The sequence below is a fragment of the Pygocentrus nattereri genome, chromosome 4 (genome assembly GCF_015220715.1).
Source record: "Pygocentrus nattereri isolate fPygNat1 chromosome 4, fPygNat1.pri, whole genome shotgun sequence".
NCBI classification, from domain to species: domain Eukaryota; kingdom Metazoa; phylum Chordata; class Actinopteri; order Characiformes; family Serrasalmidae; genus Pygocentrus; species Pygocentrus nattereri.
The window spans coordinates 35560864-35705042 of record NC_051214.1 but is presented as its reverse complement, the minus strand read 5'-3'; the positions used below and the strand labels follow the sequence as shown (position 1 = coordinate 35705042).

The 144179-nt window shown below is 39.2% G+C and overlaps 6 protein-coding genes across 10 annotated transcripts; 2 read left to right on the top strand and 4 right to left on the bottom strand.

Moving 5' to 3' along the window:
• Positions 1-20836: 20836 nt before the first annotated feature.
• On the top strand, positions 20837-23028 carry dio3b (iodothyronine deiodinase 3b). Its single transcript, XM_017682990.2, has 2 exons — positions 20837-21135; positions 21248-23028. The coding sequence occupies exon 2, from the start codon at positions 21495-21497 to the stop codon at positions 22383-22385; it is 891 nt and encodes a 296-aa protein (XP_017538479.1). The 5' UTR covers positions 20837-21135; positions 21248-21494; the 3' UTR covers positions 22386-23028.
• Positions 23029-63835: 40807 nt separating this feature from the next.
• ppp2r5cb (protein phosphatase 2, regulatory subunit B', gamma b) lies at positions 63836-87717 on the bottom strand. 5 transcript variants are annotated; one of them, XM_017683002.2, is made up of 16 exons: positions 87607-87717; positions 86757-86816; positions 85341-85503; positions 75937-76136; positions 73252-73362; positions 73068-73160; positions 72849-72979; positions 72701-72760; positions 72502-72610; positions 71964-72017; positions 71362-71532; positions 69497-69624; positions 68930-69031; positions 68772-68844; positions 66467-66583; positions 63836-64742 (listed from the first exon to the last, which is right to left on the bottom strand). In XM_017683002.2, the coding sequence occupies exons 1-16, from the start codon at positions 87640-87642 to the stop codon at positions 64608-64610; spliced, it is 1743 nt and encodes a 580-aa protein (XP_017538491.1). In that variant the 5' UTR covers positions 87643-87717; the 3' UTR covers positions 63836-64607. The 5 variants fall into 5 exon arrangements, 4 of the variants coding, with proteins under 4 accessions (XP_017538491.1, XP_017538500.1, XP_017538509.1 ...); XR_001856568.2 differs by having other exon boundaries at positions 64605-64742; positions 66467-66557; XM_017683011.2 differs by lacking the exon at positions 66467-66583.
• Positions 87718-89058: 1341 nt separating this feature from the next.
• On the bottom strand, positions 89059-95563 carry hsp90aa1.2 (heat shock protein 90, alpha (cytosolic), class A member 1, tandem duplicate 2). Its single transcript, XM_017683035.2, has 11 exons — positions 95379-95563; positions 93822-93971; positions 93238-93604; positions 92836-92969; positions 92068-92388; positions 91774-91939; positions 91492-91682; positions 90937-91084; positions 90543-90811; positions 90096-90429; positions 89059-89930 (listed from the first exon to the last, which is right to left on the bottom strand). Exons 2-11 carry the CDS (start codon positions 93969-93971, stop codon positions 89821-89823), a joined length of 2190 nt encoding a protein of 729 aa, XP_017538524.1. The 5' UTR covers positions 95379-95563; the 3' UTR covers positions 89059-89820.
• Positions 95564-95709: 146 nt separating this feature from the next.
• On the bottom strand, positions 95710-100365 carry hsp90aa1.1 (heat shock protein 90, alpha (cytosolic), class A member 1, tandem duplicate 1). The gene is made up of 11 exons (XM_017683044.1): positions 100157-100365; positions 99006-99158; positions 98508-98874; positions 98278-98411; positions 97875-98174; positions 97615-97780; positions 97275-97465; positions 97039-97186; positions 96657-96925; positions 96220-96553; positions 95710-96109 (listed from the first exon to the last, which is right to left on the bottom strand). The coding sequence occupies exons 2-11, from the start codon at positions 99156-99158 to the stop codon at positions 96000-96002; spliced, it is 2172 nt and encodes a 723-aa protein (XP_017538533.1). The 5' UTR covers positions 100157-100365; the 3' UTR covers positions 95710-95999.
• An 8904-nt stretch (positions 100366-109269) lies between these two features.
• On the bottom strand, positions 109270-114354 carry mgat2 (alpha-1,6-mannosyl-glycoprotein 2-beta-N-acetylglucosaminyltransferase). Its single transcript, XM_017683055.2, has 2 exons — positions 114152-114354; positions 109270-111774 (listed from the first exon to the last, which is right to left on the bottom strand). The coding sequence occupies exon 2, from the start codon at positions 111534-111536 to the stop codon at positions 110196-110198; it is 1341 nt and encodes a 446-aa protein (XP_017538544.1). The 5' UTR covers positions 111537-111774; positions 114152-114354; the 3' UTR covers positions 109270-110195.
• A 1981-nt stretch (positions 114355-116335) lies between these two features.
• On the top strand, positions 116336-117931 carry rps29 (ribosomal protein S29). The gene is made up of 3 exons (XM_037537560.1): positions 116336-116487; positions 117052-117151; positions 117823-117931. The coding sequence occupies exons 1-3, from the start codon at positions 116426-116428 to the stop codon at positions 117829-117831; spliced, it is 171 nt and encodes a 56-aa protein (XP_037393457.1). The 5' UTR covers positions 116336-116425; the 3' UTR covers positions 117832-117931.
• Positions 117932-144179: the final 26248 nt, after the last annotated feature.

Below are 144179 nucleotides of genomic sequence, written 5' to 3'. Positions count from 1 at the left end.
GATGTTTTATGCCTGACCTCATTTTTAAGATGAAAAGCCAGAGCCTGGAGCTTGTTTTGTCACATTTTGACTGCCCTTTTTGTCATTGTTATAGGCTATGAAACAATAATCTACTGCCATTATATACTTGAAATGTTATGATAAGTTTGAAACACCATGCTTTAATGAGCACTGTTATTATTAACAGTGTCTATTTTGGCAGAACTGTATTCATATATTCATATTTGTGCTTTGAATAGAGGAGACTGGGGAGGCCAAGTTGTAACACTCCCAGTTTCACCTATCAGATACAAGCCCAAGGGTGAGTTCACTGCTCATGTTTACCATGGATGCCAATATTTGTGGAGAGCACTGTATGTATATTTATAGTGTAGAGATGGAAGTTGTTATGGTTTGATTGAGTTTTTAGGAGTATATTTTACATGCCAGAGTAACCTTATTTTAAGTATAAAGCTCAATGAATAAAGATTTTAAAATAAAGGTTGAAAAAGTTGGATGAAATACTGATACAGATATGAAAAAGATCAATCAGCTGAGCAACAAAAGCATTTTTCCCACACTTCTGCGCTGAAGGCTTGAGCCTTGTGTTGATGAAAAATGTAAATTTAGAAACATAATAGAATATATAATATTTACAGAGAATAATTACTGTGATATATTCTAATGATCTCTTGAAATTGCTGGATTGGTTATTTGGAAAGCTTGAGGTTGCAATTCTGAGGGTGCACAGAAGTTATTGAACTGCATAAGCCAATGCAGAGTTTTAGTTTGAAACATAGATGGTTGGGTAGTGTGACAAAGTCTTCCAAAAACTTTTCGTACCTACAGGTGAAATGTCAAATAGAATAGATAAAAGCGCACACGTTCTATACTGCAATATCCATAGTGCATAAAATACTATTCAAGAGTAGGGGAGTTCATCAAAAGCCGTAGAAAAAATGTTCTGTTGAAATATTCAACACATACAGTTACCACAGAGCCATAAAACAGACCTCAGAAATTCTATGGTTTTATTTTTCTTTGTCAGCAAACTGACAGATCACATGCTGAACATTTAAACCAACCCTGCTGTGAAGGCAAGTCACGTTGAGATTGTTACGAGTTTAATAAAACAAATGAGTTTAATTTTCACAAGCGACAAAATAATACAATTTCAGTGTGAAGCCAAAGGATTGTACTTTAATTTTGGGTGTTTATGAGTGTTCGTTATGATCATATTGCGTCCAGGTTCATCCACCGTCCTTGTTCTCCATTATCTACCCTTTGGCCCTGTGCCTGTTTGGCCTCTCTCTGATACATCAACATGTTTATCAAATCACCAGCGTGTTTGTGTCTTTCCGCACAGATCTGGGAGGGCCTCCTTTTAAAGCGAGTCACTCAGTGTCCTCAAATACCCCCTTATTTTTGAGAGGATGCAGTCTGCCGTGCTGTAGAGGGATTTAGCTTATGCCTGGAACACACCCAGAAATGTGCAATGAAACGTGGTGTTTCGTCTTGGGTGGTAAATTTGTACATATATCAACAAAAGCATGTAAATAGCCTGTCAGATATTTTACACTGTTGCTTCATAATTATCACAGAGATTTATTTCTTTCGAAATGAAGCCACAAACACATAAGCCTGTGCTGAAGGAGGGAGCATAGTGACACTACATATGCAAAGAGCCATGAAAAGGACTGTTTACAGAACACACAATACTGTTCAAAAGTCAGAGACTACTCTTTTGCTTTTTTCAGTTTACTGTCAAAATGACTATTATGTACATGGTTTTATTTATTCAGTGTCAGTTCACTTAAAGAAAATAACATGGAACCTTCAACACTCTATATGATAATAAATTGATCAGTATTTTATTTGTCCACTCTTTACTTTTCTATACTCTGCTGCCACTTTAACTCTTCCATCCTTCCAATCTTAAAACCAACCTGTTACATCTGCATCCTCCCTTGAGTCACTGACATTATGTTCCCCTTTAAAGAGACCAACGTTCACACACGTAGCTACAAAACACTCCTTAGAAGGAGATTTTCTGATGATAACCCACTTGCATTTACAACCCCAATTCCAATGAATTTGGGATGTTGTGTAAAACATAAATAAAAATAAAATAATATAAACACAAACACAAAATACGATGATTTGCAAATCCTTTTCAACCTATATTCAATTGAATACACTACAAAGACAAGATATTTAATGTTCAAACGGATAAACTTTATTGTTTTTTGCAAATATTCACTCATTTTGAATTTGATGCCTGCAACACGTTCCAAAGAAGTTGGGACAGGGGCAACAAAAGACTGGGAAAGTTGAGGAATGCTCAAAAAACACCTGTTTGGAACATTCCACAGGTGAACAGATTAACTGGGAACAGGTGAGTGTCATGGTTGGGTATAAAGGGAGCATCCCTGAAAGGCTCAGTCATTCACAAGCAAGGATGGGGTGAGGTTCACCACTTTGTGAACAACTGTGTGAGCAAATAGTCCAAAAGTTTAAGAACAATGTTTCTGAATGTGAAATTGCAAGGAATTTGGGGATTTCATCATATACAGTCCATAATATCAAAAGATTCAGAGAATCTGGAGAAATCTCTGCAAGTAAGCAGCAAGGCAGAAAACCAACATTGAATGCCCGTGACCTTCGATCCCTCAGGCGGCACTGCATTAAAAACCGACATCATTCTGTAATGGATATTAACCACATGGGCTCAGGAACACTTCAGAAAACCACTGTCAGTGAACACAGTTCGTCGCTCCATCTACAAGTGCAAGTTAAAACTCTGCCATGCAAAGCGAAAGCCATATATCAACAACACCCAGAAACGCCGCCGGCTTCTCTGGGCCCGAGCTCATCTGAGATGGACTGATGCAAAGTGGAAAAGTGTCCTGTGGTCTGACGAGTCCACATTTCAAATTGTTTTTGGAAATCATGGACGTCGTGTCCTCCGGGCCAAAGAGGAAAAGGACTGTCCAGATTGTTTTCAGTGCAAAGTTCAAAAGCCAGCATCTCTGATGGTATGGGGGTGTGTCCATGGCATGGATAAGTTGCACATCTGTGAAGGCACCATTAATGCTGAAAGGTACATACAGGTTTTGGAGCAACATATGCTGCCATCCAAGCAACGTCTTTTTCAGGGATGTAACTGATTATTTCTGCAAGACAATGCCAAGCCACATTCTGCACATGTTACAACAGTAAAAGAGTGCAGGTACTAGACTGGCCTGCCTGCAGTCCAGACCTGTCTCCCATTGAAAATGTGTGGAGCATTATGAAGTGCAAAATACGACAACGGAGACCCCGGACTGTTGAGCAACTGAAGTTGTACATCAAGCAAGAATGGGAAAGAATTCCACCTACAAAGCTTCAACAATTAGTGTCCTCAGTTCCCAAATGCTTATTGAGTGTCGTTAAAAGGAAAGGTGATGTAACACAGTGGTAAACATGCCCCTGTCCCAACTTCTTTGGAACATGTTGCAGGCATCAAATTCAAAATGAGTGAATATTTGCAAAAAACAATAAAGTTTATCCATTTGAGCATTAAATATCTTGCCTTTGTAGTGTATTCAATTGAATATAGGTTGAAAAGGATTTGCAAATCATCGTATTGTGTTTTATTTCTGTTTTACACAACATCCCAACTTCATTGGAATTGGGGTTGTAGAATAGGAAAGTGGGAAAATAAGTGAAAAACAGAAGTTTCCAAAACTGGAGTTTAAAAATGATTTAAAAACACAGAGGCAATGGGACTCCTAACAACATGTAAGACCTGATAGACCACCAAACCTCTCACCATCAGATAAACAGTACTGAACCCTCTTTCGCACACATGATGACAGCAATGTTTTAAAAACTGTTGATTTCACTTTTATTGTATATAAAATGAACGTGATTATTAAAATCTAAATTAAAAATTGCATGCATGGGTCATTTGGGAGTGTGTTGCCTTAAGGCAACATTGTGCAGCAATGGAAAGAAGTTATACAGAGTATCATAAACAGGATTATTTTAATGTGAGTATTTAGAAGTAAACTCTGTTACTCCGCAATTTGTAGTATTTAAATCTTTAAATACTAAAAATGCAAAAAAAAAGTTATTTGTTTCCAAAAAGAGGTTTAAAAATGTCCAACAAGAGATAACGTGACCAAGTACAAATTCTTTGGTTCATTATACTTCATAATTAGTATTTCATTGTCATTAAATATGTATATTCACTATAAATGTGAATATACATCATGAATATACATAGTGAATATATGTCACTATAAAGTGAAGAAAATTGGTTTATTGCCCCGAGGCAACATTATGCAATGGAGGGTTAAAGCTTTGAGAGAGAGGGAACAATCAATGTCCACTCTGCTTCAGACCTGAAAAAATGCACAGGTGTTTCTGTCCATCCTTCCCCTGTGAGAAGACAACTCAACACTGTCAGTCTGAGAGAATGTGTCAAAAAGCTGTTAGTGAGTAAAGAAAATAGACAAAAAAGAACATCAAACGAACAAAAGAACACCAAAACTGGACATCTGAGATGTGGAGTAATGTCTTATGGACTGATGAGTCTAACTAAATTTGTCATTGGGAATATTTGGATTGTGAGTTTTATAAAATAACCAGTTTAGACTGAACTTTGAAGGTGTGCAAAAATATCCCCGCAGATTGGTTGAAAACCTGACAGCAAGTCTCCTGATAAGAGAAGAAGCTGTAAAAAAGGCAAAGAGTGGATAAAATAAAATACTGAAAAAATCTATATCATAGTCAGTTGTTGAAGTGTCTGTGTAATAATCAATCAAATATAGATTTTCTGTTTTTTTTCTTGGCTCTGAAAAATGAATAGCTGGTCCTTAATGATCATTTTGAGTAGAAATTAAACAATAAAAGTGTGATCTCTGACTTTTGCACGGTGCTGTTTGTGATAATAGTACTGAGACCCTGCATTTATTGTTTGTGTGTATTGTTGTTTGCATCTACTGTCACTGTAGATGTTTTTGGCCACATCCTCTGCTCAGTGGATCAGCATGAACGCAGATTGTGAAAATGCTTCAGGGAGTCAAAGCAAACATGGTTTTGAGTAACTTTTGACCCCTAATTGTGAATTACAAAACCAAAACAAGGCCCTGCATACTACATTGATAACAAAAGAATTCAGATTGGAATCACATTAGGCATAATAATAAATTATATAAACCATAATATAAAACAACAGTTGCTTCATTAAATAATACAGCTGTTGAAGCTAAAGCCCTGTGATTACTTTTGGATAGAACACAAACTGAACTAATGCAAATATACTTTATCCAAATCTAAACTGATTAAAGCATTTTACCCATAAATAGGAAATCTTTTTTAAGCTAAAAAAATGACCTAACATAAATTTCCTCGGCAAAAACATTTAAATAGAACATTTAAAAACATTTAAACATTTAAAAACATTTAAAAACATTTAAATCTCCATGGATCACCACCTTAACGTGGTGGAGGGGTTTGTGTGTTGTCTGGAACAAAAGCTCCTGGTAGGGTCTCCCATGGCAAACTGGTCCTAGTTGGCAGGCCAGACAAAGTGTGATCCATAATCACCCCTATGAAAACAAGAAAACAGGACTTGTGTACCCTGCCCAGATCAGGGTTACCGGGGCCCCACCCTGGAGCCAGGCCTGGGGGAGGGGCTCGCCAGCGAGCGTCTGGTGGCCGGGCATTCACTCATGGTGCCCGGCCGGGTCCAGCACGAAGGAGCTACATGAGTCGTAGGGGTTCGGTGCATTGTGGATCAGGCAGTGTCCGAAGGCGTGGGCCTTGGCGTTCTGATCCTCGGTTGCTGAAACTAGCTTTTGGAACTTGGAATGTTACCTCACTGACGGGGAAGGAGCCTGAGTTGGTGCGCGAGGTTGAGAGATACCGGCTAGATATAGTCAGGCTCACCTCAACACACAGCTTGGGCTCTGGGTCCAATCTCCTTGAGAGGGGCTGGACTTTATTCTTTTCTGGAGTTACCCATGGTGAGAGGCGGCAGGCAGGTGTGAGCTTTTTCATAGCCCCTCGACTTGGCGCCTGTATGTTGGGGTTTTCTTTGGTGGACGAGAGGGTAGCTTCCCTATGCCTTCGGGTTGGGGAACGGGTCCTGACTGTTGTCTGTGCTTATGCACCGAACAGCAGTTCAGAGTACCCAGCCTTTCTAGAGTCCTTGGGAAGGGTGCTTGAAAGTGGAGACTCTATTGTCCTACTGGGGGACTTTAATGCTCACGTGGGCAACGACAGTGAGACCTGGAGGAGTGTAATTGGGAGGAATGGCCTCTCTGATCTGAACCCGAGTGGTGTTCAGTTTTTGGACTTCTGTGCAAACCACAGTTTGTCCATTACAAACACCATGTTTGAACACAAGGATGTCCATAAGTGCACATGGCACCAGGACACCCTAGGCCGCAGTTCAATGATTGACTTTGTAGTCGTGTCATCGGACTTGCGGCCATGTGTTTTGGACACTCAGGTAAAGAGAGGAGCTGAACTGTCAACTGATCACCACCTGGTGGTGAGTTGGATCAGGTGGTGGGGGAAGATGCCCCCGGGCAAACCCAAACGTATAGTGAGGGTTTGCTGGGAACGTCTGGCAGAAGAACCTGTCAGATTGATCTTCAACTCACACCTCCGTCACAACTTGGTGAGAGATGCCGTCAAGCTGAAGAAGGAATCCTACTGGGCATGGTTGGCCTGTAGGACACCAGGGGCAGCTGGCAGGTATCAACAGGCCAAGCGATCTGCGGTTTCAGTTGTTGCCAAGGCAAAAACCCAGGTGCGGGAAGAGTTTGGTGAGGCCTTGGAAAGTGACTTTAAGTCGGCTCCGAAAAGATTCTGGCAAATTGTCAGGTGACTCAGAAGGGGAAAGCAGTGTGCCACTAGCACTGTATATAGTGGAGATGGTGTGCTGTTGACTTCGACTGAAGACATCATTGGGCGGTGGAAGGAATACTTTGAGGACCTTCTCAATCCCACCGACACATTCTCCAGTGAGGAGGCAGAGTCTGGGGACACAAGAATAGGCTTGTCCATTACTGAAGCCAAAGTCGCTAAGGTAGTTAAAAAGCTCCTTGGCGGCAGGGCTATAGGGGTGGATGAGATCCATCCCGAGTTCCTCAATGCTCTGGATGTTGTGGGGCTGTCTTGCCTGACACGCCTTTTCAACATTGCGTGAACATCGGGTGTGGTGTCACTGGATTGGCAGACTGGGGTGGTGGTGCCTCTTTTTAAAAAGGGGGACCGGAGGGTGTGTTCCAACTACAGGGGAATCACACACCTCAGCCTCCCTGGTAAGGTCTATGCAGGGGTACTGGAGAAGAGAGTCCGGCTTATAGTTGAACCTCGGATTCAGGAGGAGCAGTGCGGGTTCCGCCCTGGTCGTGGAACACTGGACCAATTCTTTACCCTCTCCAGGATTCTGGAGGGTTCATGGGAGTTTGCCCAACCAGTCCACATGTGCTTTGTGGATTTGGAGAAGGCATTCGACTGTGTTCCCTGGGGTATTCTGTGGGAGGTGCTTTGGGAGTACGGGGGTGGCTCTTTGCTACAAGCCATTCAGGCCCTGTACAAACAAAGCAAGAGTTTGGTTCGCATGGCCGGCAGTAAGTCAGACTCGTTCCTAGTGAGAGTTGGACTCCATCAGGGCTGCCCTTTGTCACCGATTCTATTCATAATTTTTATGGATAGAATTTCTAGGCACAATCAGGGGATGGAGGGTGTCCGGTTTGGTGACCTCAAGGTCACATCGCTGCTGTTTGCAGATGATGTGGTCCTCTGGCCGTGAACTTCAGCTTTCGCTGGATCAGTTTGCAGCCGAGTGTGAAGTGGCCGGGATGAGGATCAGTACCTCCAAATCAGAGGCCATGGTTCTCAGGCAGGAAAGAGTGGAGAGCCCTCTCTGGGTCAGGGATGAGCTCTTGCCTCAAGTGGAGGGGTTTAAGTATCTCGGGGTCTTGTTCACGAGTCATGGTACAAGGGAGCGGGAGATTGACAGGCGGATTGGTGCTGAGTCAGCAGTGATGCGGGCTCTTTACCAGTCTGTTGTGGTAAAGAAAGAGCTGAGCCATAAGGCAAGGCTCTCGATTTACTGGTCGATCTACGTTCCCACCCTCACCTATGGTCATGAGCTTTGGGTAATGACCGAAAGAACGAGATCGCAAATACAAGCGGCCTAAATGAGTTTCCTCCGCAGGGTGTCTGGACTCTCCCTTAGAGATAAGGTGAGAAGTTCGGTCATCCAGGAGGGACTCGGAGTAGAGCCGCTGCTTCTCCACGTCGAGAGGAGCCAGCTGAGGTGGTTCGGGCATCTTGTTAGGATGCCTCCTGGACGCCTCCCTTGGGAGGTGTCACAGGCAAGTCCACCCGGGAGGAGACCCCGGGGAAGACCCAGGACATGCTGACATGACTATATTGCCCAGCTGGCCTGGGAACGCCTTGGAATCCCCCCCAGGGAGCTAGTGGAAGTGGCTGGGGAAAGGGAGGTCTGGGCCTCATTGCTTAGGATGCTGAAGCGGAAGATGATGGATGGATGGATGGATGGATGGAGTTTTTATAATATATTATTGCTGTCCAAAGAAAAACATGTTTCTCAAAAATAGTAACTTTACAGGAGAAGGTAAAAATGTTCTTAACTTTTAATTTAAGCTTATGTAAAAAGTCATTTGGGAGCATTTTTGTTGGTCTATTTATTGTGGAATTTTCACAGAATGTAATGAACAGCTGACATGTTCATAGATGGATTAGCTGAATACTAAACTATATTTACAGATTTTTTGGCAACAAAGTTTTTGGTGCTGTAACATAGATATGTCTACTGCCCTCACTTTTAGTACAGCACAGTAGCTGCTCTACAACTACCATGGCAACCAGATCATACATTAGTGTAAATTATTATTTTAAATATCAGTTTAAACACTACAGGATGTGGAAGTGTTGTTACAGTGTTGACAAAATGGAAGCATATCTGTTCCAATGACTTAACATACTTAAAATATTACTGTTACTGTTAAGGGTGATTTTGTGAATGAGCAATTGAGTACATGTTTGGAAATGTGAATGAGTATTCAAAGCCTGCAAAATGCTATTTGTACTAGCCTTAACATTATTACATGGTTGTTTTTCTGCATGACTTCACGTAAGTTTGATATTTGAAAAGTTGCAAAATCCTTTTACTTAAGAACAGGACAAAAAAACAGACAACACAGTGCAACACAGTCCGGGAAGCACTCTGACTCACAATCCACACGTACAGCACACTGCTCACTCTCATTGGCCTCGTTCTTGGAGGGTCATTTAAGGTCTGTTCCATTTCCAGTTTACATTCTGAATCAGCGCTCTTTAACGTGTGCGCAGTTTGTCTACATGACACAGTACTCTTGAAGGAGTACACAGCACTTCACCTAACACTGTGCGTAATGAAGTCCATTCGCTGAATTTATGATCGGATAATGAGTTTATGATCAAGTGATGAAAGTCTGATCATGAGCCATGTCACACCTCCTGGTAAGTGCCTTGATGCAGCTATGGTGCATAGAGTTACCGGCTTCATAGCTTACTTTGTCTTTCTGGGTCGCTAGCCAAGCTAAACATCTGCACGGTTCACCAACACTGAGTCATAAGCTATCAGTTCATTTGTGTGGCAGAGAGGATTAACATGAGAGAGAGCCCCTGGGTTATTCGCTGTGTCATACAAAGCACCCCACCGCTTAAGCAGTCATCGCCTGTTCTACTGCAAAGCCTGTTTGAATTTTATGTGATACTTAGGCTGCAAAAACATCTCGCTGAAGCTCTGAATTTTCTCATCAAGTAAAATGTGTGGCTGTCAGAAGTGTGCATAGTGAATGCTGATGCAGGATACTTTTATCATGAAAAGATTAACCCTTCTAGGTCCCCTTAGATAATGCTTTATGGCCTTTAGATTGTGTGTAAATTTCATGAAGAATGGACTAAAATAAACGGCCCAAAATGACCTAGAAATAAGTATGATTCCATTGATTTACATTAAAATTAAAGTAAGTTTTTTCCTTCTCCTGTAAAGATATCATTTTGGAGATATGAGGTCTTCTTCAGACAATAGCAATATACTCACAGTTTTATTTATATATATATATATATATATATATATATATATATATACTTTACTCATAGTATATATATATATATATATATATATATATATATATATATATATATATATATATACTAAGGATAATGACCCAAAACAAAGCTACCTAAGAACTTCTTAAGCCAAAGAAATGGAATGTTCTAAAATGGCCAAGTCAGTCACCTGATCTCAACCCAATTGAATACGCTTTTCACTTGCATATATAATAATGTTAGTTTGCCCTGTTACTTGTGAGCCTGTGAAAATGGAGTAACTATGTAAAAATGGCTAAAGGGTTTATGCCATAATTTTTGTTAAACCCCTTGAACTAAAGTTGAAAGTCCACCCTTAAGTCACATCTCAACTGCATCATTTCAAATCCACTGTGGTGGTGTACAGAAGCAAAATTACAACAATTGTGTCACTGTCCAAATATGTATGGACCTGATTGTATTTTAAAATCAATACATGGTGTGTTGCAAATATACTAATTGAATAGGTTCAAAAGAGCGAATCAACAAAAAGCTTCTTTACAAACAATAAAGGTCCAACTAAAGCCTTGGTAGACTGATAAAGCAATCAGTCGACAATAAAACAGTGAGCCAGTAATTCATCTCAGTTTACTCAGCTCTGCTGAGGGATGATGATCCAGAACATCTCTTCAGTAGTGAAAATTTCATGATAAGCTTAGCACTGGTGTTTTATTGGACTGTGTTTCATGGCAGGATGTTACAAACATGTCAGTGACTGAACATGGTTCCTCAGTGGACCACAAACTTCTTGAAGTTCACACTTTAAGGGCATTTGTTTTAATAAAAATATTAAGACAGTTAAGCTCATGATTGCCATACATTCAGTCAAATGTGATAAATATTTTGTTGCTCCACACAGGATCTTACTGTAGTGCTGGTAATCTGCTGAAAATGTGATGCCTATAAGCTTAAATCTGTCCCACTTTTGCATACAATTTGTCCCACTTTACTGGAAAAAAAACACAAAAGGCTTGAGTGTATGGCTTTTAAGTGGGTCCCCTGCTCCATTTACCAGAGAGTATCCCACTTTTCTAAGTTCATGAGACAGGTGGCAGTCCTGCTTGGAGGATTATGGGAGCAGCAGCAAACTCATGCTGGTGATAAGAGCCAAAAAAACGAATATTAAAATTTACCAGTAATGGTGAGGAATGCTGTTTTGACCATTTCACTACTGTGGAGACTAAGTAGGCTGGGAAACAGCATGAATTAGGTACAAATCACAACAGCATCCCAAGATGTTTCTTTTTTTTCAAACTAAATCACAAAATATGTGAAATGCAAATAAAAACAGAAAGCAAACATTAGCAAATTCTGATGTTTAAATTGACTGTTAAATTGAAAACATATTTGATGTTTTACCTTATAAAATGTACATTCATTCCAAATTCTATGTCTGCAACACATCTTCTCTTTTAAAACACAAATATCTTTTGGAGACTGAAGACACCAATTGATTCAGTTTTGAAAGTGGAATTTTTTGCCACTCTTCTGCTATATAAGCCTTCAGCTTTGCAACCACATGGGGTATTTATTGTCATATTTTGGCTTTATAATATACCAAATATTTACAGCAGGAGACATACATGGTTTTAAAGAGGTGGCCTAGGTGATCAGTGCCCCATCGTGAAATCTGATTGGCCACCCCAGATGCTACCCTAAAATTTCTGCCATTGCCATTCTGTAATTGGGTGTTTGAGCTTTTAAAAGAAGAATTGTTTCACTATTGGTGATCAGTGCAAGAACTATCCAACCTACCAACCTCCCCAATAACCCCAAGGCCTCAACTTGCGCATTCACACTGCCACTATGCTGAAACTCTCTGGTTATAACACATGCAGAATGTGGCTTAGCATTGAATGTCAAGAAAAATGATGTTGTGTAGATGACAGCATATATAATTTGAAAATGTATATATATATATATATATATATATATATATATATAATCTTTAAACAATAATGATGCATCAAAGCTATCCATACCATGGGCAGTAATACACTCTGATACCATGATCAACCCTGGTTTTTGTACTTTACACTATTAACTCAACATCCATTATTTCAATAAGCAATATGGAAGGTTGACTCATTGGCTACAATAAACATTTCCACTGCACATCAATCCATTTCAGATGAGCTTGAGCCCACATATGACATATGACTTCCTCTGTGCAGAGCACAAAGTACAGAAAGCAGTGATAAACAATGTTTATTGATGCCAATTTGTCAAAGTATTCCCAAGCCCATGTGTTGATGTCAATCACAGAAACATGCTGGATTTTAGTGCAGTGCAATGTAAGAGATTGAAACACACAGGCATACAGAAACTTATCCACAGTTCTCTCTTGGATTATTTGCTAAAGCATGTTTAGCAAAGTGGCAATCAATTCTTGTTCTTGAAGGTTCTTGGCCTTTCCTGGATTCTCCTTTTTTACACAACCGTCATATATTCACATGCATAACGTGTTTGGAACATTTTGCAACAATTTTGGAACATTTTTTTTTGCATGTCTCAACTTTAGATTTAGCATTTACAAAATACTTTGACAAAAAACAATGAAAATAATCAGGTAAAACACTAAACATCTTCTTTTTGTACTGTTTTCAATTAAATACAGGACTTTTCTGCAAATTGTTTGTATTCAAAATGACTCACAATATGTTACTTTGTTATATTTTATAACAGAACATATTACTGAATGCATTTAAAACAATCCAGCCATCATGTCTTAGAGTATATTACCCAACTCTGTTCATTACAGCATTATATCCATGTTGTAACCTCTAAGCTATTTCTCTCCACCTCATACAACATACAGCAATGATGCCAGCCTGTGGCTCTGTCCCCCATCATGACATGAAATCCCATTTGACTGCAGTAGGTGTGACACATCAGGCTGAGGTAAGTTCGTGTGGCCCCATGCAGAGGAGAAGTGCTTTGGGATCGTTGGATCAAAAGGGATTATGTGAATGCAATGCATAATTAATGTAGGGCCCTTCTGTACTACTGTATGCAACAGAGAGGACTTGCTCATTACACAAGTTTAATACTAACTAGTGCATCACATCAACCTGTTAATACAAAAGCACTAGAAGCACTGGAAAATCCTGCTATGTCACGATGCACTAACATGAACTGCAGTACTGCAATACTACAGTTCATATTAGTGCATCTGTTTATTTGTTCAAACCAGCAGTAGTCACTGGCTAGGCAACATAACAAACAGCAGCAAAGGCAACACAGGCACATTTCTAAATGGGCACTCATTTACTCAAATGTACTCTGTGATACAGTTAAGCAATTAAGAACCTACTATGCTCTAAGGCATGTATAAAAATGCTGATCAGGCTCAGTTGACCTTGATTTTGGATCAAGATGGCAAGAGGAAAAGATCTGCCTTTGTCATTGTGGCACAGATGACAGAAATTTCAGTCATGAAATCACAGCTCAACTGGCCAGTGTTTCAATAGGAACAGTGACTAAATTGACACTGAAATTGAAGTCTGTGGAACAGACATCAGTAAACAGGGTTGGAATTTGTGGTTGTAAAGACACGCTCAGTGACTCTGATTTTGGCGCATTAGTGTGGTATATAAGAAAATACAGAAGAGCAGCAGTTTTTCAGGTGACTGAAATGTCAATGCAGGACATCAGCAAGAACATTCAATGCACATTATATATATATATATATATATATATATATATAGAGAGAGAGAGAGAGAGAGAGGAGGGGGGTTTAAAAGTATTTATTCTTTTGGTGAATTAACCCCTACTTCCATAAACAAACAGTCATTTAATAGTACAGTTTTGCAACTACATAGATGTGTTAAAAAGCGATCTGGTCAGATGAGTCATCCTTTACCACAATCTCACGAAAGTATGCATGTGGAGCACACACCTAGAGAAAAGTATAGGCATGAATGCTTGATCTCTACAGTGAGGGGGTCCAGTGGCTCTGTTATGCTCTTGGGGGGAGGGGTGGTGGTGTCCCCTTAGAGTGAAAGGCCAAAGCAAAACAAGAGAATGTCGTTTTCTCTGATCACCTTTATCCTGTGATGAAACATTGATTTCCTGATGAAGTGGTCTCTTTCAGGATGACAATGATCACATTCACAGAGAACAAGGGGTCAATGAATGGTACAATCAATATAAAAATTATGTAAAGCATGTTCTATGGCCTTCCCAGTCACCAAATCTCAACCCAGTTGAACCCCTATGGGGAATCTCCACCATCATCATGGTGGTGGTCTTTGTTACTGTACAGGAGGGACTGAAGACATTTTGGTGGCCTACAGTGGCCCAACATTTTATTGAGACACTTTGTGTATTTCCCTTAAACCCCTCAAAATCTTAGGTTTATTACATACTATGGTTTATTTTTCAGTATCAACAGACACTTCAATGCAAATTGGTTGTGCTATTCCTAGGTTATAGAAGTGTGTAAGAAAACATTGGCCCTGGCCATTTAAGGGGAATTTATTTGAACATGGTAGTAACTCTGAGGTGTTATAAGGCATATGCCGCCTAAAGTATTGCCTGTAATTTGCTTGTATAGCAGGTGAGAGTCAGATTCAGGGATTTCAGACCAACATACTGTGCAAACCTGGCTGAGACAGAGCTCTAAAATTATAGAAGTCAACTAAAAAGCACACAACAGACTTCTAAAAGCTGTGGAGGCAATTAAATTATGTGGAAGTAGAATGAGGTTTCAGAAGGAATGAATGGCAATATACCACACATAAACAGAACTTAAATTACAAATCTCTGATTGTGGATTTACCAAGTCACTATAAAATCTGAATGTAAAGAGACATCCATCACACACTGCGTACGCTATGACCGTACTACTGGGGTTCACCTCACTTAAAACTGTCACTGCCTTGTTTCAACTGCTGTCAACTGCTTATTTAAGTCATTTGGCTTCTTGTCTGTCCATTATAGATAGATCATTTCAATGAAAAAAAAAGTCAAAGGTCTAGTGAATTGCCTTCTGAAATATTATAAAATATTATTTAATGGTATCTTGTACATATATTTGCACTGTTGGCAAACAATTTGCTGAACCTGAACCATAGTAATACATATAGGCTGATTTGAATTCAGATTTATTTGTCTGAGTCAGCGTTATAGTTGTTGACCTGTTGTGGGGAGTTCATATCTGATAGCTGCTGAGATTATGCAGTAATAGCATTATAAAACCATATTATCAAGACATGAGTGCAGATTGACTCTGATTGACTCTGACTCATAAAGGCACAGGAGATTTCTCTCTATCTGTCTTCACTATAGGTCTAAAAGTATCCTCATAAGCCTTGTAATGATTACATTTAGTACTTTAGGGTGCACCCATTGCTGATACAAGCATTTGATGTACACAGCCTAAGTAATCTCTGTAGAAAAGCAATAGAGTGGGATGCTCTGGAGCAGCTGTATATGAGGCTGAGATCACCATACCTGATGTCAAGCATCAGCTAGAGGGGTATAAAGCCCCCAGCACTAGGCTGTAGAACAGCGAAACTGCATTCTTTCGGGTGTTGCAGCTCCATGTAACACTTTTGGGATGAGCTGGAGTGGGGTTTATGATCCAGAGCTAATCATCCAGCATCAATACCTGACCTCACTAATGCTTTTGTGGCTGAATGCAATCAAATCCTCACAGCACTGTTCCAACAGGTATTACAGAGGCTGTAAAGGAGCAAATACAGCAGCAAAAAGTGGCAAACTACATACTAATTTTTCTGATTTTGATCTATCTATTGTCTATTGATGTATTAATCAAAAGGTCAGAATTATTTTATTTAATTTTGGTCATTATGTGCCAGTTATTAATTTTCAGGAGATATTTAAGAGAAGATGCATAAGGAAGACCAATGTCAAAGGAAAATAAGTTAATATTTCCATAACTGGAGTTTAAAACTTTGATAAAAATATACAAAAAGTGGGACTCAAAACCATGCAAGCCCTGGCAGACCACCAAAACTATCACCATCAGATAACAGCACTTCAAGCATTCGTCTTTGATAGAGAGGAGAAACATCAGATCGGAACTTCAGATCGGAAAACATCCACAGGTGTTTCTGTCCATCCTTCCACTGTGAGAAGACAACACTATACGTCTGGAAGGATCTGTAGCTGTGTAACAGAGCCCTGCTGGTGACCCATTTGAATAAAAATGACCATGACTCAGTAAGGTGTGGGGACAAGATCCTACTGCATGGGCACATTTTATTAAGGCATGGGAATGAGATAATTAAACGCTGACCACAGCTTAAGGCATGATCTTGTTTCCTCGTCTTACTAAGTCGTGGCCACGCATCATTTATATGGGATGTCACCAGCAGGGCTTCGTATGTATCTGTCAAGAACCTGACAAAAGAAAACAGAGAGAAAAGAAGAACATTTTCAAAATAGGTTAAAGAAGCTGCTGGAGTTCTCTGAACAACCACCCCAGAGTCCAGACCTCAACAATACTGCGTGTGTTAAATATTACTTGGATGGCGAAAACCAGAGCATGTAACCAACGTCTAAGACTGAACTTTGGAGGTGTGGAAAAATATCCCTGCAGATTGCTTTGAAAAACTGAAAGCAAGACTCCATATTTAAGGCAAAGAGATGACACAATAAATACTGAAAATGTAAAGCCATATTTAATTGTTTAGGCTTCTGTGTAATTTACCATTAAAACTGTGCTTTCTGATTTTTTTCCTGAAGTGGTCTAAAACTTTTGCACAATAAAGTATCTATCTATCTATCTATCTATCTATCTATCTATCTATCTATCTATCTATCTATCTATCTATCTATCTATCTATCTATCTATCTATCTATCTATCTGTCTAATTTAGCCTACATACACATTCAGCCTTTTAGGTGCAGAGAAGAAATCCTGCAGTGGACACAAGTCAGTGCTAAACTCTGGCCTTGATAACAGGATAATCCTAAGTGAGCCTTGATGGTGGTTGCTAAGTAACCACAAGCTTATGAGACTGCTCTGGGAAGGTGAGAGCCTTTTGGGTGTTTTTGACTGTGAGAGTAGCAGACGTGGAGACGGCAGCCGGGAAAAAAAGCCAAAAGGTTCTGAGGAGAAACAGGGCTGAGAAAAGAAATCCTGAAGGAATGTGTTGTGTTGCAGAGAACGCTGGACTCTATCAGCTGCTGCAGGGAGCTGCTCGGTGTTCAGTGCTAAGGCTAACTGTTGCTGGAGCTGGATTTCTGCCACACTGCTAAGTCCGCTGCAGGCACTGGCTGTTTTTCCCATTCTCAGCTGTCCTTGTGTGACCTGTGAGTCTGTGCCAAACTCTTAGCAGGGTTTATTGGAGGTAACAGGGTTAGAAGTCAGCAGCATATTTTTGCTATGAAATTTCCTAAACAGAGAAAGAATGGCATTGTAAAAATGAATAAAAAATAAACAAACAAGTAAATAAATAAATAAATAAATAAAGTCCCTTTCTCCCTCAACCACCACCTCTGACTATTAAAAAGGTAAAGGGGAAATTGAGAGAGGCTGAAGTGTGGAAGTGTGGCTGAACACTGGAGTACAGAGATGTTCCAGAGCACACAAATAGGTGGGCTGGATGGAGCAATTTGAAGAAACAAGCCAAACACAAAAACATGCGTAATTCATAAAAGTGACCTATAAATTTCAAGTGTTGCAGACAGAGCATGGGTAAATGGTAGGAATTTTAAATGGATTCAGTAATTTATTTATTTATTTATTTGAACCTTTTAAACCCTGAGGGCTTGTATGTGGGCCCACACTTGAGTTCCTCACTCTCATAACTACATACTTTATGAACTATGGGCCGGCTTCCCAGACAGGGAATAAGCCGAGTGCTGGACTACACAGGATTTTAAATAGAGATTTCCAGCAAAAAGAAAATATAGTCCATAACTTGCCTTAATCCATGTCCAGGAACCCAGCCTTACATGTTCAAAAGTACACAGACACCTTCTAATTAGTGAAAACAGGCATTTTGATTGCACACACTCAGCTTGTACAGTATAATCTCTATAGAAAAACATTGTTAGTAGTGTGAGACTCTCTGGAGCAGCTGCACATGAACTTCAGTTTACAGCGCTAAAGGCCAAGCATCGACTAGAGGGGTATAAAGACCCCCAACACAGGACTGAAGAGCAGTGAAACTGCGTTCTCTGGAGTGATAGAGCTGCATCAGTGCCTTCCAAATGAATAAAACAGTTGTATGTGAACATGCTATGCCAAAACAATGCTTGCCAAAAGAAGAAATTTGTAATTGTGTTAATGTAAAACATTTTAAACATTAGCTTCATACTGATGGTACAGCTTGCCAAATTTATGCACATGTACTACACCTTTTCCTCCTTCTCTGTTTCTGGTAGCAATATGCCAAAACATTGACTTATTATTATTATGAAATAACTCATTTTCTTGGGATTTTGAAGTACTGTGGTGAAATGTACATTGATATAATGCTTTTTTCACTTAATTTCAAGAAGGTGTGCAATTATTTTTGGATAATGAGCCATTATAATGAGATACTATGTCAATATTCTGATTATCACAGTAAGTTTTTATTTCATTGTTTCAATACAGTAAGTCAAAGCTTTGACATACCACTGCTGGAAACAGAGAAGGAGAGAAATTATAGGTGATTTTTTTCTTCTCCACCTGCTAGGAATGGGCTTCCATAACAAGTGTCTATGACTATGCTAATTTATTTTTGCCCAAGGTCCAGTATTGCTCATTAGTCACAGCACCAAACACAGAGTTTGTTGAAATTGTAAAGAAAAATGGCAGATTCACCAATTTAGCTTATATAGAGTTTGATCATCATGCACAACATTAAAGTTACTTTAAAGTGTACATTAACTGAATACTTAATTAGGAACACTGTACTAAGAGCTTCAGTTCCTGTGGCATGGGTGCCACATGATGTTAGAAAAATGTATTTGAAATTTTGGTCCATGTTGACATGATTGCGTTATACAATGCCTGCTGATTTTTCAGGTGCACTTTGATGCTGTGAATCTCCTGTTCTACTACTTCCCAAAGGCGTTCTATTACATTTGTTGATTGAGAGGGCCACTGAAGAACAATGAACTCATTGTCATGTTCATGAAACTGCTTTGAGATGACTTTTACTTTGTGACATGGTGCATTATCATGCAAGTCGCCATTAGAAGATGGTAAACTGTGTCCATGAAGCGATACACATGGTCAGAAACATGCTTAAATAGGCTGTGGCAATATGTGCTAATTGGTATAAGCAGGCCCAAATGTGCCAATAAAACATTTCCCACACCATCACACCACCTTCACCAGCCTGGACTGTTGACACCAGGCAGATCGGATCCATGGAGTCATGCTATTGGTGCCAAATTCTGACCCAACCGTCTGTGTACCTCAGCAAAAATGAAGATTCATCAGACCAAGCTACATTTTTTTCAAATTTCAGCTGTCCATTTTTGGTGAGGCTGTGCCCACAACAGCCTCAGCTTTCTGTTCTTGGCTGACAGAAGCGGAAGCTGATGTGAGTGGATGTTGTAGCCCATCCACCTCAACAGTCAGTATGTTTTCTGCTCAGCACAGTTGTAGAGTGGTTATGTGAGTGACTTTAGCCTTTCTGTCAGCTCAAACCAGTCTGGCCATTCTTTGTTGACTTCTCTCATCAACAAGGTGTAACTGGATGTTTTTTCTTTATTGCACAATTCTGAGTAAACTCTAGGAACTAATATTAATTTAGAAATCCCAGGAGATCAGCAGTTGCCGAAGTACTCAAACCAGCCTGTCTGGCACCAACAATCATGCCGTAATCAAAATCACTGAGATCACACTGTTTCCCCATTTTGACAGTGAATGTGCACAAAACCTGAAGCTGCTGGCCTGAATCTGCATGATTTTATACCCTGCACTGCTGCCACACGACTGACTGATTAGGCAATTGAGAAGGTACTCAGGTGTTCCCAGTAAAGTGCTGGGTGAGTGTGTATAAAAATGTCCTGACTTGTAACTTTATGTGTTATAAAAGGTTTTCATTTTTGAGCACGTTTAAATGGTGACACTTCTTGACTCTCACTCAAATATATGTTCATATAGTTCCGGTTTTAACTCAGTGAGCTTTTAACACAGCACCCATACTTTCACTCAAGTGTAGAGTCTCTGCACTGCAGCTGAGCTGCACCTAATCAGCATGTGGATTTCTAACCTACTGACTCTGTCTTTCCATGGACATACAGCCATTTGAGGGCAGACAATTATGTGGAAGTGAATTACTGGGATGTTCTGTCTTCATTGCATCACTCCTAAGAGTATTTTCCAAGACATTTACCATTAAAAAAGAGAAAAAAAGGGATGAAGGAACAGAAAGTGAAAGAGACAATAAATACAGATATAAAAGAAATAAAGGACTAAACAAGAAAAGAGAGAAAGAGAGAGACAGAGAGAAAATGAGAGGAGAAATAAAATGAAAGAAAAGAGGAAAAAGAAGCGTTAATGGAGCAGACAAGGAAAGAGGGGATAGAGTGATAAAAGGAATGGATAATAAAAATTATAGGGAAAAAATGAACAGTGACAGAGAGAAAGAGAAAGAGAGCGTGAAGGAAGAGAGAGATAGAGAAAGAGCGAGAAAGAGAGGGAACAGAGCGACACAGAGAGACCCCTAATTTGGTGAGTGTGAGCGCCCCCTGGCGGGATGAGCGCGCTCACCTCTTCTTATCCTGAGCGAAAGAGGGTAAAGAACGGAGAAGAGAATGAAAGAGGAGAAACGGTGACAGGTTGGGAACAGAGTGCGTGTTAACGCGCTTCTCCTCGCGCGCTCCGCTCCGCTGTTTCTGAGCGATGACTAAAGGCGCTGCGCCGTTTCTGCGCGTTGACCGAGCTCATCTCACTCAGAGCCGGCCGCTCTCCCGCGCGGCGCGCTCGCTCCGCGCGCTGACGTTCAGAGCTGATCAGCGCGCGGCACAACACCATTAGCTCGCGGAGGACAGACACGCGGATGTGAACGCGCGGAGGAGCCGGTGAGCAGCTTTCCCGCGCTTTTACTCTATATGATCTTTAGAGGGTGATACATTACTGACCATAGCGCGCTCTCTCTCTCACTCTCTCTCTCTCCCTCTCTCTCGCTAACAGGAGGTAATCCCCTCCATGTGAGGAGGCGGCCCGGCTTGCGGAGGCGTGTTGTTTTTCTTTTTTTCTTTTTTTTTTACTTTCCTCCCTCGCCCTCATCCCCTCCACCCCCACCCCCCTCCTCATTCAAATCCTTTACTGGTCCTATATAAAGCGGGACTCCGGGCGCAGGAGCAGGAGGACAGGAGGAGGAGGAGGAGGAGGAAGAAGAAGAAGAAGAGGAGGCTGCGCAGCCTGAAAACCCCCCGAGATGGAGAGAGTAGGCGAGAGGCGCGCGTGCGCGGCGGGCACGGCGAGCGCGGCAAGCCGCAGGATGATGCAGGACGTGCAGGAGCTGGCGCGCGCGCACGCGGCCAAGGCTCTGCGGAGCGCGGCGGTGTGCGTGCTGCTGCTGCCGCGCTTCTTGCTCGCCGCGCTGCTCCTGTGGCTCCTCGACTTCCTATGCATCCGACGGAAGGTGCTCGCGAGGATGCGGGAGCGCGAGGGCGCGGACGGTGACAGCGCGGACGACCCGGCCGTGCGCGTGTCCGACTCAAACCGGATGTTCACGCTGGCGTCGCTGCGCGCCGTGTGGCACGGCCACAAGCTGGACTTCTTCAAGACGGCGCGCGTGGGCGCCGCGGCTCCCAACAGCGAGGTGGTGCCGCTCGCCGAGCACAAGAGGGCGCGCATCCTGGACTACGCGCGCGGCCGCCGGCCGCTCATCCTCAACTTCGGCAGCTGCTCGTGACCGCCGTTCATGCGGCGCCTGGCGGCCTTCCGCCGCCTCGCCGACCAGTACGCGGACATCGTCGACTCGCTGCTCGTGTACATCGAGGAGGCGCACCCGTCGGACGGCTGGGCGAGCTCGGACGCGCCCTACCAGATCCCGCGCCACCGCTGCCTGGAGGACCGGCTGCGCGCGGCGCAGCTCATGAACACCACGGTGCCCGGCAGCATGGTGGTGGTGGACACGATGGAGAACGCGGCGAACGCGGCGTACGGCGCCTACTTCGAGCGCCTCTACATCGTCAAGGACGAGGTGGTGGTGTACCAGGGCGGCAGGGGACCCGAGGGCTATCGGATATCCGAACTGAGGTGCTGGCTCGAGCGCTACCGCAGCGAGCTCGAGGGCTCCAGGGCCGTGGTGGTGCACGTGTAGGACACAAAACAAAACAAACAAGAGAAAGAAACGGAGCACGAGGAGCGCGTGAACGGAAGAGGGGTTGTGATGGTGGTGGTGTTTCTGTTGTTATCGTTGTTGTTGTTGTTGTTGTTGTCATCAGCGTTGCGAACGCATCGTCCAGAGACTGACGACCTAAGCTCAGACTGAAAAAACTAATGGAATCCACTCTTATGTTTGTTCATGTTGATTATCTCGTTGTGGAGCAGTTTATTTTTGTAAGGTCTGTACTGTGTGTGTGTGTGTGTGTGTGTGTGTGTGAGTGTAAATAGAGAGACTGTGTGTATGTGAATGATGAGTAAATTGGGGAGACTGTTCGCTGTTTGTTGTGTGTGTATGTATAATGTATAAATGAGGAGACTGCGTGCGTGCGTGTGTGTATATGTGTGTGTGTGTGTATATGTGTGTGTGTGGCCATTGGGCTGTTTTATTGTACTCTGGTGTTGTTGTGAAGTTCGGTTTTTAAAAGGATTTGAGCCAGAAAACCGGTACTGATGTATTTTGACACTAGAGTACTTGCAGACAGAAGAATGGCCTTTAGTACTAAATTGCCAAACATTGTTTCGTAAATTGTGTATATTTTATTGAGCAAATATTTTTTAAATAAATAATAGAACACCTACTTATTATTATTATTATTATTATTATTATTATTATGTGTGCATGTTTAATGTATTTTAGTGTACTGTATGTAGGCAATCAAATGCTATAAGCTTTGAAGTGGGGCTTTTCTTTTCTTGCTGCATATCTTTCTACTGACGTCCACTTATAACATTTATGTGGTTTTATGAACCAAAACCAGTTATCATTCATTTTTACTTGACATTTTCAACCTCTTTCTTAATCATAACCCTAGAATTAAACAAGCTGTGCCTTTAAGACTATAATATAGGCAAATGGCCTCTGTTCTGATTGGCTGTCATGTATTATACCACATTCAAAAAGTAACTTCAGCTTGCATGGGCAGAGCTAAATAGTTGTAGGCCAAATAGGGAGATGAATGTAAATGTGTATTTTTGTGACATCACAAACACTATGAATTCGAATTCAGTTTTTGCAGCTTGTTTCACATTTGTGGGGTGTACAGACTGGGGAGTGATTTGGAAACTTCAACAGTGCTCACATACTACACCAAACTCTTTTTTTTTTATAAAAGCAGAAAAAGTCTGTTTTTCATGATATGGGCCCTTTAAGACTTTTAATCAGCAAATGTTTGAAGGCTTGAATTTCATTGATGCAGCGGTTTAGAGATTAATAATTACATGCTTCAGCCCTAAGATCTTTCTATCTTTTATTCTGCATAACACACAAAAACTAGGCTAATATAAACAAGAGAGCACCACTAATTTACTCAAGATCCACAGGTTCAAGGGAAGCTTTAAACGACACTAATTAACCTACCCACTTTAGTTGGGTTACTGTGGTAATAATAAGGGTACATTTGGATATCTCTGTGTTTCAGTTTGGATGAAAGTAGTGGATCATGATGCTCGGGTGATCTATCCACATGACTGTTTCTGTCTGGGCTTTTTTCCCTTTTGCAGCCTATGAAATTCAGACAGCAAACTTGCGTCATCCTCAAGGTTTCTATGCTGATTACTTTTAAGGGATTTGTACAACCAGCATTACAAGGGTGAATCACTTCAGCTTATAAATACTGAGACGCAGGCGGGTGGCTTCTTTGTAGAAACGGTAGGAACTGTCGCTACTTGGGAGGTTTTCTCACGAGCAAGTTTTGTAGAATTACTGAGCGCTGCGGTTTTGAGGGCACTGTTAGGTAAGGTTTGATGTGGTACACATTTAACTTCACATGACTGTAAATGCTGATTTTGTAACACGCAAGCCTCCTAATCCTGTGCTTTACCTGTATAAACACGATAGCACAGCAGATCCCTTGGTTCCTCTGCTACAATTGTCGTATTACTTTCAATATGAACATGACCCGTCCAGTATCCAGGCAGATTAAAGCACAAGTTAATGTCTTGGATAAGGACTGTTCACACTGATTCCCACTACTGAGTGTTTTTACAGGGTGACTTGTAATTATTGGGCCTTGGACACAAAGCAGTGCCCTTTGAATGAGAAGTACACACACATGAACCCACACACACTCTCTCTCTCTCTCCGCTCTCGCTCTCGTGCTCTCTCTGAGCATCGAGCAGCAGGCAATGTGATTGGGTCCCACGTGGCAGCCGTCCGCGCTGCTTGATTTAATGTATTCAGTCCTGGGTGAGTAGCCCTTTAATCTGTGCGCAGTGCTAGCAGTGTGTGTTCCGCTCAGCTTCTGTCAGGGAGCAGTGTGATCAGCCGGCCTGCTCGCTGTGAAGATGCTGCAGCGTTCAGCCTGAAGCCACCCTCAGATACAGGGAGGGGCTGGTCACTCACCTATTAGGCTTGTCACTGTCCAATCCCTCCAGATACCTTTTTCCCAATTCACCAAACAGTGCTGTGTGATGGATTTACCAAACATATGCAGCGACAGGCCCAGTCAGGCATCCACTTTAAGGATTTTGTGAATTTGATGGAACAACATTCGGGCTGCGAAAGCTCCCATGGCTCTCTGAGGTTCTGGGAAGTCATTTTTGCGTTAGTCAAGGATGCTGCAGTGAATCACACAGACTCAAGAGGGCCTGGGAATGCTGAAGTGAATTCCAATGACACGAATACATAGTCACCACTCTGCTCACTGTATTATTTTTCTGAGTCAAGCCAGTCTGGTATTTACTGGTGCAGTCCACAAAAACATATTGAAATAAAATAAATGAAGGGTTTTATTGTAAAACACGTTATCATTTTCAAGAATTTTCTTTTTATCATGACATATTTGAAGAGAAATTTAAAAATCTAAAATATATGTATATATATAAAATAATCAATGCTGTATTATGATTAGCATCACTTTTATTAAGGAAATAAAATTTTGTTTCCTATATCAGTTGTTGTTCTTTTTGGAAAACTTGTATGCAAAATTGTTACAAACAAATATACAGTGTTTTGGAATTAAACCCTTCAAATATGGAAACACTAAGAAACTGATTCATCTGTTCAGGGTGTGAACATGTTATAAACCCATCAATAGAAATAGTCCAAAATTGGTTGAAATGCAATATTAATGTACATCAGTGGTGTGAGCAGAAATACATTTTTGGCTAGGTTAATGAAAAAGTGGATAGGCCAACCTGGTATATAGAATTTCCAAACAAACTGATGTCCTGTAATGTCAGTGAATCAGCCTGTGTTCCATTCTTAACAGTAGCACAGTCATCACTCTCAACAAGGGGATACAAAACGATAGCGATCAACCAGAAAGCCAGATTTATATAAAAAACAATCAACGTTGTTTCACCCTTCACTATGAAGCATGCGCCCAACAGGCACGTTTTCCCAATGAAGACGACACAACTAAGTTAAATCAGACAGCTGAGATGTACAAAGACAAGTCAAAAAAGTCATAGCAAACTAAAAACCTAAAACTAATCATCATAGGCTAAAGCATACTGTCATGGCAGGCTTGAAAAATATTTTTGAGTCATTTGTGTCTTTCACATGTCAGCTTTTATAGTAAAAGTGCACTGTAAGTACAAAATTTGCTCTAGGGGTTTAAAAATTTCTTTTGGCTCTGGATATATAGAAAATCACAAACTCTGTTGAATGAAATCTCAGGGCAGTGAATGAAGGGCTGAGAGATGAAATCAACTTAAAAATCTGATTAGATTAATAAATGTTCTGTATCTATTTGATTAGGTAGCCCTGTGATCAATCTGTGTAGGCCATTTTTTAAATATAAAATTGGACCTTAAAGAAAGATTTCAGTTAAATAAATATGCATTGTAACTATACGGGCCTAATCAGTGTGTACTTTTTACTTTCAGTAACTCAATGATATGTTCATCATGTGAATACAGGGTACAGTAGTGCAAACACTGTTTCCAGTTTTCATCACCAGCATCCAGGGTCAGCAACAGCGGCTGCATGTTTCATGACATGGCTCCATGACTGTAGTGTCTCACCCTTATATGGCTATGGTATATCTTGTTTCACAGGGAAACCAAGCTTTCAACTCTAATGTGGCTTTTGTGAGTTTTTTGCTGCTTGTTTATTCATCTATATTTCTGCTGCAAGCACTGTCCAGTGTAGTCTACTGAAGGTGTCCTCTGGTGCTAATGCTACTGATTAGTATGGTTACTGGCTAATAAAATAGACAAACTGTCTGCTCTAACATGGACACAATGGGAATACCGGGAATGCAGCATTCTGTGTATACCAGCCCCTGATATTCATCTAACTGGTTATACTTCTGTGAGTCTACGGACAAACTGGTAAGAAGAAAGGAACTGGGCTGGCTGAGTTTGTGAAAAACAGATGGTTTAATCCCAGTCACATCATAGTTAAAGAAGTAATATGTAAGCCAGACACTGAAATGTGTGTTGTTGTCATGTGTTTCCATGTCATCCTGTGTGCTGTGTACATTCCACCTTTAGCATGTGACGTCATGCACTCAGTGCAAAACCAGAGCCCTAGTGCATTCATTGCAGTGTCTGGAGAGACGTCAACCACGTCATCATGTCAGTCCACTTTCAGCAAGTTTGCGGAAAAGATAAGCAAGATGAGAGAGAACAAGATGCTGGACCTGCTGTATGCCAGTGCTGAAGAAGTATATAATTCTACAGTTCTTCCCACCCTTGACCATTCAGACCATAACTTGGTTCACATCACTTCATGGTACAAGCCCATGCCTCTGAGACAGGTAGCATCTACAAGGACGGTGAGGAAGTGGTCACCTGAAGCTGGAAACACTGAGGGGTTGTCTTGAGGCTGTACAGTGGAATGCCCTATGTGAACCACATGTTGATGACATTGATGTAATAATATCATGCATCACTGACTACATCAGCTTCTGTGTGAGCTCTGTTTTACCCTCCAAGACAATCTGATGCTTTCCCAACAACAAACCCTGGCTTACCAGTGACTCTAAAGAACCAGAAGAATGGAGCATTTAGGGCAGGGGTTCGAGAGTACAGTGAGTTTGAGGGCCAGAATTTTTGCTGATTGACAGGTGTTCAAATACTTATTTGCAGCAGTAACACACAAATAAATTATTAAAAAATCATACATTGTGATTTCCGGATTTTTTTTTTAGATTATGTCTCTCACAGTGGACACCTAAGATGAATATTTCAGACCCCTCCATGATTTCTAAGTGGGAGAACTCGCAAAGTCGCAGGGTGTTCAAATACTTATTTTCCTCACTGTATATGGTTTGACAATGGCCCCCCTGTTTCCTACACAGATTAACACACCTGCAGAACAATGCTATGGGTCATTCACAGCCTCACTGTCCTCGACCACAACATTCATACCTATGACCATCAGCAACCACTGTTTTTAATATATGCCTCTCACCTGGACACATTAAGCAGGACTATGAGGATCATGTTCTTCGATTTCTCCTGTGCTGTTAGTGGAAAAGCTTCAGTTGATGCAGGTGGCTGATTGTATCATCTCATTGATAATGGACTATCTGACTGGATAACCTTGGTGTGTGTGACTGCAGGGTTGTATCACAGACAAAGCGATGTGCAGTCTTGGGGCACCTTTGACTTCAGGTACAGCACAAATTCATGTCATCTGCAAAAAGTCTCTGTTGTAGGGAGAGCTTTATTCTATGATATTGTGTGCTGGAGCAACAGCATTAATTAGACTGTAAACACTGTTAAAAGCTGTTAATCCTGGTTATGTTCATACTCATTGGGCTACCTCATACCATTTACTGTGATACCTGCTCTCATGTAAATACAACAATCTGTCTTATATGCTTATGTAAATATGCTAATAGTGCCTCTGTTCTTACTCCAATACATTTTACTCTGATTTATGTTTTACGTTTTATCTTTGTCTATTTTTTTATGTCTATTTTTATTTCTGCCTAATATCAGAACAAAACTTTGTATCTCCAAAATGGTAACTTTACAGGAAAAGGCAAAAAAACATTACTTTCAATGGAACCAGACTTTTATGTGAGTCATATTGGGCCATTTCTTTTGATCTGTTCAAATCTGATCTGATCTATCTACACTATATTTCCAAAAGCATTCGATCATCTGCCTTCACACACATATGATTTTGAGTGACATCCCATTCTTAATCCAGAGGGGTTAAATAAGATGTCAGCCCACCCTTTGCAGCTATAACACTTTCAGCTCTTCTGGGAAGGCTTTCCACAAGGGTTAGGAATGTGTTTATGGCAATTTTTGACCAGTGCAGTGACCAGTTCCTGAAATGCATTTGTGAGGTCACACTGTGGCCACATGAAGTTTCGAGGTCTGTAGCTCTGTCAGTTTATGTGGCCAACCACTTCGTGGCTGAGTTGCTGTCATTCCCAATCACTTCCACTTTGTTATAATACCACTGAGAGTTGACCGTGGAATATTTAGTAGTGAGGAAATTTCATGACTGGTCTTGTTGCACAGATGGTATCCTATCACGGTACCACACTGGAATTCATTGAACTCCTGAGAGCGACTCATTCTTTCACAAATGTTTGTAGAAGCAGTTTGCATGCCTATCCTCTCAAGATCATGAAAGGGACTTGCAATTTAAAAGCTACATTTGAACAAGGGAGCTACAGATTCTGTCATAGCAGCATATAGCTTACAGCTGGACATGTGGATGGTTTAAAATGTCCTGCTGGGAAAATGCATTAATGATGTTAGAAAAAACAGTGGCATTAATCATCATGTTAACTTTGACACCACTTGTAAGAATTTTTTGTTTGTTTTTTAAAACAGCAAATATGTTTTCTTCTGTGTGATCTAGGAGATCACACCATGCATCATACAAAGCCATAATCATCTAAACATCATATTGTACCCCTCTTCTAACTAGAAGACAGGTTTTCTTAAATGTGCTATGTGTTCGTACAGGTCTTGCATGTCGCTACACAAACAGTTTTATAGGCATAGTCAACACAATCTATCTAGAGATGAAGAGGCTAGACACACATTGCAGTCTTTCTGGAACATCTAGATTGATGGGATGTAACTCCATGTAAAGCAGTGAAAAGATAAGATGAACAGAATATAAAAACTACCTATGAAATTTATGACATCCAGTGTTCCCTGGCCACGTGTGGTAAATTACTGGGACATCTTCTGCTGGTTTTGATTAAACGTCTTTTTTATAAGTTGGTCTTATCCTCTTTCACCCTTTGCCTTTTTCAGTCTTTCACATGTAAACCGTGGAAAGGTCTTTACAAGGTCTTCAAAAGTTTCCAACCTATTTTCTGTGTCTTTATCACACAATCAACAGTGTCTTATCAGCAGTATCTCAACTCATGATCTCCTTTCAGCTGGCCAATATTGACCCGAAGGCCCAGCGTGAGAAAATGCAACAAAATTAAAGGTGCAGTGTGCATTTATTTTAGGGGTGTCTATTAGCAGAAATGGAATAGTCCACAAAACCATGTTTTCATTAGTGTTTTCATAAGCACCTGTAACAACAAATTATTGTGTCTTTGGTTGCTTAGAATCAGCCCTTCAAATCTACATAGTCAGTGGGTCTTCCAACAGTGGCCACCATATTGCACCACCTGTTTCTACAGTAGCCCAGAATGGACAAATCAAACACAGTCTTTAGAGAGTCTTTCGTTTGATGGCAGAAAACTCAATGGCCACTATAGGATCCACTACACACTTGAAAACGGAGGGGTCAGGGAGGGGTTTTTTAATCTGCAATCTCACTAGTAACTTAGAGTAGCAAGACTAAATAGACTTAAAATGATGTAAATAAGCACTGATTTAAGCTCAAATAACTGTCAGCTCACTGATTCACTGAGTGATACAGTGTCAGGACTGATGTCAACCAAAACTATTGAGAGTGTTCCATTCATAACAGACATGAGAGCCAAGACGCAAAGAAAAATTTACCTTCAGCAATCAGAAAATTACTTTCTCCCAGTGCTAAGTTGCTTGTTACACGTAAATAGCTGAAACCACATACCTGATGTTTTGCAGCCCTACTTGTAATTTACTGTGTGTCAAATGCAATTGAATATGTTATGCAGAGTGCTCTCATTAATTATGAGGGAATATAAAATCAGAAGTATTCATCATCCAGTTATGTTTAAGGAAAGTACAGTAACTCCACCATTTATTTCCATACATACACACACACCACACACACACACACACACACATATATGTGCATTTTAATAAATAGTATGACATATATCTCACAGATTTAACCAATAGAAGTCACTTATATTGTCCTCATATTTTTGTTGAATGAAAAAAAATATCTTGAAAATGGTAATTTTACAGAGGAAGTTAAAAATATTCTTTGCTTTTCAGCACTTCTATTAGGTTCTATTGGTTCCATTTATGCTGAATTTTTGCAGGGACATCTGCTGAGCTCAAATCATGCAGAGATACATGCTTTTTTGTTGGTTGGGGTTCTATTGGGCAGCACTAGTGATAAAATTACATCGATCTTGGGATGAGACATGAAAGGAAAACAAACAGGGATAGAAAATCAAAGCAACCAACAATGTCAAGAGAAAATGTGGCTGTGGCTTTTGTATGGCTGAAATTCAAAGCTGTATATGTTCATTTCATTTTCTTTCATTCTTTGACCAGTTGAGCTCACTTTTGCTAAGCTTTACTTTAAACCTTAAATTCATCACAGTCATCTCCGTAATTCGTGTAAAGCATTCTGTAACTCAGAATGCTTTACAACTGAATAGTAAAGTTAAATAATAAAAATTAAAAACACAAATAAGAAACAAAATGAATAAAACTAAGATGATCAAAGAATATATTAAGGTAAAATTACAAGTAAATAAAATAAACAGCAATAGTGTTTTAATTTAAAAATAGTTTAAAAAGATATATTTTTAAATGATCCTTAAAAATATGTACTTAATCTGAAAAGCAAAAAAAGGAAAAAAAAGAAGAAAACTAAAATGATCGAACACTGAAATCAAATACAATATGATGACAATCCAATAAAATGAAGGTTTTAAGTAAAACTTAGAAGACCTAAAAAAGATTCATTTTCAAGTTTCTTGAAAATGTGTTCTGAACTTGATTGCTTACAAGTAAGAGGTGTTGAGTTTCACTGATTAGAAGCCTAAAAACTGAAGGCAGCCTCTCTGTTATTTGTGTAGTTTACGCAGGGCATATGGAGAAGGCAAGAATCTGCTGATCTAAGATCACATGTTGGAACAGAAAATGAGAAACACTCACTGAGGTACACAGGTGCTAGACCATTTAGGGCTTTAAAACCAAATTAAATTTTTTACAATCTATCCTGGAGGACCAAGGGATCCAATGCAGATTTCAGAAAATGAGAGTGATACGGGCTCTTCTTTGTCATTGTTAGGATCCATGTTGCTTCATTTTGTGTGACATGTAGAGGATGGTATGTTTTCTTAGGAAGCCCAGTAAGAAGATCTTTACAGTAATTAGACCTACTTGTGACAAATGCATGAACAAGGGTCTCTGTATTGCCCTGGGAAAAGGTCTGACTCATTTGAACAATATTTCTCAGATAATTTTACATATGACACCAAAAGACCTAATTACTCATGATTTAGTTCTCTCTGAGACTCTTGGAGCCACATATAAGAATGTCAGTTTTGTCCTGATTAAGCTGCAGACAATTTTTTGCCATGTATTTGGGATGTCAGGCATACAATTTGTTAGCCTGTCGACTGAGTCTTGACTTTCAAAGGGAAGGGAAATGTATAATTGTGTGTCATTATTAGCTATGAAAGTATACTTTATGTTTCCTGATCACATTTCCTAGAGGTAGCATGTACAGTGAAAAAAAGCGGCCCTAAAACGAAACTTTGCAGAACTCCAGGGGGAACCTCAAAAATTCTAATTTTTGGATGAATTATTTACCAGTGCAATAGAGCACTTTCTGTTCATCTGATACAATTAAAAACCAATCTAAGACCCTGAGATGCCAACCCAGTTATCAAGTCAATGAATCGGGATCCCATGATTAACTGGGCTTAGGTTAAGTGGGACCAGAATGGATGGTTTACGCGAATCAATGCTAAGTCTCAGGTCTCAGACCATTACTGTCTCTAATGATTGAAGCAAAATCCTCAGTGAATGTTTTCTAGTAAGCTATTAGAAACCAATTAATTTAATTGTTTATAAAACATATTTTTTCTAGGATTTTACTTACAAATTTAAAATAGTTTACCATGTGTATAAAAGTCCTAAGTTCCTGATCACCAATTACATTAAAAGATGTCATAGCCGATGTAAGCATTGGATCAGGACAGTCATACTTTACTCTTGTCTTTGTGTTTGTTAATTAGACTAGAGAATTATGACTGTCTTGATTTTTCAATGACTTGATTTTTTGTAAATTATAAACTGTTCCATAAAAAAATCATAATATACTGGCACTTTTTTCTCCATATGCAATCAGCTTTGTGACAGCTTCTCTTAAGCTGGTCTCTTTCCTCATTTATCCAAAGAATTTTTTGAGTATGTAAAATTTTCTTCCATTTATAACAGACTAGACCAAGACACACTGTAAAAACTAAAAAGATATATTTAAAAAGGAAAATAATTTATTTTAAACAGACCACTTTTTGGTATTCTTTTCAAAAAGGTGGCTGGTGTGTTTTGGATTGTCAAAACTGAGCAGTATTTTTTCTGATTTTTATAGATTTACATCTAAAATGACTTTGTACTTTTCCAAGCTCATGATCCCCCCAATGAACACAAGCTACACAACACCACACCCCCGAATTTTGATGTTTCTCCCTCTGTGCATCCTTAGTGCAGCCTGGTGGGAATTCTTGATGTTGCTCTAGAAGTGTGCTGTTAAAAATATATCAGGTTGTTAAACATTTTGAAAATTGAGTTTACCAATAGCTAAATGATTAAAGTGTCCAAATATACAGTATTTTGGGACCACTGCATACAAACATATTGGTGCCACTGAAACAATGCCAACTATCTTCATTTTTGTCATTTTTTATTTTATTACAGAATTTGAAAATGCTTGGAAAAAAATATTTAAACACGTTTTAAATCCAGAAGGCTTTATCATTTTGGAGATTTGTTCTGACAGATATATATATATATATATATATATATATATATATATATATATATATATTATATACTGGTAGTAATTAGCATTTTTATTCTAATTTTCATTCAATTTTATTCTCATGTTTATTCTAATGTTAGTGTTTTTTTTTTTCTTTTTATGCCAGAGGCTTACCTCCCAGACAAATGGCTTTGGACACGATTTTCTCACATGCCTCAGACTTGTGGACAGTACTGTATCACTGAAAGACACTAAATGACCTTTTCAAATGTGGGAATCCTCCTACAAAAGCAGCCTCAACGCATGTTAACCACATCTGACGAATGGAATATTCTCAAAGTGGGGAAGCATGTGATCATGTGGCTTCTGTGGAGCACAGAGAATTAGGAGGAGGTGAAGCTGGCAAATCTGGGACACTTCGGGACAAGAGCTCATCACAGCTCTGGCAGTGGGCACACGCACACATATACGCACGCACACACACACATGCACACAGGCATGCACGCACGCACACACACACATCTGAAAACAAGCCCATCAGCTGGCCCTGTTTGCTCCACTTAATTTGTTTAGCTCATTTTGACCAATCTGGAGTTGTCTAAGGAGGGCATGTGTTCTGTCAAAAATTTGTTCTAGTTTTACTTAAAATGGGTGCCTTAAGTGTTCTGAAGCTCTGACTCCTGAGGAGGGGTAGGACTAGACGTCACTGTGCAGTTTAGGCATGCGGTATCATGGGGTAAAGTTAGCAGAAATCTGAATCTGGGTCACTAGCTAATTGTTTAAGGAATTTGGAGTGTGGAACTTATTTTTGTAAATACTTGTATTGATTGCTATCGGTAAGTGGCACAGCGCAGGCTGTCGGCAGGCACAATATAAAACTGTGCTTATGAAACATGCCTAAAACACGCATTCTATTGGTGATAAAAAAGAACTTGATTTCTCCAATCAGAGTCAGATTATTAAAGAGTTCAAAGAGTTACTGAGATATCTACTAACTGCACACACCGTACACATAAGTAAACTGATAAAGCAGTGACACACGCATACACACAGTCAAATGGCAAAGCCCTCACCAGAATTGAAAATGGGCTTAAAGAGTAGCGGGCTTCTGGAGCGATGACATTTCATTTTAATCTGATGACCTTTTATCATAATAATTCATGTTATCTCCTTGCACTGCAAACAATCTCCTTCACAGAAGCTCACACTGCTGACGATTACATGACAGAAAGTGAACAAAGGATGCTTTATGTCTTAAGTTCACTTCTGGAATGCCTTACCAAAAATCCTGTTATAATTTGTCACTCTAATATTTGCTTATAGTTAAGCAGTTACCATATAGGCTATTAGCAGTGGCCTTCAGTTTGTGCCATAAATATTCAAATTTGATCAAAAATGGCAATGCGCTTTACTGCTAATACTCCTATGAGATCCTAGGAGGATGCTAGGGCTAAGCTGCTGGCAATTAACATAAAGATACATTTTTGGCTGTTCTAGATGAAACATGGATATTTAAAGCTTGTAAAAAACATTCCATGTTTTAGTTGAAGCTTATATCAAACATATCAACATATATTTTACCTGGGTTTCCTTCCTACTGACTGAAGCCCTTTGTAATATATGTAGGATTTAAGGAAGGCCTAGAGTGGTGTTTGTTTTTTCTGAATAAATTGAATCCACCCACTGGAAATCAAAACCTTTAGTTGATTAGTTGATTCTACTGCCAGCTCCTAATGCATAATCTCGAAGGACTAACCAATAGAAGAGAGCTCACTTGGCTGGATGTACCTAGATACCATGGAGGAAAAATCTGATTGGATAACTGTATGTTGGGGTTTGCAAGAATTTAACCCTTTGGTTTCCAACCAATGAAATTTTACTACAGTGGTTCACAGAAATGGGCTATGCATATCCCCAGGGGTATGTCAAATGATGCTGAGGGTACATCAAAAGTCTTTTGTTTCATCATTTCATTTCATTAGTTATCAGTACAATTACACAGGTTCATCTTAATACACAGACAAACAGCTCTGCTAGCTCTGCACTCCACTCACCAACTCATCCACACTGTTAAACAAGAGAACCTCACTGAATCTATTGAGTTCAATCTAAAAGCAATGGCAGTTTTCTGGATAGTGTTGCATTTTGATATACAATTCTACAATAAACTACAATTCATTTATTAGTATGAGGTTGTGTGGGTAAATGAAGTGAATATGTTTTACTCACCATTATTAAGGCATGTATCCATATTATTAGTTGTGCACTTGAGTTAGTTTCATGTACATATTTGCGGCTGTAGAGAGTTATTCATTTATAGCTGTTGTAAGTAGGACTTAGTGGTAAGCAGTGAAGTAGAGCTGCTTTGTGTTGTAGCGCTGTTAAAAATAAATGAATGATGTTACTGTGCTGTATGTGATCTGTGGCATGTGTTAGTGAATACTTTGCTATTTGCTGATCATTTTACAGCCACAGAATCTCAGTTTCATAAAAGCAAACATACACAACCACCTCAATTGTGATTACAAATGAAGAAAGCTCATTCCTGTTCATGTTTCTGCTCTTAGCAGCACTCCTAAGAGACTGGCCTGTCCTCAGGTTTCCAAAGGTTTTAGAACCAGTTTATTCCTACAATATATGAAGAGTTTAAATATGAGACATTTGGTTATGAAGGAAAGATTTGATTTGATGTGATGTATATAGCATCAAACAAAACAGAGCCCTAAGATTTAATACTGAACTTGATTCAGGACTGTTTTTTTAGTTTTCTTAGAAGCTACAGCTATTTCGATTGAGCTCACCTGATTTGATTAGGGATAAATCAGTTGAAATTAATAACACGAGTTAATTATTAAGACCATTATGTTCCAGTTCATTTGAACTTCAGTGGAACAGGAGACTGCAGATAGCATCTAAATCATCAGCCCACAACAGAATACCATGACCACTGTCTTCTCAATGATGTGTAATGGTGTTTATAGACAGATTGTATCTAAATCTCTGCCATTTATTGTAGATTTATGATTGTACCTCTGTAATTATGGTGGTTATTCTCTTTTTTTATTTCATTCCATTTTTAATGTCCCTTTGTTAACCCATTTAATTTAAATCATGTCTAATCATCAAGACCTGGAAGGAAAGCTCTACACTGTGCACAGAAAGCATACAGTAGAAACAATAGTGCATGAGGTTTTTGCTTCGTTAATGCTATTAATTTCAGTCTGTGACATTCTGTGACAAGCTTTTTCACAGAACATAATCCTAAGTGTGAGAGTTCTTGAAATACAATCTACCTTTGTGTTTAACTGTACCATGAAACTGGCTCCATTACAGGAATAGAATCCTAGAAGTGTTAGCAATGTGTGTGGAAATGTTAGCTGTCAATTGTAATGCCTAGACAGGTTGTACTTTATTTCTGCAACAAAATGTGACAAATAAGAAAGAAATTTATCCGAAACATACTATAAATATGAACTTGTGAACTTGTAGAAATTCCAGCATAACAGGATCAGTGCAGCCCATTTTTATTGCACCACCAGATTAGGCCAAAGAATGCAGTAAGAGCACCTTTTCAGTTTGCCACAGAAACATGTGAAGACTCAAGCCTACACCCCTAAAAAAACAGGTGCCAAAAGAGCTCTTTTTGTGATTCCACGGAAGAGGTCCTTTAAAAAAATTAAAGGTGAAAACATTAGTTGCTTGAAAATGACATGAAACCAATTTGACTTGAGATGCATCATGTAAAGGGTCCTGTAACTCACTTTTTGTCATGACAACAAAGGTGAAATTCTCAGACCTAGCATTTCTGTAACCTGCTGTGTTAACTAGCCAGCCACAGATGTTTAAATGTCTGCTTGTGCCAGCGCTTGTTCTTTTTTAGCCTGCTGTTTGCAGGTTTGGACCATGTTCCACTCTGAGAACTTGGGCAGTAGTTCAGAGAAACTTTTTTGTGGTCGAATAAGCTGGACCTCCCCATCACTCGGGAAGAGAGAGGCGTCTGAAAGAATGGGAGGAGATATGGGGATGTGGGATATGAAGTTTTCATCACAGGAAACTGAAAGAAGAGGGGAGAATTCATAGGACGTGTGATGAGTCAATGGATAGATCAAGTGGGCGATAACCACAATGGCTACTTTGCACATTAAGGCTAAAGTTATGTTAAAGGCTTAACTTACACACCAGCTACAAAATATAGGGTAGAAAAACAAAGATATGAGGGTAGATAAATTACAGCTGTACAGGTATGGTAAAATGACCTGAAGATGACAAAAAATGCTGCAAATATGTAAATCAAATCAAATTGATGACTTTGTTGTACCAAAAATATGAACTAGTGAATCAATTGAATATATTGCACACTTCTTTGTTGTATGAGCTGTTGTGCAAGCTGTTATGTAAAAGTTTTTAACTTTTAAGTTCTTCACATTCAAAAATCTCAAAATGGTTCTTTAAGGAAACAAACAACAACAAAAACAAGGGGCGTCCAAAGTCCAAATGTGGCCCGCAGACAGATTTTATTGGTTCCTGCCTTCTGTAGTAATAAAACTGAAATAAAATTACAAATGCATCACACTGTGGTAGCACAGTTAGCTAAAGTTTAAGAGTTTTTTTCTCTCACTAGGTCTGCAGCTTCATGTACTGAATACTTCTTATCAGAGCTAATTCAGTAGATTAGTAAATACTGTTTAAACTTATTTATGCTGCTCCTCTCAGTAAACAGTGATTTCTGAATACGGTTACTGAATTTACTTGACATATAAAGAACAATATCTTACAAAACTAAAAAAATGTATACATTTTGTTTTAAGTTTCCTAAAAAAGTATATGTTTTAACAAGTAAACACTTGAATAGAAATATACATAACACATTAGACCAATTTTATTGTTCCTCTTAAACAAGTTAATTATCTGTACTGAGTGCTTACTGCTCCAAATTGCTCTGACCAATCCAACAATAAAAGAAGCCTCGTGCGTCTTTTATGCAGTGATAGGAAACACAGTAGCACACAGGAAGCTCCGATTCTACACAATGATATTTTGAAAAACTTTGTGAATAACATGTCGACCTTCAGATATTTTGACACAGTACGACCTCGCCCCCTTTGGAAAAAGATTAGACACCCCTGTTTTATGCCATTTCTCAAAAACCTTGCAATATTAATTTAGCTTAACTAGCACTGCATGTTTTGGATGAACCTAAATGTGCTGAGCTTGATCCTTAGTATACCCCACATCTCACAGGCTTGATTTAATTGACTGGGTTCAAGTGCCCTTTTTCTCTCATCGGCTAGATTGGAGACAGACTGGAGCCATAGCTTTGTTTTTTTGAGGGTCACATACCGCGAGTGTACACACAGTGCTGAGCCACTCCGAAACAATCTCTCTATGTGATAAGCAGTGGATGCATCAGAACCTGTTACATTCACTGCGTATGTCAGCTGTGATAGCAATTGAAAAACACGTAGACTCCACAGAGCAAATTCTCAGAATGATGTCCAAAACAGATCATTATATTCAAAATGTCTGGCCTTGAAGCCAGTTTGGAGGACTAAACATTTCCTGGGTTATCAAACTATCGGGTATTAGTGATCATGTGACTTAATCACTTTGGAACAGGAAATGAATGCCTATAGTGACAAAGTAGGAGTTTCATAAAAACAATTAGTTGCTGAAGTAGCTGATTTTACAGCATCACCCTATCCCACTGCCATTAATTTGACTGCTAGATTTTGTCCATCCTTAAAGTGTTTCAGGCTAAATTCCTCCATATCGTTCTGACAGTCATGAATCACATATTAACTAACTTTAATGTAGTGTTACTTTCTACTTCTCAACAAGTGAAACCTAACAAATGAGTTTAAGATTTCAAACCCATTTTCTTAAAGAAATGAACAATATCAAATGTGTACAATTTTTCTCTAACCTCAGATGCAGTCAGTCAGCCAGGGCATGTTTGGTGTCTAAATTTTCCTTATTTAGGTCAGCACTGGGCGGCACGGTGGCGTGGTGGGTAGCGCTGTCGCCTCACAGCGAGGAGGGCCTGGGTTCGGTTCCCCGGCCGGGCGGCCAGGGTCCTCTCTGTGTGGAGTTTGCATGTTCTCCCCGTGTCCGCGTGGGTTTCCTCCGGGCTCTCCGGTTTCCTCCCACAGTCCAAAAGACATGCAGTCAGGCCAATTGGACATGCTAAATTGCCCCTAGGTGTGAGTGACTGTCTGTGTCTGTCTGTCTGCCCTGCGATGGACTGGCAACCTGTCCAGGGTGTATCCTGCCTTTTGCCCGTAGACTGCTGGGATAGGCTCCAGCATCCCCCCGCGACCCTGACGGAGAAGCAGCTTAGAAAATGGATGGATGGATGGATGGATGGATGGATAGTTCAGCACTGCACCTACAAGGCCAACATTGCTAATAAGCAATAGATCTCAATAGTCACCCAAATCTTTTTCATAGGTACATCTGTGAAAAAAATGCCATCCAGGTATTCATTACGCCTTGCAGGGTTGTCAATATAAGGTACACTTTGACTTGTCATGAGCTACAAAAATAAAATGAAATAAAATAAAAACTTGAAGCTAATTTTTTTAATGCTATGAAACAGCCTGTTTGGCATATAATTACAGGAATTTGAGTGATTACTGACTTCTAGTGTTAGCAAAGTTAGCTGTTAATGCTAAAAGTTACACATACACACGAAGGGGCGGGGGGTGCTTGAGCCTATCCCAGCTGTCATTGGGCAAAAGGCAGGATATACCATGGACAGGTCACCAGTCCATCGCAGGGCAGACAGACATACACACACACATTCACACCTAGGGGCAACTTAGCATGTCTTTGGACTGTGGAAGGAACCCGATGCAGACACAGGGAGAACATGCAAACTCCACACAGAGAGGACTGTGGTCACCTGGCTGGGGTCTCGAGCCCAGGCCCTCCTTGCTACCCACCACGCCACCATGCTGCCTAGAAGTGAACTAAAGAAACAAAATTTTGACATCACATATATCTTGGCTAATCAAATAAGTCTGGGACAGATTGGAAATTATGTAAATTAGATTTTTTGCTCAACATAAACATAAAGCATTTCCAATGGCCCTGATATGCAAATATAGTACTAGCAAAAGCTTTTACATTGTGTGGAAGTTTTAAACTTTAACTCTTGCAAAACGTATTCTCAAAAATATATTTTTAAAAACAATAATCCACAAAAAGTTTCTTATTAATTAGGGAAGTAAGCATCACACCAAAGAATCATTTGGGCACCTTTATATTTAAGAGTACAGGGGTGCAATAAGGTCATTTTGGACCTTTGAGGTTACATTTTGGATTTTTTCTGTCCCTACTTTGTCACATGGGATTTATCAGAACCAATAAATGAATGTTCCTTTTCATGCCTATAAAAGTGTTTAACAATACTGAATGCAGTAGTGAGACAGGCTTCACATGCATCTGAGGAACTATGTGCTTAATGCTAGATTTGTGGGGCAAGACTGCAATGAGAGAGAGCCTTGTTATGTTGGGAACTGGCAATTAATGAACTGCATTTGAATTATAGGAAAATTTAAAAAAATGTTTTGAACAAAGAAAATCTACGTTGTTGGAACAGAGTATCTCATTAATCCTATCTGTGAGATGCATTCATCATCCATTCTTCTATTTGTGAGAGCCTACAATATCCATGCATACAGAAGATAAAAGAGGACCCTGATTTTCAGTTTTGGCAGAGAGAGAGACAGACTGCCCGGCAGACATCTAATCCCTCCTGGACCACTCTGGTCTGACATCTGCATCCCATGTTGCCATGGGGACCATGTTGCTATGAGATCAATCTATTTGTGCCACCGTGGATGGCACTGAGTGCCTTTGTAAAAAATAAGCAGTGGGCCTGGTTGCAATGGTACTTGCTTTTATTCAAACTCACATTTCACAGATGTAGCCCTATTTTCTTATTCCTTATGATGCTTTATCTCCATTATCCTTTTTATATGGGTTCCTTGACTTCTGGTGAAATGTCGCAGGACATGTGGGACTTGAATTAATCATAAGACATGTGTGCATATACTTTCACATTTTATAATGGTATAATTGTATATGAGTTTATATAACAAACACTTTCAGGGATTGGGCAAAATATTAATTACAATAGGCAATGGCCAACTGCAGGATTAATAATCTTTGGATCTTTTTCTTGCAGAAGACAGAAGCCCATGGCTATCTTAGTAGGACATGCTACAGGTACAGGCTACAACACTGGGGGGGCTAGCTTGCAGCAATCCTTCTCACCTTATTTCTCCAGAGTGCCACACTAACCCAAAGGTGTTAGGGTGGAAATTACCTTGACCACTGAAGAAGGCCAGTGACATTTGCTGAGAGAAAAAGAAAAAAACTGAGGTTGTTGTGTGGCAATATCCAGTAGAGCAGCTGAGTGCCAAATCCTCCTAGTTAAATTGGCCAGAAAAATGAATATTAGATTCTGATTATTAAAAATTCGACCCACGGACACAAGTGTGAAACAAAAATCATACTGCATGACACCACTTGAGAACAATAGGCTAGCCAAATGCCCATTTGAACAGTTAAGCTGTCAATCCTCTTAACTGGGAGGATTTCCAAACAATTTGAAGAAAGGAAAATTCAGGCTTTTTAACACAAAGTGCAGCAACCTATGAAACAAATAATTCTCAAGAGGTAAATGAATGACTAAAGAGTCATGATGACCATGACAAATATGTCATTGACAACAACAGTCATGACAACAAACTGTGACGTAGTCACCAGTGGCAACAGGTTTGATTATGTTTGCCATGAAGGAAAGAAGCTCTGTCTGAAGTTACATTTAACATGACAGAGTTGTGTTGAGCTGGCCATTGGGTACCTTTTTTTTCAGTCTTTGTGAGCTTTGAGATGTGGCTGCCAGGTGGCCAGTGAATGCAGTCACCACAAGATTCAGATTGAGCAGTGGAGGTGGAGCAGTTTGGAGATAAAGCCAGAGAGGCCAGGTTGAGATAGTTTGGACATGTGTTGAGGAGGAAAAGTGGATATATTGGTCAAAGAATGTTGGAGATGGAGCTGCTGGGTAGAAGGAGAAGAGGTAGACCTCAGAGAAGGTTTATGGATGTAGTTAAGGTGGACATGGTGATGGTTGGTGTGAAAGTAGAGGAGGCAATGGATAGGGCAAGATGGAGGCAGATGGTCCACTTTGGCGACCCCTAAAGGGAGCAGCCGAAAGAAGAAGAAGAAGAAGTATGCTCATCCAGGCCAGTGATAAAAGGTTGGAACCTGACATTTGCAGTGGTGTGCAGATCACCAAAGGTGGAGGTTAAAGACTGCGGTATGAGGACCCCAGTAACAATCTAGAAAATTAATAATCATTGCACCTCACATCAAGGCTGTTTTGTAGGTCCACATACACTATGCAGTGAGGCCTGTGGAAGACCGTGCTTTGACTGAGGAATACCACAATACTCCACACCATTCCAGCTGGTGATTGTCACCTTTATTCATGGACTGTATAGTCCAGTGGCACTTGACCTTCATAACCTTAGACCTTTCTTCACATGTTGTAGAGCTTTGATCCCTAGAATGAATCAGCTGTAGTAGTGCAGACAAAAAGAAGGAACTGTGAGGATTGTTGCTTGGTAAATGCTATCATAATCCTTGACTAGCTTTAACAAGAAAAAAATGGCTGATGGACGAAAAAAGAAGTGAATGAAGAGCTGGGGAGAGCTAACATGAAGAAGGCAAGACAGTCTTAAGTCTTTCATAGGCTGACTTTGCACTGCTGCTTCACCAGTATATTGCTAACAGCCTCCAAACATCAGATGGTGTGTTGGTCCAAATACAGGATGAATGGGATAGAATCATTGCATATTCCAGCCAAAACCTGCACAATGAGCAATGAGAGAAATAAGCAATATGACTGTTCCTTTAAAGTTTGGTTTTTGCCTCTGAACTGAACTGTAACCAAGAGGTTTAAAGATCCCATGGTGCTCTAGACAAAATGTAGAGTTGTAACAATTTGAAGTGGCTTTTACAGCATATATGAGTAGTTCACCCCGGTCTACCTGCAGATGACCAAGCTGGGTGTGACTGATGAAAGATGGTGGGTAAAACTGGCAAATTAATGAGGCTGCATCAGTATCTGTGTTTTCTTTGAAAAGTTTGCGACATTCAAATGACTCTTTGTTATTCCTGGGGGAATTGTGCGTTTATATATGGTTCCTTCATTTGGTACTGATGAGTATTTCACTAGTATGAACCTTGTACATCTCAAATGAACCACATTCTCACCTCTCTGTGGACATGGTCTACTAATACTCTGTATGATATCTAGTATTTGGTTTTGGGAAGTATCTGTTACCTTCTTGACTAAAATGAGTAAAGAGTAAGAAAGACACAACCTCAGTTTTTAAGTCTAGACTTAAAACTTGTCCAGTCAAGGCTTTTATAATTAGTTTTAAATGAAAGGTTCTGATCTGTTGATTGATGGACTATTATAATAAACTGTGAATGTTGGTATTGTATTTTCCACCACAGAAACTAACACAGAATCAAAGAAACATTTGTGAGTGAAAAACATTTGTCGTCATTAGCCACCATACATATATAACTGTTAGCTGTTAGCTTGTAACAAAGTGGGCTTATATCTAAAGTAGGCCATGCAATTAAATAACTATCTACATTGCTAAAGGCACTCAGAGCACATATTGTGCGTCAGCATTCTGTTTGTTACATTAATAGAGTTGTTTGCAACCTAAGTTACTCACCATCCTTGAAGAACTATGTTTTTTCAAAGTGATACCCCTAAAATTCAATTAGGAAAACAATACTTCTATTTTTTTATCAAGTGTTTTCTTAAGAACTAATAATAATGTTTTCATATAAGATCTTTTTCTTATTTAATTTAAAATAAAGTTAAAAGATTTTGATTTATCATGAGTTAATTTATTCATTTTAAAAAAATCTCTCCCACATTTTCAAGTCACTATCGAATCCATAGGCAGAGCCTTATTTTAGCCACAGTCCTGCATTTTAAGCAGAAAGTGAGATTGTTTCCTTGTCCCTCATGGCCACATGGTGAGCAGCTAGATCCCACCATTTAAAGTAAATGTGTCTCAAAGTCTGAATTGTCACTGCCAAAACATAGTTTTTTGCAACAAAAAAAAAATTTTAGTGTTTCATGAAAAACAAAAAGAACAAATAAATAATTTTAAATTTGTGTACAGCTGTGTTTGCTAGTCATGTCCTAGCTAGTGTTTTTGAATTCTGCTCAAAATTAGCTAAAATTTTCAGAAACAGTCACTACTGAAACTTTTGATAAAGTTTTGATACAATTTTTATCTGCTAGCAACAACGTGGAATATTAAATCATTCATTTTAGTACCAATAAACATAACAAAGGCATAAGGTCACTCAAACCTAAAGGATTTTAGTCCACAGTCCAAGTCAGTTAAAAATCTGAAATGTGTGTTAAACTATATGCAGCACTGCATAGAGGAAGACTATATAATTCTCTTATTACAATTATTTAAAATAACAAAGGAATTCTACTAATTACTTTACTAAAAAATGGGTAATAGTAATAACTTTACTATTTACTTCTGTGTTTCTCTGTAAAGGCCAAACAAAACTGTACCAGTGGGAAAGTACTAGGGAAAGTCCAATAATCCCTTTCAGTATTTCATTTAGACAAAAATAGTCTGTCACAGTAAACATCATTGAAAAAGCCTGTCACTGTCCCAGCCTTTAAACAGCACACAATTACGCTGACTGAAATGATGAATGGCTGATACTGTTTGAAAACCTAGAAACTAGCTAGTAAAAATTTAATTGAATTAATCAAAGTTAATTGAAATAAAACTGTTCTGAAGCTTACAGAGCTGGTTCTGTATGACCTGTTTTGTGAGGCCTGTTTAGGTGAGGTGGTGACTCTCTCTTTATCAATTTCATATTTGCGAGATCAGACCATGTGTTCAAAATATGGTGGCAATATGAGGTAAGACTGATCCCCCAACACACACACAACCAGGTTTATGACTGTGCTGGGCTGATGTAGAACTGAGCAAGACGGAGAAGTTGATGGTGGCAGTGGAGATTGTGAAAACATTGTCACGGGAAATGGAAGGTAGGAATGGGAATTTATAGGGTGTTAGATTGGTAAGAGGAGGGGTTTTGGGCAAAGTCCTCCCTCTGATTTTCAGCTATTCCAGAACTGCAACACTGGAGACTAGATGCTTCAACAGATTGTTCTCAGAGTTTACAGTGTTGCACTGCTCACATTCACAACCAGTGTTGGGCAGGAGTGTTAGTGTATTAAATTACTTTGTTACTAGACAAAACATCACATTTGTTAAGAAAAATCTAAAGTTTAAAAAATGGCTTTAAATATCTCAGTATGTGGATCAATCCTGAATGTGCTGTGGTTAAGGGCCCCTTATTGGCAATGAGCCTGCTTCTTCTGGAGGACTGCCAAAGTTGTCACCCCTCTGTTGTGCCCCATAATCCCAAGTTGCAATAAGAAGGTAAAGAGAAAAATGCATTTTTGGAAAAGGGTTAGTGTTTATGAAAGCTTTAGAGATCATTGCAAGATACATTTTCAATGCATACTGTAATAAACCATAGCAAAGAATTGCTATTAATTCAATTTTTTAATCGAACAGTAGAGTTTGCTGCACAGCTTTTACTTTAGCTCCTTAAGATGGGATGAGTAAATGTGACATGTTTGTGCGTGCTCCATCAGTATCATGTGGAGGAGGATTTCTTGGAAAAGCGTGCGTTGCTGCACATTGCCAGGGAGCTGTCAATAATGCCATTCATGAACGAAATGAGCTTACCTCTGTGTCGTGCCCTGGATGTGACCCTGTGTGTTTGGTGATTCCATCTGCAACTGTTTCTCTTCCCCTAAGCTATATAATAAGGATAATCCACTTCCTCATGAGAAAGTATTCCCCCATCAAACCCCTAGAAAATAGTGTTACACAACAACGGGTGATAGGAGCATGGCATCTGCTCTCAGTGTAATGACTGTAGATGAAACTGCTGATTGAATCTGGTGCAGTTGTATATGGACAAGAGTGTATGTTCTAACATGACTTACAGCTCAGAAAAGGAGCCTCGTTTATTCATTTCTCATCATCTTAATGCTGCTGTTCTAAGCTGTGAGTCATGTCAGGACATATACTTATGTCCATACAGCAGCACTGGATTCAATTAGCAGTCTCAGCCAAAATGACTGCTAATAGCATAATAGCAGGTAGTGTGAGGAATACTGGAGCAGCCTTTTTAGTGAGTTTACTTTTTCTGCTTTCTAAGTATAGGTACAATTGATCAAATTGGAAGTCGCTCTGGATAAGAGCGTCAGCCAAATGCCATAAATGTAAAATGTATAGGAAAAACGAGTGTCATGATGACCTGTTTCATTAAAGTGGAATTTTACAAAATGTCTGTCTAATTAAATCTTTAAGATTTAAATAAAGTCATTCAGTCTGCTTTGATACGAAATATGCTGTCCAGGGGAAAATTAATGAGTCAGAATTCTTGACAGTGATAGAACCAGATAACTGAAAGCTACCTCACATAAGATTTTTACATGAAATGCTGCCTGAAGTCTGGGACATTGTTTTTTGATGGTTCTGAGATGACATTATGGCATAAAACGTATTTTAAAAAGCCATTTATGGTGTATAGGTACACATTGGGTGTTGTAAAGCACATTGGTCTCCAAAGAACACCAATGCTTTTAGATGTACCACTATTTTACCATCATCAACATTACATATAACACCCAGAAGACTCATAGAGGTTCAGAGGTTGTTCTGAGAGCAAATGTAACGGCTATATTTGCATAGACATTGCATCTCTTCCTATCATTCCTATCAACATCACTGCACAGAAACCAGTCAGTAAGTTTCTCTACAATGAACCATTCCACATAAAACCACTCTGAATGACTTTACATCCAATGAATGGCTTGTGTACATTTTGAAAAATCATTTGAGTTCCCCTTTAACTCTCTCTGAATAACAAAAACTCATTTATTCTAACAACTGTGTTCTCTGAAGACATTCATCTTTTCTAAAACTACCACGCCTAAGAATGAAGTGAATGTGATTGTACTGGTTCAATGAAAAAGTACAGGATCTGTTCTATTTCAAGAAATCAAGTAATTTTAACACCATAGCTCTTCACAGAAGGCTGTCTAGGAGATGAACACAGTGCAGATATTTATCCATTAATCCCGCAGCCATTGAGAACATCATTTGATAGTGTTTAATACCTCATTTAACATAATCAAACCTGTGTCATTTGCAGACTTGGATAATCAGACACTGGGCCTATGCTGTAATCCGAATGTGCGAGCAGGAAACCAGAATATCAGGCTAGATCTGTTAGTCATGCACTCCCCTGTGATAACCTGCAGATCAGCCTTTAAGACCTGCAAGCCTCTAAAGCCCAACTTTCAGCCTATACCTATTACTCTGAACCTTAATGTAATCTTATTGCTCAGTATCACTGAAACGATTCACTGTAATTTTTTACATTGCATATATCGAGATGTCAAAGATATATGATGTAAGCTCGTCTGAGGAAGGAAGGAATGCAGTTTTGTGTGAGATCATGTTTTAATGACGTCCCTGGCATGTCTTTCAGTTTAGGCTAATTGTGCCTTGTGTCATACACGTTTTCATTTCCTGAGCTAAAAGAAAAACGCTCTTTAAAAAAAGGGATAATTGCAGCCTCCCAAACCAATTAGACCCTTTTGGTTTCTTTGACCATCAGCCGGTTCTTCCAGACTGCTGATGTTGACCTGCTCTGTTGTTGGGCAGAGTTGAGTGAACAGACTGTCTCTGTGTCCTCAGGCCGCCTCCCCTCAGCCCTGGTTGAGTGGCATGCTGCCTCTCAGACAGCCGCTCTAACCTCCCCTGTTGATTGGATTAGCGAAGGAGACACTGCAGGAGCTTTAGCGTTCTGCTCTTGCCTCAGGTCATCTATGGCTCACCTTCCGTCACCTCAGCTGACCTCACAAGGCCAAACATATGAACCCTTCTGACCTGCTTGTCATTTGTTCTACTTTCTTTTCCTTTTTTTCTTCGGCCTTCAGCACACTGTTAAAAAGATGTTCTGTCCCTGGAACACTCTTGAGAATAAAGGTGCGAAAAAGGGTTCTGTGGAGCTGTGACAGTTCGCAAACCGGTCGACAGGGTCACCTACATTTTTACTTTACCTCTACGTGTTTGGGATAAAAATGTGAACTATCTGGGAGGCTTCTATGACCAGTTTGAGAACCAGTGTCATATAAGAACCACTAAAAACATTTCAGTGTTAGTAACCTTCTGCACTAGGTAAATTATTTCCTAGAATCACAGGTACAGTCCAAGAACAATTTAGGAATCTTTAAGAGTGAAAGAAAGAAATAAAATTGGTTAATTAGGCACTGTTTGGTGCAGAGGACAGTATTGGGGCTAGACTTCAAGCTCCGTTTGTCTACAGACTGTCAAAAAAGTAAATTAAAAAAATTATAATTTTGTTTTTTTTTTTACAGATTGGAGCAACGTTATGTCATGTGTGTGTGTGTGTGTGTGTGTGTGTATAGATAGATAGATAGATAGATAGATAGATAGATAGATAGATAGATAGATAGATACAATCAGATTATACATAGATACATACATAGACTATACATAGATTTACATGTGTAAATGCCTTATCACTATATATATATATATATATATATATATATAGTAATAAGACATTTACACATGTAAATCTGTTTTAAATTTTTAAAACTTTTTTTAAAATATGTATAGATTTTCTGATTTTGCAGCAGATTTATTTCAAAATATTAGAAGACATCTATGCACTATGCGGCAAGATCTATAATTTCTCTCTGGTCACATATTTAGTGGTGGGGCTGAGATTATTTGTGTTTATTTCCGTAGTGACTCCAGTTTTTTAAAATCAATATGTTATAAATGTATATATATATCAGGAAAATAAATAAATCAGGAAAATATTTCTGAGATTGGCAAAAATGTTTGAGTTTTATTTTTAACGTAATTATAGTAGCTCGGGGACATGCAATACGTCATATAAAACAGCATGTGATCACGTTTTTTTCAATTGTATCAAAAATAGTTTAAAATAGTTCAGCTGTGTTCCTTAGCATAAAAAATCCATAAATATGTTTATATTTTTCCATTTACTCACATATTGTCACTGTCCAAAATGATATCTTTACATGAGAAGGAAAAAAATAACTCTGAACATTCAATATATGTTAATGTAATGAAATTTCATAGTAAATTATGACCATTTCTGTTGGTCAATTCATCATGAAATTTTCCCACACTGTAAAAGGCAGCTGCTTTTTTCATATTACATCAAAAAATAAAAAATGACAAAAGATATAAAAGACAATGACGATATGTTTTGAAAGAGGGACAGACTTTTGAGACGTTTATTGTCACATCACATTTACACACGTGCGAAGATGAGTGAAAATCTTTGCTGCAAAGTCCCCTTGTAATACTTAAATATGCAAAAAATATATATGAGAAAAGAAACAAACTCTATACACACACATTAAACTCTAAACATATACACATATAGGCAATATGCACAGTAATATACTGTATTGTATTAGTATTGTATTGTATTAGTGTATCATGTATTGTGTATTGCATTGTTTCAAGTAAATTTAAAGCATCTCTTTTTTAGGTGGACAGGGATTGGTTGGCAAAATAACTGAATGAAATGAGTCAATAACTTGTTTATTGTGCATTTCAAATCCAAAATTTTTTTCCCTCGGCGGTTGCGCACAAATTAGAAATGGCCTTGAGTGTGTTTACTGATAATTAGTCTACAAGTGGCCACATATACAGCTCAGAAACTCAATAGCTTTACCAGGGCAGAAATAAATGAGATAAAATTAGATTTGATTTTATATTTAAGCTGTAAAACTTGAATTTATGAAATTTTGGTTAGTCCAGACCTACATCCTACAATGTGGCCTGATCAGTGGACCTTTTACGATGAGAGAGAAGAATCCAGTCTGATGGCTGTTGTCCTTTTGTGTCCTGCGGGTTCTCTGGTTAAGAATAACTTATGCAGCCCTTCACTGTAGCTATTCTGAGCCTGGCCACAATTCACACGAAGATATCCCTCCTTCTTTGTCCCTGATTTTTTAGCCTGTCCTTAAGTCTTTAGCAGAGTTAAAACAGTATAAATACTGTAGTCTTTGTTATTACAGTGGACAGATGTATACTGCATGTCCTAAAGTATCCAGGCACCCCATATTGTTAATCTAATTAGTGAACTGAGCTGCTTTACTGACACAGGTGTTCAGTGAAATGCTCTGGGGCAGCTGGACATAGGCCTAAGGTCACTATGTTCAATGCCAAGTGTTTACAAGAGGGATGCAAAACCCCCCAGCATTGGGTTGTGGAGCAGTGGGACTGCATTCTCTGGAGTAACGGAGCTCCATCCAGTACCTTTAGGATGAGTTGGAGTGGTGTTTGTAATCCAGAGCTAATCATCCAGCACCAAAGCCTGACCCCTCTAATGCTCTTGTGAATGAATGCAATCAAACCCTCACAGCAATGTTCCAAAATCTAGTGTAAAGCCTTCCCAGAAGAGTAGAGGCTGTTAGTGGAGGACAAACTTCAGACTGGGGAAGGAACGCTGTCGTTTTTGCAGCAGAAATGCTTTAACGTTAAATTGTGCGCTGGCGTCTCTAGCTGACTCTCTTTCTGCAACATTTTGAGTGGATGATGATGAGAGAGGAGTGCGCCAGCAGCATGTTGGCTTGCTCTTTAAGAAAAGTCACTGGCTTTATTCTTTATTTCTCTCTCTCTCTCTCTCTTTCCTCTCTCCTCTCTCACTCTCCACCCTCCCCACTTCTGCCTTCACCTCAGAAGAACCGCGTCAGTGTCGGGCCCAAATAACCATATCTAGAAGCCTTATCACATAAGCAACAAACAGAAAGTAGGTCAGCACAAGCTGAACTGGCTGTGTGGCGCAGGGCTTGGTAGAAAAGGAGCAGAGCTCTTTTTTGCGGAGCAGCTGGTGGTGGCAGTTACAGGGACAGGTCACATAGACCTGTGGGTGTGGGGAGATAAGAGAGACGAGAAAAGAAGACAACAGGGACACGGATCTGATGGTGTAGTCTAACCTGAACTAACTCTTCTTCCCCCAGGGCCACAGTGACTCAGGGGCCTTCTCTTTTTCTTTTTACCCCCCCACCCCCCCTCCACCCTGTTCTCTTCTCCTCACCTCTCCTCAAGGGAGCACAGCCCACCCCCCCTCCCCTCCCACCACCCATTTCTGTTTCGTCCGGATATAGAGTGTGAGGAGCTGAGTCACAGAGAGGTGGGGGTGGGAGATACACAACAGAGAGAGAGAGAGAGAGAGAGAGAGAGAGAGAGAGAGAGAGAGAGAGAGAGAGGTGAGGAGAGGAGAGGAGAGTGAGAGAACAGGGGAGAGAGAACAAGAGACAGGAAATAAAGAAAAAAAGAGAGTGAAGGAAAGGAGAGAGGATGCAATAGAAAGAGAGTAGGTGGGAAGGAAAAGGCAAGAGAGACAGACATTGAGAAAGAAAGACAGAGAAAGGAGCATGAGTGAAAGAGAGCATGAGAGAGAGAGAGACAAAGATGGAGAAGAAAGAAAAAGAAGAGATAAATGAGAGCAAGAGAAGAAAAAAAGAAGAGAAGAAGGAAAGAGAGGGAGAAAAAAGAAAGGAAAAGAAGACAGAGAAACACGAGAGATAGAGAAGAAAGAAAGAGAGAAAGACGAGAAATGAGAGAGAGAGATAAGAAAAAAGAGAAAAATAGGGAGAGAGAAGAAGGAAGAAAAGAAAGAAATAGAGAGAGAGAGAGAGAGAGAGAGAGAGTGCACCAAACAGCTGATGTGTGTTGGTGGATTTTGCTTCAACATGATTGGATACATTCACAATGAGGTTGATGCTTAAAAGTTCTGATGCTTGTTACCATGGCAATAAGAGCTGACACCATCCCGTTGTGATGTTTTTTAGGATACAGAGGCCCTGGGTTTTCGGGAATGAGGCTTTTCAACTGCAGTGGCATAGAAGCAGATGCAAACAGGGAAGAGAAAAAATGGAATTAATGTAGTGAAAGAGAAAAAGAAGAAGAAGAAGAAGAAGCAGCAGCAAGGCGTTTTGACTGTCAGTGCATGTATTCAATGAACTCACAGACCCAGCTGAGGTCTGAGTCAGAAAGCAACTAGAGGGGATTGGTTAAGAAAGAGGAAAAAAAGAAAAAGAAAGAAGTCATAGAAAGAGGCTGAGGCAGAAAGCGAGCAGGGGGAGGTTGAAAGAGTGCAGTCTAAAAGAGATGCAGACTGAAACTCACATGACCTGCTTCTCTATGTGTGTGTGACATCCAATTTTCGTCACAGGGAGCTCCTATCTCCATCCATATCATGAGCAGTGATGGTATTTGTTGGAGGCAAATACTTTAAAGGAGTCAGAGGAGGTGACTAATCTGTTTACATAAAGGAGCTATTTTTCAATAAAAAAAAAAAAACACTTGGCCAGGCCATCTCAGAACAAGTGTGACCAACGCTTCAATGCATGCATTTATATGTCCTGCACTGAACCTGTTTGGTGGGGGATGGTTCCTCTGACGGTTCCCCTCAAGGTGCTTCAGAAAAGCAGCAGATGGAACAGCAGACACGCCTCGGTTTGTCAACAAAATCGACACTCTAATGAGTGATGTAGAAGCTTCAGCATTCCAGGATTCAGAGGAATTAAAGCCTGGTAGAGAGCAGCAGAATACATGTGAAGTGAACTCAGTGAACTCACAACAGAGGCCTTGAGTGGGCTGCTCATTTATTGTTATTATGAAGCAGTGTGAACTGATGCTGTGAGATCAGCTTGGATGTTTTTTATTAATAAATGAAAGCATGACTCTGCTCTCCTCATCTGACCACTGATGCCCTCACAATCTCCATTCCAGCCTTCATGCAGAGACACTTCAATTCAAAGCAATTTTACTATAGATCTCAGTGAAGTGGATCTGATCTATATGGTCAATACACTACGGAAAGCAACCACCTGACATCTATGATCTATTATCCATATACTGTCACACCAGGATAGCTATTAGGTTGGGATTTTATCTGAAACAATCGTTTTCCTTTTTTTTAGGGAATCAGTCTAGTGATATTTGTAGTTCTACACATGTAAATCAATGATTAGCTAACCTGTCTGAATAACTGCACCAATTAGAAAATGAATGGTAAATTGATAAATCCTCATTCCAGGTGACTTTTTTTTCATTTATAATCACATGAAAAAGTTTGGGCACCCCAGTCAAATGTTGTTTTATTGAGTGCAACTAAGTTAACATATGCTTTACAGAGAACAGTCTGAAACATGGCATTTTCCCATAACCTTTAGTGCACAATTTCTATTTATTTGCTGAGTATAATATACATAAAACAACATAAAATATAAAATGTCATAATTTTGCACAGGCCACATTTTATGTTATATATGTTTTCTCCCGAGATGTTAAATTAAATTGCATTGAAATGTTCTGAATCTCGTTCTCTGTAGAGGATGTGTCAATTAAACAGTGTAGAATGAAATACTATAAAACAGACATAAACTTATTTATTGATTTATCACACACACACACACACACACACACAAACATTTTCTAAGCCGCTTCTCCCTCAGGGTCGTGGGGGGTGCTGGAGCCTATCCCAGCGGTCATCAGGTGGAAGGCAGGATACACCCTTGACAGGTTGCCAGTCCATTGTAGGGCAGTAAACGATACATTAAATGATAAATAATATACCGCAATTAACTGGTTACAGTCATTTCTAGAAAAGAGACCTGCCTCATGATTTTTGAGATTTTTCAAATATGAGACATTCTGGATGTTCATTATGGAGCCGTCTACAGCTCTGTCCTACCAGTCTACAACAAAACTGGTTATATATTGTTGAAAAAAAAATGTGAAAACTGTGAAAGTGATTCCACCTACATTGTGTCTACACTCATTGTCCATTTATCAGCTCCACTTACCATAGAGGAGCACTTTGTAGTCCATCTGTTTCTCTGCATACTTTTGCAGCCTCCTCTCACTATTCTCCCCAATGGCCAGGAACCCCACTGGACCACCACAAAGCAGGTATTATTTGGGTGGTTGATCTTTACCAGCACTGCAGTGACACTGACATGGTGGTGGTGTTGCACTGGTCTGAGTGGATCAGACACAGCAGTGCTGCTGGAGTTCTTAAACACCTCAGTGTCACTGCTTGACTGAGATTAGTCCACCAACCAAAAATATCCAGCCTACAGCGCCCTGTGTGATCACTGATGAAGCACAATAGGATAACCAACACAAACTGTGGAGTAATAGATCATCAGCTCATTATATATATATTACAGATTACATTATCATGTTAGAAAGATAAATGCATATTATATATATATATATACAAACTACCAACAATTTAACCAAAACATCAAACCATTTTACATTTGAATTGCTATCGAGGTAATCCTGATGCAATGCTAACTGCTAGAGGACACTAGTGCAGAAAGTGAGACCAATATTTGCAAAACTGTATGAATGAGGTTGTGGTCTTCAGTCAGCCACGTTGGAGAAGATGTAGGCTGATAAGTCCCAGAGCCCAGACCTTCTACCTACATTTAAGATACACCACATATGTTCTGCATCATGTAAGGTTTCCTGGATAATGTTTAGAAGTTTCACAGAAATCTCTTTTTTTCCTGTTATGATAGTTAAATGATGTTAAATGGAAGCATTTTAAAATTCTCGGAAACCCCCTGGAGAGTAACGTAGTCATGCCGTCAGTTCCCTCTGTCTGCTTACAACCTTCGGCTTATTTTGCTGCTACTATTTAAAGGAAAGGTCACAAGTGAGATAACATTCCACAATTAAAATACATAGTGAGCTCACAGCGTCAAATATTCTCTCTGAACATCATTAACTAAACCTGGCATACGTTACATGCTCCATTATCAGATTAAAGTACGAATTTTACATGATTATTTAACCTTTTTCTACATGGTTACTTGTTTTAAGTAATGTTATCTATAGAAATTGTGCCTGTACATTGACAAACATGCCATAAAGACATACCACCAGACGACATGTTCTGACATGAGTTGTTAGGATAGTTTTGTTCACTAAAATAACAGTGCAGTGTTCCCATTACTGACACTTGTCATGACAGATGTCATCATGTTTGACAGGTAATACAGCACAAACGAGCAGGTGACAGCAGCAGAATTAATGTAGATTTGAAATTTTCATTTTATTTAGGTTATCGTTTTAGTTTTTGTTTAGTGAGTCTTAAAGGCACATTCATAGTTTTGGTTGAAACTTTTTTTCAGTTTGAGTTGCAGTTTTAGCTTTTGATATTATGATTAACACTGATAAGCAGGTATTTGATGGCCGAACACAGAAGGGATCCACTTCTTAACTCACGTTACCACACTGAAAAAATAAATACATAAACAATGCATGTTTTTTTTCTCTCAGTAATTCCATTTCATTCTAGTTCATTTTCCATGGACATGGCTTTGAGTTAGTTTTTGTGTCATTTTATTACAGTCAACAAGCAATTACAGTCTTGTTATAGTAGTAACAAGTAGTTAACTATAATAACCTGCTCACATAACATCAAACATTATGGCAACTGTCATGACATTTACAGGTAATGATAACATGACACTGTTATGTTACTGAACAGAATTTCTGAACTCATGACAGCGTACAATAACACTAAAAATAACACACATTACAGCACCTTTCATTTCCTTTAAAACAGCGTAAATCGCTTTGCAATGTGAACTCAAAATAACAGCGAAAGAAACCAGTGTTCCAAAAAAATCAGTGAGCAATAAGAAATAACAAAAAAACAATTAAAACAGTAAAAATAGAATACATGAGCAGTAATGAAAGATATAGAAAAAAACATAATTCAAGTAAAAGTAATTAAAAAAAATTAAAGCTAGTTAAAGTGAAAAATATGCTTTTAACCGTTTTTCAAAACAGTGACTGAAAGAACTTGATGAATATTTGCTGTGTGTATATATATATATATATATATATATATATAGGTTTCTGAAAAACTAAAAGTTGCCATTTTAAGATTACATGGAATATGGAGAAGGCCAGCACGATAGGAAACCTTTTCTGTCTTTGCTCCACTACCAGCTACAAGTATTTGTTTTCACTTAGTTTGAAAAAGTTGATATTCATCCGGCAAACAACTCTGGACAGCTAAAAGATGACATCTTCCATGACATGTTTATCGCTTTAAGATGAAGTGACCCTTATTAGTCCCACGATGGGGACATTTTACCTCTGCATTTAACCCATCTGTGCAGCGAAACACCACATACACACTAGTGAACACACACACACACTAGAGGGCAGTGAGCACACTTGCCCCGAGCAGTGGGCAGCCCTATCCGTAGTGACCAGGGAGCAGTTGGGGGTTAGGTGCCTTGCTCAGGAGTACCTCAGTCATGTACTGTCAGCTCATGGGAGCAACCTGGCAAACGTCCAGTCACAAGGCTGGTTCTCTAACCTCCAGCCCACGACTGCCCCATGCTTATGTCAATGTTAAAGCAGGGTTCAACGTAAAGTGTTGCTTAAATTGTCGTAATGTTTCGGCAGTTAGTTTTCTTCATTTTAAAATGAGTCATATTACCAGCCAGTGGAAAAAGAACATTTCTCTAGATTAAATGGCTTCAGCAAAGCACATTTGGAAATGTTTATGAGAAACATTAGATGTATTGACTAAATATATGCACACACACACACACATATATATATATATATATATATATATATATATATATATATATATATATATATATATATATATAAATAAATATAAATATAAATCATACTTCATATGTTCAGTCATTATAGTTGATTCTATGTCATCCATTTACTTTTAAATATCCATCCATCCATTCATTTTCTAAGCCGCTTCTCCCTCAGGGTCCTGGGGGGGTGCTGGAGCCTATCCCAGCAGTCTTCGGGCGGAAGGCAGGATACACCCTGGACAGGTCGCCAGTCCATCGCAGGGCAGGGCTTTTAAATATTATTACAATAATTATTTAAATGTGTCAAGGAGCAATATTTTCATTTCTTACATGGTTTGATAACTTACAGCTTAAGCTTAAGTTCAGCAAGTTTGTTATGTAGCTACATATAATTTTCACTTCTTTAGAAGGTAAGTGCGAAACACAAATATGCAGGAAAATCTTACATTATATATCATGAAGCTAGCATATAAGAGTAATATATCACGTCTATATGAATGTTTTCTCTTATATATTGTTAAATATGTATCAAATGTACATGTTTGTATATGTTGATATATGGCTAAAATATATATGTTCCATATTAGAAAATATGCCAAGTTGGCATATAGTTCACATATATGTTTATATGTGCTAAACCATGTCATACATTTGAAAACAATATATTTTGCCCTGTATCAGATTCTGTATGGGAGAGTTTTTGAGGGAAACGAACAGAGAAATTTAAGCGGCAGGAGATTTTGACTGTTGTGTCCTGATTGTTTAGAGGCCACTGGATGGCAGCAGAGGGCAAACAAGGGATATAAGGACCTGCTATACTCATGAATATATTCTGATTGATGTGTGTGTGTGAGAGAGAGAGAGAGATTTTATATATATATATATATATATATATATATATATATATATATATATATAAGCAATGAGTGGTACTGACTGCGTTTCGGATTGCACCTTGCATTACCCGTATGTATGTGGTAAGATAGCAAACACAAAATGTGTTCCAAATAAAACAAGGTATCAAATCATAACTGCATTGTCACAGCGTATCTGTACCTACAACACTTTCCTTTGCCATGTTAAAAGTTATTTGCTAATAATCAAGACGGTGGAGGTATCCAAACAATGCATTAGCATTTGGGCTATTTTACACTTTCACATGTAAACACATTTACATACACTTTTGTTAATATTTCCAATACGTTTAAATATATTTTAAAATGTATTTGGATGAGATGGCAATATATTCAGAAATACATTTTAGTGGAGTGTATTCCTCCATGGATTGCAATGTATCTGCAATGTATTTCTAATATGTATGTATTTCTTCCCACTACTGCCTTCTTCTGTCTGTATGGAACAGAAGCAGGCAATAAAGAGTGGCCTGTTGAAAAACTGATGGATAAAGGAAATGTGCTCATAGTCACTTGGCATCATTCTAAAAAGTACATTCACAGTTGCGAGCCAGTGTCAGCGCAGAGGAGAGAGAAATTCCACCAGTTGGGTTGGTGGACAAAGCTCCTGAAGTAACTCAGTGGGTTTTTAAAAGGATTAGGGTCAGGACTCTGACTGAGCCACTCACCAGGACTTGCCACTGCTGCTTTTTAGCAATATGCTTAAAAAGGAGTTCCACCCATTTTTCATAATTCCACAATTGCATAACTCGATGGTTGAGATGTAAACAGTCATTCAGAGTGGTCTAATGTGAAATGCGTCATCGCAGAGAAACTTACTGATTTCTTTACAGTTGGTGGTGATCTAGAAACCAGGGATCACTATGTGAACTACACAAATATAGCCAGTTTATTTTATTCAAAATGAACAGTGAACCCACAAACCATCATCTGAGTCTTATGTAATATTAATAATGGAAAATTGAGTTTAAAACCTGAAAAAATAATTTCTTTAGGTAATATTTTGCCCTACAACAGCATGCATATATTTCTCTGCCATGAATGGACAAAAAAAGAAGCTCCAAGACAAAACCTACACAAAACTATTGGAAACTTCTGTCTCAGACATCAGGCGCTGTCACGTAACCATGTCATGAACCAGCTTTATCTGAGGGAGGTTTAAGTGACGGCAAACTCTTCAGATGTCTAGTTCCTATCAGCATAACTCTGAACAATTCTCTCTAAGAATTGTAAAGCCCCCAGCTCATTCTCAGCTCCAGTCCTATTGCAAAGAGAGATTCCCTTCAATCAGCCTGCACTCTGCACTGTCCATTTATGTGCAGCATTCCCACAGGTATCCCAATGAGGAACTCCCACTTTAAAGGTTTTCTTTGAATGATGCAGGTTATAGGCTGATGAAGGTTTTACAAGGAGAATAAAATGGTCAATTTTAGTTTAGCAGATCACAAACTCTCACCCCATAGCCCTTTGATTTGGCCCACCATAACAGCGCCTTTAAAGAGAATTCCACCACATTTTCCAGAATTTTTGCATGATTAAGATGTAAACAAAGTCATTCCGTGTTGTTTGATATGAAATGCTCCATTCCAAAGAAACTTACCAGGTCAGAACTGTTCACAGTGGTGATAAGAACCAAACGCTTGAAGCTTGTAATGCCTCGAAGTCCCTAACAGAGTTAAATTACATGAGATGGTTACTTTGCTGACGCTGTTCTATGATAGCTTAGAGAGTTTTTTGACGTAAAACATTATTAAAATATATTCATGGCAGAGGTACAGTGGGGCAAAAAAGTATTTAGTCAGCCACTGATTGTGCAAGTTCTCCTACTTAGAGAGATGAGAGAGGTCTGTAATTTTCACCATAGGTACACTTCAACTATGAGAGACAATGTGAGAAAAAAATTCCAGGAAATCACATTGTAGGATTTTTAAAGAGTTGATTTGTAAATTATGGTGGAAAATAAGCATTTGGTCACCCACAATCAAGCAAGATTTCTGGCTCTCACAGACCTGTAACTTCTTCGTTAAGAAGCTCTTCTGTCCTCCACTCGTTACCTGTATTAATGGTACCTGTTTGACCTCATTATCTGTATAAAAGACACCTGTCCACAGCATCAAACAGTCAGACTCCAAACTCAACCATGGTCAAGACCATAGAGCTGTCGAAGGACACCAGGAAGAAAATTGTAGACCTGCACCAGGCTGGGAAGATTGAATCTACAATAGGCAAGCAGGTTGGTGTGAAAAAAATCAACTGTGGGAGCAATTGTAAGAAAATGGAAGCCATACAAGACCATTGATAATCTCCCTCAATCTGGGGCCCACGCAAGATCTCATCCCGTGGGGTCAAAATGATCATGAGAATAGTGAGCAAAAATCTCAGAACTACAGAGAGGGACCTGATGAATGACCTGCAGAGAGCTGGGACCAAAGTAACAAAGGCTACCATCAGTAACACACTACGCTGAGAGGGACTCAAATCCTGCAGTGCCATGCGTGTCCCCCTGCTTAAGCCAGTACATGTCCAGGCCCGTCTGAAGTTTGCCAGAGAGCATATGAACGATCCAGAAGAGGATTGGGAGAATATCATGTGGTCAGATGAAACCAAAATAGAACTTTTTGGTAAAAACTCAACTCGTCGTGTTTGGAGGAAGAAGAATGCTGAGTTTCATCCCAAGAACACCATACCTGCTGTGAAGCACGGGGGTGGAAACATCATGCCGTTTTTCTGCAAAGGGGACAGGACGACTGATCCATGTTGAGGGAAGAATGAACGGGGCCATGTATCGTGAGATTTTAGCCCAAAACCTCCTTCCATCAGTGAGAGCACTGAAGATGGAACGTGGCTGGGTCTTCCAGTATGACAATGATCCCAAACACACCGGTTGGGCAACGAAGGAGTGGCTCCATAAAAGCATTAAGGTCCTGGAGCGGCCTAGCCAGTGTCCAGACCTTGACCCCATAGAATTTGTGGAGGGAATTGAAAGTCCATGTTGCCCAGCGACAGCCCCAAAACATCACTGCTCTAGGAGATCTGCAGGAGGAATGGGCCAAAATACCAGCTACAGTGTGTGCAAACCTGGTGAAGACTTACAGAAAGCGTTTGACCTCTGTCATTGCCAACAAAGGTTTCACCATTAACATGACAAAAAAGCTCTGAAAACAGACATGTAGGCTCACTGGTCATCTTGGACAGAAAATAAAATGGCTGTTTGTGTTTGACATCACAACCCCTGGTCCCCATCAACACCACTGTAAAGAAATCTGAATGAAGTTCCTCTAGAATGCAACATTTCAAATTAAACCCATCTGAATGACTTTGTTGACATTTCAACCTTTAAATTATGCAGATATTTTCAGTGGATTTCCTCTTTGACCTTCCACCACTTCAGTCTGCAGACTGGCTCAGCACAGGGTTTATCAGAAGAGCAGGAGATGAATTCAAACTAAAAAGGATGGTAATCCTTTTGGAAACTCTTGCCTCAATTTGTAGGAACTACTGAGAGACAGAACACCTAACGGACTACTTCCAAAGGTAGACAACATTTACCTGTTATGTCTTTCACTGTAAGAGGTTCAAGACTAAACAATCTGATTTTCTCCAAGTTTTTCCTCGATAAATGTCAAAGTACACCACCTACTTTTTCTGAGTGTAAAAACATCTACTGGGTCCAGCTTGAAGAATTCATGAACACACACACACACACACACACACACACACACTTAACTCCACCCAGCCACACACACACACAAGTACACGCCACTGTGTTTCCTCTCTGAATGAAAATATAAAACTCACAAGTTTTCTTTATTTACTATATATAGATGTACACCAATTGAGAATTGGTTAAGCGCACACAAATGCTAACATAGGACAGATCTCATCACAGATGACAGAATGCTGAAAACTAAAAGTTCTGAATTACAAATTGATTAAAAAAAAAAATTAGCATTTAAAACCTAGATATTTCTAATGCAAACAGTACCATGTACAGAAGTCTGTGCCACTTTATCAGCTGTCTGCTGTTGCTAATAACCTTTTTTATCTGTACATGAGAATTTGTACAAAGATCTACCATTTAATAATAGATAGAACATAAAATAAAAGTACATAATATGTACAATATTACATGAAGCCATTTAGTAGGGGTACATACTAAAGGACACTTCGCAATATTTGTTGTTTTTTTTTTTTTGAAGGGGGTAAAAAAAAGCCTCCAGAGATTTTCATTTAAAGCCATTTAATGCAGGAAAACGACCACCAAAACAAGCTGCAGTGTGCGGGGGGAGGGACGATATTGACTTTAGTAGTGCTTTAATACATTACGTCTTGTAAAGCACTAGTGTAAGTATGAAAATTAAAATGCACTAATCTTTATAAAAAAACAAAACAAAACAAAAAACAAAAACAAAACAAACAAAAAAAACAGCTCAAGAATACCAGGAAGGAGGAACAAAGTCTTGCACTTTTAGGACAATTAAAAAAAAAAAAAAAAAAAAAAAAAAAAGTGATTGTGGTAGTTCTATTTACAGTTTGCACATTCAGATCAAACATTAAAAAGCTAATGCAAGCAAAAAAATAATAATAAAAAAGGAAATAAAAAAAAATAATAATAAAAATAAAAAACCTTGCAAGCATTTTGAGCCCTAGAATGTCATGAGCTTCTCTTCAGTTCCAGCCACACATCAGAGAATGGAAGTTCAAACAACGGTTCAGATTGAATACTACCAAAAGAAACGAAGTAAATGGAAAAGACAAACTAGAAGAAGGTCAAACTGTTTTAGAACACAAGACAGAGCATACTTACTCAGCATGACCTGATATGCTCAGCTGTTCTCTTTTCTATTTTTTTTTCTTCATGTTTCATCATGAAGTGCCTTCTCAGTTGTTTGTGAAGTTACTCCACTACCCAGTCAAATTCTGACCTCTTCAGCCACTGTAACAGACCAGCCTAGTCTCACCCACAGCTGATGCATAGCAAAGACCGTTTTATCCAGCTACTCTGGGTGCATTCTGCAATAGAAAACTGCTTCTTAAAGACTTTTGGTATTTAGATAACAGAGTTACATGCATTTAACCTGAACAGCATTTTTCTAATGTGTTCCACTATGTAAAAGGCACTCTATGCAAATAAAGGCTTTGTTTTTCTTTTGGATGCAAGCAAAACTGGTCTTTTTTAAATCCGTAAAGCACAAGTATAAGGAGCTTCAATGCTTACGAACAGATCGACTTGCAAAAAGTGTCTGCACAGCTTACTGTGAGGAACATCTGCAGAAAATAAGCTTTAAAAGATCTGTGAATGTACCAAGTCCTCTTAAAGTCTCAGTAATCCTAGGAAAAATGGTTTAAGGTCCACATATATTGCTAGATGATTCCTCAACATGTTTCAAGGCTCCACAGATTTACTCCATTAAAACAGCACAAAATACACATATGAGAAGCACCCAACTATTTACCATTGTTTGAACAACCACACTCTGCGAGAGTGAACTTATTGCCAGCTGCATTGTGTAGCTTCTAAAACGTGTGTATATATATATATATATATATATATATATATATATATATATATATATATATATATATATATATATATATATATATATATAAAAAAAATAAAAAAAAATTGGCACAAAACCTAATTCCTACAGAGGAGAACTCTCCTTTAGAAATTTACCATGGATAGAAGCCTCCAAAAGACAGGCAAGTTCATCTGAAAAGAAAAATACATACCATAACGTTTCTGTTGCCAGTGACACTTGGCTGACAGTCCCCATTGCTGGAAAGAGATAACACTCAAAACAAACACATAAAATGACATGAACCACCAGTCTGAGGCACAAAGCTGGAGGCGATAGCAGCTGTGTCCTACCACTGAGGAAAAAAAACAAGGTTGGAGATGTACATGCTTTTCCACCCAACTGCGCTCGGTCTTCTTCCAATGGGGTAGAAAGGCTTTCGCTCATTTTAACACAATGGTCAGCAGTTATACTGCAAGTGCTCCTTTGTCAAAAAACCTGTTCACATTTTTCACCCTAGCACCTACATTTTAATAATGATTAACAATAACTGATGGTGGGGAAGTGAGGGGGGAGGGGGCATTGTGGAAAAATACCACAAAAAGAGAAGTACACCTGAGAAAGTCTTTTTAAAATGAAAGAGGAAAGAGACAGAGACAGAGAGACAGGGATGAAAGATGACCAGCGTAGGGGCCTGGGCAAGAGAGGGTCACTGTGGCTGTTCTTGGGAGCAGAGCTGGGTGTTTCTCAGGCCACATCAAGCTGTCCTGTGCTGCTGCTGCCATCAGTGCTATGCTAGGGCACTCTGCACTGGGCGTGCTGTGCCCGGCCAAAGGAGGCTGGGTTAAGTCTGGGCTTCTCTGGTCCTTTAGTGGCCGTCGTGGGTGGTTATCATTTCCTCTGCACGCCGGTGCGTTTCTAGGGCCTTTACTGTAGACATGTCCTGAGGCAGCTCTGATTTGCGGCGCATCAGGGGGCGCTCTTTCCTCTGGTCCCTCTGAGGCTAAAACACAAAAATATCATGCCGTTGGATCTGACACTGTAACTGTCTAGAAGGGCATTAAAGAAAAATAAGGCGAAAAAGCCCAAAACAAATATCATGATGATCAAGTGGCTCACAGTACTTAGTCACTACTAAGTACCAATTTACCGACTTTACAGAGTTGCAGAGTAGGCTAGACCCATGACTGAAGACCAAACTCTGACTAGACTGATCAGAGTTAACTTTGTTTTACAACTTGAGCAAAATATATATAACCCTGTGGTGTGTACCCATAAGCACACAGCAGTTTCTCTGGCTCTGCAGAAACAGTGCTGAAAGTTGTTTCACTTCAGAATTTATCAAGTTACCTGTCTCATATCTCTGCTATTCAAAGGAAAACATGCATCTCCAAAATAGCAAACATATAGGAGACAGCAAAAAAAAGTGTTCTTTAATTACAATGTAAGTTAATATAAAGAGATTTTATTTCAAGTGATTTTGGAGCATTTCTGAAGGTCCATTCATCATGAAACTTACAGAATGTGAAGGGCAACTGCTGAGTTTAAATGATAAACTAATAAATACATGAAAAAAAAAAAAAAAAACAAGATACTTTTTTTTCTTTTACACAGTGACGTGTGCGCCAACGTCACTCACGCTTACATCTCTGACGCATGCATCAGCACATGTGCTTATCAAAACTTGCTTTGTGGTGTCCGTCACTGAAATTGATATCCCTATAGGCAATTCTGATACTGCGTTCTGATAAGTGCCAGTATGGACTCAACACCAATAAATTACATAACATTACATGACAATATGCTTTTCTGAGCATAAGATGGATATTGTAAGTACTTAAAAGCTGCAGTGTGTACAATTTAGTGGCATCTTGTGGTGAGATTGTAGACTGCAACCAACTAAAGACTCATCCCACACCCCTCTCTTTCCAAGTGCGTTTTAAAACCTACAGTGACCGGCATGTTTCCGCCTCTTTCACGACAAAAATTCAGCCTCCCTTGCTTTTTCTCGTGCTAAATAATCAGTATGAACCTCGATTTGTCAAACTTCTCACAAGAAAAAATGGTTAGCCAGCACCAGCAGCAACCACTGATTTTTCTTTCTCCATCTACCAACCAGAGCTATAGTGCCACTAAATTCAAGCTACTTCATCCAAACAAACAAAGACCCAGCATTTGGTTTGTCCATTCTGGGCTTATGCAGAATGGGGGTGCAACACAGTAACCTCTGCTCTTATGTAAATATGAAAGACTCAGTCTAAGCAAACGAAAGCACAACCATTTTTATTTACAAGTGATTATACACTAATGAAAACATGACTTAATATTCTACATATCATCTCTGCCAACACATGCATAACATGTATAGCCTTTCAAAGATTGTGAAATATTTTATTGAAGAAAAACATAAATAATAAAAAACATTTAATGGCAAAAAAAAATGTTTTAATTTCTTCTTACTGTGAAAGAGACAAGCAGAAGGAATGTGATTTGGTGATCTTTTGAAATTAAATAAACAACTGCCCTAAAATGCTTTTTTTTAATTGAATTTGAATGTGCTAAGCTTTCTTAAGCCCGAGATACATCAACCATCTTGGGAAAGGCTGGCCATCTCATTAGCAGTTATAAAAATGTGTCAAGCTAGATTATAAACAGTAAAAGCTACTGGCAGCATAAAACCTTCTCCTTTCTAAAATCAAGACAAAAATCAGGGCACTGGGTAATTACCTGAGTAGCTTCCTCTTCCACTGTCTTTTTAAGCATCATGACATCATCCATCATTGCACCATCTGTTTCAATCTCCATTGGGCTGCTCAAGCTGGTGGAGTCAATATACATGAGGAACTATAAAACATAAATTAGCAAAAAAAAAAAAAAAAAACAAAACAAAAAAAAAATAATGTATGAACTGTACCAAATCTTAATGTAGCACTAAAAATGCATGCTATAATGTGTCTTTTTAAATCCGTTTTTCAATCTGAGTAGAAGCTGAAACATAATTAAATAAAGTCTGTTTACACTTAGCCACTTCAGATAGCAGTCCAGTGAGCCCAAGATGCTTGATCATGGGACAGCCAAGAGTAACCAAGACACATTGGAGATGGTCAGCTACTTGACTGGTCAAATCACTTCAGGAGGTGGCTTAAGACGCAAAAAGCCAACTGTAAATGTCCGTTTCTTCAAGATGTAATCACTACTCCCCTTAAACGGACTGCTTCAGTAGTTGTTAGCTATTGCTAAATGTCTACAACAGGTCGATTTCAATAAGCATCTCCAGAGGTATGACAACACAGAGAATTCCATCTAGACAAATGGATCTGCAATCGATTGTGTAAGAAAGCAAACATTCTAAGCTGCACAGCTTTTCTGGGAACGTACCCAACATTATCCTCTCCCACCTGCATTGACTCCTCTGTCCCTCATGCACAGAGCGCTTTCATTAGTGAAATTAATCAAGGATGATAAAACAAAAGCTGTATGCAACAACTCCTGCACCTTTTACACTGTAAGCATCACAAAAAACTGAGCTCTTTTCATGACTCCAGGCATCACCTCAGCAGATTCTGGAAGACAACTCCCTGGATTTGCATATAACATAGGAAATAATACAAACCGGATTTCTGTCTTTTATCAAGTGTACATGTAATATGGCTAAATCTTACCTGGACATTATTTGCAAATGAGATGTATGAAATGGCAATGTGTAAATACGCTCAACAAAATTGTTTTGTGCTTTTTTGCAAATCATTTACATCACCAGTCATTGAATATATCATGTAATAAATTCACTTAGCTAGGTCTGTAATGCTAACGTTTTCAATTATTGCTTATTTCAGGAATGTTTCAGCATCCATCTCATCTTTAGTATGTGAAATGTTCAACAATGAGTTAGGTGACTGACTTCACCAGTTAACAACAATGGACTTTTGGTCCCGAGAGCTTTTGTAGCAGCCTAGATTTCTAGTAACTGCCTTATTGTAAGATGAGGCCCTATCCAAGTTTTAAAGCACTTAGGAATTCTTTCCGTCGCTGCCATCACCAATCAAATGAATAAAAACCAGTAAGCCAGTGCCACTGATAGCAATACCTTTGCATGCCAAGTTTCACAGATTAGCAGCAACAGTCTGAAAAGTGGCCAGCCACCCCCTATACACATGTATCGTGTTGCAGATCTGTTTTCTCTCTAATAATTAATCCAATTACCACTACTGTGGTGCTCCATGTGCTGCCGTTTTGCTTGCCAGAAGGGCTGCAACAAAGAACTGATTAAATTGGTTGATCAGTTAATTAGCAACAAATCTCATTAATAGTTGGCTTGACGATGCTTATGTTACCCATATAAATGACCCAACACTTAACAGAATATACAAACAAAGACTGCAGTACAATATGGAAACACCTCACTTTAACATAAAATAAATAAAAAAGTTTTTCGTAAACTCCCCAAGATCGACCTCACCTGATCTCACGTGGCTGAATTACTATGGTGAGTAAGAGAAAAAACCCTGCAGGCGGAAGGTTAGCAAGGTGAGCAAGATACCAAAACTGAAGTCAAATGTCAAAAAAGGCTGCAATTTGAAATTGTTTAAACTACAGAGCTAAATAAGACTGTTCCAGTCTCTTGTGTTTTGGCATCCTGGCTACACAAAACAGTATTTTAGATCACTGAAAACCAAGCTTTTGCATAATGTTCTTCATGCTGAAGATTTTCAACAATGTGTTTTTTTTCGTGTAGAAGGGTAAAACTCACCCTTGAAAGCACTGGCCTAATAATGCCTGTGGTCAGTGCAGTTTTACTGTTAGAGAGAAAACCGGATTAAAGTAGTATTTTCAGAAGTAATGCAAAAGGTCTGTTAACATTGCCTTGGAAATAGTCTTGTTTTTTGTTGGTAAATAGCATTTAAAAGCTCTAATGATGCAGCAACACAGGTGTCCAAGAATCCCCTAAGCAGGGAAGTGTCCAATTACTTTTCCAGCCAGGGCTATGTCGACTACTATGAATCCTGCCTTTACAGTCCAGAGAAATACTCACCTGTGGATTTGACTTGGCAAGGTTTTCTATCTTTATCCATGCTTCCTCACGCTCTTTCCATTTTAGCTTCTCTCTAAAAGACACAAAAGACAAAATCACTCACATGTAAGCTTGAATGTGTAGAAGTGAAAATAAGACTGGAACTTGAACTGCCATACTTATTTTTCTCTGCTCTAAACTGTTGTGTGCAGTCATCAAAGAGTTTCTGATTCATCTCCATAAAGAGCTTCAGTGCATTGTAGATCAAGCCATGGATGGTCCTGAAGGAAAGGATGGCAAAAAGAAGAAAGGTTTAGGATGTTATACCGAGATTATTTCTCAGGTCACTCAACACTTGACAGTATCATGAAAACTAGGTGTTTTTTTTAAAAATGGCCAATAGAACAAGATAAATCAACAAAACAATCAACATAATTTTACACTTCGATGAGGTGATTTTGTCTGAATAGACAAATAATGAATAGTTAAGACTGTAATTGCATTCCAGTAAGACGGTTATTGCAGTAGTTGAAAAGTTTTTGTAGCTATAGTTCTTTTTCATGCACAAATTCTATTACATTAACACATCTGATTTGGATAAATTCACATGCCAGGATTTTTGTTTGTTTTACATCTTTCAGTACAAGACTTTCTTCTTCACAGGACTACTCAAACCACTTCACAAGAACTTCCACCAAGAATTTCTTTACCAGAAACAAAGTTCTGGTGAAAAGGATCTGACTCACTTGTTCCAATGGGTTTTGGAGTTGCGGTAAAGAGCGGGGAACATGATGGGCAGGATTCTGGCTGCATTGTCACTGATCAGACTCATTATGTACTCATTGTTCCAGTAGTACAGTGCCCGCTCTGCAACCTGTGGCAATACAGCTTGTCAAAGTCTGGCAAAGAAACATGTGACAACAGGACTGTACACAGTACATTGTACAACACTGTACACAGAATGTCTGTACATCTTAATAACCCAAAATTTAATCTAAGCTAGTTATTCCCCCAGTGCACTAAATGACAAATCTGCTAGACCTACATATCCCCTTGCATGCTAGACTTATTAATCAAGTTATTAAACTTAAAACGTATTATTCATCAACTTTAAGTTAGATTTCTAGTAGTGATCAAATAACACCAAATTTATGCATGTGAAGAATCAGACCACAAACAGGCCTTCAGTGTAAAAATGTGAAAAAACATCATCTATACACATTTAGATCCCTCATCTCTGACAAAGAGAATCTACAGCCATGTTTACATTAGTCTCATTTCCTAATTTTGATTTTTTTACTCAGAGAGCATCTTTCTATCTTTATAACATTGTATTCACATATATATGTAATGTAAACAAACTCATGCTCTGAAACGGCTGCATGGGCACTTCTAACTTCCACACAACATCTATCGGAGTCATTTTAAGGCAGAAAAGAAACAAACGTGCACCACTTCCTCTCAGTAATGTGAATATTTACTTGTCAGAAAGAGGACAAAAAATTAACAGTGCAGGGGCCAAATTTAACACAAGGCCTGTTTACGTCTGCATTAACAAGTGTTTTGGTGACTGGACCATTTTCACTTTATATTGTGAAAAGCCAGGTGTAAACACACCCAGGATGCACGCAAACCACATTCAGAGGTTGTCAGAGATGAATGCTGACTGCATTTAACACAAGTGCAAACAGAATGCACTTTTGTTACCTGTATTCAATTATGAGAGCAGAAACGCATCTGCCAGAGTAAACAAAATTAAGGATGGAGGATAGGCAAGGTTGAAGTTATCCCCAAACCAAGAGCCTTCATGCTGACATGTCGCCTCATATCATAATGGGGAAAGTGTATACAAAAGTAAAACGGAAACATGTGCATTTGTGCTTTTTACGCAGGAAAAGTACAATCAGATCAGATCTGGTCAAACTGGGAATGCTTTTTAGAGAAAAGTTTAAATGGAATTTAAAGTTTATCCAGACACAATCTGGATACAAAACACTTTAAAGCAAGGTGTAAAACAGAGACATGGAGGTTTGAATGTCCAATTCCAATGGGATTTAAATTTGAACTTTGACTAGGTCATTCAAAATATGATGAAACTGTGCTTCAGTTGCAAATTGTTTACCATTTAATTACTTGACACTTTCATCCGTTTAATTAAATCTTGACTCATTTCATTAAATCTATTAATTATTGATTAAGAAATTAATCTACACAGAATGCTTCCTTTGGTCCCTCTTTCACTGTCATTATTCAAAATTCCATCTGAGCGATTAGGAATTTCTTCTTTTATGAGGCAGGAATCCTGTACAGATACCTCAATGTCCATGAAGTATGATTTTGCCTGCCCAAAATCATCTCATTACTTACATAGATCTTCCAATAACAATTCTGCAAAATTCTCTACAGCTGAGTTGGTCAGATACTTTTGCACACATGACTACATGTCTTAATGCTATATCTTTTTCCATTACCTTTCCAAGCCATGGAATGGGGGCTGATATTCAATGCAGAAATGAATGCAGAAAATGAAACTATGCAAATACACAGTATAGCTTTGTGCCTACAACATATTTCCCTTTATTCAAATATTCTGAAAACAGCGTAGGCTGACCTGAAAGTGTGGACTGGAGACACATTTAGCTAACTGCCTGAAGAGCGGCTCCATTACTTTGACAAATTCGGAAGGTTCGATGACATCTAGGATCTCCTCCAGCTCATTGAGGAACATCACTTCCTTTGGACTGTGAGTCTTTGGCCAGTACTTCAGAAGAGCCATGACCACCTGTATATTTATTTATTTAAAAAAAACAAACAAACAAACAAACAAACAAACAAAAACACTTCTGTAATTCTTGGTTTAAAAAAAAAATTACAATACACAGAGCAAAAAAGACAGCACATTACTGAAATTCATTTAAGTTACCAAAAACCATGACCATAGTTGTTAGTTTTATTGGTTTCCCCTATATAGGAAACAAGGCTGCATAATTGTCTAAGGCCAGATACAATCACAAGTCAGATACAGCAGCTACCAACGGTTACTAAAACGAATAAAATTTTAACTCGCTTTACTAACTCTAGTAACTACTTTCAGGGAAATTCTGATAGCTTTTTCAAGTCTGTACAGCACTGTCTACAGCACAGATTTATAGCTTATACATAAAGTGTCAAACATTTGGCGAATAATACTGTGAACAAAGAGGCAGAACGTACTGGCTCAGTGAGGGTGCTGTCCTTCTCCAAAAACTGTACCACACAGTATGCCAGCTACACAGACCAAACAAAGAGGGAGAACGAGAGAAGGGAAAAAGTGAGTGCTACCAGCAATATAATTACAATGGCATCTGCATATACATATCTTGTTGTGCAGCTATGTGTTGGTAGTACTGCCTTGTTGCTATATTCACTTTTATATAATATTATTTATATAATATAATTTTCCAATTTGTCTACATGTCTGATATTATTTATATTTTTTACACAAACAACCAATAAATAATTAAAATAATGTATACAGAACACAGACAAGCTGGAAAACAAGCTGATGCCCTGATCACAATAAGCACACATTTACTTAGACAAATCTGTCTAAAGGTCATACCCCGTGCGGCGCTCCACCACACTGTGGGGGCCGTGGGAGTGTGTTGTGCATCACTAGTTTTCATTTCTCTAAAATTCCATTAGGTTTACAGTCAAAATATAGCTAGCTTCTGAAGACAGATAAAGGCACATTATGACACATAATTCATACCTGTGGGTGGTAAACACTGAGAGACTTGACTTTATGTAAAGGCAACAGAACTTTCAATAGGAAAATTTTGTGCTCTTCTTTCAGCGGTAAGGCAAACCCGTTGATTATGCTGGAAAAGTGACAGAGGTATTATAACCCTCATATGGATGCAGTAAAAAGATTAGCAAAATCTTAATGAAAAAGGATTTAAGTAACATACCTTCCTAATATTTCCAGTAACTCAGCTATTCCGTTATGATGTTCAGTTTCGTAGATGAACCTGAAATGAGAGTCTGAGATTTAGCCAGACTGCCAGATCACAAACAACTTCAACGCTGAGCAGACGCTGCAAATTTCCAATGCCTTACCTATAGAAAATATTATTAATTTGCTTCCTGATGTAGGCTCTAAGGCCTAGAAATTTGCCATAAATACGATGCAGAGTGGTCTTCAGGAAGTCTCTTTCCCGAGGGTCTTCACTGTCAAAGAGTTCTAAAAGCTGAAAACAAACCCACAATTACTGGGTTTTACTTTTAAAGAATACTAAGCTAAAGGATAACGATACCAAAAGCACTGTAAAGTCATACCTGCATGACAAATCTCTGGTCGATGTACTTTTTGGCTATGTTTGGCTGGAAGTCTGGGGACTCTAAGAACCGCAGAAAAAATTCATAAACAAGCTGGGGAAGGAAAAAGACAATGAACAAAGTGAGTGAGCAGTGTAGTGTGGACTGATGATGAGTATTTATGCATGTATGCATATACACATACCTGTAGGTGTGGCCAAGCAGCCTCTAACGTGGGCTCATCTTCTTCTGGGTCAAATTCTGCCCCCGTTGGGTTGGATGAGGGTGGTAATGTCCTAAACATGTTGACTGCAAACTGCAAAAAAGACAAACAATAATACTGAGCTAATCAGGTGGAGTAATTCATTCCCCTAATGAGGTTTCACATGATCACACAAAATAAATCATTAAATCTAATACTTTATTTCCATTTAAATATAAAATGTATTGAATTCACAGATGGTGAGTGAATAAGTGTCGAGAGACAGATAAAATACCAACTAACAAGGTGGTTGGTGTAGTGTAGTGGTTAACACCTTTGCCTTTTACACTGCAGACTGGGGTTCAATCCCCCTCCAGGGCAAGCACCCTACACTATACCAATAAGAGTCCTTGGGCAAAACTCCTAACACCACATTGGCCTACCCGTGTACAACGATCAAACTACAATTTGCTCTGGATAAGCGCGTCTGCTAAATGCCATAAACATAATACTTTCACACTTCAGGTTTCTTCCACACCCAAAGCCACTTGCACAATGTTCTGTATATACGGTCAACTGTGAAAGCTGTTTTCAAAGTGCGGACAATAAAACAGCACTGGGTGTGCAATAATGTGTCATGTTACTTCCCATTTCAAGTTTTCGTTCTTCTTTATGTACAATGCGTGGTCCAAATAATTTTTACTTTCCTCTAAATGCACAATTTGACAAATGAATTACCAACTGCAATTTATTTTATTAAATGCAAAGTTCTGAGACCACTGCACAAAACACAGTTCTTGTCACTGCCTGCATCTTCAAGTGAGAAATGTGAAATGTGCGTCATTTGTTGGTGTTGCATGAGGCGTGCCATGTTTTCAGCAATAATTTCTAATCATCAGTTTGGCAAGTGACATAGAATTGCACAATCCATCCATGCTTTCAGAAGAAAATCTACAGTGTAAACAAACTTGTGATTATGCACCCCTCGCCCAAACGCGCTGTGAACCAGGATACAGAGCAAAGTGTTCAGACAAAGAATAGAAACTCCAAGCGAGCTGCTAAATATCACAATGCAAAGAGAGAAGTTAACAGGTGTCCACTGACCAATGGTCCTTGGATCATCTTTAAAGGTTAATTGTCTTCGTAGGGTCCATATGTTTAATCAGAGAACTGCACTGGAATGTATAGGAGTCTACACAAACAAGTTGGTTACACCAAACCCGCTCCTCAGATGAACACATTGTTTTGCTCTGTTAGCTCTTTAGTTAATCTGAAGTGACAGCCTCTGTTACTAAGCCAAAATGAAAACCTAGCTACTTGTTTTCCTGCAGTTATTTTGGAAGAATAAATCATGTTTTCAATTGTATCGTGTGCTGCTAAATTGCTGTGCAACAACAGTGCTGATACTTAAAAACACAAGTTTGCTGTTTCTCAGAATAAGTCAGAATGCACAACCATAGCTCGGACAGCAGAAATGCTGCATTTTTTCAGTTTCAGTGCCTCATATTTGTCAGAAAAATATTAAGGTTTAGCATTATGAATATTTGTATCAGAATTTTACTTGTGTAACTTGGTGAATAAACAAAGTCCATTATCTTGGAGCCTAATAAATGGCTTAGGTTTCACCATGCTGAACCTTAATTACTGTCTGGCCTGACAATGGCAACACAGTATACACACAGAAAATAAACGCAAGACTGCACTCTTCAGTGTTCAGACTCTTCCCTCCACTTTGATGATAAAAGCAGAGAACTTCAAAGTGTCTATGTTCTTAATGGGGTAGGATGAGGGAACTCTAGGGTAAGAGTATATTATCATGCTGATTTTGCAGGGCTTTGCATTTTTTATTCTCCTGCACTGATCAAATACGAGCAGAATCAGAAGAATGAGTCAATTTGCACTTCGATCAGCAGTGGTTTCCTGCTTAACATGAAGCTGTCTTTGATAAATATCAAAGGGATGTTATTCAGCGCTGAATTGGCTAATGTTGGCACCAGAACACTTTGGCCATGTCCACTGAATCACTCCCGCCAGTCTCTGGCCAAAAAAAGGCACCATAAAAGGAAAGGTAAGGAAAGATCTAATGCGCAGTCCAACAAGTGGGCTCTAGCTTTTAATATAACCTTTTTAGGGCTGACTGACAGACTATTAACACCTTAAGATTTTGAATTGGAGGAGCCCTGAAACAAGAGTGTGAGTACTGCCTACATATAATTCAACTGAAAGATCAATGAAAAGAACTTGACCTACAGGCAGTCTTTTGTGACAAGAAGAACTAAAAATGCTTTATGATTTATAACTATAGCTGCTCAACACTGAGCCATATTTTAAATACACTAACTTACAGTTCTTCAGGCTGGTCTGAATTAAATCGCACCCCTCCACTAGAGATTCACCACAGTAAATTTGAGGTATTCGAACCACTCACATTGCATGTTATTGACCTATTTAGAGTCTGTCCTATTATATGCACTTCATCATACGTGACCATTTGTAAGAATAAATCCATAACTATGTATAAAGAGACTGCAATATGGAACACCACTGTGCTACAGTGATTGATTACTGGAGAAGGTACTCTGTATATCTGAGAATACAATGCTAAATGAGATCTTCAACGCCAAGCAAAACCATGATGGACAACATCCTGGAAGAAATTAGTGCTGCAGATGATGGTAATTCACTCACCATGTGCACAACTTCTGGGTAGATGGGCTCAGTGATCACATTCCTGTTGTGCGTGATGTATTCCACCATCTCGCTGAGCGCCGCCCGCTTTACCTCCTTCCATTTCAGGTCACTCAGAGGGTCGGATACAAAGTCAAAGAGCACGCAGCACTGGCGCAACTTCTGCATGAACAGTTTCTCCTGCTCTGCTGGGGGCACATCTATAGCAGGAAGAAAGGCATAGACTGTAAATGTGTGGTTTTTTTTTTTTAACATATTCTGTACATTCATTTTCATTGTGTTGGTTTAGCAATAACAAATAGTAAATAAATACATAAGTTTTACCTAAATAAGATCTATTTAATCTATTATTTTAACTAAAGGGTTTACTCAGGGATTCACAGATATGCGGGCCAACATCCAGCAGTTTTCATCTACACACCTATCTATGCATAACCATCAATTTTGTGTGGAAATTGGTACTAGATATGCATAGATTAGCATTACAGACACTATTTTTTTCACTACGGTTACAAATGCAGTAAAAGGCATCACCTAAACTTTCTGTTCTAACAGAGCCCAATACACATCATCAAATATCGGTCAAATCAAAACTTTCAAACATCTAGTGATATTAATATGATCCCAAAACCAATGCACATCCCTAGTCTTACTCTATACATTAAATGGTATAAAGACAGTCAGACAAACCTTGACAATACATGCATCAGGCATGCAGCGATACCACTTTTTTATGACTGAGTATGAGGAGTATATATTTTTTAGTACTCACCGATTCCAATACCATACTGAGTAACCTACTTAGAATAAGGTAGTTGTCGGTGTAAATGAGTGCAATGTTCCTTAACAGTTAAATCATTACAATGTAGCTGATTTTAAAAGAAATGCAATAGCTAGCTACGTGATTAGTTATTTTGGATCAAGCAGTGCTGTAGTGGAGAAGAGTGGGTTTTGTTCCTAATCAGAAAAGCGCTTCTGTACTGCTGTAAGTACAGTATGTTTTGCAGGTTTAAACCCTGATCCGTCTCTTCAAACAACAGTCTCTGTAGCACAGCAACAGTAAGAATCACACCCAAGGCCAACACACCTGAAGAGCTCACTTGTGGAATTTCACATCTAAAGTATTTTGTATGGCTGGTTGAGCTGTAGTTGAATGTCCTCTAAAGCCAGGCACTATGGCTATGCATATTTACACAATTTATATACACACACTGCACATAAACACTGTTCTTTCTATGTGAAACACTCCATCCATGAACAATTTCAAATAAAGCTGTTTAATTCAAAATAGCATACTCCACTCTTGAGTACTGAGTTTAGAGAAACTGAGCAGTACTACAAACACTGTGCACAGAAATTCAGAAATTCAGGCAGGGATATACACGGTAGTACAACACAGTCTCTTTACAGCCTATAAAATCATCATATTAACATTTAGACCTTGTAAATCTATTCAGTCAAACGGAGTAAAGTCGGCACAGTGGACTTTGGTTTTAAAAAAAAAAAAAGAAAAAAAAAAAAAAGTCCACTCACCTCCATGTCTCCACCCATACTGCGGAAGCAGCTGTGATTGGGTGTTTAAAAAAAATGGCTAAAATCACACAGGGTCTGGTGGGAATCTGCCAAGGCAAATAGCTAAAAACACCCAGTGGCTTTGTGTCCAACTGTCACATGGTCAGTAACTCCTTTCTGTGTGATCAGAGCCACCATCGCTGGATCTGTTCATTAGTGTGCCAGCTATACTCGGCTTACATCAGACAGTCAGCGGATATCAGAACATTAGTATCAGTGCATTTTTATAGTAACAGTACAAAAAAAAAATGTGTAAGGTATTAGCTTCATACCTGATACCAGTATAGGTATCGATGCTTCCCCAACAGGCATAAATGACTTCATGTTTTCATTGTAGATACAGCAATTATGGCACAACAATTATGTCAACACACACACACCAAACAAACACTGTAACAACAACAAACACTAACAACAAACACTGTAACAACAACAACAACAACAACAAACTAGTTATTAGAAAGAGTGTAAAACTTGTGATCTGTGTTTTGCCTCTCACTCATTGTACTTTCTCCAAGTCAAGGGAAATACTGGTTGATGTTATACTGCATCTTTTTTTCACTTCACACTGGCTTCAAAAGGTCAATTAAATGGGAGTGGCTAGAAGTGTTTAGCTCTGTGGTTGAGGTGCAAAGTGAAGAAAAAAAAAAAAAAAAAGAGGTTTATGAAAGTTTAAAGGGTGTTCTACACTACCATAAAAAATTCATTAGTGCACAAAAAATGCTTGGCTTTAAATCAAAAAGTAATAACTAGTAGCCTCCTTTTCACTGAAGCCCAGGAGCTCAAGTCTAGAACCTTAGCGCCACAGCTCGATTTTCTGATATCATTCCACAGGGATTACACCCTGCTGTCTGTCTGGAACCTGTAACTGTAGAAACATCAATGTATTGTAAAGAGAGTTTCAGAGGCAACAGTTAATTTGCTCTCAAACTAACATCAGTAAAAGTGAATCCTCTACAATTTGACTGGCTTTAACGCCAAAACCTCCTTTGAGTATAAAAGAGGGCTTCTTCCTAGTCAATCTACTACTTCAGCTTTTATGAAACCATCTCAAAAGGATGGTCACTTTGAAAAAACCATTACTATATTTCCCATATTTTCATAACGCTACAGTAAGTTGTGTTTGCGTACAAGAATGGAGTCAGGGTTCCTAATTTATTCTTACTCAGAGAGAAATTTGGAAAAGATCACAACCCCAATTTAACAGAAGCTGCTTATATCCGTAACGAAGTCTTCCACAAAGCCTGTGTAAGTGGCAACTCTTTTTAAAGAAAAGAAAAGAAAAAAAAAAAAAAAAAAGACCTCTTCCAAAGAAGAGAATCACAATGAAGATGATAGCGCACCAGAATAAGACTGCAGTCCTTTGAGATTTTTAAATTCTAAAATTAAAATTACAAACTACGTCTATGGTGCATTTGTTATTGTCCCCTTCACTGTGTAATCTGCTGATGCAGTTCACTGTTACAGATGATGCATTTTTTTTTTTCCCCCAAAAAAACAAAAGACAACTGTCACTTCAGGACAATTAACAAAAGAAAAAAAAAAGAAGAAAAGTCCTGCTCTAAAGGCAGCTCGTGATGCTGTACTTGCATTTTTCATCCAAAACTTCCTACATTCTGGCTCATATAGTGAAAACGGTCTTAATAAAAACAACACTTCCTTGAGTGCTCGATTCACCTCTGCGCAGCTGTCAGACTTGTTTTCGCATACTTTCCCACTACCAGACACACAGAATTGAAGGATTAGAAGAGGGGTATAGTTACATACTTCCACCCCAAGTTGCAGGCCACATACCAAACTATTAACAGACTTAAAAGCCTCAAAAGAAGAAACCTTTCACAGTTTTGTTTACAATATATCCACAAGGTACAAAACACTACAACTGAACAAGTGACTTTTTCCTTTTGGTTTAACACCTACACACAGGTAAGACACTACTCTTGGCCTTTGATATAGCACAGCATCAGGAGAAAACCTAGTAAACACATAACTGGCACTACAAATCACATTTCAAGGAATTCAAGGAAAGTGGGTCAAGCACCTTAGGGGACTGTTTGGTGCTCTCTGTTTCATGTGCTCTCTGTCTTGAGCATTTTAAACAAGATAGGAGAGGGACAGAGAATGGGTGCATTCAAAATAAAGAAGCCCATCTAAAAGGGACACCGACTGTAAACAGCAGGTTTTCAAAAGACTGCTTGGTGGCTTTGAGAAAAAGCATGAACAGAGAATAGCAGCTTTTCCCTTCTTTGAAAAACAACAAAGAAACAGGCTTTTCACAAAAAAGATAATTGCTTCAGAGGGATAGTCCCTCTCTATACACATACACACACTTCCCCAAGCTGTGACCTCACTTCCTTTGACATCGGCAGTCTCAGTGGGGGGATGGGAGAGGAAAAAGACAGTAAAACAGCTCCAACCCCCACCACTCTACCTTCCTGCTCACACTTTCAACTATGCTCCAACTGAGGCTTCCATGTTTGTTTATTAGCAACATGCATTGTTTCTTTAGTCCTTTTCAACAAAAACACAATCAGAGCCTAAACCTTGAATACAAAGAAAGCTATTTGCTTCAAATTAAGATGTAGTAAAATACATTCTTCTGATCCCAAGACAAAAAAAAAAAAAAAAAAAATCTCCTTTCTACTCCAGTAAACACAAGAGAGTGCACAGAAACATTCCTATCCCTACCCCCTCCTCCACGGACAATGAAACGGAAAGGCTCACCTCTAAAGTGCATGAGGGCCACAGGCTGAAAAGGCCCGTTGGAGCTTGGCGCGTCCAGAACCATCTTGCTCTCGTCCTTAGAGCATGTTAACATTTATCAGTCCAAAAGGAGGAAAGGAGAAGGTTGCTTAGCTAACGCAAGGAGCTAGCATCCATTTCAGCACCACCACTCTCAGCAGAAAATGAAGCTCCACTGCCGCTGGAGGGAATCAGCTAGCTAGTGATGTCATGCACCAAGAGGCAATTGGCTTAGCAGAATCACATGACTTGGCCAGGGGATGGCAAGCTGAGAAGGCTTGTGATTGGCTGTAGAGTTCAAAATAGGGCGGGACACTTGGAGCAAGAAATGCACTGAGCAGACATGTGGATTTCAAGGAAAGTACAGCCAGCTTTCTGCTAACCTTTTCCAGAGCTGTTCTCACACATCTTGGGCAAAGAACCTGCCAGCTAAAATCTATTTAAGTGGGAAAGGAAAAGATGTCCTGTTGGGGTGATGCTTATATTTTTGGAGGGTCCTCTGTTGTCCTAAACATTGTTTCAGTAAAACTTTTACAAATTGAGTAAATAATTATGTAACTGTACCAAGTTAAATCATTTTGGTCATAGAATAGAAGGGGGTGGTGGTGGTGAAGTGGTCATCATTTATTGGCCTTGATAATTATTCAAAATCTAAAAATGTAAAGATGTTATAGGTGGTATTACCTATATAAATACATGTACATCACCCATGTTCAACTGCCATGATAAAATCACATGCAATTCAGACCAAAAAAAACCCTTAAAATAAAAGAATACACATGAAACTAAACTGACCAAGACTTCCAAGAATATTACACTTCCATAAATGACACCATAGGAAGGCTCTACGATCTTGTTTTTAAGTTTTCTGTTGCTGTATAGCTCCCTGCAACTTTGATGTCGCTGTCGTAACAAAATCTTGTAACTAAAATACGAAAGGAGCAGGAGAAAGAAAAAAGTTCCTCACTTTGAACTGCAGTTAATAGAATAAGGAACAAGATTTTCACTGCCATATCAATTGCAGCTTGCAATTTTAATAGCCTATACTTAAAAAAAAAAAAAAAAAAAAAAAAAAAAAAAAAAGTCTACTCAAAACTCAGAGCTTGTAGATCACCAACCTTGTGACCCCAAACTCTGTTTTGTGTTCTTCCTATACTGAAATCCTGACCCAGCAAACAAGGAGCTTGCTAATTAGAGTTGAATCAGGTGTGCAGAACATGCACAAATATGTGCACAATCCTAAGGACTGGACTTGGGAACAGCCAAGTTAGACAAATCAGAAGCAACAAGCTGTGTACAAGGCAATGCAACTACAACTGTCAGCCTAGCACAGTACGTTTAGTGTTCAAACTCTAAGCCAGAAGTGTATGTGGTGGTCTTTATAGAGAAAATAATAGGCCTGATCCCAAATTTCTAGAAACCAGTCACAATTTAAAAACATTTGATCACCAAACAGAAAAAAAAAATCTCAATTTAAAACCACTCACAATATCAGTCAGAAAAACTGCAATTGGATACCTTCCCCAAATCATTCAGCCCTAGCAGACAGTGCAAAGTGAGCTCTTCAGAAAGAAATACCACTGACACTTTTACTGTTGATTGTGAAAGGGAAAAAAAGACCAACACAACACTTTTGCTGCTATGCCACTGTGACATAATTTCCCATATGTACGATAAACAAGCAACCACACTGAAGCAGTGAAGTGCTGACAGGAAACCACATATCAGCAGCTCATTTTCAGCAGCGGGCCTGCAGCTGCCATGTGTCGCCTTATCAGAGCTGAGACACAGATGATGCAGCGCAAGAGGAAGACACCCACTCCCTACCTCTGAGTGACAGGGTAATTTAAGCTACATCACAGCTTGCATGCATCTGTGAGCAGACTCCATTATTATGACTGAAGTGTAAAACATTGAAAAGGACTTTTTTTCCTCAAACTGTACAAGTCTTGTTTTTAACATAACTCTTCTAACATGCAACTTAAGAGAAACAGCTTTCTAAAGAAATATAGCCATAAAAGCAATGCATTGTCCTTAGTGTAGTCTGAAGAAACAGTAGAGGCAATGTACTACTGCAGTTGTTCTACAGAAGACAACCTGCGGCATCTGACAATCAATAAACATGGGAGTAGATAAAATGACAAAGGGCTTGGTTCTTTTAACAGTTAGTGTGCAACAAGTTGAATTACACCACAGGCTCTTCTACTCTGTCTGAAGTCAACACAGAGAGGAGCAGACTAAAAACAGCACTGAGACAGAGGCATTGATCGGCATCAAAGCATATGACCTGAACATAATGTTTCAGAGAGAGGACACTGCAATTCTGGGTCATATATTACAAGAGACTCATGTCTGCAGGGCCCCACATAAAAGGCTTATCTGCACTTGTGGTTCATTTTAAAAGAGCTCCTGTTGTTCTTACATCCCATTACCGTCATGAACTGCCCCTGTGACAAGTTTTGCTTTATTTTCGGACACATTCAGAACTAAAACAGATTTCAGTACAACACTCCGTTCTTTAGTCTATCAAGCAATAATCAGCATTCGTTGTTATTACAGTGGATTAATCTATGTATTTATTTAAAGCTGTTTAAAATAAGAAAACTGCCTGACTATAAGCCTGACACAGGGTGTTAAGAGTAGTTTAATTGTCAGTGAAGACCTTTTTATTTTTTGGTAACTCCATAAAAATTCACTTAAGATCAGACTACAATGCTTCAAACCCAAGCAAGTAAAACATGCATCTGCATCTGTAAAAGCAATGGTAATGTACAGAAAAGGTGAAAATGTTATTTTGCTTCTGCTGTGGACCCAAGCAACGTATTTGCCATCAGACAAAGTTTACATTTACCACTAGAGGGAAGCATTCCTGAAGAGCAGCTATAGCCAAGCAGGTCTAGCCTATTGGTCAGTCAAATCAAATCAACACTGATTCATTAGAGGCAGTCTTGACATTTAACTACACAGAAATATATTTTGTGCAGTTTGTACAAAGAGCAATTTGTATATTAAGAGAAAAATTAAGTCACACAAAACCAGGCAATTAGTTTTCAGTAAGTATGTAAGTAAATACAAAATATGAAACAACTATATTTATGTGAACACAATATTTACTAATATGCACAAGTTTGTATTAAATATTAACCTCTAAGCAAGACTAAGTTACTAAGTTCAAATTCATATTCTGATTTCAGAGAGTTGCTTCTTAAATCAACTCCAGTAAATAGTTGCTTAATGCCACAGTTCAAAACAGAACACACTATATCTATATGCACTAAACTAGTGTGAGGTATGTGCTCTATGCTGTACACAACTACACTGTTCACAAGCACTTTATGAGCTTTTACAGAGAAAGAAAGACAGTGGGTCTGTACTTGTCTTGGCATCAGGACATCCAGAAACATAAGGACCAGAGAATTAAAGTTATCTAAGGATTAGCCCTAAATATAGCCACTTGAGTTAAACCCAGGACGAAGTCTCATCCCCTTACGTCTATGATTGTTTCCATGATTTTGTATTACATAACTCAGCTTCAAAGGAGGTGCCAAGATCACTTATATTACTTTTAGTCTAAATGTAAAACCTAGCAAATGTGAAAGTGTCTAAATGCCATTTTTCTAGAATTCTTGTCTTCCTCAATAGTATGCAGTCCATATGATCTTATAGCTCCAATGTTAACTATAGTTTCTTTGAAGAATAGTACACACGAAGCTTTTTCCACATCACCCATAAATACAGGCTGGTTTTACCAACTGAAACTAAACACCTGAAACTGTTTAGTAGTGGTCTGCTTCAGTGGGAAATGCTAAATACTTATAGCCATGTCAGACATTTGTCTAGGGTATCACATTAGGAGTAATTGCTAATTTTTTCCACCACTCCTTTTCCTTTTCCAACAGAAGAGGCAGTCACTCTTAAAGCCATATGAAATCAAAAGGGTAAGAATGTTCAAGCAAATGTTTGAATACTTTTGTTTTTGGTAAAGAATATTACCACTAACTTCATGAGGATCATTTTAAGAAATTACAGAACGTTGCACAAATACAACCACCTCATCTAAGGGAATTGGATGTACTGGGACATTTGACTTTGTACAAGACAGTAACTGATGCAGGCTTTGTTTCTGGTCATGTGACAACACAAACCAAAAACAATCAATGCAACTAAAGGCAGTTGAATAACAATATATAAATTAGGAAAAGTCGTAAGGTTAAATGTAGCAAAAAATGAAAATTTGCCGAAATACATTTGGTGCTCAAAAATAGCATAATCTTTTCTAGACTGTTACTCCAAGAAGGGAGCTAACAACGTTACACTAAAATAGAACTCTACACTGTAATGTTCATAGTTATACAAAATAATATACTATGAAACTTCAATTAAAACCATCTATTCAAGTACATTTATTAAAAGGTTCCTTGTTTTGTGAGACAGATTTATTTTGTTTTTATTCAGTATATTTTTTTTCCTTCACAGCTTTAAAACTTTTCAGAAACCCTTAATATCACTGATGTACAGCCCGCAGGCCAAATAGGTCAAATGTAGACAAACACATCTAGTGTTTAAAATTAGATAGGACATGTACATGGGCTCAGTTTGGAACAGCTCATGCACTGTTCATTCAGCCAGAGAGTCATGCTCACATCAATATCCCCGGGATTCACAGGCTAAGATAAAAACAATGTACAGTGAGTGTACACTGTCAGTCTGCACTGCCACAGTGATGCTTAAAAAAAAAATCATACTGTAAATGTTTTCTTGTATGGAACATTCTCTACAGCCAGCCCCTAATAAATAGCAATATATGTCTCTAAGCTCTGAACAAAATGTTCTCAAACATTTCCAGAACAAGGTCATCAAAACTGTAAACCACACTCTTTCATTCACATCACTACAAAAGCAAGTTTACCTCAGAAAGATGCTGTAAAATAAACATCATACCGAAAAGATATAATGATCTGTGTTCCATCACACAGCTAGTTATACTGTGAATCTATAGAGTGACTCATCATTTGAGGTAAGGAGCGAGTGGGTTGTTTTCACTGCTTTGCCTGAAGGACTTAGGTGAATGTAAACCTACTGAGCTTTACCTTTGAAAGCAGGCAGTTTTTGGAGCTCCCTGTTATTGCTGAGGCTAAAGCGAGAGGAGCTTTGCCTCTTTTCCTTTTTGACAGGGGCTTGGGATCCAGACTGCTTCCCCTTCAGCAGCTGTGTGGTGGGTGGCACGCTATTGCTGCCTTTCCTGTTTGATCCCTGAAGGGAGGAGAGGAAGAGCAGAAGAGAGAGAGAGAGAGAGAGATCCATCAAGTTTTTTTTTTTTTTTAATTTAGCCTTTCACCTTTCAGTATCAAGCAGAAAGGGATATCTCATGAGCTCATCCCACACTCTCATGAAGTTAAAGTCTCATTCAGATTCAGATTCCTTTATTGATCCCAGGGGGAAATTGCAGTTGCAGCCATTTATGTAAAAATAAAACACTTTACTAATAATTTAAGACAATATAGAGAATTTACAGTATGTACACCAGATTTAAGTACTTCACAGACTACACAGGCAGACACCCAAGGGTTCAGTGTTGCATACTTCAGCCACCTGCCTGTACAGCACAAAATCTCTGTGAAGCCATGGCTACTTGTTAAAAATTACCTGCAAATGAGTCATCAGTTTCACAAAAATGTCCTTCAATATTTCCCCTGATTGCAAAGATTCTTTGCACTAAAACCAATTATTACAGTAGTAAGCAGCATCTGATTTTTAAGCATCCACGTCATTAGTTAGCCTGGCAATCCTATTCTTTTTTTTTTTTTTAACAGAATGATATGTGACAAATGGACGAGTGGATTTCACTGCCCAATAGGCAAGACTCTGACTTGAACCAAGCCACAAAAGTCTAATGCTATTAGGCAACGCATCATATTTCATGTAAATAAAGCCTCATAGCAACAGCTTGCGTGGATTCTAACAGGATGAAGTAATATTAATAGTTCAGCAGAGCGTCTGCACGCTGGCGAGATAACAGTGGATGACTGTAGAAAGGGAGGGCTGTTTTCAAACGTCTAGTTAGTGGGCTGTACGTATACTGTTAGGGCTTTTCAAGCATTTTTTCTTGCCTCTAATAGCATGAGGTGTGTAGCTTAAGTGCTTACTTTGGGGTTCCTCTGGCTGTGATTAATGTAGACCTACCTATAATTTTATCTTGTCAGCAAACTTCATAAGTCCCTAACTAGCTACATAAGCATCACTCCAGAGTTATTTGGACAGAAAGGATTTTTCTAAAATTTTATACGTGTCCAGTCTGTGAAAATACACTCATTCATATGAATCTGAATTTTCGCTCAAATTCAAGGAAGAACAAAGTAGACTACTGGTTGGTCATATCAAGCAGCAGAATATGGTATTTAGTTAGCTAGCCAAGTTATCTAACAGTTAGTTAAGCACACGGCTAGCTCGATATGCGAGTCTGCTAGCCTTAGTTATCCACCGTTAGGTTATTTAGGTAACGTTACCTCATGATCCGAGTTTTCTTGTCCTGCAGATTTACCGACTTTTCCAGACTTCGGCGTATCCTAACAGAGAACAGAAATCAGGAATGGAGTACAGTTGACGATATTCTCAAGCAAAATATATAAGCCACTAATCTAATTGACCCGACTTGGAGATAAATGTAGAAATAAAAATGACCAGAATATAAACAGAGCGGCTAACTTGGCGATAGTGATTGCAAACCAGCTAACCGTTAACTTGGCTGACAATTCAGTTGCAGCTATGCTGGCAACTCAGCTGATGTAGCCAACTATACAGCCAATAGCACGTACGAGAGCATTTTAAGTGAAGAGGCTAAACCAAGGCTTTAACCGTATACATGACAAACACTGCAGAAAATGTACAACTTTCCAGCGTTAGCAATAGCGCAACAGCTCCAGGCTAACTGTCAGGCTAAGCTGTTCAATATCAGGGAGCTGTAGCGTTAACGTTAGCTAGCTTACTGGCTAAGCAGGCTACCCCCATGAACATCATGCACAATTATTTTACTTTGTGTCTCTTTCGTAATTTAGTACAATTTGTGAAACGAACTCCAAACAAATTCCCTTCTGCCTTGATACAAATAGGTTAACGTTAGCTAGTTAACCAGGTAAACGGCAAACAAACTCTAGCCAGTGATACAACACTAGCTTTAGCTATATTAGCTCTACGCCCCACCGACCTGGGTAGAGGAAGACGACAAGCTACCAATGAAGTAATGTCACTGTTTGAGGCTGCTTTTGTCTGCTTGCATGCCAAGTAGTCTATGATACGTTCATTATGAACCCTTAAGTAGCGTTCAAACCTAAAGGAAAATCTCAAAAGCGAACTTACCTTGTCTTTTTTCGTTTTGTTCGGCATCGCACTCATGTGTCCGGCCGACCCTACCCTACAGACTCAGACTCGCTCCGCTCCGCGACAGCAGTTAGTTAGCGACTCGTCTTTCTCCTCATATCTGATAGGCTGCTGATAGCCAGCTAGCACAAACTGTCAGTGTCACGCCGAAATTCCCCTCTCCTGGTTGGTAGGAGGACATGCCTAGACTTTATTTTCAAACTAAAAGAAATGATGTGCAGGTGAGTCGTGCTTAAAACCGTTTCTCTTTTCTTTAGGCTGGCGGCGTTGATCAGGTCCGCGTGACGTGAAATTTTATATATATATATATATATATATATATATATATATATATATATATATATATAGCAAGATATAACTGATGTTAGATTTGTCGAACTGTCTCCACAAATTTCATTTTACAAGGTTTCAATGACTGATTGATAACTCCTTGTTTGTGTCAGTAATTTCACTGAAACATAGGACAGAGAGGCGATCCCAAAAAGATTCCAAGCATTTGGGATTCGAGAGTCGACTCCACAGCTTCGAGCTTGCCCACGCACGCGCGCACACAGTAGGAGTGTGGCATATTCTGCCGCCACCAGTGACTATGTGTGTGACTCACATATACTGAACGCTCAAGACAGCCTGTCTGAAAAATGCATCCTTCCATAACACACGCACGTCAGTAGATTTGGACAAAGCTTCCCGTTGTAACAAAAAGTGGCTTAAATAAATTTCTCCAGTTCTGAAACATCTACCCACCAAAGTGTTCAGCTAGCCTAACACTTAAGTTAGCTCTACAAACTGCCTTGCTGAGGTCAAATATACCATATAAATAGACACCTTAGCCCATTAGATTATTATGGCAAGATCCACTGTCAATTCTATCATCAATGTTTTATATTCTTATCATGGTACTTTAGGTTGCCATATTTCCTTCTGCATGTTTTGAATTTTATAATTAAGAATTGTTGTGTAGAATCAACTCAATCAATTAACATTATTCAGAATGGAAATAAAGAGTTCCTCTAAAATTGGCCAGCCTGATCCAGAATGATGCAAGTACTAGTTACACTTATCATTAACAATTACTTCAGTCTTACAGCAAAGGGATGAATAGAGAATAACCATATGGAAATAACCTCTAACGGGGAGAAGGTTCTGGTGCCATCTGCTGCTCAAAATAGGAACTTTTGTGGGTTTCTTCGATTGAAATGGCTGATCCGTCTTCAGTTAGGTGTGGTAAGGTATGTATGGTGAAAGTTATTTTATTCCAGGCAGTCAAACAAATGTTTTAACTGATACCATAGTAACATTGCAACACTGTACAATTATGTGCATTTTATGTGATTTTATCTTTATTGGTTTTACAAATTGGTTAAACTTGAACACGTCACTATATTTGGGAAACAAAGTGACTGTGGAAAAACAACACTTCAGAGATTCAAGTGTAACTGATTCGATATGGCAAAGTTTATTTGAGGGTCCCATCATTTCAAGTTACAGTATCAGATTCGATATACATAACTGAGTAGTTTCACACATTAAAAAACAAAAAGGGAAACAAATCTGTGGAATGTGAGTAAATTAAAAAAATGCATACACAACTCTATACAAAAACAAAAATTAGGGGAAAAAAGCAATGGAAACCTGTGCTCTGAAACCAGCACTGTTTCTCTGGGAATGGATTTGAACAGCCACATAAGAAAGCTGGAACATCAACAATTAGGATCGTTAACACTGAGTGGGCTTAACTTGCACCCAGGCACCTAGACAGGTACGGCTTCACAGTGCAAAGATGACTAAGAAGAACTGTCGTTTCTCCCTCACGTCTTCTTTTACAGGAATGAATGTTGAGGATAACCGTTACTCGCCCATTCTTTACAATATGCACTGTGTTTACACAGACAAGTACTGTCTAAGCTTAGATTAAAGGTTTTTAAAAGGAGCATCCATATCGATTGCCTTTTAATCCAAAACTAGACCTGATCAGTGTCTGGAAACCTCTTGCATACAATTTCAACTTTTGGATACATACAACTTTGTCGTTAGATACATGCGTCTTTCCACACAAGGAAAAGTCATGCAATTGTTTTCCTGACACCCTCACCATTTACCCTAACTGCAGCTACCCCGGTGCAAGTCAAGACCAACCATTAAATAAACCCTGTACATTTTTATAGAACTATGAACTGACACAACCTTGATGCTTTAGTCCACCTCCTCCATGCGAGATGTGTCATCATCCCCTTCCAATGGGGGCATGTCCTCAATGGGTGCAGAAGATGGCTCTTCAGTTGACAGGTCATCTTCATCAATGCCTGAAATGGAAAAGAAACAGAAGTTAAGAATGCAATGCTGTTATGGTCTTTAAGGGTCTGATATGGGCATATTGAAGTCTCAATGCCAGCACTGGTGCTTAATTTTGCCCCATCAAGAATACTGAACTAACAAATGTAATCTGTCAACATAAACCATACTCTTACCCAATCCCAGCTTGATCATCCTGTAGATGCGGTTAGAATGTGTCTGAGGATCGTCAAGTGTGAACCCAGAGGAAAGCAGTGCAGTCTCAAACAGCAAGATGACCAAATCCTTTACAGATTTGTCGTTCTTGTCAGCCTCTGCTTTCTGCCTGAGTGTTTCAACAATAGGGTGATCAGGGTTAATCTCTAGGTGCTTCTTGGCAGCCATGTAACCCATCGTGGAGTTGTCCCTCAGAGCCTGGGCCTTCATAATCCTCTCCATGTTGGCTGTCCAGCCATACGTGCTGGTGACAATACAGCATGGGGAAGATACCAGACGGTTTGAGACGGTGACCTAAAAGAGCAATAAGAAAGAAAAAATGGGTTATGAGCCACATATTAAAATCTCAGGTCACTCAGGTTACTTCTGATATTCACAGCATTTAACATTTCAGCAAATCCTCTCACCTTTTCAACCTTCTTCTCAAGGATATCCTTCATGATTTTGCACAAGTTCTCAAACTGTGCTTTCTTCTCCTCCTGTTTCTTTTTCTCTTCCTCATCCTCAGGGAGCTCCAGACCCTCCTTGGTCACAGACACCAAGTTCTTGCCCTCAAACTCCTTTAACTGCTGAACACAGTACTCATCAATGGGCTCAATCATGTAGATAACCTCCAGACCAGCTTTGCGTAGGCGTTCCACGAAGGCAGAGTTGGCCACCTGATCTTTGGTCTCACCTGCAGCAAATTTGTATAACTGTTTTAACAAAAGATATTCATGGATGCCTATAAAAGGTTTACAACAAAAACCCTAAAAGCTTTATTTACAGCTTGGTATCTTTGCTATGCAGCTTAGTATTCACCTGTAATGTAGTAGATGTGCTTCTGAGTGTCCTTCATGCGAGTGACATAATCTTTAAGGGAGACCATCTCATCTCCGGAGGCAGATGTGTAGTACCGCAGCAGTTCTGACAGTTTTTTTCTGTTCTGAGAGTCTTCATGGATACCAAGCTATCAAAGAAGCAAAGTAAAGAATTGTAGAAGAAACTTATTTTACACTAAGCTACAATTTCCTCTCTTTCTAAACATTCACAGTGTATTATGAGGATGACTAAACTGATTAGACAGGTTTACAGGATCAGAATGGAGGATGAACAGGTGGCAGGCAGGTGACATGTAGTTAACAGGGCATATGGTAGGGTTCTCTAATTCCAGTCCCAAAGGATCACAGCACTGCTCAGTGTAGAGTTTCGCCCTTTCTACCACATCTAATACACAGGCCTTTAGAGCGAAGGACACACCTAGTGAAAGGCTCATATTTTCTGACACTTTGGAAGAGGAGTGTTATAACAATACTACTATAATGCTGTAGCTCTTTAGAAGTGCCTGGGTGCAAATTAAGCCCACTCAGCGTTTACCTTGATATTCTTGGAGAACTGCTCATAGAATTTCTTGTAGTTGTCCTTGTCTTCTGCAAGTTCAGTGAAGAGCTCAAGGCACTTCTTGACCAGGTTCTTTCGGATGACTTTAAGGATCTTGCTCTGTTGCAGCATCTCTCTGGAGATGTTAAGGGGCAGATCCTCAGAGTCTACCACACCCCTGATGAAGTCTGAAATAAAAAATGTAAGAGCTGTAACAGGTGCACTTAGCACTGTAGGCGTGCTCATTCTGTTATGTACTACAAATGAAATGTTACTTACTGAGATATTCTGGAATGAGTTCATCACAGTTGTCCATAATGAATACCCTGCGCACGTACAGCTTAATGTTGTTCTTCTTTTTCTTGTTCTCAAAGAGATCAAAAGGAGCTCTGCGGGGTACAAAGAGCAGTGCACGGAACTCCAGCTGGCCTTCCACTGAGAAGTGCTGTAAAAAAAGAGTAAATATAAACCATGATTGTATGTTTGTATGTAATTAACACTGTGATACTAATTTCATAGAGCCCATTTAACAGGTGCTTACTGAACTTCTCTTCAAAATAACTGTTTACTCACCTTGACAGCAAGGTGGTCCTCCCAATCATTTGTTAGACTCTTATAGAACTCTCCATACTCCTCATTAGTAATGTCATCAGGATTGCGGGTCCACAGAGGCTTGGTCTTATTGAGCTCTTCCTGATCAATGTACTTCTCCTTGATTTTCTTCTTCTTCTTCTTTTTCTTGTCTGAGTCCTTGTCATGGTCTTCCTCATCATCTGAGCCAACATCCTCAATCTCTGGCTTATCTTCATCTTTCTCTCCTTCTTCATCTTTTTCCTTCTCCTTTTCTTCTTCAGCCTCATCATCACTCACCTCCTTGTCACGTTCTTTCTCCACCTTTACAGTCAGAAAAAAGGATCACTTGTTAAAGCACTGAACTATTCGGACATCAAAAAGCACACTTGCAAAGTATATTAACAATGGACCTTATTCACTACTTATTCTTAGGAAGATTTATTTTCTTGGAAGATTCTGACATACAATGACAAAACAATGTCTCATCGGAAATTTGTTCTTATGTAAGAACAGAACGTATGTGCACTCACAGATAAATGAAAAGCAGAAGCAGAAAGGTGTGAACAATTCTGTGGTTTCAGAACATCATGAATCTAATGTACACATTTTCTTAGGACCTTTCACAAGAACGAATTTAAGAAAAAACTTTTGGTGAACTGTGCCCACGCAATACACACTCACAAGTGAGGTGATTAAAGCTCATTCAGGCTAAAACAATATCCTTTGGAAATTTGCTGTCAAACTGAATTTATGGTTAAGGTTACTCACGTAAAGAGTGATGGGGTAGCCAATGAACTGAGAATGTTTCTTCACAATCTCCTTAATTCGCCGTTCTTCAATGTATTCTGTCTGATCCTCCTTCAAATGCAAAACCACTTTTGTGCCACGCTTAATTGGCTCAGCTAAAAGAAAAAATCACAAATATTTAACAGGGTGACAATGCAAACTAAATTTATCATTACAAGTCTTGCAAATATATAAGTACTCCCAGACAGAGCAAACCATTTTAGAAAGTTCTACAACACACAAGTTGTAAAACCTTTAGAAACAGTGATAACTTCATTATAGTTAAGGCATTTTATGCAAATCTGATGGCATATATCATCTTCTTGCTTCAAAATGGAAAAAATTCCTCATTTAAAATGACAGACTGAAGTGTTTAATACTTACAGTTATCCACCTTCACGGTAAAAGAGCCTCCAGCAGATGACTCCCAGGCATACTGTTCATCATCGTTGTGTTTGGTGATGACTGTGACCTTCTCTGCGACCAAGTAGGCTGAGTAGAAACCCACACCAAACTGGCCAATCATGGAGATGTCAGCTCCAGCCTGCAGAGCCTCCATGAATGCCTTGGTTCCAGACTTGGCGATAGTGCCCAGGTTGTTGATGAGATCAGCCTTGGTCATGCCAATGCCGGTGTCAATGATGGTCAGTGTGCGCTCTGCTTTGTTGGGAATTATTTCAATTTTTAGGTCTTTTCCAGAATCCAGTTTGCTTGGGTCAGTGAGACTTTCATATCGGATTTTGTCCAAAGCCTAAATAAAGGAAAACGTTTCTTTATGTATATTCTACAAAACAAATACATTTAATTCCAATAGTCTTCTGCAGTATTTTAATAACTGGAACATAACTACCATTCACACTGAGTTTGCTTGCAGGCTAAATAAATAAATAAACACACACACACACACACACAGAGCTTGAGTGTAACTTAATTACATTTTACATGGCTGCTTCTAAATTATTACTTACATCTGAGGAGTTTGAAATGAGCTCCCTGAGGAAGATCTCTTTATTTGAGTAGAATGTGTTGATGATAAGAGACATCAGTTGGGCAATTTCTGCCTGGAAGGCAAAGGTTTCTGCCTCCTCCTCCATTGGTTGGTCATGTGCTTCGGGCATCTGCATGAGACACAAGGCCAGTGTATGGACTAATGCTGAAGTTGAACTATTATTTTAACTATAAAGTTATAGAGCTGTTTCAACATGTAGTATTTCACATATGTGTGGAATAAATGACAATAACAGCACAAGAACCAATGCAATAAGATCAATTTGACTCAAAATATTCTTATCATTTATCTATAACAGGGTAAATTCTACATAGATCGTTTAAAAATTCTGGTGTTTTAGTCACTGCTTTCATCAGGAGGCAAAAGCCTTTCCACTTGTATGGTCTGAATTAATATCACTCCAGCTCAATTTAGTACAGGCCATAAGCAAGTGTTAATACACAGTAACAACGTAATCGTCAAATTGTCCAACATTTTCCTGTTTTAACCCATTTTATTTGTTCATTCAAGGGACACACGTTATTAATCTATATTAAACGTTAACACATGCTCCTCGATCATTTTTCGGGGAAGTCTATAACCACATGGCTTGGCGCACCATTGCCAATAAAACGGCGCCATCTGCTGGTCGGAGCGATTAATAACAACCTTCTAGAACATACCAAACTCGCAGCGCAGCACAGTTGGGCTACAAACTAATTTCATCCACAATTAAAGACAGCCACTACCCGGCATGCAGAATTACAACAGAATTGGCTAGACAGCTAACTATATAACTTTGCATTAAAATGCACGATAAATAATTCTCGACGAAAAGCCTGTGTTGTCTACAAACGCATCCTTTCATAAAAGCAGTTGTCAGAGCTCTTTGCGACTTTCCAAAAACATTAGGTTATGCTCTTCGGGAACATCAGTCCACTAATTAAGTTAAACGATTATCAACGTTACTCATGAGCAAAGACTGAAAGCAACAGAGCGACCGTTATCTGACTGTCATACTGCACTTGTTCCTGCCCTTAAAAAGTTAACCTAGCTTAATTACCAGTAACAATGAAACAAAGCCCGTTTGTACGTTGTGCAAATCAACATAAGCCAGTTTTGTGATGGCCACATTCCTTCAGCCTTCGCCTGTATGTGCTGCTGGTCTGCTTAGAGTGAGGCGAAATTCATTGAGGCCAGCCAGCCATCTGTCAGGCCGGCTAGATAATGCTAACCTAATGCTAACTAACGGGTTATTCGAGACAAACCACCTCAGCTCAACGGACAGCTAACGTCCAAAGTTAGTACTGCAGTTCTACAGGACTAATACCTGCCACAAGAACTCTTGAGAACAATTAGCCTCTGGATGGAATGACGGTCTGGACGGTTTTATCGAAAACAGCCATCTGCACCGGCCGTTCACAACGTTAACGCTAGCTTTGTCAAATTGGTTGGAATGATATAGGTTATGTAGTCCAGATTAAAATCGATGTGATAATTCGGCTCATTAACTGACAACCCAAGCTTCACCACTTACCTTGACCCACGCTGTAAAGTCACTTAGACTGGAATGCTCTGTAGTGGGTCTCGGACAGAGCCCAAGCTACGTGCCTCGTTCTAATACGCGGTCAAGCTGAGCGAATCTGTGCGCACTGCTTATATAGCGTTTACCTCAGAGTGTTCGAGAACCCTGGTGTTCCCGAACGCTCTCGAATCTTCCCTACGCGCTTTGCTGCGGGAGCGGGGCGGGACTTCGTGTGTCAGTCAGAGGGACTGAGGAAGGAGGGACCTCTTCATAGGACGTTATTAGTGGTTTGAAGACAGTTTAAGACGATTATTGAATGAATAAATTCGCTTAAAACTCAATGCTTTCTGCAGATCATTTTATTAGAAATATTAACTTCCTTTCTTTTCTTTAAAAAAGGTTACAATTAAAAAACACCAGAAAATTCAATTCTCCGATGACTAATTCCAACAAGCACAAAACGTATTCAAATAAAACAATTCGAATGAAAAAGTAGAGAATAAATATGCCACCAATAACATTACTAGTCCTTAAGCCTTATAGCTGTACCAACCACAATGTGTGTTCAAAACAAGCAATGTTCAAGTTAAATACATTTACAATTTTTTTCTTGTGCTATTTGTATTAAAAATCTTAGTCGACTTCTTCCATTCTAGAAGTGTCGTCATCACCCTCTAGAACAGGCATGTCCTCCTCACTGGGCTGAAGAACATCCTCGACGGCTGAATCATCATCATCAATGCCTGCATAAGAAGAGAATGAAGGGTTTAGAAAATTAGCGTTTACAGTTTGTAAATGGTTTTGCTTTTAATCCATTCTAGAGTAGCACGTTCTTAAATGGACGGCAACTCACCAAGACCAAGCTTGATCATTCTGTAGATGCGGTTAGCATGTGTCTGTGGGTCCTCCAGGGTGAATCCAGAAGACAACAGGGAGGTCTCGAAGAGCAAAATCACAAGGTCTTTCACAGCTTTGTCATTCTTGTCAGCCTCTGCCTTCTCTCTAAGAGTCTCAATGATGGGGTGCAGGGGGTTGATCTCCAAGTGCTTCTTGGCAGTCATGTATCCCATGGTGGAGTTGTCCCTCAGAGCCTGAGACTTCATGATCCTCTCCATGTTGGCTGTCCAGCCATATGTACTGGTGACTATGCAGCAAGGGGAGGCAACCAGGCGGTTGGACACAGCAACCTTGATGGAGAAAAGGAGATTGAAACATTTTTAATCCTAAATTGAATGAACTCTGTTTTTACTTAATAATTTGCTTAATCATGATGCAGGCCTGTGCTTTTACCTTTTCAATCTTTTTGTCCAGGATATCCTTCATGATCTTGCAAAGGTTTTCATACTTGGTTTTAAGTTCCTCCTGCTTTTTCTTTTCTTCTTCATCCTCGGGGAGCTCCAGGCCCTCCTTGGTGACTGACACCAGGTTTTTGCCATCATATTCTTTCAGCTGCTGAACACAGTACTCATCAATGGGCTCGATCATATAGATCACCTCTAGACCAGCTTTGCGAAGGCGTTCCACAAAGGCGGAGTTGGCCACCTGTTCCTTTGTCTCACCTTGGGGAGAAGGAGTAACAAATATTTTAATTGATAGATATTTATGAATAAAATTGTTTTTTGTGTTATTGAATGAAAAAAATGCATCTAAGATTCTATTTCAAGATATTAACCAGTAATGTAGTAGATGTGCTTCTGGTTTTCCTTCATGCGGGACACGTAGTCCTTGAGAGACACCATCTCATCTGCAGAGTTGGAGGTGTAGTAGCGCAGAAGTTCAGAGAGCTTCTTACGGTTCTGAGAATCCTCATGGATACCAAGCTGGAATAGAACAGCAAATGTGAGATGAAGCTGTTTCTGTTTTAAGTTGTTCTGTGCATGAATTTGAATATGAGTAATGAAAATGTACCTTGATGTTTTTGGAGAACTGTTCATATAACTTCTTGTAGTTGTCTTTGTCCTCAGAGAGTTCAGTGAACAGCTCAAGGCACTTCTTAACCAGGTTCTTTCGAATAACTTTCAGGATCTTGCTCTGTTGCAGCATCTCTCTAGAGATGTTCAGGGGCAGATCCTCAGAGTCCACTACACCCTTCATGAAATCTGATACAATAAGAGTGGGAAATGTCAGGCCATGTCACCCTTATAATGGATTTTGCTGTATAAATCTGAATAAAGTAAGTTTTTTCTTTTGTTTTTGGATGTTTTTGTCTAAATAACAAGATTAGCAGCTGGTTTACTGTAACACTTACTAAGATAGTCAGGCATTAGCTCTTCACAGTTGTCCATGATGAAGACCCTGCGCACATACAATTTAATGTTGTTTCTTTTCTTCCTGTTCTCAAAGAGGTCAAAAGCTGCCCTTCTTGGGACAAACATCAAAGCACGGAACTCCAGCTGGCCCTCTACTGAGAAGTGCTGTAAGAGTAATTGAAAATTCATAAGTAATTATTGAAAATGGAAGCAAATATAACACATTTAAATTTTCATATTATTATTTATTCTACCTCACCTTAACTGCAAGGTGGTCCTCCCAGTCATTAGTAAGGCTTTTGTAGAACTCGCCATATTCTTCATTAGTGATGTCATCAGGGTTACGGGTCCAGATAGGTTTGGTCTTGTTCAGCTCTTGGGCATCAATGTACTTTTCCTTGACCTTCTTCTTCCTCTTGTTTTTGCCATCTTTGCTGTCTTCATCCTCGTCAGATCCCACATCTTCAATCTTGGGCTTGTCTTTGTCATCACCAGCTGCTACCTCTTCCTCCTTCTCTCCCTCATCAAGATCAACCTCCTTTTCTCTCTGTTTCTCAACCTATAAAGTGATGGTAGAAAAACACAAGAAAAGTCATAAACTATTTGCATTAAAGTTATAAAGGTAGGAAAATGTGAATGTCTAAATATATCATGGCACTTACAAAGAGAGTGATGGGATAGCCAATAAACTGAGAGTGTTTCTTAACAACGTCCTTGATACGCTTCTCCTCAGTATATTCAGACTGGTCTTCCTTCAGATGAAGAATCACCTTTGTGCCACGACCAAGAGGCTCACCTGCAAATCCAAACCCCAAAGAAAGTATAATCCAATGATTTGACACTGTAGAGCTCTTAATTGCAATCGTGTTCTATATTCATTTTGAAATCTTACCATTATCAGGCTTCACTGTGAAGGATCCACCAGCTGCAGACTCCCAGACATACTGTTCATCATCGTTGTGTTTGGTGATGACTGTGACCTTCTCTGCTACCAGGTAGGCTGAGTAGAAACCCACACCAAACTGGCCAATCATGGAGATGTCAGCTCCAGCCTGCAGAGCCTCCATGAATGCCTTGGTTCCAGACTTGGCGATGGTGCCCAGGTTATTGATGAGATCGGCCTTAGTCATGCCAATGCCGGTGTCAATGATGGTCAGGGTACGAGTCTTCTGGTCAGGAATGATATCAATCTTCAGGTCTTTGCAGGACTCAAGTTTGCTTGGATCTGTCAAGCTCTCATATCTGATCTTGTCCAAAGCCTATGTATGAAGGGCAAAGCACAGTAAAGTATTAATTCAAACAAACAAAGGCCAGACAAATGGCTTTAAACCTAGACTAGTAACAGCAACTAGAATGGTTGCTGTTGCCTAACTTAGAATGATGTACTTACATCTGAGGAGTTTGAGATTAACTCTCTGAGGAAGATTTCTTTGTTGGAATAGAAAGTGTTGATGATCAGAGACATCAGCTGAGCAATTTCAGCCTGAAATGCGAAAGTCTCCACCTCCTCCTCCATCATGGGCTGGGCAGCTTTCTCTGGCATCTGTAAGAAAATGTAAAATATATGTAAATAAATGAAGTTTATTCATAAGTCTACTAATTGTTAATGAGTAGTCATTTATTATTTGTGTTATTTGGCATTTATTTGAATACAGTATATCTGTCTTTACAAAGTAGCTTTTGGTTTGTGTTACAATTAATATAAAATTCCATTATTTTTATAGAACTGCAATTGCATTGTAATTAACAGGTGTATTTTTGCATAATATAATTACTACTTGAAAGACTAATTTAATAAAGTGTAAAAAGTGTTTATATATCTATAATTTATTTTGAGATTTAAAATGTGAATAAAATAATAGAATAAAAAAATCTAAAAATTTCTTATAACTTTCCAAATAATTGCTGTTCTCTTATATAATTCCCTTATACAAAGTCATGGGCTTGAAAGAGCAGACTTGTGAGACTTGCAAAATGCAGCTGCCATCATTCATCTACAAATTTGGCACCAGCTGCACTTTTTGCACCTGTCAGTCTTTGAATGGGGGAGGGAACGTCACAAGTTCCTCATAAGACGATCAGAAAGTGGTAAATTATGGGTTAAATCAAATCATTTTCAGTAGATGTTATAGCTCAATCATTGTAATCATGTCTGCTCATGTTTCACAGGACAGCCTGCAGCTGCCACTCCTGCATGATCGTGACCACACTGTTCACCACGTGCTCTCTGACCTTTTGTCATGAAACTGTTCAAGATTAGTGCAAACATAGTCAGTATCCCTTGAGTCTATTGCCTGTATATTGCTCAGGTCAGTAGGTTTGAAAGTTTAAAATAAAATGTTTAAAAAGTTAATAATAATATTATTGTTTGATTCATGCAATGCATTATGAGTTTAGAATATGATTAACAGGAAGACAAATCATGCCTACATATTAATCGCATATCTCATTTTCAAAAAGAATTAGATGCATATCTAATGAGGCCTCTTTGAAACTTCAGACAACAGCAGCCAGGTATATGGTTAGTTAGAGATCTCTTACCTTGTCTTCTTCAAAAGCTTCAATGTGAAAAGATATATAAAAGAGTCTTCAGGTTTATGGAGGTTCACTCCACTTGATGTGAGTCTTCTCGTGTCTTGTGCGTTGAGCTGTGCTCTCTGCAGTTCTTCTGAATGCTATCTGCCAAGCAGTGGGCCTGCTTCAGTCTTTTTATACATGGAGGACGTGTTTCTCGAAGCTCCCATTCAGAAAGTTCCAGAAGGAATATCCACTGGAGTAGACAGGAGAGACAGGGTGGGCTGTGCATTTGGGGTGGAGGTATGGGAGGTGGTCTATGTACCCACACTATGTGTCCTTTTAGGGCTAAAGGAGTCACAAGAAGTGTCTGTCAATCACAGCAAGAACCTTCCGGATGGTTAGTGCCACATGGGCCTGTGAGCGTCACAGCTGAGGGCTGTGATTTCCTCCCGACTCCACAGCAGCAGCAGCACCTTATTGGCTACAGGAGCATTACCTTCAGCAGATTGTCACTGGAACCTAAATTCAAAGTGCTGGTATTCACAGTTAAGACAAATGACAGGCACAGGCCTCAGGAAATTACAAGCCCTCTTGAAATATCACAATTAAACGAAGAGGAACAGTTGAAGAGTTTCATTACAAAATGCTTTTTATCCATTTGTAACAATTTTGGATATAAGTTTGTAAAAAGATGAACAGCTGATGTCAAATATATATTTTTATTTTGCTAATAAAGGTGGCATTAATCATTATATGGCATTGATATTTCTTGTGTATACAAAGCCCACAGCAACACTAACAATGAAAAAAGATTCTTGTAGTTTTGGAACAAAAACATTTGCATTATTTCTCTTTCATATTATTAATATAAATGATTTAAAAAGTAAATCACTTAGTAAAAATAATGTTGGTTGAAATATTTGAATTCTGTCTGGGGATTTATGAACATTCATTTTCCCCTCACACGTTATTTTACTTTGACATTAATTACTTACATTACATACTCTTACTACAGGATGTTATAAAGTGTCATACATCGAAGGCTATCATTACATGAAGGCTTGTAATTTATGAACGTCTTTGTTTACAATGACTGAATTATGCATTTTTTTGCGTTGCAAAATTATGTGAAATGCTCGATTATAGAGAAACTTACTGACTCTGTCTTTTTATTTCTTTACAGTGGTGGTGATATGAACCAGGGATTATGATATCTATAATGCAAATATAGCCATTTTATTTACTATCTAAAATGACCACTGAACTTCCTGGTGAATGTGTCTTTTGAATTGTAATAATAATAATAATAAACAATAATTGTGGTGAGTCTGAAAAATATTTTCATATATTTATATCTTTACAATGCCTTGCACGTGCCTCTCCACCATGAAGGAATAAATACATACTCACACACACACACTTTAAGCCATCTCAGAGCCGTCGTAATTCAACGTCTCAAGCATTAGGCAGCTATTTGTAAGCGTTTTGTATGATAACTTTCTGTGAGGAACATTTTAGAGGCATTAAGTGGTGCTGGTTTCTGTCACCACAGCTATGAACCATTCTTAGCATCAAACCACTCTGACTGACGTTGATTACGTCTTAAATATTTCAATATGTAGACATTTTGAAACATTAGTGGAATTCTCTTTTAAGAATAGCAGGTCATCAAAAGTGATTAGAAAAATGAAACAGAGAAGAACCTTTAATCCTGGGCCTGTAAATCAAGAAGTACCAACACACACACATTTCAGCCCATGGCTGCCCTTATTTTCCCTGATATAGTTTAATTATTAGAGGATGCAGCAACAGACACGTCAGATTGCAGACACACTGCAGCCTAAATGAAATGAACTGGACTGATGCAAATAATCAGGTGTTATATCTTTATTTTAAACGTGCAAATGTGTTTCATTTACTATGGTGTGTATTCTGCTGCAGAGTGCCAGTGCTATCTAGAAACAAACAAGAATATCAGACTGGAACAGTCGAGGGCTTTCCTGCGCTTCTTGCCCACCCTAAGTTGGCCCTCCTCCCTTTCCCCAGCCTGCATTACGTAACAGCTCGTGTTTGCTGCTGGTTCCTGAATTGCAGAGCCCGTGTTCGAGAAGCTCCACGTGTTTCTAGACTCGTGGTGGAGAACTGAGTACCTTAAACATTTCTCCACTTCTTAATGGAACTACGCAGACCTCGATCACAAATGTAGTGACGTAGCACTTCTGTTCATTCTTTACAGGGCTGGAAAGACCAGAAGTTTCCTCAAGCATGCCATAATTGTGCAGGCGCCTTGTGAATTCGTAATTAAGGGCTCCGTATTTTGTATTCTGCATCTGGATATTGTATTTTATTTTCACGTTCTGGGGTTATGTGAGCCATGTGTATAACCAGAGATATGGCTAAGCATGCAGCATTTAGCTTTTTTCTGTCAGAGGAGCAGATGGTCGCGACTGACACCACCGAGAAATAAAAGCCCACCGCTAAATGTGACAATGAGAAAGCCGAATATTTATTGTTAGCGGTGCAGTGTTTGAAGTGCAAGTTGCACAAACGTACAGTATTTAACATTTAAGGTGGCCAGTTATGTAGCTAGCTCTCATTCTGTAACATCGCTGTAGTAGGGCTGAGAATCGATCCCGAAGAAAACGATTCTCCGGTTCTCCGATTCCAGACATTTGCGCATCAAGAGTCGACCCCATAGCTTTGGATTCGGTTCTAGACTGTGACGTTGAAATTTGCCCGTGTGAATAAAACTAAGACCGTGAATGAAGATAATCATTTCTGAGTGGAATCGACTCCATCATCCGGAATCGCAGTGAGAGTCGACTCCAGAATCTCTGGAATCGAACAGCGCTGCCCACAACACAGTGATTCCACCCACTGTGCATGCGTAGATCTCAGTGCGGTGTAGTGCAGGACAAGATGAATTGTAATCTCGAAGATGGCAACTGAGAGAACATTACAGGAAATGAACGAAATAAAAGCTCAGTTCATCTATTAACGCCTTCCCAACTCTGAATACAGTAATCGTAACCAGTGTCTTTGACTTCACAAAGTGTCCAGCCCGGTTAAAGTATCCTTTGCCCCCGTCAAGGATCAGCTGCAACAGAGCATGCTTCTGTGTCCTGTGTAGGCCGGGAATCTTCTGTAGGCCTATGGGGGTGGTAAGGTTAAACGGGATGAACCCAGTTATGCCCAGGAGCCTTTGAAAAGGTTTTAAAGGTTAAAAGAGGTTTGATTTGGATGAAACAAGTCTTCCAAGTATAGGAATTTCTGATTTCACTGACTGCCCCTGCAGCATGGGTCAGCAGAGTAACTCCCAGACCAGTTGAGTGCATGCGGGGTAACCTGTTGCATGAATTTACTTACATTTTATTTTTAGCATTTTAAAAAAAATCTTTTGCTACATTTATATTTTTATATCTTACTCTTGCAAGTTCTTGGCATGTGGTTTTGAATCATTTTCTCTGACTACCAAACTATAATGTTATGCCAGTTTTTCTTTTATTGCATGTAAAGTCAATAAAAAGGCTTTGGGGAAAAAGAAAAGTTAGGGATTGTTATGGCAAAGCAATGAATGGGTTGTTTACAAACTCGTTCACTCTGAGTGGAGTTCCTTAGCTGTTGATATTGAGACACCAGCCGCCTGTGCTGTGTCTTAAGGGCACGGTAACAAATACAGCTTGTTTAATTGTAAAGCGTGAAGAGAGATTGAAAATGTTCATGTAAAAAGTAATTATAACTGTTTCTGGCACATAAAACCACACAAATGTCAGCAGGGGAAATGTAAAATATGAGTTCTTTAAGGATTTTGCTACTTGTATTATAAACTTTTAAAGATATAATGAGTAACATTGCACGTAAGCGATTACTGTAGCTGCTAGTCTCATGGTATCTCAACACTCACTGGACAGAAAACTTAATTCTTTTTGTTTCTGTTGTGAATTTCTTGGTAGTGCTGAAAATGATGATGAAACATGATATATTTAACTCGTTCTTTGGCTAAATTTATAATTCTGAGAAGCATCAGTGATGTAATATATATAATAATATATATACAGTGGGTTGCAAAAGTATTCAGCCCCCTTGAACTTTTCAACCTTTTGCCACATTTCAGGCTTCAAACATAAAGATATGAAATTGTAATTTTTTGTGAAGAATCAACAACAAGTGGGACACAATTGTGAAGTGGAACGAAATTTATTGGATATTTTAAACTTTTTTTAGAAATAAAAAACTGAAAAGTGGGGCGTGCAATATTATTCGGCCCCTTTACTTTCAGTGCAGCAAACTCACTCCAGAAGTTCAGTGAGGATCTCTGAATGATCCAATGTTGACCTAAATGACTGATGATGATAAATAGAATCCACCTGTGTGTAATCAAGTCTCCGTGTAAATGCACCTGCTCTGTGATAGTCTCAGAGTTCTGTTTAAAGCGCAGAGAGCATCATGAAGACCAAGGAACACACCAGGCAGGTCCGAGATACTGTTGTGGAGAGGTTTAAAGCCGGATTTGGATAGAAAAAGATTTCCCAAGCTTTAAACATCTCAAGGAGCACTGTGCAAGCGATCATATTGAAATGGAAGGAGCATCAGACCACTGCAAATCTACCAAGACCCGGCCGTCCCTCTAAACTTTCAGCTCAAACAAGGAGAAGACTGATCATAGATGCAGCCAAGAGGCCCATGATCACTCTGGATGAACTGCAGAGATCTACAGCTGAGGTGGGAGACTTTGTCCATAGGACAACGATCAGTGGTACACTGCACAAATCTGGGCTTTATGGAAGAGTGGCAAGAAAAAGCCATTTCTCAAAGATATCCATAAAAAGTCTCATTTAATGTTTGCCACAAGCCACCTGGGAGACACACCAAACATGTGGAAGAAGGTGCTCTGGTCAGATGAAACCAAAATCGAACTTATGTTTGGCGTAAAAGCAATACAGCTCATCACCCTGAACACACCATCCCCACTGTCAAACATTGTGGTGGCAGCATCATGGTTTGGGCCTGCTTTTCTTCAGCAGGGACAGGGAAGATGGTTAATATTGATGGGAAGATGGATGGAGCCAAATACAGGACCATTCTGGAAGAAAACCTGTTGGAGTCTGCAAAAGACCTGAGACTGGGACGGAGATTTATCTTCCAACAAGACAATGATCCAAAAAATAAAGCAACATCTACAATGGAATGGTTCACAAATAAACGTATCCAGGTGTTAGAATGGCCAAGTCAAAGTCCAGACCTGAATCCAATCGAGAATCTGTGGAAAGAGCTGAAAACTGCTGTTCACAAACGCTCTCCATCCAACTTCACTGAGCTCGAGCTGTTTTGCAAGGAAGAATGGGCAAAAATTTCAGTCTCTCGATGTGCAAGACTGACAGAGACGTACCCCAAGCCACTTGCAGCTGTAATCACAGCAAAAGGTGGCGCTACAAAGTATTAAAGCAAGGGGGCTGAATAATATTGCACGCCCCACTTTTCAGTTTTTTATTTCTAAAAAAAGTTTAAAATATCCAACAAATTTCGTTCCACTTCACGATTGTGTCCCACTTGTTGTTGACTCTTCACAAAAAATGTCAATTTCATATCTTTATGTTTGAAGCCTGAAATGTGGCAAAAGGTTGAAAAGTTCAAGGGGGCTGAATACTTTTGCAACCCACTGTATATGTAGAGAGAGAGAGAGAGAGAGAGAGAGAGAGCTAGAGCTGGGCGATATGGCCCAAAATGTTATCACGATAAACAAAATGAATATTGTTCGATATCGATACATCGAGTCAAATCATTATTTCTTTCAAGTGTGAAGGCTACTTTTTGCTCCTGGGTGGTTAATCGCTGTGGTCTGAACACGACAAACACTCACCAAACAGTGGAGCATTTCACAAATCTGTAATGGGAGGGTGGGAGAACATTTGGTGAGCTGTTTTTACTAGCTGGAAAAGCACGGTCGCAGTTTTTGGAATAGTCATAATTTCAGAAAGAAAAGATTACTTTTAGCTGACTGGTGACGAGTGCTCGCCTATCCCGTTACAAACGCTAAACAAGTGGCCAACAACAGTGCTAAACTGTTTAGTTTCTCAACAACGTCGACTTAGTACGAACAGCAAACATTAGCTGGCTCGGTAGGTCAGTGATGGATCATACCGTCTTACTGCCATCAGTCCGAACACAGCCAGATCACATCACTGCATTCAAACACCAGCTAGAAGACGACTGTATTTCTCCATCTCAGTAGTTTAAGGGGTGAACTGCAATATATCAACACCAGACACACAGAGTGCTGCTTTTAGGTGTGTTTAAACTGAAATCGGTACTTTTGTGTCATGTTTCATCTACAGTATCATCAGTTTGCCGTTTTGTGCGGAGTGCTGCTTCAAGTTAGCCAGCTGCTAAAAACAGCTAGCCTGTAAATTTAGCGTTCTCCACTCTCCAATGCCTCACAGCTTCCTCAGTTTACTTTTGTTTAAATCAGGGCTGTAAATTTCATGAACCCACTTCTTTCTTTGATTTTTGTTGCTTGGTAATGACATGTTGAGCACTGTAACTATGCTGTAGTGGTGAGTATCAGACGTGATTTAACGCTTATTAGGATGTAAGGAAAGGGGTGAGTTCACTGTAGGTCAGTACAGTTACGTCACTCACAGTCGGTCCACTCAAACGGGGAATGTATAGCGCCACGTTTCAGACGTTGCTAAAGTATATGGCGACCCTTTTTTACTTATGGCCCCCTCCCTCTCTAAGCATGTCAAAAAACTCTGAAGTGTACCCTCTCCTGGCCAAAGGTGTCGCTTTCCTTGCAGTAGAAATCGCCACCAGGGCTTTCGCTGAACTTGGAAGTGTGAGAATGGTGTATTATATTGAAAATGTATCGAACATGTCTTATCGCTCTATCAAGGAAAAGTTATATCGTATATATATAATTGTCGCTATCGTTTTATCACCCAGCCCTAGCTGCAGTTCAAGCTACGCACCAACACGTAATATGAGCCTGGTTTTTAAATTGTTTTTTTGCATTTTTCTTTGCTCTGTGAACATATTAATGGACAGAAATGAATGACTTTATTATTTGAAATCATCCATAGTTAACTGTTAAAGCCCTGAAGAACCTGAATCTGTCTTTCCAATGTCCACTAAGTGGCCCATGTATTTTGCCCAAAAGGGGCAATCCTAATGTTGGATAACACATACCCAAGCAGCATCCACTCCAGTCGCATAGCTGATATGGATTGTCCCGCCTGCACAGCTGTGACAAAGCTGTGTTCCCTAATGGCATCCCAGTCAGAAAAGCTTACAGAGGGAAAGCTAACCTAACAAGCACAGCTGAGCTATTCGTCCATTCATTTTTCTTTGTTCGTTCAACCAGCCAAACCTGCATTCCTGAGGTGCACATCCAGAAGTAAAGAGATTATGAATCTTACCTACTGTAAGATGTTGCTATATTAAAGCCAGATAATGTATTTAGTAAGTCATAGACACAGCGGGGTCTGCAACACAACCTGCTTATGAAGTCAGTTTTACAATGGTTTAAATCATTTAGTTAACAATTTGGAAGAAATGGAGGTTCTGAACTGAGACAAATATAAATTTGTTAGCATTTTGTCATGTCATATGTGTAGCTGGCCACTTGAAGTAACTTTCCATGCTGATGTCGTGTTCATTTTTTTAAACCTGCCTCCATATTGATCTATCCATTTTTTTCCACAATTATTGCTTAAAAAACAATTACAAGCAGTACATTTTACCTAACCAGTAGACCGTGTAGCTGCATGCATTTTATTTAATGCCATGACAGCTTATATACAGTCCCTTACTTTAATAACTATCAGGACGTCAGAACTGACATTCCTTTAGCTGTTTTCTGCATTGCTTCCATCTGCATTTATGGTGACTGGAATTTTTCCAAATCACTTGAAGGTGTCTTTTGTGTGAATGTCATGATGAATGGACCAACAGACATGTGCCAAAATTGCGTGGAATAAAATCTCTTTATATTAGGTTCCATTTAAATTTTGGACAGCAAGGATATTTTTGATATTACACATGATAAACAGATTTTGTGTATCCTAAGCACAATGTCTAGCTTTCCGTATTTGTAGCCCTGTGCTTAAATGGACCTGTCATCTACGTGTCTGAGGTGAATGAATATATTTCATAAACACATATATAACTATGGCCTTCCGCCCGAAGACTGCTGGGATAGGCTCCAGCACCCCCCCCGACCCTGACGGAGAAGCGGATTAGAAAATGGATGGATGGATGGATGGATATATAACTATGATGCCACATACTGCACAATGTGACTGAAAGTAAGATGAAGTAAGATGCAAGTGTTGAAAACACTGAATGTCCATCAAAGGGGCCGTATTCTACATTTGACTTGTTTATTTTCCTCTCTGAGGTCTACCTACATTATTGTTTGTGTACCAAATCAAACCCAGACCCTTCAAAATTCAGACTGAGATGACCGTTGTCCAACCTTAATTCTCCAAATTAAACAGGCGGTTTTGGTACTGGGCCTGTAAGACTGATGCATGTAAATCATCTGTGCTCCAATTGGTTGCCCTGCATTGTGCCCCCATTCAGAAAGCAGTATGAGCTTAAACATTCCTCATCGCTCTATGAGGAATAAAATGTGCTGGATTTGTGTAACATCACAAAGAAAAGTCATTTCATAACAGCTGTTTTCATCAGTTTCCATTTACAGCTATGTGCAAAAGTTTGGTCATCCCTAGTCAAGTTATATCCAGTACAGAGAACACACCTCTGCATATTTTAATGCACAACTATTTATTTGCTGCATTTAACATATTGGGGGCCTGTGCAAAGGTTTTGACACGCTGTTTTATGCTCTGTTTCTTTCAATATGTTAAACTCGAGAAATAAACAAACTGCACTGGAATATGAAACTGCCATATTTTAGTGTTTCCTTGGGCGGATGTGTTTACTTATTTTAACTTCTTATCTTTTAAACTTCTGCATACAATCCTATGAACCATACAGACCGGGGAGTAAATAGTACATTTACAGTATCTATATACTTTAGATCTGCCTCTCCATCTGTTTAATATATTTGATATCTTACATTGCATTACGTGACTTGCAAGTTCACAATGATGTGTGTAAACAAAGTCACCCAAATATACATCATAAAAATCTGTATTGTTCTGCAGATGTTTTAAATCTCAAAGAAGTCTAAAAAACATGTACATTAATTACATTTAACTTGCTATGAGCTCTAATTGCTTTTTCACAGTTTAGAACCATTCATGCTGTATAATTAGCTTGAAGTGAAGCCATTCAGAGCTTCTGAAACCTTGGAATGCAAAAATAAATCAATACAAGCTCTGCTACTTTGCTGAGACTAAAGTATCCAAAAAGCACACATTTAGAACAGTAATTCTCTCAATCGAAACACAAAAATCAGCAGCATGACATAGCTCCTTGTAGCTTAGCACGATTAATCTATTAAATGGCATGTAATTGGCTGGGTTTTACTTTTTCACACTTGGCTAGAACTATAAGGCTGCAAGGAGCTCTGGCAAGGCTAAATGATAGCTCCTGAAACTGGGACAGGATGTCTCAGAAGACCTCATGTCTCATTTAATTGGCAAAAATATATCTATGGGATTTAAATACCACAAGGATTGCTGCACACAAATACGTCCTATCACAGAGGAAATTAAATGGTGTGCAAGCTTTTATGCTATAATGCAGATAAACTGCAAATATACATCTAGAAGATTTGTCATAGTGGGGCAAAACACTGAGGTTGCTATTAATAGACAAATCAGATGTCAAAGGAATTTAAGCTAAAATACATGCATTTGTTCAGCAAGCAGTACCATCACCCTGATTGTGTTTATTCTACAGTTACATAGGTTAGTTTTCCTTAATGTTTAAAGGACAATCACCAAACCCAAACCCCACATACTTTTTTTTATTTGGAATATTTCAACAAAACAGGCAATATAAAGATATAGTCCATTAAGAATTTGTAAAGGCTTTCATTAGAGGATGCAAAAAAAACAACCAAACAACCCAAACGAACAAACAAAAGAGAATAAGGTCACTGTAACCGAAGATAGCTCTTGCAGAGTTCATGGTCCCTGATATCCCCCCAACCACCGTTTTTAACATGAGGGGCCACTCCCCCAGCCCCTGATGCAGGCAATCTCTTTGTGATGAGCAAAGTTTTTGGGAACAGTTGGTTGGTGCTGCTCTGAAGAATGTTTTCTATCTTTGTCTTCTGAGTGTTGGGCATACAGGTTGACTTCTTATGGTGCATGCCGCAATCGCCAGCATGAAAGATGCGAGGAGCTTCACTCACCATGACCTTCCAAAAATTGGGCAAACAAGCCACGGTGAGGTGCTGTAGGGACCAGTCCCAGTTGTAATCGTCATAAGTGCAGAAGGCTTCTGTGCATTGGAGGAGTTTCTCATACGTCTCTCTGTTCATGGCCATGCCCATGTTGTGCTCTGTGGATTTCCAGGCCTTCACCTCCACTCTGTTGGCTTTGCTGGCATAGCCAATGTGTCCATAGCTCCCTAGTGAAAGAATATCACAGTCAGCACACTGCTCTCTCTTCAGAGATGTCATCAGCTTGAGAAGATGGTAGAAGTCTGGTGCTAAATAGTGGTCTTCTTCAATAAGCAGCACTAGTCCTTTGTGATCCTTCAATGCACGTACTCTGTCCCACACAAAATGCAACTTCCACCACCAGTGGTGTTTGGTTTGAGAAAATTTGGCCTCACGGTAGTGGCCAAATGAGTCCGGGTACTCTGCATTTATGCAGCCGAGTTTTAAGGCGTCTTTCTTGGAAATGTCTCTGGGGCAGTCTCTGGGGTCATTTCCAGGGAACTCGTGAGGGTAGAGCTGGATGCTGAAGGGAAAGAATATTTGGAGTACAAGGCAGAAGTCGATGGATGATACTACTTGATTGATCTCTGGAGACCAGAAGTCATGGCTGAATATTAGCAGGACATTCTCTATGCCTTTTGCTTTTCTCAAGCTCTCTACAAGCAGCCTCAGGTACTCTGGCCGGTTGTGAACCTGAACAACTACCACTAGGTCATCCTTCTGCCGCACCGAACCAAACTTCTCCTCGTTTCGCGAAGTCTGGTCAAAGTTGAGTTGGAACACAATACCCCGATACACCAGAGTGCTATTATCCACCTCAGGCTTGGGGGCCGCTTGTTTTTCGGGAGGCGTTTCGTTGACAGGTTTCCGAGTTACTGGTACCGTGACCTGTGCCTGGCTACTAACGCTGCTTCTTTTAACAGTCTCTGCTTCCTTAGGAAAAACAGCACTTCCTTTTTTCTGTTTCCCACTACTCCAAAAGGCAAATCCACAGATTACAACCACCAAAGTCAGTATTACAACTTTCCTCTTGTAAATTCGGAATCTCATGATAAGCCTTAACCCAGTGGGACAGTAAGAAAAATCGCAGTAAAAAACACAATAGTAGGTTTGTTATCAAAAGTGACCTGTGCTCCAGAATTGCTATGAAACTTTACTGTAGAACGTTGAGCTTTTTTTTCCCCAGGTCTCTAATATTGGAATGTAAACTTTGATGGGATATCAGTGTTGCCAAGGAATAATCCCATAAGGCATGTTGCTTAGAGGCAGGAGGGTTTCATCTTAAAATCTGTGAAAGAGAACAGAAAGGCAGATTTAATTTCCCGTATTTCAGATTTACTCTGCTAGTTTTACTAATGACAAGGTACTGCCCATTACATGACCACCAAATACACATTAAAACTTAATCACAGACATAATTTCACAAAATACTACATTATGTTCATACTGAAGTATGAAAGTATTATTAATACCACAGAACAAATGAAAAACTACATTCACCTAACATCATCTTTTACCTTTTGGCTGGACTGAGTAATAGACAGAACATTAAAACAAAAAATACAAGTACAGAAAGAGTCTATTGTCACTACACAGTCATATAAAACATTTAAAAACCGTTTTAAAGCAAATCATGTTTATGATCCCTATACAAATCGTGTGTTGTACCAACAGGTCCTCATCCACACTAAATATGTAAGTTTAATGCTGAGATAAATAATGTCTTCATGACTTCATGTCAAATTATCACAAAGAAATACACTCAATAGAATGTTTAAATACAAACAACATTATTCTCTAGAAAAAATAAGACTAAAGTTGCAAGACTTTGCAGTAAGGTGCAATAACCAATAGCTATATCTTGTCTTCAATATCAATATTTCTTTGTGCACAGCAGAAGATACAATGTTATAAAGGAATACTATTAGCGATGAGCTGTGAAAGCCTTAGCCTAGAGTACTAAATCAGGGTGATTTGTCTACCTATGCATGTTCTTTGACAGTGGAGTAATACTAAATGCCAGTCAGTCACTATCCAAGATTTTTCTATGACTGGAAAAAACTGCTGCAAGACATGATGTATGGAGAGGAATTTGTGCCAAAGTGAAAAGCAATCACTCCAGTGGAAACACGTGAAATGCAATGCACACTACATCACTTTTCCATTGTCACATGCAGAATACGTGCCAGAATGAAAACCAAACCCTCGTTTACAATGTTTTCATGTAGCTTTACCTCTTTAATGGAAAACAGTGTATGAGAATTTACATTTTAAAAACAAAATGCTGGATTAATGCCAGAATTAAATACAACCTGCTTTGATATGTAATGAAGGCAGAACTATATTGCTTTTCTCTGTGCAATAAAACAATGATAAATCCTTCCATCCATCCATTTTCTAAGCCGCTGATAAATCACCATAACAAATCTTTTACATTTCATTTTGTCATAATTTCAACATTACACTTTATTTCATGTGTGAATTGCATTTCACTGTTTTTGTTCCATTTCAGTGAGGCAAATACATTCGAAATACAAAAGAAGAGGTCAAGTAACATGAAAACATCATATTGGCACATATTTGGAACATCACCTGTGGAAAAGCGAGAGATGTATGTGCATGTGGGCACTGTGTTTCACTGTCATTACATTTAAAAGTGGATTGCATTCATTACTTAGTTTTTAAAATGCAAATCCGGATGCATTGTTCTCCAACTATGGAAACAATGCAATAGAGGGTTTGGTTTTCATTTGGGCAGGTTTTCTGTAGGTGACTATGGAAAAGTAACGCCGTGTGTGCGTTACATTTCACATGCATGTACTACAGTGACTGCTCTGCACTTTGGCACGAACTCACCACAGTAATGAAGGATCTCAGCATGACAGACAGTTAAGCGACCATGAAAGTCCTGTTTGATACGTGTGAAACACGAAGCAACGGTCTCTTAACATTCTTAACACATGTGCTGACGGGTTTTGAATTACAACATTGTTCTTATAACGAATGAAATAAAAGCTGTGTGATTTATGCCGCCGCAATAGTAATAATAACCCTGACAACTGGTTACAGCTCACGGTATTTATAAACGATTACAACTTCATACTCAGGTAAAATGCTCATCACGGTACGCATTTTAAATAACCAAGGTTATGTTTGACCAGAAGTGTGGCTGTGCTGGGCTGAACTAGAGCCAGTTTTGCCTTGATCGTGCAGCGGTCAGATCAGGGAGAAAAGCAGCCCAGCCGAGTTGAGTCCAGCTGCACAAACTCTGCCAGCGCCAAGCCAGCTAGCTAGCTAACGCTACGGGTTTACGAGACACAGCTAATCGGCTAACGCGCTAACTGGCTGCATAACATTCACCGTTAGCAGACAAACCGCGCAACATTCCCACTGCAAACGTGAACGATAACCTCTGTTTCCTATGTCTGTCACGCAGCTATTCTCGCAAACAATGTCTGTACAGCGATTTGTCGTGGAGGGCTGCTGGTAGCTTAGCCAGCTAGCTGGCAGTTCCAGATGTATAACAACCGCAACGCTACGGTTAGAGCTAGCGAGGTAGCGAGCAAAATGCCAAGCTGTAAAGCAGCCAAAATCAACCAGTTTCGCAACCAGTCCGAAATAAAAACAATTTCGGGTCACAGACACGTTTAGAGAACATTACTTACAGCTGACGAGGCTGTGCACTGCGGCTATCATGGCCAGAGTCGTTGCAGCACGGGTCTGATGAATTATTTTCAATCCATTTCTGTTTCAGCGCCCCAGTTCTTCCATCTACAGAGGAAAGACGCCTGGCTGGCTGGCTGGCGCACACATACAGCCTCGCAAACACTGGCCCCGCTGACGACCTATTTCCCATCATGCATTACACCTCTGGGGGTTTGTGGTGTTATGACAGCGCTGATGTCACAGCCTAGCTCGTATTTCTAACGTCCATGTAGAATTATCCTAATAAGCTAATATGCAGGCATAAATGTACAGTGTGCACCAATCTTTTAATAGGCTATGCTTATTATTTAAACAAACTCATCATCACATCATCATCATCAGTTTCATCAGTGATTGACTTTTCATGAAGAAGAATGGGCTCTAATACAGTGTGACCACTTCTCACATCACCACTCAGGACTTCACAATACAAGACCATAGTTCTGACTGTGCTCGTGCATGTTGGCTTGTATGAGTGGAAGGGCATTGGCAGTATCCGGGATAGCTCTGGCTGGTTGGGGTTCTTTGGCGTACATCTTACTGTGCTGCATTGACATTTTTCAAAGTTTCCAAGAATCACTTGTGTTACATCGAAGTAAGTGACACTGAGATGCACCGGCCACTGTTTGGGCACTTTAAAAGGTTAAACTAAACTTTTAAAGGTTGACCTATCAAAATATGTGTTTGTTTGTTTGTTTGTTTAATGCACACAATAACAAACACGAGACACCCAAGATTTATCACTGGTCTCAGCGGTATAAGCTGGAGTCATGTAATCAGCAGTTAGACTGCATATCCTCAGCAACAGGTAGTTTGGCAACTGAAGCATCTGGAATAAAACATCTGGCTTGTGCCAACTTTAACTCAAACTTTAAATGAAAGTTGAGATCAAACCAAAATGAGGCTATATGACCACCCACACCAATGGTACGTTTGGAATTTATTAAGCGGCAGAACATTCTGGCCCAACACCAGGATCATCGGATATCTGAGCTTAAGCCTCATAAGCTCCTGGTGCCATCCGATGCCTAATACTGACACAACCTCTGTGGTCAGCAAACACAAGTCAGCAACATGTTTTGCCAACACACTATATGTGTAATTAGGAACCTGTGTGGTCATGCAGAAATGAGCATACCGAACCACAAACACTATTTACTGACCACCCCAAACGCCCCTGACGATTTGCAGATTTGTTGTTGGGGGTGCTGGAGCCTATCCCAGGACAGGTCGCCAGCCCATCGCAGTGCCCATGCCAAACACCTTGGTTGCAAATGGACCTTCCAATATAGCGATAGCCATTTCATGTTTTTAGTTAATATTTGATTAAAGGCTGAATCAGTAAGACTAGTCCATGCATGAACTAAAGATATATAAAATGATTCTGGCTAGAAAAAATTGTTCAAGATCTTTTCTATTCAGATCTCTCACCCTATTAAAGCAACAGTGCTTGTCAGTGGTTTTAAGCACTAAAAGCATGAATGAGGATAATTTTGAAGCTGTTATTGGGAAAATAACTTCACAGATAAGTATTCTTAACAGTTCTTTAACAGATAAGTGTGATCAGGTGTGTTTGAACAGGTAAATCACCAAACTCTGCGGAAAACTGGCCCTCCAAGACCAGAGTTGTGCACCCCTGCTCTAGAGTTTACTCGGAACGATAAAGAAAAAACATCCAGTGAGCAGCGGTTCTGTAGAGGGGAACGGAAAATGGCCAGACTGTTTACAGCTACAGAAAGGCTACAGTCACTCTGATAATCATTTTATTCAGTTGTGGTGAGCAGAAAAACTCTGAATGCACAAAACATTGACCGTGAGGTGGATGGGCTACAGCAGCAGAGGACCTCATTGGCTTTCACTTCTGTTAACCAAGAACAGTAAACTGAGGCTGCAGTTGTAGTCTGGTCTGATGAATCTCAATTTGTGCTGAGGCTCTCGCTTCCCCCTTACTTATATAAACTTATATAAACTTTTTAACACGCTGCTTCCAGAAACAGAGTTCCTGCGGGAATATAAACGTAAGCAGTCAGTCGATCCCAGCATGTAACGAAACCAGAGAACTTGTGCAGAACCGGGTCTGATGAACCTCTGCGGGTCTCCGTCTCGGGCTGTAGGGGGCGACCTTCGCGGCTCAGTGTGTAAAACCACTGGTTATCGCTTAGAAGAAGAGCGGTTTCTTCACGCATGCGCGCTGACGCTCCTTCCTTTTCGACATCCCGAGCGAGAGAGACAAGATGGGCCACCAGCAGCTCTACTGGAGTCACCCGCGAAAATTCGGCCAGGGATCTCGATCCTGGTCTGTAACAGCACCGTTGCACACACGATAACGCTTAGTTTTGCTCACTGCGTGGGTTCCTTAGCGCGTGTCTGATGAAGTTTGTTTTAAGGCGAGCGGCAGTGAGACCGCATGGATGTAGCGCCCGAGCTAACATGGCGGACTCGACTAACGTAGCTGCCCGCCTCAGCCGAGAAATGAGAAACACCTTTTACAGGGAAAGTGCTGAACCTGTCAAGGTGTTTTTAGATGTCTTGAATCACGTAGGACGCGTGAGCCACCGGTGGTCATTTCTATGATTTCCATTAATACAAGGTTTCGTTTAAGGTGTGAGCGGGGAGCTTTAGGCTAACTAGTCAGGTCAGTAGTCGCAGCTCTAGATGTTCGCGACTGGCGGTCGCCTGGTTCTGTGCCTAAAACCAATGCTACAATACCCGAATTAATAAGTAAACACGTTTTTGTTCCCATAAGAAAATGTTTGTTGTTACGCGCCAACAATTGAGCTGGGCTAGCTAGTCATGTTTCCTCTTGTAACATTACAGGCCTGTTTCATTTCCTAACTGACGTTCTTTTGTCTTCTTACAGCCGTGTGTGCTCAAACAGACATGGACTGATCCGCAAATACGGGCTCAACATGTGCCGTCAGTGCTTCAGACAGTACGCTAAAGACATCGGCTTTGTGAAGGCAAGCATTTCCTCCTCTTAATGGTTTTGTGTCTACAAAGTATAACAGTGTGAATAAGGGGGAGATGATCAGTACAGCGTGTAGGTTATAGAAAAGTGACCGAAATATTTATGTAAGGTTGCAAGGCCAATATATTCCTATTAGTGTATTATAACATGAATGTATTTTTGTTTCCTTATAAACTTAAAAACTAGAACCACCCCCCTCCTTGCTGTTTCTTAGGGTCTTAAGTGATAAAGTTAAGTTTTTTTAAATCCCACAAACGGGGAAACTCCACCTCTGCATTTAACCCATCCGTGAAGTGAAACACCACATACACACTAGGGAGCGGTGGGCAGCCCTATCCACGGCGCCCGGGGAGCAATTGGGGATTAGGTGTCTTGCTCAAGGACACCTCAGTCATGGACTGTTGGCACTGGGGATCAAACCGGCAACCTGCCGGTCACAGGGCCAGTTCCCTGACCTCCAGCCCACAACTGCCCCCCAAAAATATGGAGCGCTTCATTGATTTGCGGGTCATCATTGGGGAGGATAGGAAGCTTTTAACCAATTATCAGTTAGGGACCCAGTATTTGTTTAAAAAGAGTGTAGAAATTGAGTGTTTTGAAAGGATACTTTTCAGACGTTTTAAAGGGGTCTTCAAATTTTCACTTCTGTTTATTTTATTGCAGCTGGATTAAGCTTGTGGATTGCTGCGCTTCAGCCATGTGGAAACGACATCCTCCCAGGCAACCATGATATTGTTTTGGAATTATCAATAAACACTTTTTCTGGTTAAAACTAGTCTCTTTCTTGATGTACATACAGAAACGCATTGACCCTGATATCATTCATTTGGTCAGTTTGCTGACATGTTTTGTATGTTGTTAGCCATAATATTCAGGCCGTCTCTGGTTTAGTTAACACCCATCAGATTTGTTTGCTGCTCTAATTTTGTGTGCATCACATAATTCAGAAAATTTAGCCTGATGACTGCTTTGACAGTACCTGGTCTTTTTGGGGAATTCAGGTCATTCACCTGCTGTGAATTTCTGAGTAGGAATTGATTAGCGGCCTACTTTCCTACATCTTTTAATAACTTGTGTGCACATGAGGGTAGGAGAGCAGCAGGGTAGGAAATCAGGCTTGCTGTCATCAATTATCTTTTTCCTGCTTTGGATAATGAGGTTATTAAAGTTAATCCATGGCTAAACCCTTATGTTTAGATTTTCAGCGGGTAATATAAATCAAGCAGATATTTATGTGCAACACATAATGCCTGCATATTCAAATCCTCTGTCAGCCAAATTTTAATGTTATATAAAGACTAAAATTGCTCACTTTAGAAATGGGGCATGACTAGATTAAGTGCTTCTGTGAGTTTGTATATCTTTCTGTAGTACAGGTTTAGGCCTAATTCAGACTGAATTATAATGAAATGTTTTAGACTACAGAGATTAAATGTACAGGGAGAAGGGAGTTATTTGAGATTCAGCTTGTGTTTTGGCTTGTTTGTAAAACCTGACCTCGCTTTCTCTAATCCTAAATAAAAACTCGAGATATAAAACTGAAAATTCTGTGACAGATGAGCGTCTGTTTGAGAACCAAGTGTGTTAAAAATTCAGCTAATTAATGCCTAAAAAGCAGGGGAAGGCTAGGAAAGGACATTTAAGTGCTTCTAGCTCAAGTTATCCACTGTCTGAAATGTCATGGCAGTTAAGGGGAACCATGGATGTCAAGGGAATACCTAAAAAAAAAAAAAAAGTAAACAAATAAAACCTGTTAGATCTGCTAATATGATGGCCAGAAAGAAAAAGCAAAACCCCCATATGACACCAAAGGACCTGCAGAAAACTTAAGCTGACACAGAAGTTAAGTAACTGCATTAACATTTTCACTGAACACAAGCTTTGGTCACACATCTTTTAAGTTTTCCAAACCTGAAATATTACAGGCACTAGTGAAGGCATGTGAGGACTGTAGAGCGGAGTTCTTAAGAGGAATATTCAGCCTGCTGGTTGATGGTGATCAGGTTCTCTTCTATGTATACAGGTGAATGTATAAAATCCATTGCTTTGATTGTTTTGGATTTAGATATACTGGATGTTAATCATAACTATCCAACTCTGCTCCTTGTGAACTCCTGCGCAGCAGTTTGGTTCCAGTCCTTGTACACACAGTGGTGTGAAAAAGTGTTCACCCCTTCCTGATTTAAGTCACACTTAAATGTTTCAGGTCACCAAACAAATTTAAATATTAAACAAAGATAACAAGTAAAACCAAATGCAGTTTATAAATGAAGGTCTTTATTATTAAGGGAAAAAGAAATCCAAACCTACAGGGCCTTGTGTGAAAAAGTGTTTGCCCCCTAAACCTAATAACTGGTTCAGCCACCCTTAGCAGCAACAACTGCAATCAAGCATTTGTGATAACTGGCAATGAGTCTTTTACAGCACTGTGGAGGAATTTTGCCCCACTCATCTTTGCAGAATTGTTATAATTCAGCCACATTGGAGGCTTTCAGAGCATGAACCGCCTTTTTATGGTCATGCCACAGCATCTCAATCGGATTCAGGTGAGGACTTTGATTAGGCCACTCCAAATCTTAATTTTGTTTTTCTTAAGCCATTCAGAGGTGGACTTGGTGTGTTTTGGATCATTGTCCTGCTGCAGAACCCAAGTGCGCTTCAGCTTGAGGTCATGAACAGATGGCCAGACATTCTCCTTCAGGATTTGTTAGTAGACAGCAGAATTCATGGTTCCATTTGCCACAGCAAGTCTTCCAGGTCCTGAAGCAGCAAAACAGCCTCAGACCATTACACCACCACCACCACCACCACCATATTTTACAGTTTGTATGATGTTCCTTTTCTGAAATGCTGTGTTACTTCTACGCCAGACATAATGGGACATACACCTTCCAAAAAGCTCAACTTTTTTCTTATCAGTCCACAAAGTATTCTCCCAAAAGTCTTGGGGATCATCAAGATGCTTTCTGGCAAAACTGAGGTGAGCCTTTGTGTTCTTTTTGCTCAGCATTGGTTTTCGTCTTGGAACTCTGCCATGCAGGCCATTTTTGTCTACTCTTTCTTATGGTGGAGTCATGAACAATGACCTTAGCTGAGGCAAGTGAGGCCTGCAGTTCTTTGGATGTTGTAGTGTCTTTTGTGACCTCTTGGATGAGTGGTTGCCTCACTGTTGGGATAATTTTGGTCGGCCGGCCACTCCTGGGAAGGTTCACCATTGTTCCGTGTTATCCATTTATGGATAATGGCTCCCAAAGCTTTAGAAATGGCGTTATAACCTTTTCCAGACTGATAGAGCTCAATTATTTTGTTTCTCATTTGTTCCTGAATTTCTTTGGATCGCAGCATGATGTCTAGCTTTTGAGGATTTTTGATCTACTTCACTTTGTCAGGCAGGTCCTATTTAAGTGATTTCTTGATTGAGAATAGGTGGGTGTGGCTAGGTAAATTGAACTCCACAGTTAATTCACTTAATTCACTTTTTCACACAGGGCCCTGTAGGTTTGGATTTCTTTTTCCCTTAATAGTAAACAAATTTCTTCATTTATAAACTGTGTTTTATTTTTTTTGTGTTATCATTTTGTGTTTACTTTTGTTATCTTTGTCTAATATTTAAATTAGTTTGGTGGTCTGAAACATTTAAGTGTGACAAACATGCAAAAGAATAAGAAATCAGGAAGGGGGCAAACACTTTTTCACACCACTGTACATTGTACATACATATTACATACAATACATTTGTTCCAACTGATTGCATGATATAAGGGTCAATATAAGAGTGATGCTATGCATACCTGATGTAAATGATCAGACTTCATAGTTTTAGTAGATCTAGGAAGTTATTTTGTTGTCCCTTAAGCCAGTTACATTGACAAGCATCTTAGAAGATTAGATTAGAATGTCTCTTCTGTCATACCTGAACAATTGTCCTATCCTTGTCGTCTCTACACTTTGTTATACCAGCTGCTCGCTGTATAATGCTTTAATGTGGGCTTATAAACACTTTGTTGTATACACTGTTGTGTGTGCATTTTTACTAAAATTGATTGTAATGGCTCTATATCATCACTGTCAGAACAAAAATTCCATCAGATCTCCAAAAAATATAACTTTGCTGGTGTCAGGAAAAATGTCCTCAACTTTCAATGTAAGTTAATGTAATAAAATGAATTAATATTAGTATTAATTTCAACTCATTTTTGACCATTTCTATTGGTCTGTTTGTCAAGAATGTGTGACACAATGTAATTTTAAAATTACGTAAAACAAATGACAAATGTTTAATGCATTTTTGATTAGTACAGAATTCCACATTTTTTACTCTTTCATACTAAAATGTGCCATAGGTTGTGTACAGGCCATATTCTGTGTTTTATTTTATTCCCAATATGTTACATTCAGTAAATAAACAACAGTTGTGCCATACAATGTGCAGAAATGTATCCTCTGTATAGGTGTACTTGTTTTAAGTTAGAAAAAGAAACAATCAAACAAAAATAAAAACACAATTTGTCTGGGGCGCCAAAACTATTGCACACAACGATACAAACAAAAAGACTACAACAGCAATGCTCAAGTCTAACATTGTGTAAGGAAAATAAGTCATTAAATGACCAAAGTCATGAGAACCGTATAGTATTCATGATAATGCACTTGAAAGGCTGGTGTCTACTTTTTCTAATTTGAAGTAACAAAGTGGTGAGAGACTTTTGGCCAAAGCAAACTAGATCAAATTGGAGATTATGAATTTAGGAGGTTTTTGAGATGTAAAGGAATTTTTTAATTATTAAGAAGTGATAATATTAAGTTTTGTTGAGCATTTCCCAAGTGGACAGTGAGTTATTTGTCTTTTTGGAATGTTTTTTGGAATGTTCTACATAATATTTTGAAAATGAATGACAGTAAACCCCATGGACCTTATGTTCTCAACTTCCCTCATGTGTCAGGGTACCTCCTGCCTAATTTCATGCCTCTATGACTATTTATGCCATTGTAGTACCTCAATATTTAAATCTACATCATTTTCCCAGAAACATGTCCCAAAAAGGGGGTTTTGGGTCTCCAGAGCAAACTGTTCGGGGTTGGGGTTGCTCATTTTCACCTTGTGATGGACCAAGATATGAGCTAACAGGATGTAATAGTGAAGAAAAGGTAGCAGAAAACATTCTGAGTACTGGACATTGACCCTGTGTAATCTGGCCTTTAGACGAACACAATGCTGTTAACAAACAGCAGTAAACTTACTCTTAATTTTCACAGACCTTCAGAAAACGTTCTCAAAGGTAGCAGGGTTTTACACGTCCACTGTAAAGTTGTTTATTAAGCTCTAAAGCAGTCCAGTAGCAACCATACAGAGAAATTTCTCGCTGAATGTAAACCTGCAGTTTAACACTAGATGGCAAAAGTGTTCAACATTTGAAAAGCTGGTTTGCTGCAGCTAAATACACTGGACCATATGCCGCGTGTGAATGGCACGGTCAATGTTATATACATATGAAAACGTACTCTTATACCGATTAACTGACAAAGAACCAGAGCTCATGTCTGATTGCATTTATATCTGCTGACCGTGAAGGCCATGGCACGTGGCACATGTGGGTGAGCAACACATTAGTGATCTGGCCTACGCTACTGTAAGTGGGTGGAGGCAGGTTCACCATGAAGAGCTCTTCTCACAGCAGGAAGGCAGATATGATCAGCTGGCACCATTAAGCTGTGATTAGCACTGACCTTGCCCTTCACAGCAATCAGTACAGCTACACATCTCAGGAATATGCTTCTTTCATCTAAACGTGCTGGAAAACCTAAAAGTTTGGAAGTTTGTTATATGGAAATGAATGTGTTCAGAATACGTTATATAATGTTATATATACATTGTTTGTATTCTGTATATAGGTAGATACATATTTATGTCATTGTGCTGCTCTTCATTGGAAATGTAAACCTTTTAGGAATTCTGTTCCAGCAGCACACACCACCGCCCCCCTCGACCCAGAAGGACAAGCGGCTTAGAATATGTGTATGTGTGTGTGTGTGTGTGTTTAACCTGTACTTGTGAAGTGGGACATCCAATTTAATCAGCTGCAATACGCTTTAACATATACCATCGAAAATCTTTCTGCTTCAGAGTTTTTTTACAAGACAAAGATAAAAAATTAGAAATGTATGAAAAACACTGTTATAATTGCTCTAAAAAAAACCAAAAAAAAAATCAGACTGAAAAAAATGAAAGATCATAAAATGTATTAGATAAACAACTTCAGAGAATTTACAAAATGGATAAAAGTACAGGTTGAAGGGTTATCAACAATCAAAACAATTAAAAAGAGGAAAATTCATCTTAACAGGTTTGCATATAAACACAAACCCACACATGTAAACACTTAACAAAACTACATTAGGGTCAAAAAGAAATCAGCAGACCAAAACTCCAAGAACCAAATGAGAGAGAGAGAGAGCAAGAGGTGGTGGGGCTGGGGGTGGTGTTGAGAGCACTCTCAGGTCCCCCCAACACACACTTGAACAAAGCAATTACACCTTAATACAAATTATATAAATTAATTAAGCCATGCTTGCAGTTGTGGATTTGTCATTACATATAAGGGCTGTGATAATGGCCATTGGGATTGGTTTACAAACATAACTAAACACAGTGTCTGGAAGGTTCTCAAATAATCTCCTTAAAAGTCATCTTTCACAGTTCTACAATAACAAATACCCAGTTCCACTAACAGAGGCTGTGTTGCCATGTCTCATGGGATAGTTTTTGAAACTGGCACTAGCAAGTGGTTTATCTTAATCACAATGTAAACCAACATAGAGTGTTAGTAAGGTGCTCGGCCACTGCAGAAGAGTTTCAATGCACTTTGACATGCAGTGCTGTGAAAAAATACATGGCCCCTTCCCAATTTATTCTATTTTTGCCAATTTGTCACATTTGAATGTGTCAGGTCATCAAAGTACTTAATAAAAGTTAATCCAAGTAAACAAAAATACTCTTTGTAAATTACATTTTTTTATTAAAAGAAAATGCTGTTCAGTCCTACCTGGCCCTATGTGAAAAAAATCATTAGCCTCGCCCAGGCGTGATTACTGCTAGACCTGTTGAATATAAACATAGTGCCTTAGTTAAGGTCACTGTACATGCATCCATAATAAAAGCAAGACACTGGGCAAAATGGCATTCACAGTGAAGTTGCAGGGCCCAAACCACTGCCAAACAAAAAGAATACAAAAGCTTATCTCACATTTGCCAAGAAACATATAACTGACCTCCAAGAATAATCATTTAACAGCTGTATTTTGTGTCTACTTGTGTTGTCTTTATCCTATACTAAATCAGATTAGTTGCAACATTTCAATGTGACAAATTAGTAAAAAAAGAAAAAAAAAACAGGAGATTTTACAAGTCTTTGAAACTGGAGGGATGAGGGTTGAACATTCTTCCAAAAGATATTCCCTCAGTTGGTGCTTTGATGATGGAGAGCACTGTCTAATGCATCAGTGCAAAACGTCCCATAGGTGTCTTACTGGTTTAAGATCTGGTGACTGTGGAGGTCAGATTTTCATCATTTAATACTCATCAAACCATTCAGTGACCCCTTGAGCCCTGTGATGGGGGCACTGTCAACCTGGAGGAGACCACTTCCATCAGGATAGAAATATTTCATCACAGGATAAAAGTGATCAGACAGAATAACCTTGACTTGATTTGCAGTGACCTTTCCCTCTAAGGGGACAAGTGGACTCAAACATGCCATCAGAATGCCGCCCAGAGCATAATAAAGCAACCAGATCCCGCCACAGTAGGCGTCAAGTATTTAAGCCCGTTCTCTTCATGTATACAACATCTGCGCATCACCCAGTTATTGAAAGTACGTTGAAGGATGCCTTATCTGATCAGATCACTTCCACATCCCACATCTCTGTAGACCTCTGCTGATGGTTTCTGTACCACTGAACTCTCGAATGTGCATTTATCTTTTTAATGAGAGGTTTATTCACTGCAGCATCCTTCTCTATGTAATTCTTGGCAGAGTGTTCCTCCTGACACAGTCTGACCATGTCCTACATTGACTTTCTCAGTCACCTCAGAAGCAGCTGCCCATCCTGTGTGGTCTGATGCTGTAGCTTCATCTGCCTTCATCTGGTGCCCATTGCTCACTGGCCTTCTGGACCAGCTTGACCACTATGGAGTTTCCTGCTTTAGAACACTGTGTGAACCTCATCTGCATGAACTGACCCTGGTGATGATACTGCTGCAGGTTTTAAAAATCATAGACATTTCTTCTCCTGCTTTTCCCCTTTTCCATATCTCATACTTAAGTAATGGTCAAACCTCATTCTCTGCTGTTCTTATTTGCTATCTGGTGTCGACCAGAGAAGAATGGGATCCCCTTTTGAGTCTCGTTAAAAAAGTGCTATATAAATAAACTTTGATTTGACTTCAACAGCTGCCCTTCTGTTTTCTTACATATCACACTAATGCACAAGCGCCATGGTCAGTGAAGAGTGCTTTCAACCACAATTTCCCTGTTTACTGATGTTTTTCCTCATAGATCTAAACAGATGGCACTTTAGTCACTGTTCCTATTGAAACTTCAGCCAGTTGATGCATCTTTGTGACTGAAACTCCTGCTGCCCGCGCTTCAGTGATGAACCTTCTTCAAAGTCACTTAAATCTTTTTTTTCTTGTCATCTTGATCCAAAATTGATGTCACCTGGGCTTGTTCAGCATTTTAATACATGCCAAAGTGCACGGCAGGATGTTAATTGCTTAGCTGTATCATGCAGTACACTGTCTTGAAGGATCTGTGCTTGTTATGTTTCCATTTATTTATGTCTCTGATCATGTATTCAGGTTTTTCTTTAATTTATCACCCATTTGTATACACAGTTGTATGCAAAAGTTTGAACAACCTTTGTCAAATTGTATGTTATGCTCACACAGAACACACTTCTACACGTTTTAATGCACAATTACTGTCTATTTGCTGTGTTTAGCCTGTGCAAAAGTTAATGCACAATTTATATTTTATGTTTTATTATGTTCCAATATGTTAAATGTAATAAATATATTTAAAATTTGCAGGAAATGGCATATTTAAGTTTGTTCTCTGTAGAGAATGAGTTTATTTATTTTCAGTGGTGGGCGAAATACATATTCTTGAGTTAAAGTAGAGGTACCAAAGGTAAAATATTACTCCAGTAAAAGTAGATGTTCCACCTTTTATACCTCTACTTGAGCAAAAGTACAAGTATTTTCCTTCAAATGTACTTAAGTATCAAAAGTAAAAGTGCTAAAAGATTAATTATGGCTCTTATGTCCTATTATCATTTTTATAACAAGACTTTTGTTTTATCAACAAATTTTAGGTGAGAATACTCTAGTGTAAGACTTGTGACACCAATAGTTTTGCAAAAGTGTTTGTATAAATTCAGAAAAAAGAAACATGCCAGACATATAGTACATATATCTATATTGTGGTCTATTTACACAAAGTTAGGTTAAAGTCAGGTGTTTCTTCCATCATTTATGTTGAATAGACACTCCCAAATGTTTCCGCTGCTGTACTGATGTTGAACCGTATGTTTGCACTGGGTCGGTATGTCCAACACGTCAAAACAAGCTCAAAACAAAGTGTGCGCTGTGCCCTGATTGGGGTTCTTGCTTCATGTTTCTTTTGTTTTGACGTGTTACATTTTTATACACACATAAACCAATAGGAATGGCAGATTTCTCATAATGTAGTTGAGTAAAAGGTAAGATATTCGTTATGGAGTAAAAAAGTAAAAAGTCACCCAAAATGGAAATACTTCAGTAAAGTACAGATACATGAAAAAAAAATACTTAAGTACGGTAATGAGTTTGTTTATTTTTACTATTTACTTTTGTATACGACTGTAGCTACAATGGTGACACCATACTGTATAGCAAGAAGCGCAGGTTGAAAGAGACATGTAGAGTGGAGGGAAGATATAAGGCATGTTAGAAGAGGAGGTGAGCTAAAGCTCTTTAGTTCCTTCTGCCTTAAGCCAAAGATCAAATTCTGTTTAGGAGTCATTCATCATTTTCCAAAGATGAATAATAAAGAAAAGAAGTATGCATGTGAATACACCCAAAGGTAAGATTGCCTGTAACTATGCTATTTTCAACTTTTCTGGCTTCAAAGCCATATAAGCATAAGCTGTTCCAATATATTTTTACATTTTTGTTTTAAGCTAGTAGATTTATGACATGGATGAAAGAAAGAAAAGATAGGATAAAGTATGCTAACAATAAGTAGGCAGCAATCTAAATTAGAGTGATCTGTGGCTGTGGCTTGGTTGTTCTTGCTCCAGTGAGACTTGAAGCAGTCCAATGATGGGTGTGTATGGAGAGATCACAGGAAAATGAAAAAAGAATATTAATCAGAGCTGAAATGGCCTGAAGCTATAAAGAATGTTTGGTGCTTCCAGCTTGAAATCTGAAAGAAGCAGCTCACAAAGGTCAAATCTTCATTCAAGTCTATCTATAACAGTATACTACACTATATTGCCAAAAGTATTTGCTCGTCTGCCTTCACACACATATGAACTTGAGTGACATCCCGTTCTTAATCCATAGGCTTTAATATGATGTCAGCCCACCCTTTGCAGCAATAACAGGTTCAACTCTACTGGGAAGGCTTTGACCATTCTTCCAGAAGAACATTTGTGAGGTCAGACACTGATGTTGGACAAGAAGGCCTGGCTTGCAGTCTCCACTCTTATTCATCCCAAAGGTGTTCTATCGGGTTGAGGTCAGGATTCTGTGCAGGCCAGTCAAGTTCTTCCACACCAAACTCACTCATCCATGTCTTTATGGACCTTGCTTTGTGCGCTGGTGTGCAGTGATGTTGGAACAGGAAGGGGCCGTCTCCAAACTGTTCCCACAAAGTTGGGGTCATGAAATTGTCCAAAATCTCTTGGTTGGCTGAGGCATTAAAATTTCCTTTCACTGGAACTAAGGGGATGAGACCAACTCCTGAAAAACAACCCCACACCATAATCCCCCCTCCACCAAACTTTACACAGGGCACCATGCAGTCAGACAAGTTCTCCTGGCAAATGCCAAACCTGGACTTTAATCGGATTGCCAGAAGGAGAAGTGTAATTCGTCACTCCAGAGAACACGTCTCCACTGCTCCAGTCCAGTGGCGGTGCTTCACACCACTGCATTTGACGCTTTGCATTGCGCTTGTTGATGTAAGGCTTGGATGCAGCTGCTCGGCCATGGAAACCCATTCCTTGAAGCTCTCTACACACTGTTCTTGAGCTAATCTGAGGGCCTCATGAAGTTTGGAGGTCTGTAGTGAAAGTTGGTGACCTCTGAGCACTAGGCACCTCAGCATCCGCTGACCCTGCCTTTACGTGGCCTAGCACTCTGTGGCTGTGTTGCTGTTATTCCCAATCGCTTCCACTTTGTTATAATACCACTGACAGTTGACTGTGGAATATTTAGTAGCGAGGAAATTTCACAACTGGACTTGTTGCACACGTGGCATCCTATCATAGTGCCATGCTGGAATTCACTGAGTTCTTTGAGAGCGACCCATTCTTTCACAATAGAAGTGATTGGAACACCTGAATTCAATGATTTGGATGTGTGTGTGTGTGAATACTTTGGGCAATATATTGTATATCAATCTCTCCTACTTTTGTCGCAGCAGAAAAGCTTGTTGAAAGTAGATGCAATGACTGTGGCCTGTGGAAAAGTATAGAACACTGGACACTTAGTGATGCTTGTATAAGGTAGAGTGTAACAGATATTACTTTTATTCTATTTACAACTCGAAAGTTATAGGGTAAAGTTCATAACACTGATTTCTAACACTTCAAGGAAGTTTTCTGCTGGAGGGACATGAGTGCAGGAAGTGCCCCAGGCAAAGCCTTGAGAAAGACTTAATTCACAAAAAATGCACATTTTAATTTGATGATGCCTGGCAAAGATAATAATAATCCACACTGATTAAAATATCGCATTTGAAAATGTATTAATGCCAGACTACTCATATGAAATTCACTTTGTGGGAAATGGAAAAGCTCCAAATGTCATCCGTTCGGTTCTGATGTGCCATGCTGTGTGCTTCTCGTCTGTCATGGCTAACGACTGTAACCTCCAACACTGTCCAGGAGATGGGCTCTTTGAGGGCATTTGTTCACGATCGTTTGTCTTTGATGTTTAATTTTTTCATGCTAGTGGACCAGATGAAACACTTCTGCTTACAAAGTGTGCCCACCCACATACATGATAATGAACAAGATCCTAGCAAAGACTGGTCTATTGGCCATTGGCTGGTGGATATTAATACAATCTTGACATTTTGCACAAAAAGTCTCTGTCAGTATTCATATTTAATAATAATCATCTTGGTGAAAAAATTGTCCTGAAACCTCTCTTTGACATTCTTGAAAGTCAAAACCAATTACGGGAGTTGAGCATTCTGGGAGGCCTGGCAACCTTCTATCCGGCAACAGTAGCAAGGGGAGAGCCAGCACAGCCTGTTTTTGCTTGAACCCTGCCAATGCTACTTTCTTCTACCAGCCATGCAGCATTGGGGTGCATCACTACATGCTTGGACAAGAACGATGCGGTTGAGTCAATCATGCAGACTCCAGGCTGGAACACTGCAGAGTGGTTGAGGGGAGATAAAAACATGCCGTTGTTCTTCCAGTGAGGAAAAATGATGAATCTTAGGCTTAGAAGAAGGGCAAAGCAGTAGTAGAGGACCGTATAGATGCTGCCAAGCAGGAAGTAATTGGTGAAAGAATGTTCTATATTGGAACAAATTGCTGCCTTTCTTTTTTTTTCTCCAATAAGAACCACAACTAACTCCACATCAATCTTTCTGTAATTTCAGCTTAAAACCACTACTACTACAAAAATTTACTTTTGCTTAATGCTGAAACTAATCTTTTGATAGATTTTTATTTAATAGTATCAACATACTTGTTGTATTTAAACTCTGCAGTAATATTTCATTGCTATGGTATGGTAAATAAAGAGGTTAAAATTTTGAAACCCCCAATGCAACATTGGCAAGTAAACATTTGTTTCTGGTGGTATCTTGTTAGAAACCACCAAGTTAGCTTCTGAATGGACAGGACTTTAGGAGCTGCACTGAAGTCTGATTAAACACCTTAAAAAATGACAGTGGAATCAACTAATCACATTTTCATTTACAACAGTTTTGTGAGATAAAAGGTCACTTTAGTTATTTTGCACTGACTGTGAACAGAGCTAGTAGTCTAACCAGGTTCCAGTCAGTTGATAGCAATGATAAACAGCGGCAGCTCAATGGTAGGGCTGTACTTTAAAAATGTTACTATAAAACTGAAACATACAAGGTAATGTATATGTTAATGTACATTACAATAAAATATATGGCTTTAAATATTTGTGTTTAATCTAGAATGACCAGAAATGGTTCACGCACACCAGCATTAATACTAACTTACCATTATAAATCCTGTAGGTGCACTAGCAGAAATTAACATTATTGTAGAGGTGTGTTTTTTGTTGTTGCTGAGTTTTGACATTTAAGGGCTAAACGTAAAGCTTAGGAGTCACCTTCTTCATTATATTTGTATACTGTACCCATTTTAAAATCTTCACTAGAACTTCAGTCCTGTAGGACCAGTGTTGCAATCTGGCGATATCCCTGCTTAAGCACATCTGATTGAACTCCTCTATTAATTGCCAGATTTAGTTTGTGTGTGAATGGTGGAATTACCAAACTGTGTTGGACACTGACCATACAGGAGTGGAATTCCCCAAATCTACTCCCCTTAAGACGCACTACGTAAGATTTTTTTTTGTTAAAATTGATTGAACTGAGCATTACTCAGGAGGAAAAATGCTAAAAATAGCTTGCATGTGCTGCTGTAAAGCCACCTTGTAAAGCCATATGTAATCATTTGAAAGTTACAAGTGGGCTGGATTTGGTGGGCGCTTTTCAGGCCATATCATACATGAGCACAGGCTCAAAAATGTCAAGCTCAATGTTTAGGCCTCAAAAGTAAAATCGGCATCAGATTAATCTTTAGAGGACAGGTCCTTCACCAAGTTGTGTCTGAATTCTCAACGTGCACACAAACATCACATTCATCCAAGTTTTGAGGTTCAAAACATAACCAATGTTGCAAATTTTATTTCTGTACATTGGGTGCAGTTACACATTTCCACCACAGAGGCCTCCAAATCCCCAAATCCTACATAGTACACATTAAAAAAGGGGGTTTTCAAAAGACAGTGGTTAAATATAGAACCATGACAACTCAACTTCATGCTTAAATGCTTAAATGATTCTTTGCATGGTTAAATGGTTCTTCTCCATGATAGAGAACATGTTGTCTTTCATATTTACAGCCCCAAAAAGGATTTCACTACTGTTACACATTTTATACACTACATAGAATAATTTTTGATAAGGTTATACATGATACACAGTTCAAAATATAGGGTAGGGATTAGAACTGTTTGTTTTATTTCTACATATCCATAGACCTCTGCTGCATATGCCAAAGGTTGCTACAAACATAAACAGGCTTTTATCACATTCCTCTATATTAATCATGGCAATATAAATAATTGTTAAATGTGCACTAGCAATAATTAAGTAATTATTATTAGGCTTTTGCTTTTAGAGCCTGCCCTTTTGCTGATAATAAAGTTTGCTTTTAGCACATGAATGTTTAAACCAGCTTACCATCCTTCACTGTTTGGTCAGTGCAATCATGGCATGTTGAAAAATACACACAACTTTTGCAGTTTTATGAGTCGGACAGGAGTCAGTGAGGTGGGGGCATTCACTCATCTCAACTCTCAGAACTGTGGTTGCAAATGACAGGAAGTGACTTTCTTATTTACTGATTTATCATATTAACAAACAAAATCTTTTAAAACAAAATATTGAAATAGGGTTCTTTTCATGCGGTCACCACACATATGTCATCTACTCTACAACAGGCTATCAGACTGGCTGACCGGTATGACTGACTGACTAAATAATTTATGTACATTAATAGAGCAGGAAACTGCTGGATTGAATGCTGGAACCCAGGCTTGGCAGGGGAGCGTACCCCTTTACCGTGCTGATTTAGACTGTCAGACACACACACACACACACACACACACACACACACACACACACACACACATTTCACTCCATCTCTCTCTCTCTGCTCACCATCTATTTCCAAGATTAAAAAATAAACGAATTTCAAATGTTCCTCCCTGCCTGGTTGGCATGGTAACATTTCATAGGGTTTGTACCTGCTCACTACTGTTTCCTCTGAAAGCACGCACAGATACACTATTTTCCTCTGGGCTCCCCCACAGGGCTTGACCTTTGTCCACATCTTTGTTTTTTTCAGTGTTTTTTTCAGATGTGTGAGTATGTTTCCTGCAGGTTAACAGGAGACCTGGAAAAAGACTTTCCTTAGGGCAGTTATGACTGTCCAACAATCCTTAGCCATCTTCACTTAATTTAATCCGAATCTTTCTCAGTTTTCTCTCTCTCTCTCTCTCTCTCTCTCTCTCTCTCTTTATTGTTCCTTTTCTCATTCCCTAAATCTGGTGAAATATAAAAATATCATTTGGAACAAAAATACTATCCATCACGTCACATTTTGTGTATCATCAAATTGTCGTTACGGGCCTCCTTAACCTATTTTCTCAGTCTTATACTTTATCTGGCTTGTCTGCACAAAAAATAGCAAATTTTAAAGGAAACCTCCAGCATTTTCAACCTAATCTCTGTCTGCTGTATCTCTAACATAAAAATACTGGGAAAAATTTGAGACTGTGCAAAAGCAGAGAGCAGTTAATTTAATCTTCAGTCAAAATGAAAACTTCTATATTTGGCAGGAGATATTTCTATGGAGATTAGACAGATAGGAAGTCCTATTAAAATGCTGAACATTTATGGAGAAAATGGGACTCCTACTCACCATGCAAGACCTGGTAGACCACCATCAGATGAACAGTACCTAAAATGTTCATATCTGAGAAACTCAAGCTCTACTATTAGTTCAGACCTGAAAAAAAATCCACAGATGTTTCTGTCCATCCTTCTACTTCTATCTTCTACTGAGATAACAACTAGACAATATGAGTCTGAATGGAGGTGCAGCTGGCAAGAAGCTTTTACTGAGAAAAATAAGCAAATTAAACAAAGAAGCTGTTGGTGTTCTCAGAACAGTGGACTGGTCACTGAATGTGAATTAAAAAATTTGACCAACATATAAGACTGAACTCTGGAGGTGTGGAAAAAAAAGATTATTTTAAAAACTGAAGCTGTAGTAAAGGCAAAGAATGAACACACTAAATACTTGAAAATGCAATATTATATTTATTTGTTGAGGCTGTAATTTTTATGTAATTTTCTGTTTGTTTTTTGCTTTTTTCTTGATGCTGAAAAAAAAAATCAAAATAAATAAATAATCACCTCTGAGCTTTGCAGTGTACTGTAGTTCATTATCTTGAACAACAATTGTACCTCATTTCTTTCCATATAGTAAAAGAACAGAAAACCTGTTGGCTCAAAACAGTACTTATAACAGAAGCCAGGGGCAGATTCTGAAGCACCTTCCCTTTGGCTTCTGTTCTCAGCATGTTGAATAGGTTTCTCTTCTGTTCCAAGTACAATTAAAAGAACAATATGTAATATTGAGAGCAAGTGTTTAAAATGAGTACTGCAGTCAAAATGATCAATACTGGGCAGTTGTTTGCCTCTGCCCCCTTTTCCCCAGACTTGAAGTTCATGTGGGTTGCCAGGTTGAGGACACTGAATCTACACAGACGAGCACAACGTTACACATTGACAATGGCAATGAGTCCTACACTGGAATATGATCAAGTAACGTAAATATTTGCAATGTTTTTATTGTTTGCAAATTATAACCATGTCCAACATTATGAGAAATGTTTGTCATATTTATTAATGTGGCACGTGCTTAGGGTCCCTTGTTGAGATGTGTTCAGCTGCTACCACTGTAGTAGTGTCTCCTAAAGGGTTAACTAGGCAAACTTTGGGGCTGATGAAGTCTATTAAGTTTATTACCCCTGCTTCTGGCAACCCACAGCTTCCTTACCTTAAAACACCTGATCCAGCTCATCAGCTGATTATCAGGCCCTTCACAAGGTGATCACGGGCATGTTCATCTCAAAACATTGTGCACTATTTTTACAGTTTCTGGATTGAATGACACTTTTCATCCAAATGGTGTGTACCAGTGTCCAACAGGCTTTAAAGTTCATTTTCTGTAACTCTATACTGACCGACCCAGAGGGCTGTTACATTATTATTAATGGCACTATTGGAAAAGATACCTTAACTTTAGTAAATATTTATGGACCAAACACAGATTCTCCTGCATTAATTCATTCACTCTTCTCAGAAATATCTAGATTCTCTGATTTCTCTAATTTCTTAGAATTGGTGGTGACTTCAATACAGTCCTGAACCCATGCATAGATCGTTCCTCTTCAGCACAATGTAACACAAATAATCATTCAACAAATTTGCTTAAACAGTACAAATCAGATTATGGACTGGTGGATTGCAGAGCCCCAGCAGTAAAGAATATTCAAGTCATACTCCCGCATAGATTACTTTTTGTCTAACAATTCTATCACACATAGAATAATTCATTCAGATATTTATAGTATTATTATATCTGATCATGCCCCAATTAGGATCACCTTTCTAGCAGACTATCAATCCCTCCCTCCACCCAGACGGCACTTTAACACTACTTTACTCAATGATGAAGAATTTCTGGATTATTTTAACCAGGAATGGGCAGCCTTTGTTGAAACAAATGAACATCCTGACATTACAGTTTGCACACTTTGGGAAACAGCAAAAGTTGTGATGAGATGAAAAATAATTTCATACTATTCTAAAAATAAGAAGGAAGACCTAGTAAAGAACAAAAGCTGCAGGATGAGGTGAAGAGATTGGACCTTCTGGCCTCTAAGACACCTATTGATCAAATCATTAAAGAATTAATAAAAACTAAATACAAACTCAATAATATACTGCAAAAGAAGACCAAACAGGCTATGCTCAAACGTAGACAACAGCAATTTGAATTTGGGAATAAAACTGGAACATTTTTAGCAAATCAATTAAAACAGGAAACAGAAATCAATAATAACAGCAATCTCAGGTCCCTCTGGTAGGATCATTCAGGACCCCCTGTGATGTATTTAGGTCTTTTTACACTAATCTCTATACTTCTGATAAGAAAGCCTCAACAGAAGAAATTGAAGCATTCTTGAGCAGCGTCTCCCTACCTACATTACCTACATCTGTATCAGAATCAATATACAGACCTCTTTCCTCTGGAGAAATCACCAAAGCCTTCTTTCTAATGCCTAATCATAAATCTCCAGGGCCTGATTGCTACCCAGCAGAATTTTATACCCAATTCTGCCCTCTTATTTCACCACTCTTTGTAAAAGTAATCTCAGAAATGTTCGAAAACACATCCATACCCTATCATATGAATATTGCTGTTATCACACAAACTTATCACATAAAACCAAATAAAACATCTACAGATTTCTCCAGCTACCATCTCATTTCACTGATCGGTTCAAACATAAAAATCATAAGTAAAGCTTTATCAATCAGATTGGAATCAGTCATATCCACTCTCATAAGCACAGATCAACTGGATTCATCAAAGGAAGACCGTCCTCAGAGAACCCGTAGGTTATTCAATCTAATTCATATGTATAACATCAAAAAATCCCCATATATATCACCATGTATAATAGCATCTCTGGACGGTGAAAAGGCGTTTGATAGGGTAGGTTGGTCCTTTCTCTTTGCTTCTCTTAAACACTTTGGATTTGGCCCATACTTTACCAACTGGATAAAAACATTATACAACTCACCTTCTGCCTCAGTCTCAACAAACAGACATATATCCAGAACCTTTCAGCTAGAAAGAGGATGTTGACAAGGATGTGCTTTATCACCTTTATTGTTTTGTCTTTTTATTGAACCCTTGGCTTCCTCTCTCAGACAGTGTGATAAAATCTCAGGCATACAGTCAAAGTCATTCCACCATAAAATCAGTCTATATGCAGATGATGTTTTACTATATATTACTAACCCTTCACTATCCCTTCCGTCAGTTCATGATCTGATAAATAAGTATAGCAGGGTGTCTGGATATTCCAGTAATTGGTGCAAGTCTGAGTTTCTGCCTCTAAGTAAATTCAACTGGGATGATGAGGTCTATGATATATCATCTGAACATATCACACAGTCTATTAAATATCTTGGTATTCATATCTCTTCTAACATAAACGATTTATATAAACTTAACTGCATATCTTTAATGCAAGAAATAAACGAAAATCTAGAAAGGTGGAATAAACTACCATTAACTTTAATAGACCAAATATCAGCCGTTAAAATGAATATCCTCCCTAAAGCCATTTATCTGTTTTCTATGACCCCTGTCACCTCACCATCAGGCTTGTTCTCCTCTCTTGGCAGTGCAGTTACTAAGTTTTATTGGAAACACCAAAAGCCTCGAATTAAGTTAGCTACCCTCCGGAAACCTAAACATCTTGGAGGACTTGGAGCCCCATATTTCTTCTGCTACTTTCTATCACATCAGTTGCTTTACATTAGACATTGGACAAGCAGCTCAAACCAACCCTGGCAAGACATTGAAGAAAGTTTAATTCAAGAACTGGACATCAACAGTATTCTATTCATAGATAAAGCAATAAAAAAACCCAAAATTTTATAAATACAGTACAATAAGTACCACCCTGAATGCGTGGTGGAGTTCAAACAGAATTCTTATCTATAGCCACTCTCCCTCTGGTCAGACTCCTCTGTGGGATAATCCCATGTTTAATAAATAACAAACCTTTTATATTCTCAGCCTGGAAACAGAGAGGAATAACCAGCCTGGCACAGCTGTTCTCTGGTGGCTTGACCCTTGATGACATCAAAGAAAAATACAATATATCAGAAAATTGTCACTTTCAGTAAATACAACTCAAAGATGTTCTAAGGAAAACAGTTAATAGTGGAAATTTCTGCAATCACACTCCCCCTCTCTACTTAAAACTACACTATCTTAAACCTCAGAAAATGTTATCACAAATATATAAACTTATAGCCTCAAAGGACAACACTACCCCACTTCCAATTGAAAAATGGACCTCAGATATAAAAGAAACATGCAATGTCAAACTGGCAAAATATATGCAGTGACATCTTCTCTATGTCCAGCAATTCAAAACTCCAGCTAATTCAATATAAAACCCTTCACAGAACATATATTACAGCCGCTAAACTACACCGTATGGGATTCAGTCACAGTGATAAATGGCAACATTGTCCAGCTTTAACAGATAACTACTGTCATGCTTTCTGGAATTGTCTTACAATCCAGCAGTTGTGGTCAGAGGTCATGAACAGGCTATCAGAGATTTCGGGCCTTGTCATGCCTCTTGTCCCATTGTAGCGTTACTTAATGACCTTTCCTCCCTTTCACCACCCAATCACCTCAAATCCTTTATATTCATATCACTTACCATTGCCAAAAAGTTATACTGCTGAACTGGAAGGACAGAACTAAAATTTCAATAAAGCTTTAGCTTAACCTCCTCACGGATCACTGCAACTTGGAAAGACTTACAGCAAATTTTAAAAATAACACAAAATCATTCAAGAAAACCTGGTCACAATTTTTACAATATATTGAGAGCTGATCACTTTCTCCAAACTCATCAGGAAAGGGTTAAAACCCCTACATAGGATTTGATAATTACCCACGTTATGACTACACATTAAAAAAAAAAAAGGAAAGGGGCATTACTGCGTTGTTTATTGTTTTGTTAAGTGTTTGTGTTTGTTCTGTATGCCCAGTTTGTCCATTGTTAAGTGTTATTGTTATCATTCTTATTATTATCATTACTATAATTGTTATTTCATCCTTTCCCTTTACTTCTTCTGTTTTGTCTCTGTTATTTCTATTATTTGTTTTACTCAAAGCAGGGGGTGGATCAGGGGATGGGTAGTGGGGGATAGTGTTTGGAGGGGTGTTGGGTGGTTGTGGTGCCACATCACTTTATATCTATGTGATCATTAATAAACAATGAGTTGTGACATGAATAGTGAAGTGAAAAAGAAAAAATAAAATTATGTCCCCTGGAAAAGAGAAGTGGTATGACCAAGGAATGTGGAAAAAAAAGTTTGTTTTCTCTAATTTAATGGGTGTATCCAAGATGTGACCCAAGCTGCAATGCTTGTGTAATACAACAGTGTTCAACACAGTTGAAAGAAATAACATAGCACTGGCTAAACACAGTGAAGAGTGGAAAGTACTAATAATTACTGCCAGCTACGAGATGAGATGAGATGATAGATGGCAGTGTTTAATCACTACAAAGGGAATAAAGTCGATATGCTGTGCTTGACCATTCTGGTGGTTATGAAAGCTGTTCTGACAGTCTTTTTTTTTTGTTTCTTCCTACACCATCTCTCCCTGTCAGTCACTGAAACAGGCTTTCTATCTCAGCATGCCCAACAAGAGTGCTGCTGCTCCAAATCAACGTCTTCATATTAATGCAGTGAACTAACTTATTAAGCAGTTTAGTTCTATTACCAGTATAGCCTATCAGTGAACACTGCTAAGCTAGCTAGTGCTAGCATCCTTAAACTAGAAAGGTGGTGCAGCTTCGTTCATTCATAAAAAACTAAGTTTAAATACTTCAATGCCCAAAACAACAGGAGCCATAAACCTGTATTATATATGTGGAATAAATCACACATTGCTCATAATGTCTGAAATGCCAGTACAATGCTGGACCTAAAGCAGCACTGGGTGTGACGCTTTCTGCCATGCTGGGCGTGGTTCATGCTGAGTGGTTATGTGTTCAGGAGACCTGTCACTCCAAATCAGTGGACCAATAAAAAGTGCAAGTGATCTAAGACCTGCCCCCTGTTAAAAATACCAAAAGTCAGAAGCAAAACAAAAATTTCAAAAGCAAAAGAACGATTGCAGAAGCAAAAAAATCAGCACATAGAAACATATTAAAGCAAAATTGACAAAATGAGTAACAAATTTAGATCAGAATGAATGAAAATGAGTAGAAAGTTTGATTTAACTCTTATTACTCGTTACTCTTATTACTCTTATTAACAACAAGTTTTGATACTCAGTATTTTGCTTATGGATTTTATCATTTTATTATAAACGTTTGACACTAAATGAAATCTATGCAAGCTCATTATCCCAAAAACAAATACTCAAGGGCTGGAAATTACTTAAAATGCCCTTCACTGCTTGTATGATAAATTAGTTAAGGTTAGCTAACTTTAGCTGAAGCTCAATGTGCAGCTTAAAATGAGCTAATTTGGCAACCAGGTCCTTCTGGGCTATAAGCTGTTTCCATCAAATGCTTCACCAATATTTACTTGGGTCCTCTGGTTATGGAGCTTTTTAGAAGGTTACTGAGGCTTTTGAGGTCAGGTAGAATCTAACGTCATCGCTGTTGATTTAGTTTTTTTTTGCTTCCACAGATGCAGCACACTGTGTTTGCCGGCCAATTTGTTTTATATCTGGCAACCCAGGGTGTTGAAATGGTACTGGGAAATGGGCAGCGAGCGGGATAACAGGCTAAAATATAAACAGACTTTCTACTTTGGAATGGAAATTTTAAAGGAGAACAATCTGGGTGTATCATTGTTGTCGGAGAAGCCAGTATTTCAGCTTAGCATGTTTCCTTAATCCCTGATGACATATCATGGTCTTTTTTTATGATTTAGTAAGGTAAATGTATTACATACTGTTCCTTTAAATAGTTGTATATGGTAACTGATTATACTACAGATGTGGCAGATAGGGATTAAGTTGAAAAATACTGGAGTCTTTAACCAGAGTTCTGCAGGAGAGCGTGCCTACAATGCAGTCTCAGAAGTTTTATTCCAAAAGCTCAAGTTTATGGCTCCTTAATAGGTTCTCAGAATGTTTTCAGGGGCATCCTAGCTTTCTGTATTGAAGCAATACCTCCGGCATCCTCAGGAAGTGCTGAAAGCTCACTGAAAGCTGCCTGAGTATTCAAAGGCATGCTAATGCAGAGTGGGTGGGTGGTGCTGAAGATGTGTTGGGGGGGGTTGAGCTTAAGGGACCTGACTGCTTCTATCCCCTGAAGAGAGCCTCTGAACCCCACTGTTAAAAAAGACATGCAAATGGCCTAAGTTAAGAGTCAGCCACGATAAGACTATCAGCAGAGGCAGAGCTAATTAAATATTCCATGCCATTTGAAGTGTTCTGCACGGCTAGTAAGCAGGGGAACCGAGAGGAAAGCTCACCATAGGGAGGAAGCCAATGTGAAGGCCACTGTAAACAGAAGCTGAGAGTGTGTGTGTATGAGTGAGTGATATAGTGTGTATGTGTGAATGTTTGTTTGTGTGTGAGCATGCGCGCGCATACTTGAGCAGTCCTGGGAAGGGGCAGAGTTGCACCCACAGCAGCAAAATGGGGCAAAAAAAGAGCGGACTCACTACGGCTCCCTGTGGTTTAACAGATCTCTGCGGAAAAACAGTGGCATGCAAATACACATGAATATTCCAAGGCTGATCAAATGAGCAAGCCGCAACTCAGCTTCCACCTTAGCACTATAACAGATGGTCAGCGTGTGGCGCAACACATTGAACCGCATATTGACTACACAAACACATACACACAACAGTACAGCCTGAAATACACATGACTACAATTATATGTCTGATATGTCAGTGATTACCAATGATGCATCGAGGCTTTTAGATCAAAACCTTGTAAAATGTTTTAGTTTTTATGTTTTTACACCATTTTAACAAGCCATCTGTCATTTATTTTGTGCAAACATTTCATGCAAAATTGACTAGTTGAAATTATCCAAAATTAAATGGAATAAAATCCTGCTATACTAATACACTTACTGAACACTCATCAATTATCTCAGCAGCCAATGTGGCAGCAGTGCAGTGCATAAAATCATGCAGATACAGGCCAGCAGTTTTGGGTAATGTTCACATTCCCCATTCAGAATGAGAAAAAAATGGGATTTCAGTCATTTTGATTGTGACATGATTGTTGCTGACAGACAGGCTGGTTTGAGTATTTCTATAACTGCTGGTCTCCTGGGATTTTCACCCACAAGAGTTTACTTAGAATGATGTAATAAAGATACAGCATCCAGTGAGTGGCAGTTCTGCGGACAGAAATGCCTTGTTCGTATGAGAGGTCAACAGAGAATGGCCAGACTGGTTTGAGCTGACATAAAAGCTACAGTTACTCAGATAACAAACAAGTCTGGTGAGCTGAACAGATTGTCAAAATGCACAATACGTCAAACCTTGAGGCAGATGGGCTACAACAGCAGAACAGCTGTTTCACTTCAGACAGACAAGAACAGAAAGTTGAGGCTGCAGTGGACAGAGGCTCACCAAAACTGTACAGTTAAAGACGTTTGTTCACGCTGAAAAATGCAGCCATTTAGCCAATAGCCAGGTTTGATGAATCTCAATCTTTGCGGAGGTGCACAGATGGTAAAGTCATATTGGGCACCAACAGCATCAACCCAGTTTGCCTTGTTTCAACAGTCCAGACTGGTCCCATTAATACCAATCTATCATCTCTTGAATGCCACAGCCTGTTTGATTATTGTTGCTAAGTGTGTCACTACATGGCCACAATTTACCCCTCTTCTACTGGCTATTTTTCAGCATGATAATGCATCATTTCACAAAGCATAAGTTATCTCACACTGGTTTTATGAACAAGAAAATGTGCTGTATGTTTTTCAGTAGCCTTCCAGTGGATTTGAAACTGTCTCACTAGATCTGAATTGAATAAAACACCTTTGGGATGTGGTAGAAATGGAAATTTGCAGCATGAAAGTGCACCTGAAAGTCAGCAGTAGCTGTATGATGCAATCATGTCAACACGGACCAGAATCTCAAAGCAATATTTCCATCATTTTGTGGGATCCATGGCATGATTTAAACAAGAATTAAAGCTGTTTTGAGACTGAACAGAGGTCCTAACTAGTGTCAGTATAGTGTTCTTAATATAGAGCTTGGTGATTGTACATTAAAGTTATGAACATTCACATTTACAACTATGGCATTCAGCAGACAAGCTTGTCTTATGTATCCTTAAGATAGTACAAATAGTCTAGAGTTGAAAGATATACTTGAGTTACAGCTTGAAATATGTCAGAACATGATGACACCTGACTGCTTGGTTTCACTTGGGCTCGGACATCATTTTCCAAATATGTTGGACTTGGGCTTGGATTTTCACAGCCTGCCTCTCACTTTTATTTTTACTTTATCGTGACATTTATCATCTTCCTCTACTTAGGCCTTCTTCCTAGCTATTCATTACGTTTAAATAGTCTGTAATCTGGCATGCTGTACCCACTTAGGGAAATAAACGCCAAATCATTTAGAGAAAGAACAGACTGGTACAGACAAAATGATGTTTAGACAGTTTCAGACAATTTTGTACTCTGGTCAGTTTTGGAAGCTTGATGATGTGGTTCAGGTCCAGTGAAGTCAGGTTAGTACAGAATTTTGTTGAGGTGTTGGGTCAGATTGGGCTGGAAATTTTCAAGCTGTATTCAAGTAAAGACAAAAATTGTTTAAGCTCCTCCTTAAGTTGTCACTGCAGGTACACGAGCCCTGTTAACACCTGGCCATTTCATGTAGTATCTGGATTGTATCCTGGTAAGATTTTCACCATATTCATTTACACTTGGCAGACAAATGCGTCTTTGGTTAGTTGGACCAAAATCTGAGTGCTGTGTGGGATGGAACATGCAAATCTGCTTGCTATGCGGCAACCAATTACAAACTGTTTATCCATTCGGTCTCTTTGTCTGCAGTTTGTTTTGCACAGTAGTGTCTGTCCATATTGCCATTAAGCATTTACGTGTCCTCCATGATTACCTACCTCGCAAATTTGGATCACGTGCCCAGTGACGTACTGCATGAGGAGGAGTTTTATTGTAATATGAGGGGTTTTGGTTGAATGTGTCTTGGAGAGATTGATATGTTTACACTGATATAACGTGGCACAAATGCATCTCAGACCACATCCTTAAGTGGTTTGAATGTTTGGATGTATATGTTTTAAATGCATCTTGGGTGCATTTACACTTGCATCTTTATGTGATTTGGCCTCATCCAGATATAATCCTGATACTCAAGACATGAACTGTAAATGGGGTCATAGATAGAAATATACACAATACACAGAACTGCAGCACATTCCAGTGAGTGCAATTACAAAACATTTAGTCACTTGAAGCTATTTATTACAATGCTTTTGATTACAATTCATGTAGGCCCTTGAATAAATGGGGTTATAGATAGAAATATACACAATACACAGATCTGCAGCACATTCCAGTGAGTGCAATTACAAAACATTTAGTCAGTTGAAGCTATTTATTACAATGCTTTTGATTACAATTCATTTAGGTCCTTGAATAAAAGGGGTTATAGATAGAAATATACACAATACACAGATCTGCAGCACATTACAGTGAGTGCAATTACAAAACATTTAGTCAGTTGAAGTTATTTATTATAATGCTTTTTGAAAAGATGATTATTCTGTTGGCCTTTGCAGGCAACAAGGGACTTGTCATTAGTCTTGAATCTTGAGTCTTGGTGAGTCAAGTCGGACTGGGGCTGGTCCATTTTTGTATTAGCAGGCATGCATCAGGATTTTAAATTTGATTCTGGCAACTACAAAAAGCCAGTGATAGGAATACAGCAGACTGACATGGTTGTCAGATTTAAGGCAAGCCATGCTGTTACATTCTGAATCAGCTGCAAGGGCCTAATGCCACTCATAACAAGGCCTTCCAAAGATGGAGTCACAGAAGTCCAGTCTCGAGATGATGAAGACAAAGACGAAGTTTTGATCAAGCACCTGGGTAGCTTGCCTTACGAGAAATCTAGAGA

Bases quoted from the DNA above. Each gene is read 5' to 3' on its own strand.
- ppp2r5cb (XM_017683002.2), bottom strand. From the start codon at position 87,642: ATGAGTGCGATGCCGAACAAAACGAAAAAAGACAAG. The intron at 73,363-75,936 runs GTGAGTGAATTA...TCTTTTTTGCAG, and splicing joins ACCCAGAAGTTGTGCACATG to TTTGCAGTCAACATGTTTAG. The intron at 66,584-68,771 runs GTGAGTATTTCT...TATGTTTTATAG, and splicing joins TTGCCAAGTCAAATCCACAG to TTCCTCATGTATATTGACTC.
- hsp90aa1.2 (XM_017683035.2), bottom strand. From the start codon at position 93,971: ATGCCCGAAGCACATGACCAACCAATGGAGGAGGAGGCAGAAACCTTT. The intron at 93,605-93,821 runs GTAAGTAATAAT...TCCTTTATTTAG, and splicing joins TCATTTCAAACTCCTCAGAT to GCTTTGGACAAAATCCGATA. The intron at 90,812-90,936 runs GTGAATACTAAG...AATTTGCTGCAG, and splicing joins GCACATCTACTACATTACAG to GTGAGACCAAAGATCAGGTG.
- hsp90aa1.1 (XM_017683044.1), bottom strand. From the start codon at position 99,158: ATGCCAGAGAAAGCTGCCCAGCCCATGATGGAGGAGGAGGTGGAGACT. The intron at 96,926-97,038 runs GTTAATATCTTG...CTTCTCCCCAAG, and splicing joins GCACATCTACTACATTACTG to GTGAGACAAAGGAACAGGTG. The intron at 96,554-96,656 runs GTAAAAGCACAG...TTCTCCATCAAG, and splicing joins TGGACAAAAAGATTGAAAAG to GTTGCTGTGTCCAACCGCCT.
- mgat2 (XM_017683055.2), bottom strand. From the start codon at position 111,536: ATGAGATTCCGAATTTACAAGAGGAAAGTTGTAATACTGACTTTGGTG.
- rps29 (XM_037537560.1), top strand. From the start codon at position 116,426: ATGGGCCACCAGCAGCTCTACTGGAGTCACCCGCGAAAATTCGGCCAG. The intron at 116,488-117,051 runs GTCTGTAACAGC...GTCTTCTTACAG, and splicing joins GGCCAGGGATCTCGATCCTG to CCGTGTGTGCTCAAACAGAC.